The sequence below is a fragment of the Zosterops lateralis genome (assembly GCF_965231275.1).
Source record: "Zosterops lateralis genome assembly, chromosome: 1".
In the NCBI taxonomy this organism is placed as follows: domain Eukaryota; kingdom Metazoa; phylum Chordata; class Aves; order Passeriformes; family Zosteropidae; genus Zosterops; species Zosterops lateralis.
Window position 1 is genome coordinate 26,144,477 of NC_139762.1, and position 144,179 is coordinate 26,288,655.

Here is a 144,179-nt window from a genome sequence, read left to right on the forward strand (position 1 = left end):
AGATATCATAGAAGACACTCAACAGGACCTTCAAGTGACTAGGTGATCAGGCTGTTCATAACCACTAACCTCTCCCCAAAAGTAAAGATCAAAATATCAAAGCTTCGATTCTGGCTTCTGACTGAGGAAAAGTTTCTTTTTTCTCCTGAGTGACACCTCCACCAACAGATGTCTTTTTTAGGCAGGGGAATTGTAGTAATTTGTTCTCAAGCTGCAGGTGTTTTTATAGCCTACAAGTGGAAATACTAGCTTCATCTTAAGGTGACTCTACCAGTGAAGCTGAACAAGACATTTGATGTACTGTGCTATTTCCATAAGAGAATACCATGTGTGCATCTGTTTGAAAGATTTATTTCTATCTTCATAAATACAGATTTTTCTAAACACTGTGCAAGGCACCAAAAATTAAGTAAAATCTTTTATTTTAGATTATTTTAATCTCTTTTGACTCAATGAAGTAAATAAGAATCTGAAACCATCTATTTGCCAATTACAAGCCAGCAGTTAAGGCAGGTACCATTGATACAGTGCATGAATTTTCTATTGCAGTTATTTAAACAAGCAGCGTTTTACTATAGAAGTGCATATACAAACTGAATTCCAAACACCAGCAACCCAAGATAGGCACCTAGTTATGAAATTTCCTTGTATGTGTAGTAGAATGCCAAAAGTTCTGCCATAAAGTGCAAAGACTATGGACAATAACACTTTCTTTTGAGCATTTTGATACCAGTAACATAATACAACGGCTAAACATTTATAAATGTGGTTTCCATTACAAAAACATGTTCCACATAAAAGCTCCATAATACAATCCAGAAACAGAACTTGTGCGTGTACAGATTTAAAAAGTTGAAGCTGTACGGGCATACGTAGGTACCGGGTATATATTTGCTGACCTCTACAGACACGCACCAAGTTTAAAACCAATTTACATGCACAGTCCAAATCATTCTGCTTTGAGCACCGTGATATCCACTGAGTTTTCCATTTGAGTGACGATGTGTGACATCTGCCCTGGTAATCTGCAACTGAGCATTGCCTGTAAAATGATCTGGTTCACAGCTCTCACCCAGCCCTCCCCAATAAATGGAACCTAAAATTAGTGTCTTCCCAACACAAGCATATGTCAGATGTGGACAAATACATTCATGGTCCCAAACTTAAAACAACTGGTAAGAATTTCACAGTGATCTGGTTACGGAAGCACAAAGACAAATGATTCCATTTAAGATGAAAATTACCTTAAAACTCAAATGAAGCTAATCTTTTATATGATGAGAAGCTAAAGGAACAAAGTATTAACCAATTAGAAAAGTGGCTCTCTCCCAACTAATAACAAAAACCCTACAGCAATAAACTTAGGGTCCTACTGCTGCAGCAGCCTTTGAGGTAGGTGGCGATGGCTTAAACCGAGGTAGGTAAAGTCCAAACTTGTTTTCAATCCCTGCAAAAGTGGCAACTGCCAATTTATAACCACCAACATGGTCAGGGTTAGGAGCAGGGAGCGTGATCCTAGATTTAGGAACTGTCTCTGATCCAGCTGGTTTTCTGCAAAATAATAAAAATAATAAATTAACTTCCATTGAGTAAAATCTGTATTCACAAAAATCTCCTCCATAAAGTAAATTTAATGAGACATCTGAGCGTACTTCCCTCTAAGTAACTAAATTAAATGCTGCAATGTAAGGAGAAATACCCTGTTTTAAAACCTTTCAGAACAGTTAGGAGCCTTCATGTTGATTGAATACAGTCAAATCCAGAAAAAATTTGCAGTGCATTAATCAAAACTAGTGTGAGGTAGCAGGGGTTCATAAGTCTTTGCTACAACACACAACCAGTCCAGGAACATAGCAGAGTTGAAGTAATTTTCGTGGTGGCTTTCAAACTGCTGTCCCCCAAGATCCATAGAGTCCGCAGCTGCTCTGGGATCAAGTTAAACAGCTACATGCACACCCACCTGTACTGTCAACAAAGGCAGGAGGCACAGCTGAAGCTCCAGCAAACTGGTTTTGACCTTGGTGACAACTGTATACTTTTTTGGATGTCAAATGCCCTGTCTAATCACACAGCTCCTCCACCAAATAATGAGGACTAATGCAGACTATATCCTGACCTGGCAGGCATCACATTTTTCCTGCATTTACATTCACAGCCCATTATTTAGCCTCTCATCATCTCTGTTTACACTAACATAGGACCCTTGCTTGAAACTGTGATATAAAATGTTGTAATATCTTGCTATGAAACAGGTATTGGAATATCATCCCAACCTCCACCAGTGAAGTATGGTCGAAATAATATTTACAAAGCCTTTACAACATATCCTAGCAAGCCCCTGGCTCTGATGTTCTGAGGAGGACCAAGACCCAACAGAACCAAGGGCAACTTCAGGATCCCTGGTATATTCAGACATCACATACTTACACTCCTCCAAAGTCCACATAAAACCATCTCTGCAGTAGCTCATAAGTCACCAGAGTTACACCAAACTGAGGTGAAGATCGAAACACACGAGCTTGGAAGAAAAGAAGAGAGTTTCTAAGTGACAAATTTACAATTAGAAATCACTTGGCAATCAAAGCTCTTTTACACACCTCCTGCTCCTTTCCAAAGAGCCTTGGGACCTTCTTCTCGCAGGATTTTGGCAAAACAGTCCACAACACCACTGTAGGTGGTCTGTCCTGCTCGGGCTGCCACCTGTAGCCTTGTTTTGATCACATCTGCGGGGGTGACCAGAGAGGCTGCCGGCATACCTGCAACAACACAAAAGTCATCAGGTGGATACCACTGGCTTGGCACATATACAACACACCTCATTTATCCAGAGGGAAGTGGGTCTTTCCTCCTTACATTAGGAGAATCCAGACACATTTTGATTTAAGCAGAACCTGGGAAGGAGAACAAGCAACAAGAGGTTGCCGTTGGGGACGTGGCTTAACCCAGAGAGAACTTCTCCCAGAGGAACAACCATACCATGTGCTTCCTGCCAAGCTGGGAGGCACAGATTGGAGTTTCCAGTGCTAATCAGAAACTTGCATCGTTAATAAGCACAAAGCTTTTGGAGGGAAGGTTGGTATTTTCCTTTCCTTTCCATTCCTGTCAGTGATTCCTGGCACCCTGGTGTACACTGTGCTAGAACAGGCTGTACACAGACACAAACAGACACACAAACACCCCTCATGCAGCAGCGTCACCAACAACCAGATAATGCCATGCATGCTCAGCATCACTTGAGAGCTAAGGCTTACAAAAAGGGTCATTCTTCTCATTAGGAATGGCAGACTGTCAGCTGCAAAGCCACAGCTGACATCCTCAGCAGAATATGTGGAGGAAGATTTAAATTTACCCTGGCAGATAATCAACCGAAAGTAAAAAATACCAAATTACTAGTGGGTGGTATTTCTAAAATCATTCCTATCCAAACCTGGGGCATGTTTAGAATAGGGGGAAAAACAGGAAAAAAAAAAAAAAAAAAAGGCAAAGAAAAGCACCAAGACTGTACCCAGAAGACACTGTCTCTTATGGTTTTATTACTTTTCCATTCTGCATCTGTTCCAAACCAACTTGGTTAGATGTAGATGCATAAATCTCCTTTCCTTTTTTTTTTTTTCTGTAACAAATTTTGTCCAAACCAGCATGGTCTGGCCTCAAGATCCAGAGCCTTCCTGCAGACTGCTCCAAGAGATCAAATCATGTGCATATCACCAAAAGAATATTTCCTCCTCCTCATCCCCACAAAATAACTCACACACCAAGCGTGCACTCAGTGCAAGCATGGGCTGTCTGGCAGGTAAGCACTAAGACCTGGTCAAGGTTTCTGAATTCCATTAACACTGAAATTCCTTTTTGCTTAGGCCTACCCACACCATGGCATTGCTTGAGTCTTCAATTTAAAGCCAGACTTCTGTCCTTCAAAAACCAACCAGTGTTTTCAAGAAAACCAAAGAACTTACTTAAAAACAATTCTGCTTACTACATGTTGACTTCCATCTTCTTATCACTCACTCCATATTATTGAGGATATTTTGCACTTGAGACTCTTAAAATCCTTTCTTTAGGAACTATGTGTACAGGACAAAAGCGTTTACAGACAAATCAAAGTTACAGATTGCTGCCAAGAGAAGCTTACAATCAGAATGTGACAAATAGCCCAGCAGGAGCTGACAAGAATAAAAAGGAGCTAGGGTAGGAGAAGGAACTTCATGGAGGCCATAAACAAATAGAGCAAATTAAGGAGAGATCCTGTGATCATAGATATTAGAATCATCTCAGAATATGCTACAGTGCAACAGGTTGAGACATCTGAAAACCAGAAGCAGATCAAGCTAGATGACACGTGTGTTGCCTGTGACCCCAACCGCAATAGAAAGGCAGTACAAGCAACACCCACTGGCAGAGGACACAGGTGCACATCTGAGTATGGCTAGCTTGAATATCCCAGCACCATGGGCTGTGTGTGGGAACGGGGAGTTTCCCATGTGCAGCCAGAGCTCATGCACATATCTGAAGTCTGATGACCAGAGGAGATGCCTGGCCAGAGAAGAGACATCAGCCCAGAGACCAAAGCCAGCTTTTCAGAAGTGGTGGGTGTTTTGTTCTGTCTTTCCCTTGACTTTCTTTAGACAAAACAGTGGACACATGCACCCTCATCACACTTTACATGTACCCAACAAAACAAATCTCTTGTTTTTGTAAACAGTATGATGAGTGTTATATCTCTAACACTGTAATTTGCTCATGAGAGTTAACCTAGGATGGGATTCACAGGAAGCACTGGATAAAATTCACATTATAGCTAGATTAGTGAGCCATATCAGCAACAATAAAGACTGCTTCTGTGCCTGAACTTCAAAGGGGTGGTTATCTCAGTCTGCAATCACCTGACAATGGCTAGAAAGAGAAAAAATAGGAAAATCTAAGAAATTACTTGGCCTAAAAATGCCATCTTATGTTACAAGTCTGTAAATATGATCTAAAGTTCAAAAATTGTTTTGTTCCATTAAAATGGGTAAAAAATAAGCTGGCTGTAAAAGCTCCTGTTGGAGGGTTTGGAGCCTGGCTTTGGAAGGGGCGGGGGGGAGGGGAGAGGACAAGGGGGTTTTGAGCAGCAGTCACTGGAACACAGCTGGCTTTGCTAATGCCACCTCAATACCTTTACACTATGAGCTACAGAGTAGAGATCAATATGCTTCAATGTGACAAACCAACCAATCTTGATTTCCAAGACCAGATACTGGCTACAAAAAGGCCTTGCTCTCAAAGAGACACAGGCCTGTGTATGATTTTGACCAAGAAGTTTTCTGAGGGAGAAGAAAGCTTAAAATCAAATGAGAAAACCACCTTTCTGTATTGGATTCATGCCATTGCACCATTTTTCTCACCTGGCAGGTCACAGCAGTCTGCCAGGGGCCATGCTGGAGGAGGAACTCGGCTGCAGCTTGGAGAGACCAAGCAGCCCCCGATTAGCATGGTGGAAATACCAGCTGATTTGAGCCCTCCTGCTTGCTACACACTCCCCTAAAGGCCCTGTAGCACAAATTTGCAAGCCTATTTGTTTCCTAGGGGGGAAACCATGGACACTGCAGAGGCAGGACTCTTAAGCTGCCCCCTCCAGCAGACAGCTACCAAGTGGTGGTCCCCTTTGGGTGTAGAAGCTAGGTACTGTGGAGGGACCAGCCATGCAAGGACAAGTTGAGGCTTATAAAGCCTCTGTCTTTCCCTTAGGCTCTGGCACACTCAAGCTAAATTCATCTGTGAGAAGTTAAGCATGTTTGGGCTCTTCTGTCTGCTATGCAGCAGACTAAAACAACCAAGTGCTCAAAATCACACTCTGCACCTCTGTCATATCTGGGTATGTGAGGAATTAGAAACCTGTGGCACCGCAGCAATGTTTTCAAGATCTTCTGCTTTGTTTAATATTTTAAAAAATGATAAAGGTAAAATCCTCAAGAAACCAGGTAACTTCAATGGGATACTAAGGATAGCAAATACTGTCATCATTTTGTTACCTGTTATATCATTGCATTTGGAGAGCTGTACTTCTAGTGTGGCTTCTGGACTACAAATACCAAAATTCAAGATTCATTTGATCATAAAGAATTTTATGAATGACATGGTTTTGTTTATAAATAATTTCAACAAAACGTTACCTGACAGTGAGACACAGCCAAAACCAGCACAGTAACTTCACAAGGAATGACGATAAATGATAAAAGAACATTGGCAAAAAACTTTCTTTTCCCTTTCTTTTGCTTCCTGAATGTTATTATTATACCAGGAACTTAAAACTTCAACTCACTCTACAGCATAGTAACTGTTGTTTCTGCATGAGGCTGCAAAATACAGTATTGTTGCATATAGCCCTTTTGAGCTTTTTTTTGTTATTGTTGTCACTGCCATAACTTGTGATGCCAGAGCAGTATACAGCCATGAAAAAAGAAATCTGGTTACTTACCAGCTATTGATCCAGCCAAGAGCAGATTTCCAGGGCTAACCCTCCCATCTTCATTTGTAAATGAAGCTTTCAAATGAGCGTAACAGGGGAAGTAAATGGCAGAGAACGGGATGTCACGCAAGAAACATGCCTTGGCACCCTGTTTGAAAGAGAGAACAAGTTTTGAGAATGAGCACATTTACCACGATGAGCCATGAATATCAGAGAACACAGCAACACTGTATTTTTTCATTTTGCTGCAAAAGGCTTACAGGAAAAGCAATTTCTCTCTCAAAATTTTGAGAGATTCATGTATTTCATCCTGCTGAGGAGTGTCTGTGTTGTTTCTTGGTTCAGTAATTTTTGTCATTGTACGTATCTTGTCTACTTGTTCACCCTCACTCTGAGGTGCTGTAGTTATGTGCTGGTAATGGAGAAAATACCATGTGTTTGAGTAAACTTTGAAAATACCTTTGGAGAACTTTATATAGTTAACCTTGTAGCCATGAACCTGTAGTGGGAGTTTAAGAAGTACCTGAAACAGAGCCACAGGATAGGCCTGTCACCTCTCACTCTCACTTGAAATTAATGCTCCAGGGAAAACAGTGCCCAGTCCATACATCTACACAGGCAATATAACTGATAATGCAACATATATTGAGGGAATAGGGGCATAACAGCAAGTCTTTTGCATAACAGTAACAGCATGATTTACTTGTGAATTTTAAAGTTATCTGGGATACAGTTTGTTTCAATAACTTCCATCTCTTACTGTTAAATCTGCCTTGCTATCAATTTGTGGAAGTAGCACAATCAGCCAATGAAGTTACCACCAACACAGCTGGTTTGAAATCTAAGAGGGAAGCAAACAGGAAGGAAAAATTTGGGGGTAGTGGCAATCAATCGAATGTTTTTCAAGCAGGGGGAAAAAGCCACTAGGGAAGGTCAACCAAAATAAAATATCAAATAGTATGCATGCTCCAACAGCAAAAGCAATTTGCAGTCTGCCTTTCCTCAGAATGGAGATCCAGAGGTCACCAGAGCTTGCCTTTCCATCAGACCAGGAGGAAAGCACAAACAAGAGGTGGCTTGGGAAAATGGGTAAAATCTTTCAAGCTTGAGAAAGAAATGGTTCATGGATAAGCCTAAACCTCTTCCCTTTGAAGCAAGGGTGGAGACCTGGTGAAACTGCTTGAGGTTCATCCACAAACCCTCGGGGGTGCCCTTGTTACTGTACTTCTCTTGTTCACAGGTCTACCAGCACATGGTTCAGTACCTGACATTTCACAGGGGATGTGTTAATATCCACATAATTTAATTAAAACTAATGATATGTCTGGACACATCTGTAAGCTTAGCTTGTGCTATGACACCAGTTAAAATACAGCTCTTATCCAACTTGGATGCTGGTTATCAAAGACAAAAGAGCTGCAAGGTGTCAGAAAAACTGTGAAGTTGCCTTTCCATGAGGCAAGGCAGGGGAAGGCAGCAGGATGTGTGAAGAGATAACCAGGTCCTCCTGCAAGCTACTTTTCAGGAGACTCTAATAGGTGCAGTTTGCAGTCAGAGTATGCCTCTGAGAAAACATTTATCTAAAAAAGCCATTAGATCTTATAGTCAGACTTTTCTGCATGTTACAGACTCAGCTACTGAACAGAGGGAGCACAACAGGCTCTGCTCCAGGCCCCAGTGCTTCCCATCACACTTTCTCATCTTTTTTCTTCATGTTTTCAGACTGAGTACTGACCACTTCCCCTGACACTCCCTTTGGAGGTTAAATGACTTCTGCTGTTCAGACCCCGTGGCTTCTCACTCACGTCTGATTTATGCTGCCCATCACTGGTTCTTGTTATGCCTTTCTAGAGACACTAAGCAAAATGGCATAAAGGAATTCAAAAAGCCATGGTGTTGGTGCTGCTCTGCCCCTTATGCTCTACCCTGAGGACACCGAGAAAGTGATTTTTTCGTATTCAACAGAGACAAGGATTCTGGACTCTTATGAGCAACAGAAGCCAGTTTAACAATTTACCTTTAATCTTCACATAGATGAGACTAGGGTTTTACCAACTTTTGCATGAAAAAAACCCAACATTTTAAGAATCAAATGTCTACACTGCATTTACTTCACGGAAAAATTATGAAACTCACTACTGAAACATTCACAGACTGACATGGTTTCTTCAAAGGTTTATTTTTAGCGCATGCTTTTCCTCAGAGCAGATCTCCTCACTGCCTTTGCCCTCAGGGCACATTACTTTTATTTTCTTTGCAGTGTTGTCATTAAACACTGCACACATTTTTTCCTCTGCATTTTTTGCATACCCTGAAATCCTGATACAGTTAAAATAACTTACAGAAATCAATAAAGTCCAAATGCAAGTAACTCTCAGTTCAACCCGAGCTATTAATATTCGTCCCCCTTCATTAAAAGGCTCTTTTACATGGGGCAGAAGTGGCATATTGTTAATATCACTAATAATTTACATTCAAGTATGCAGTGCAGGGAGGGAGAGATGTCCATCAACTTATAGCTGGCGCAGTGTAAACAAAACCTGGATCAAAACTTGGATCCACTTAAATAATAACCAAGCTTGGCTTTGGTCCAGCATTGCAACAGTCTAAAGTTTCCCCCCATCATTCCGTTTAAAGTCTGGGAAAGCACATTTAAAAGCAGGCCCCATTTAACGTCAAGTTAATCATCCGCAACCAGCCTAGGCCAATTAGGAAGGCTTAGGGAGATTGGCCACAGTATCTTGAAAAGCAAAAGAAACATTTATTTTACTCCTCGCACCTTTTTGATGTGGACAACGTGCTGAAAGCCAAAGGGAGTTTTAATCAATCCCCAGAAAGCAGTAAGGAGCATCCGCCCGAGTTTATCCTGGCAGCCGAGGTGCAGACCTGCCAGGCATGAAATTGTTGGGAGATCCTACACACCAGGACATGCGCCTTCCTCACACAACAGCCAGTAGGCTCCCATCTTCAATCTCTTTAATAACCTTAAAGCTCTTAATCTCGGATAGTATCTCACTGAATAAACCAACTGAGCAAAAAAAAAAAAAAAAAACAAAAAAAAAAAAAAAAAAAAAAAAAAACAAACCCGATTGTCAAAGATTCAGATAAATAAACCCAAGTCAGTGCTGGGGCAGGTTCTTTAGCATGCTAATTCCTGCTTATACCAGCTCTACCTGCAAATAAGGCTCTAAACAAACTATTTCTACTACAAGGGGAGGGTAATTATACTGACAAAGGCACCTCTGTGTCGGGTTGGGCAGAAGGAGCCGGCAGGTCTGGGAGACGCAGGCTTAGCCTAGTCTCCTGCAGTGAATGCACATTGTCTAGTGCAGGGGGAAAAATGCCAGACTGGGGGAACCTAGCAGCATTCAAGACAACAGTGGTGCACCTTGTCTGCGAGAGTTATTTAATGCTTCTGGCACCTGTACTTACAGCCACCCCCTCTTTTTCTCTTTTACAGGTTTAGAATTTATTTGGCATGTATAATTGTTATTTTGATCCTATAGCTACAAACAATAGGCAGCATGTCATTTCTTGATCATTTTGCATTCTTCTTGGGTTTTACTACAGACTTAACCCTTTGGAATCAGAGCCCTAACAGCACCTAACAAGTTTTGTAACAGTCAGTCAAATATTACTGGTATTTGCTTTCAAGGGCTGCATTTTTTTCCCCACTGTAAAATGACATTGCCTTAAAAGCTACTATAGGTTTTTATTCACATATATTTTCACCAACCAAAATATGAAACTGATTTAGAACATCACGTCAGAGGAATTAAATGTCGATTTCAAATGCTCTACTAGCAATTTCAATTCAGTTTGCAGGAAAAAAATACAGCTGTTTTAGTTGGAAGGGCATTTTATTTTTATTAATTTCAAAGGAAATTTCTGAAAAGCAGGTTCTCACATATGAGAACAGTCTCAAATAGGCATGGTGGATGCAAAATGTAACTCAAAACTTTTATTACTGTCTTTCATATGTTTATAATCCTGCTATAAACCCTCAGCTTCACAACATGAAATAGCTCAGCTGTTATCAAAGGAACCAGGTGAGAGCTTGGTACACATCCTGTCACTTGAGATTACACTTTCCAGATCAACACACCAGAAGTTTGTTTATGAAGCATTTAAGGGGAAGGGAGAAAGGAGGGGGAAAAGGAGACTTTTGGAAGCTTTTCTGACTAGTTTTGGAAATGAAAATCGTGTTGGCAATATCAGCCAAAGCACAAATTTGAGCTATATGCCTTGTAGTAATTATAAAAATAAACATTACCACTACCAACATACCCTTTCCTTGAAGAATCATTTACCACTCTATTATTTACTGTCTTCATGGGATACAGAACAACTTTGTTGTGCAAAATTATGGAGTGGTATTGTCTGCTATGCTGTAAAAGACTATTCAGAACAATTATGTATAAGAGGAGTAACATTTTATTAAACATTTTATGACAGATATTATATGGATATGAGTTTCTGTGATTATGAAATAAGTAGGTATACTTACAGTGTTTATTTACATGGACACTTTAAAGATCTCTTTCAAAACCAATAAAACTTAATTCAACTGATTTTAACAGGACTTTATTCATATTAAGGTGTAAGACAGTCAGAAGACAGAAAATGTATTATCTAATCTTGGATGATTACTTCAATATTCAGTTGTGACCAGAAATTAAACAAAATCTATTAAAAATATTGAAAACCAGAAAAGTATCCCTTCCCATTTCTGCCAACACAAATACACTTTGCATTAGTTTAAGTGATATTTTCCCTGACTGCAATATGTTGTCCCTATATTTTTAAGAATAGCTCTCATCTACAGAGTATCTGTAGCTAAAGAATTTACTAGTCACAAGCTTCCATGCCCTGGTGCTTTCATAGTAACTATTACTGGGAGAAAGAACACAAATAGAGGAAATAAATTCCATTTGCAAAAGTGCTGTTATGTGTCTCCCCAAAACAGCATCTGGATTTTGAGAAGTACAATGTTTTAAAGTACTTATTTACACAAGCAGTTCAGAATTTTAGACAAAGACAGTAAAAAATGTTTGCTTTCTAGCTGTAAAGAACTACAGGGGTTCAACCCAACAGTCAGCTTAACAAGCTGTATGTGTCAAATCTTTTTATTGCTGGAATTAACATGCATTTTATTTCTAAGCTGCATATCATTACAGAATGGCTAATATCTGACCACCCAGTGAAGGCACAGGGAGCCTAGGAGGAAGCACTGACTGTAAATTGTTGCACTTATTATGGTCCCAGACCTACTGTTCTTTAGTTCTTTGGTGAGGAAGGAAGAGAAGGGGATATCAATTATCTGACCTGGACCTCTATGTGCTGTGATAGGAATTTTCCTCAAAATAAAAACTTTTACAGTTACAAAGGTCTACTAAGTAGTGTCCTCAAAGCATTAGGAAGGTTTATTCCACTGTGCAGAAGGTTGAGTAACCAAGTCAGATGACCAGCACAGATGAACTCATGATTGAGCTCAAATGCAGAAAATGAAAGGGAAGGAGAGGTGGGCCTGGGCTACCCAGAATACACAGAACCACTGCTTGGGTGTGCAACAATTGAGACAGAATAGCCAAGGATCAGCTGGAGATCAATCTAGAAAGGGATGTGAAGGGGGAGTAAAAAAGGCTTCTGTAAACACATCAGCAGCAAAAGGGCAACTAAATAAATTGTGAGGCTGTTGCACAATGGGGGCAGGAAACCTAGTGATAAAGTACATGGAAAAAGCAGAGAAAATCCCTTTGTCTTTTTTACTAGTAAAATCTGTCCCCAGGCCTGTCAGCTCCACAAGCTTACCAGAGAAGTCTGTACTACATGCAGACAGAGCAATTGGAGCCATCTGCACATACACAATCCTGAGACCAGAATAGGTACCTCCAGTGGTGCTGAGACAGCTGGCTGATGACGTTGTGAGGCTACTACCTTGAAAAGGCCCATCCAGTCAGACAAGGGGGTTCTGGTAACTAGAACAAACATCACACCCATCTTGAAGAGTAAGAAGGAAGATCTGGGAAACTACAAGATGTCTGTACACCTCTGCTCCTCGGAGGTTTATGGAGCAAATGTCCCTGGAAGCCATTTCCAAGCATATGAAGAAAGAGATATTTGGAATAATCAATTTGGATTTACTAAATCACAGCTGACCAACCAGTTCGCCAGACCTGTGGATAAGGGGATAGCAATGGATGTTGTACACCTTGACTAAAAGCCTGACTTTTGAGATGGTCTGTCATCTTATCCCAGAGCTACACCAGTAGAACATGAGCTGCACTCTCAGCAGATGATGCTGAATTGGGGAAATATTTAAGTGTGCTGTAGTGAGAGGCTGCTGTTCAGAGATACCTTCATAGGATGCAGATACAGGCTGAAAGCATTTTTGGAGAAAAAAGTCTGGAGGATTCTGTGCCCAAATTGAGCATGGGTCAGCAATGCCTCTTTGAAGTGAAGTCAGACAGCCACACCAGGACTACAGTAGCAAGAGTGCAAGGGAAGTGGTTACTGCCCTCCATTCAGGACTGCTGAGACCACATCTGAAGCCCTGTGCCCAGTTCTGGTCTCTCCCATACAAAAAAAGATGTTTTCATGCTGGAGCGAGTCCAGTGTGGGGCCATCAAGCCAGTTGTGTAGACCATGGCATATAAAAGAGAAACTCAGTGTGCTCAACTCTGAGAAGAGCAGGCTAGGGAGAGACCTTATTGCTTGCTTGAAGGAGAGTGCAGGGAAAGAAAACTACTCTTGGAGGTGCACAGTGGAAGGATCAGAAGCTTGAACATGGCCAATTCAATTAGGCATAAGAAAAGAGGTGTAGGATTTTTTCTTTTCTATGTTTGCTTTTAAACCATGAAGGTGGTCAAACACCTGGTCAGATTGCCCAAGTGACCAGCAGGACTGGCTCTCAAAAAAATTATTCTAACATGAAGTCTGCAAGTAGAGAAAGCACAGAGCAGAGACCTCAGCACACTACTACTGTGAATTGTTTCTGTCGGTAGCACCGTAAAGCAGCACATTAACATGCCAATGAATGACCCAAAAGAGTATTATTCTCATTTATACAGAGGGCCACCAAAACTACGCAATCCAGCTTCTCAGTGATCCTCAAAGGATATTCATTTGGACTAGAATGCAGGGATCATTATGATCATAATCAATACAAGATTCACTCAGCTGGATGCAGAAAGGGTTTACGTAGCATTTCCTTTGTTAATTTGTTGACATGAGACTAAGATTTATCTGTCTGTGCCTTGGTTTTCCCTGTTAATGCAAGACGACCACTGAAATTAGCTACATCAGGAGAGTATGGGCATTTTATTTTAAAATCTACAGGAAGTTCTTCATAGATAGAAAATAATATAAAATATAAGAATTCAAATAACAAGCAGTACATCTTTTTAAGACATGCAGGAATTTGCTTCATGAAGCTAAGACTAACTCTTCACATCTTCTGGCTGCACTTATAATTAATACATTCTTCCTTGCTGAGTATCATATGGGACTCTTACAGATTTTCACCTGAATTTCAGCATGGGAACTAAGCAGAACATGCCAGATGGATCTGTAGTGGTAAGAACAGCTTTCAGGGATGACTTTTCTCTGAACTAGGAAAGGAGAATTTTCACCACAATCCCTGCCATGTGGTAAATAAAACTTAAACCAAAAAAGACATTAATTTATTTCAAATTAAAATTCCTGAAATTAAAAGTCTAAAATTCTGCTTTCAACACTTGCAGAAGAAAGTCAATCAGTTAAAGTTTAAGTCATGACTAAGATAGACAAATGTTTAAACAGCTGGAATACTTACATGAAGGCCCATTAAGCCTACAAAGAAACTTCAAGTTTCCCAAATAAAACTATTTTCTAGAATAATTATCAATTCTTGTTCTTCCGCAGCAGTATCTATGGAGTCATAACTAGATCTACTAAAATAACTGCATTAAGGGCTTGAGATACAAGTCTTGTGTCTTGAGACACAAAAGACAAAGCTAAAGCAAAGACTTCAGATGCAAATGAAAGAGTTGCTAGAGTGAACAACAGCAGAAGTACTGAGACAGTCATAAAATCTTCATTCCTGTTTAATAGTTAAAGCTAATTTGACTTGTTAAGAGTATGAACATTCCAAACATACCGATATTTCAGTTTTCATTAATAGGAGATTCATTATTATTTAATGTCCACTTGGTCATTATACTCACTAAATTAATTTAGAAGCACCACCTACCAAATCAAGTCTCATCTGAAATTCATTTAAAACCATTGATATCTCTGGGTAACATTTACTGGAGCTGGTGACTGATGCAATGAGTTATTAAGATCTGCCTGGCCTCACAAACGCTGCCAGTTCCAGCACTAGCATTCAGGAGAGGGCTGCTTTTGCCTTCAACGCTGCTGTTCCACAAGCACCTCAAGGCAGTTTGAAACTATTCCGAGACAGAATGGCTCCCCACGCCACAGCCTTTCCTCCCTTCCACTGGGTACAGCCATCCTGAGAAGCTACAGAGTGAGCTGCTCTGGGTTCAAAACACACTAAGCCCTAAGGAGGCTTTAAGTACTTTCTTGTTCCAGATCATTATGTAGGGGTACCAATCCTCTGACTGGCACACAGGAAAGGGGACAGATAGGATTGCCATTTTCTTTTGGCTGCAGTGCCAAATATTTGGTAGAAAACAGTACAAACCTGCCCAGTTACAGACCTAGCTGTGACTAAGGGTGCCCTTGAATACAAGCCTTGGGACATGGTCTGTGCTCAGTGGGTGCCTATCATTGCCACACTAAATTCTCTAGTTTTGTCAAATCACTCAAGTTTTAGTAGGCAATGAATCCTAACGACATACAAAAGGACACAAACACAGGAAGTGGGGTGGAGGGGTTGAGAGGGACAGAAACAGAGACAGCTGAGCAAAAACAAACCCAAAGTCTTGTGTGGCACTTTTTTTTTTTTTTCCTTTTTTTTTCCCAGAAGTAAATGGGGAATATGGACTCAATAAATGGAGCACTGAAGCTGTGTGTCCTGTGATTAAATAATTGTCCGTTTCAACGCAACACAGTGCTGTAACTAGCTCGTGTTCACGTGTAGTCCTGACTAATATCCACCAGTATTTACTCTAGTGGAGAGAAGTAATTCATGATACAACCCAAACCTTAATGTCATTAAAAATGGAAAAATGTAGCAAATTCTGTTGAGCAGGTATTCAAGGAGAAAAAAAAAAATCAAAAAATTGCTACTTTAGTGAACTAGTTCATCACTGGTTCTCATTTTCTGTTTTCTTTTTGCTAGTCCAAGCAAAAGTCACTAGCTGACCTCCATTCCTGCACAGCCTCAGGGAAGCAGACTTTACAAAATCCCTGTTTTCAGTTGTAAACGTTAATCTGATCAACACAATAATGCCATTTACTAGGAGTTCACACAATAGCCTCAGCTTCAGTAAAACACCTAAAAAATTAGCAAGTCAATTTTAAGGGAAAAACAACTCCCCATTAAATCCTATTCAGACCTGCAACTTCTCTCCAGGCCAAAACATACAGACATGTTCTCGAGGGCAGGCTCAGTCTTTGTAATGTTAAGAGAACAATTTAGAAAGATGGATGCTTTAAAAAAGCAGATGGAATTTAAATACTGAGAAGAAGGGGGGCTCATTTGGTGTCTTTTGGAGCATCTTCAGTTTATGGCTGCACTGCTGTAATTAAGAAATGGAGGAATACTGCCTGCTTCACTGGAAATCCTGGAACAAATTAGAAGTATGCAAGCTTTCTCCCGAGTTGTAGGCTGCAGAGTCTGAAGAAACATCACACCATGCTCCGCAGTACTCACTGCAGCTTTTGTTTCAATACTTGACTATACTGACTACCTCAAAATACTTCAAGACCTTTCATATCCCCCCATGTCTAATCTGCTTCATCTAAAGGTAGAAGACATCCTAAAAGTATATTAATCTTTTAAATTCCTCGTAGCATATATCCTATTAGACTCAACATTCAGAAGATTCCTGCTGTCATCATTAAACCTAATTTTACTTCTATGTATTTATATATCTATGTTAAGTAAGATAGCAAGTAGAACTGTAGAATCTGTAGCATATGCTCACAAAAGCAGCTTTTCGTGGTACTATTTGGGGAAATATTCTTCCAAAGAAGTAAGGGGAAGCTTGCTTTAGGAGTTTATTTTTATGCTGGGCTCCCACTGTCTGTATTTCTTCCCTATTATTGTGCTGTAATTAATTCCCATTGCCAAATGAATGATGACATCTGGGAAAGTTGCTGAATCAAACACAGAAGAGCAGAAGCACAGTTCCATAACTGTAAGCTCTATATCATGTAGCAGATGAAAATAAGCTTATTTTTACAGCAGGCAGAATATCAAGAATCACAAACTAATACTCAACGAACCTTAAACCTGCTGAAGTGAGAAAAGGAATCTCAGTATGATTTACAAAAAACATATGTTCAAAAAGACGAGACAGTTTCTTCCCTTAAGCAAAAATTAAAAATGAAGATATATCATATAATAATTTTTGCTTTTAAGAAGTAAAATTGTGTCCACCTATGAAAGTTTGTGAGAACAATGAAATTATATGTTCATTTAGGGCTTTTTTTAAACTTTTTTTAAATACATACCTTGTACAGACCAAAGAAACCTAAGTCCCTTAATACACTCAGGGCACTAACTCGTGGACCAGTAGTAATTTCTCCAGCCACCTGCAATCGAATCTTGACAATTTCCAGTGGATTGGTAAAGATTACTTGAGAACCTCCAGCCTGAAATTAAAAGCAGAAATCAATATATTAACCTGATACATTATTTGCAGCGTGCATCCTGTTACATTCAAGATAAGACATTTTCCATCTTGCTGCACTCGGTTAAGCTATTAGCAGTCAAAAGTTTTCGCATTAGTGCACCTCACAAGGTAAGAAACCTACTCCCCCCATGAGCTGAGTCGTCAGGAGAAACAGAGAGGAAGCAGGTCAGCCACTGCAGGACACTGCAGTACATCAGGTAGACACTAGCTCAATTCTTTTTGCAAGAACACGTTCACCAACACCAAGTTATGCAATACTGACAAACCAAGAACACTACAACACACGGAATGAAGGAAAAGGAAAAATTAGTAACTAGTAAAGCAGCTGCGATGTGCAGTATATAGAAAGTGAAAACACACTGTTGAAGAGTAGAAATCTGGCAGAAACTTTTTCCAATTTTGACATGAGGTCATATAACAAAGAACACATGGATTCCAATAAGCAGAATTGCAAGTATATTGTGGTTTTAAAATAACCCTCTGAACTACCAGTTTCAGCGCTATTAAATGCTGTTTGATTCAAGAGTCTGAGCTCTACATCATTACTTAGGTACCAGGTATTAAAGAAAAGAAGGTCTACACACTGAAGGATTGTATTAATCAAGAACTGCTAAATGTTTTCAATGTGTCAGTCTCCACTGTTGGGTAGACACCACTCAATCGATTCTGAAAGTCTGCTTTAAAACACAGCACTGGCAAGCATTTTGGACTCCCTCTGGTTCTTGTAAAGTTCATCTCATTCATCATATGTACTTAGGGCATAACCCTTCTGCTACACTGACAGATCCTGAGCTAAAAATCTGCAGGGAGAAAAAAGGTAATGTGAAGATTACCTAAGTGTATTTAAAAAAAATTCATTCAAACTCCTCTGGCTCAAATTCAACAGAATGTCATTCTATCTTCTGATAAGTATGTAATTCTGTGATGTGAAAGCTATGCTCTTCTCTAGATTCTGAAATCACATGAACTATGCAAACAGCAACCCTTGCCCTCCCTACAACAAAACAACTATTTTGTTCTAGAAGGTAATGGCTAAAATAAAATAAGCATTTAAAAGCACTTGTATGTAGTGATGTCTAGTATGTAAACACCATGTGCATGTATTTTTAAAATCATCCCAGCATTAAAAGAATTAATTGTAGCTCAGATTAACTATCATTCAAAATTAAAAATACACACAGTAATATGGTTCAAATAACGTGCTGAAGAAATGGCAAATCACACGAACAACTACTTTTGTCTACCACTTGGAGTGAGCATACACAATGTGGTTAGAAATTAAAGTCTTTACATAACCCCCAAAATATCCCAAGTGTTTCCTATTTTGACCAGGAAAAGCATACTCTTTTGTAACTCAACTGGCTTTGACTTTCAAATTGGCATAATTTAATTTAACTGCTTTTACCAAAGCAGAATCCTGGTATATATAAAATTGCTATTCTTGTTGCCATCAAAAATTAGACTGATAAATTATTTGGCACATATACTGATTTAAATTTTGCACCTAAACCGAAACATCTTAAATAAGTAAGCATTCAAAATAAAAAAAATTCTTTCTTTTACTTGTCTACTCATCTTGCAAAGTCTCAAAATAAATAAAAAGAATCCTGGAAAGGTTCTTTGATGAATTGCATATTCCTATATTAAAAAAAAAACATGGTGTAGGTATTACAATTATTAGGCATTCCCATATGCCAACATATATATTTTCTTCTTAAAAATTATAAAATCTGAATTGTAGGTGATAATGCTAATTTGCAAGTTTGTTATACAACAGCCATTCTCTAAAACACATTACTTAAAACCTTGTACCAATTGATCTATTAGCAGAATTAAACTACACCCCCCCCAGTATGATATTCCTGCAGTTCATTGTGCCATGACTCCATGAGAAATGTTCCTTTAATTTTCACTACAGGAAAACCGTATTAAATTTTAAAAGATTACAACAAAATTAACTATTAGTACAAAATTAGTATTATTATTACTATTAGTGCACCAAAACATGGAACAATTTAAAAACCTATAAAAGTGTTTATAAGTGAATGCCATCATTAAGAAAGGAAGTGGAAAGATATCTCTGATTTTAGAGGAGAATAAAGGCAAATTATTTCAATACAATATAATTTCAATACAAACAGATGGGAAGTACTTCAGGTGCTAGCACATAAAAGTCTATGTTTGCATGTCCAGCCTGGCTATGTTGACACTTCCAGCATTAGACGTTTGCTGCTCTGGCTAAATCACATAGGACTTCCTGTGCTTCAGCTTGCTATTTAAAAACACGGATGCTATTATTTACCAACTTCATACAACCAAGCTTGCTACATTCAAAGTTTTAAAAACATTGAGACTTGCATGCACCAGACAGTACTAAAAGGACTATCCATGTTGCTGCCCACACAGCAAATTTGAAGAGAGACACTGGTCATTTCCAGTGAAGTGCTTCTAGATGGTTGAGATACCAGCCCAGAACGCCCTGAACAACCTGTGCCATGCTCAGAATTTGATCGAAGATATACTCCAAAAATCAAACGGCGAATAACTGAAAGCGATGACCAGACAATACCTGACAGAGGTCTCAGTAGGAGGGTTCCTACCACCTGCCTGCCTTGTGATGCAGAGGAAGGCTGGTTTATCAGCCTGTGCAGAGGCAGTTCCAGTGGTAACAAGCACAATCGCCTGGTGGGGAGCTTTGATCGTTCTGTTATTTGAGCATCTGTGCTGGTAACTGCAGCTCCTTGCTCTCAAAATGGGGGGAGGGGGGCGGGGGAAGCAAACCGGAGATGGCTACTGTACTCTCTAATGAAATGATTTCTTGCTTATCTAGTACTGGTAACTCCTATTGTGTTATTCATCATCACAGTAATGCAAGCGTCTCATAAATATTAATTTATTTTCTCCCAGCGCTTCTGTGAGGAAAGTACAATGAATCTGGTTTTACAAGATGGGGTTTTGAGAGAGACAGTTTAATTGTATGGCCAGTGTGTGCATTTCCCCCCTGCTCAAACATTCACAACTTTTAAGAGTCTCCAGATATCCTCATCTTCAAATCAGTAGCTTGAATCACAATACCATGGCTTCTGTCTTCTTTCTCAATTTTTGCATAGTGAATGCAATGAAAGAAATCTCATCAATCTGTTTTTTTTTCCCAGTCTTTTCAAGATACTGGTATAAGCTGGTATGGAAAAAACCAAAAACAGACAAAACACCCTCAGCACATTGTATCACCCTGTTCATTCATTTTGTTTGGCCAAAAGTTGAAAAATACTGCCTTCTGGTTTGCTAGCTTTTGCAGTCAAAAATGTATTTAATTATAAAATTTTGAAATAAGCTCCCAAAGGGAAGAATTTGAAAACTATTTTTTTTTTTGTCCTGAATAAACACCATTTAAGCTCAGGTTGCTCAAGCTTAATGATTTCTCCACTAAGTGTCAGAAAGATCAAATACATCAACTGTTTAATGCAGACGGTTCCCAGTAACACAAATTATGCTGTACTGAAGTTACAAACTTGAATACCCTCAATGCTGAATTCCTTATCATATCTTCCAATCATTTTTTAAACAAATGACCTGACTGTATAAGGAAATCTATTACTTTTCAGTTATTATCATGTGATTAAAGTAAAAACTACAATTTTGAGTTATTTATAGGTGTAGATAACCATAGGTACTGCATAAATAATTATCTCTAAGGGTCCACAAAGGGTCCATATTATTCTGAAAGAATTTAACATTTGACCTGATCACAAGCGCTTCTGGTCTTGTTTGATTAAGAGGAAGAAAATAAGCACTGTCATCCAATAACAATTCATATATGCATAACTAGAAATCTGCATGCCTTTAAATGTGCTTTAACAATGTCAGCTAGCTATGCACCCATACACATGCAAATTTTTAAAAATAAGCTGGGTTTTTTCCTATTTTTGTAGTTCTTTAACTCTGCTATTGGTATGATATCACCCAACACCTCTCGATGGCAGCATAGTCTTGCACAGTAATACAGTACTGTCTATCCTGCTACTTTCCTACTTTACTGAACAGAAGGAAGAAGTAGAAATAGTTGAGCATTGATTGATTTTTTTTGTCCATGGAGAAATAAAGTCCACTCTGTAATTAAAAAAAATCATTTTAGTAACAACCACTTAACAATACTTCAGTTAAGAAGTCAAAATGTTTTCTATTTCTTCATGTGTTCAAATCACTCTGCAATAAACTTACTGGAAAATAAACAGATTTTCACCCTCCTCATTACACTGAGAGAAGAAATTCCTGTTCTTTTTAATATAACTGCTTTTTGTGTCCTTATGAGATTAACTAAGATTTGAGCAGCACACCAGACATAACTCTCCTCGGGCTTTCACATCTTCATTTGAAAGCTTTGCTGTATGTTCTGAAGAGAATATAGCTTGCAATTAAAGAAGGAAATTTTGTGTTCTCCATTCCAGAAGAAAACACTAGATTATTTTCCTTTCAGTGCTACTGACCATCAAATGTTCTTGTTCCTCTAATTACCTGTCTGAAATTACCTTATTACCTATTTGAAATTGTAGTCCCTTTCCTGCTCTCAGTAACAGCTTTTAGGGTCAGCCTAGATCTTTCTTCTGCATCACATCCAACTTACCACATATTCCATTTTATGGTTTCATGGATGAAGAAAGGATTACTACTGCTATTAGACTGTTAATGTTTTTCAACAATATCACCCAGGGAAAGCAATTATAGTAATTAATGGCAATCATAAAAATACATAAGCAATATATTATACAATTACCAAAAATCAACCTCTGCAAAAGAAATTGTCTACAATGTCTTGGTTACTTGTTTAATCTACAAAAGACAAGCAGATGCAAATTCCAAGATTTTTAGTCAACTGCTTATCAAATTCAGTCCTACTGCATATCATACTCTGACCCAAGCCCTTACTCCTTGTCAGTTGCCAGATGCAGCTTGTTTTCCTGTGCATTTCCTTGCACCATTAATCCTAGATTGAAATCAAAGTTCCTAAAGTAGACACTAAATAAAGATTGCTCTTTATCATTAAAAAACAAAAATTAATTAAAAATATACCAATGATTTCAAGAATGGAAGAATGACCATTCTTGAAATCATAATAAAGGACAACTAAGGCACAGAACTGTTCAATGATTTACTACAAAATCACATACCAACTCTACAACAGAACAAGAAGCCAGATTTACGGAGTGCCACTGCAGTGGTTCGAGCTACCTCTAAAAGTCTTGATGTTTGTATGGCAGCAGGTCCCAAGAGCATTAGATGAATTACGCCAAACTGCTGTAGAGGGGATTTCACTATGGACTCTCCTGTTACCAGAAAAGCTCCCAAGTAACAGACAGCAGTCCAAACTGACTGTTTTTCTTACAGATCTCAAAGGTGACAACCTTAATTTCGTGGTATTGTGTGTCAAGAGCAAAGCATGCTGGGTTCTCAAAAGCTTGGTTCTATGTTACCTTTTCATTCCATAAAGCCAGGCCTCAAAAAATCTAGGCAAGCCATCTCATGCTATTTTGTGGTCTCTTATCTGTGGGCCTATCTACACAGCATTCTGATAATGATCTTTAGCAATGGGAGTTCATATAGTAAATACCTTTTCTTCAGATCACGAGATTTCCTGAGCCCTCAATCATCTGCTTTTCACTACCCTGATCAGCCTATCACAGAAAGAACCTTCATGCTGCTCGGGCAGAATTCTGTTTTTCTCTAGCTAATCTTTCTTGTCTTCTGAGGACAGCCTTCCCTTGGTCTGGTTAAGGTTTTACTTTGTGCAGCTCAAATAGCGAATACTGCTAGAATCGCAGTCTTGGTAATGTCCAAACGTACATAAAATGTAAAGCTCTGTCAAACTGTCATATAAAAGTGCTCATAAATAGAATTGCCATTAGTCTGAACAGAAGTACATTCCTGCTACTGCATCAGATTTCCAAGACTAAGATACAAGTTGTGCGGACTGTCCTACAATAGAATATTAGTGACCTGTCTAAAGAGAAACAAACAGGAGTACAGTTTGTTTGTAAGCACTGACCAAGTCTGCAATGGGAAACAAATTAAAATTTGTTTGGATATTTTCCACATTATAGGTAATTCACTTCTCAGAAGCCTAGCCAAAAAATCAAAGTGGAGCCTACTTGATTGGCATTATAAAAGCAATTAACTTACAGACCTGTCAAATCTGTTAACATTTGGTTCTGTCTGCTTTACTTGTCTATTTTGACTAGCTGTAGAATCATTTAATGATTTACAGACCTTTCAAGTCCTAAGGCATGGTAGCTGTATTAAAACTGTGACCCATTATTTCTTGGTCACATCATAAATTACCGTGACATCATAAGTATCTTCCTTTTTCTCACAGAAAGCTAGATTTTAATTCCTGATTTGAGTTTCAGCCTTTGTTTTTGGATTTGGGGTTTTTTTGAACCTTCACTGGTAAACATTAATATTTTACTGCCAGTAAAAAAAGGAGTAAAAGGAGAAAGGGATACATAATAAAATATAATTGTCAAAACAAATCTATATTTTAAATTGCAGTGTGCATTTATGTAAAACTTTAGTCATTATTTCTATATATGCTTCATATATAACAGGAGAAAAAAAGAATAAAATTCAAATTGAATTAATATTAAGCAAGTTTGTTGGAAAAATCCTGGACTTTTAAAGCACTTGGAATTTTTTGGTTCTGGAATCAGAAAATTATCAACCTAAACCTAGGCATCCCACCTTCTTTTACAGTTTGAAAAGTTTTCTCTCTCTCTTTTTTTTCAGGGGGAAAGGAAATGAAAAGAAAGAGGAGAGGGAAAGAAAATTCTCTAATTTGTTATGGGATTTTTTTTAAAAGCTAAAATTAGACTAACTAATGCAAAAGGAAAATTCAAAACAAAGTGAAATCAAGTTCTGCAAAATTCATTTCTGACTTGGGAAAGACCAGTTTAAGTATGACTGGGTGAAAATTTCAGCAAACTGTTGTTTTAAAAACATCCAAATCTGCAAAGAAATATGGGCTGAGGTCAAAGAGAAGCAGGAACTTTACACCAGTAAAGTTTTCTCACCCTTTGGTACAACCTCTCGGACAGGGCTATCATGTTACTGTATGTTGCCTTCCCAAACCTTATCATAAGGCTTAAATCTAAAATTAGACAAAAATTTATCAGAGACAATTAAAACACAGCAGCGTTGAAATACAGTAAGTTTGTAAATATGAAGCAAAATTTAAGTCCAGACCTAGTTGGGGTTTTTTTACCAAAAATTTACAATTAGTTTAAATGATTTTTTGCATGCTGAAAATAACTACAATTACAGTCATTCAGACAATACTACACTTTAAAAATACCTAATTAATTATAGTATATTCAGCTACATTATATTCATTAAATTAAAAATAATTTAAATCTAATTAATTTATTGAACAACATAAATTTTGTGAACAAAAAAAAATAGCTTTAAATTTAACCAAGGGGGGAAAAAAGCATGTATTAGGAGATTCTGAATTTTTCCTTAAAGCAGATGTGAAAGTTGGGCATACACGAGCAGGTAGAACTCCCCTTGAAAGTAATAGATCCCCAAGCACAGGGAGAACAGACCTCTAAGAATAAATCTGCTAAGCACTCAAGAAACATGGCATGCTGTCAAAGGTTATAAGAGCAATCATCAAGATGACCATCTTCATTTAACTATCTCACTAAACTAGACCAAAACTTTTCTGTGTGACAGTAGTTGTTTGCTTTTTTTTTTTCTCCCCCCTAGATATACATGCAGGTATTTTTTTTTCCCCTGGCATATATACTGTTTAATTTTACAGTTTAATTTTACCCATAGCTCAGCTTCCCTTGCCAAATATAGTAGAATGTTAACGTATTTAGGTTTCATAATAATGAAAGCAAGAACGGCACCTTCAGTCTCCTTTAGTCCACAACTTCCCAATGTCTGAATTTTTACAAGTAAGATATCTAAATGTGGGAATTGCAGTTTATACAACCTCTGTCTACATTGCAATACCATGAAGAAAATGTAGCTCAGATGTGGAGTTATCTTTATTACTCTCTGAAATATAAAATAAATGTTTTAAGTAGCTGAATAAAAGTGTTTGCACTGGATCTGTTATTTGGCACAATTCACATGGAATTTCATATCACATCCCTATATAAAAATTAATTCTGGGCAGGATTTTGCACTCCATCTTAACCATATCTAATTTTTATGTTCCATAGCAGAGTTGAGGCTGCCCAAGCAGGTCCAATACATTTTAACTTTATTATGATTCCTATAAAGTCTCTCGAAATATGCCTAAAATTGCCTTGACAATTTAAACAAAAGCAGATCTGTATGGGATCTGTAATTGTACTGTGCTACATGATTTAAGCTGGCTAATAGTGAACACACACTGAGCAGCTGGGAAGGAAAAGACTGTGCTCAGAAGGAGAAGGGAAAGCAGAAGGAAAGGTTAATAAAGCAAAACATAGTTCTCTTTTCTTGCTGAAAATTACGCCTCCTACTTACCGATATCATTGTATTAATAGATGCAGACAAGGCAACATACATCATGTAGCGATTTCTTTTTAGTTATGCTATAATCCTCCTTCTGTTTTTCTTAATATTCTTTTGTTTTATATCACTCTTTAGTTTGCATATTTGCATCTCCTTCCCAATTACAGAAACGTAAATTTTTCTTTAAATGTTGAATTGCTTTATGTAAGGTACTAAACAAAATGATTATCTCACCTAAAAAGTTAGCATTAAAGGTAATGTCTCAAAACCCCAAATAGAGTATTTATGACACTTTCACAAAGAGAGTTTTCCATGTGTTAATATAACTCAAAAAAATAAGAATACTATATAATGCTATATTAAAAAAAATCAGGTTACTTTCAACAGATGCCCATAAGTGAATTAAGATTAAAAAATGCAAGCAGCTAAACTTGGCATGACTTAAAATTATTTTTTTATTTAAAATATAAAATCAAGTAAAAGACCATGAAATAAAGCTTCCAGAAATTTCAAGATTATTGCCAATGTAAAAAAAAAACATTTCAAGTTGTACTTACAGTTTACACATCCTTTTATTAAGGAACTCCAAATGTAAGTTATAGTATTAGCAGAAATCAAACCTAGCATATCTGTGCCCATTTTAATTCAATAAGGTTAAGTTAGCTTTGTGGTTTAGATGCTCAGCAGATCTTAGCTCTCACAGCATCATTACACCGTGCCTTGAAACTGAAGCTTTTTACTAGCCTCATAATGATAAGGGCTATATAGGATTTGCATGAGTGATGAGAGTCCAAAATGCGCAGCAGAGATCAGAGTTCATGGTGGGTGTCAGGCATTGTGCAAATCTGAAAGCTACATGCATTTTTATGGGTAACAATTACTATAGTCATTAGGAAAATTTCTTACAAACAAAGGAGATGGAAATCTAATTAGTAATTTACATAACAGCCTTCCTTAAGTATAAAAATTATACATTTAATTATATTGTTGGGGGTCTCAAAAAAAAAAATCTCAACCAACCTATCGCTTTCATCTTCACATAATAAAAAGCTATGAAACAGGCTGTTAACTGAATTAAGTGTCACAAGGTCATGAAATAAAAGATCTATTTTCTTCTTTTCTTCTTTCTTTTTTTTAGGAAAGAAAACAGTTTACAAAACAGAAAAAGACTTGTTCAATGAAACAATCAGCTTTAGTTACAAGTGCAAAAGTCAGCCATGTGTACTAATTCACAGTAATTATGATGCAAAGTGAACTCCTTGGAGACCTACAAGTCAACGCCTGGCAATGGTTGGGCAAACAGGAGAGTGGAGCTACTCAGGTGATACTGACCCCTTCAAAGCCCTTTGTGTTCCTGAACAACCCAAACTATCCAAGTATCTGCCTGTTCTCCCGTTCTTAGGTATTATTACTCTACCGTATTCACAGGGCTGCTATTTAAAACATTACAAACGAGCATGCATCCCAGCACTAAGCTCTTGCATAAGCAATGAATGCACTCCAAGGAAACAGAAGCAATGAAGAAGAAAAATTTAAATCTGTGTTTGTAACACAATCCCAGCTGAGAATTAAATGTGGAAAGCGGAAAGATGATAGGGCAGGTGTCTTAGAAAATTCATCTTAGTTGGCTTCCCCTTTTTAGATTTTAGCACATCATGCCCTCCTGTCTTCTTGCCTCCCACATAAGTGATTACTACATTGTGAAATGAGGTAAAAATCCAAGACTGACAATTTTCAAGCATTCAACACTGTCCACGCTGCTTCCACAGTGAAATCACAGGTTTCACAATGGCTTAAACGGGGACAAAAAGTTAGGCCAATACAATGCTGAAAGCTAGAGGAAAAAGCATGTTTTTGGCATCTCATATTTAACACATATATTTACACCATGAGAGAAAAATTCACCCCAAAAAACCTAGGCAATGCTGGTAATGAGAATCTCTGTTGCTAGTCTGAATTGGGTTTAAAATTACAAAAGAACCCGAAGACCACCTGCAGAAGAGACAAGTTGCAGCCTATCTACCTGGCACCAAACTATGCCCTTAAGTGGAGCACTACAGTTAAAAGAAAACTCAGGGCATTCTGCCACTGCACATCTACTGCTACAACTTCATGCAGTATCTCACTGTTAATATAAATTTAGGACAAGCCAACATTTACAGCACATTTAAAACACATCTCAAAACCACCTAGCTCTTAAAGCAGATCCTTAGTTTACAATGAACTACTGGCAAAAAGCTTGCTGCAGCATTCTCATGAATGACAGGTCTCTGTAAAGAGTGCTTTTTGTACTGCATTAAAAAATTCACAGCAGTCTGTAAAATAAAAACTCTAGATCAAATGACATCTTAAATGAAAATTTTGCTGAATTCTCTATGGCTGCCATATTCATGAGAATTTTTATTAGTGTAAGGGGCAAACACTTTTTACTCTGCAAGCACTTTATTGCATTTTTCCTTCATTTACAGCATGCTTTTTATTTAGGGCTTTAGAGACCCACATTCTTTTCTCCCTCCCCTTCTTTTTTTCTTCCCTGAATGCTCCTAAAGTTACAGAACAAGGGGATCCTACCTGGCAGTCTACAACAGGTCAGTGATCAAACAGAAGGAGCAGTGAGACAGCAGCCAAATCCTGCCCCTTCTCCTGAGAATTACAGAAAGCCAGGGCTTCTCAGCCTGCAATGCAACCGAGCCACTGCACCCTGAGGCTGATTATCGTTGTTCATTTTCTGCAAGCACATGCAGCACAAATCTCTGCACCTACTGAGATTAAGACGCAAGCATTTTTTTTTAATGTTGCCGTAGTTTTCGACACAGGTAGAAGCTGCTTGAAAATGTGACCTCATCTGTCTTATGACAGCAGAAACAAAGACAGATTAAAAATACACCAACATTGCTCTGCCCCGGTGATCAAAGCTGTTTTAAATAAACACGGCTCTTTATCTGTAAAATGCACTGGTCTTTGAACAACTATTCGTTTTACCTAAAGTATTTACATTTGCTTGAACAAATCAATACACCAGATACAGTAAGCTGTAATATGAACAGACAGAACTAGACCAAGTAGTGAAGCATTATCATTTACCCAGTAATATGCCAGTTGTTCATTAAGATACTACTTTGTGCAAGGAAAACACTCTTAAAATCTTAGTGGGTTTTAAATACAGCCTACATTCAGGAATGCATTATGCACTGAGTTAACATTACACAGCCTACGTCTGCTGCGAACTCAAAGAAGCATGAGCAGTCTTTGCCATTTCAAAAAGCCAGTATCACTGCAAAAAGTGAAAATTAGTGGGTGCAATAACACATCAGGAAAGCAGTGACGTGGTAGAGTGGGTGCCACAAAGTAGTAACTAATTATTAACTTCTGGAAAGGTTAGCATGAATCCTCTTTAAGGCCATAAGCTACAGCCAACATGAATAAAGACACATTCTTTATTAAGGAAACAAACTAAACTGTGAGAATTACAGAGCGCAGTTAAAAGGCACGATGCACAGAAACATTTACCCTTTCATCAAGAACGGCTGGCCTATCTAGGAAAGAACTGAGATGCTCTAGGAGAGTCTGCTCTTGTACCGGATCTGTGGTTAAACAGAAGCCTTAGTCCACACAGTTAATCTTATAAACTGCACTTTCATGAATATCATATGAAGGAAATTAAAGATACTTACACAGCCACCAGCAAGAATTTCTGCAGCCAGTGGGACAGATCCATCTTTAGTCCTAAACTTATCTCTCACAAAATCATTAACCTTAAAAGACAAACATTTATGAAAGCTGATAAATTAAAAGGTCAGAGAAAACACTCATCAGCTGCAAGTTCTGTGCAAATGAAAATGCAAATACATCCACTAAGCTATCAAACAAATCAAAGTCTTAGATTTTATATTAAATATTCTAAAGCTATGTTCTTCCATCTAACAAGAATTTGCAGCATAATTTGAATACTTATTACTCAAAAAATAAATCATCACTAATAAGGTAATTTTAAGAATCAGAAAATTATAAAATACATTAATATTTTAGAAGCGCTTGCTATATTAAAAAATTTAAATAAAATGTAAAATTACTATCAGAATGTTCAATACTAAGCTTTAACACAATGGCAATTCAATTAGTAGCATTATGTGCCTTTTTTTTTTAGTGCATACTACTAGCTTTGATGAATACTACCTTACTAGTGAATAAACAATACATTATGATTGGATTATAATAAGAAATTCTTAAGTGCCTTACCAACACTTAAGAAATAACAAAATTACAGAAGTAAAAACATTTAGAAAAAACCATCATGCAAACAAGTTCCTTTCTTATCAACAATTCACTATATGCTCATATTATCTATCTCTGGTTGCACTACAATCATACATACAGGAACCATGCAGAGATACAAAACAAAAGCCCTCCAATAAGTAACTATTCTGATTTGCTAAGAGGTGAAACCAAAAGCCTATGCTACTTACAAACAAGCAGATGAACTGAACAAGTGGAATGAGCTTGTTATATTTTGGAGTGAGTTCAAAAATAAGTTTTCAGTAAGATTCTTAAAATGTACATCTCTCTGGACGAGACTTGTATGCCACTTACACTGTTCACGAGTCAGATATTAACAGTTGCTAATTGTAATTTGACACATTTTACAATGTGGAGAAATGTGAAAAAATCCATTTACAAACTTACAGTAAGTTTTATGGCCTTCTCTGGTGCTACTCCTAATAGCTGTGGTAACAGACCTGTAACATGGAAATAGAGAATTCAAGGCATTGAGTAACTTGGTACTAAATTAACAAATCAACAAATGTATGTAGAGACTGGCACCTAGAAACAGGATTTTTACAGCAATTTCATGTTATTATATATAATGAGAGTACTTAAACATTCAATTTTGGGAACAAACTTTGTGCTACCACTTCAAGTGCCACCACTGTCTATACATAATTGTTTCTTTTTCTTTTTAATTCATAATATTTTATGTTTGAACACTAATAAAGATTTGCGAAATACGTTTCAGTACTGTCCTAAACTGACTTTGATTTTTTGCATCTTCACACAAAAATCAAGACTTTCTAGTTAATTTTTTTGTGAGATACACAATGCATCCACTTCATAAATCAAAAGCTCAGGACCTTCTTCTAGCAAAAACAATGGCATTAGATGGCAGGACCGAAGGGGATAGGAATCAAAATAATGCAAAACACTCAAACATGTATGATTGCATTCTTAAGCTCTTTGCCCAGATAAATCATCAGTTCTTAAAACAAAGGAAGTTACATTGCTTTCTACCCAGGTATGGAATTTTCCATTTTATTTTGTTAGAAGTGATGTGCTACAGAACTGGAAATGTGAATTTCTGACTGTCAGCTTCACTTGTTTGAAGTGAATGGTCGATATTTTGTAAACATTTGAATGACACAGCCTAAAAATAGGCAAAGCTTACCAAAAAAGCCTGAAGCTAGAATGGTGTTGTAAGCATGCATCAGCATAATGAAATTAAGACACCATTCAAAAATGTGAGAAAAACACCCCAGCTAGAGCTCCTGGTGCAGAGCCCTTTGTTTTAGCAGTTCAGGCAGCACATTTGGGTGCTTTCTACAAAGCCTGACATTCTCACTTCTCCATGGTTTTATTTTGTTGAAAAAAACACAAACAATTAAGTTTCCACCTCTAAAAGTTAACCTGCTGAAAAACATTTTCTTAAAGAACTAAACGTCAGAATAACACAGGACATGCTCTGGTTTAGTAGATTCTTCCATCCTGCTACCATCCATCAACTTTATTGGTTCCTACTGATGCTCTTAATAAGGAATTGGCATTGAAGAAAAGCACCGTTTGGTTTGTGGTAGCAGGAGACCAAACAATATTTATATACTGACGTCTTTATACAGTTGATGTACATATACATGTAACATTTACCCAAGATAACTATGCTGCATTATGATCATACGACTGAATATTCAAATTAAAAAATACAGTAGCACTTAATTCATAAACAGTTGCTCAAAACCAAAAGAGATTCTGTAGAGTAAGTTAAATTTCAGAATCTGAATTTCTTAAAAAGTTTTACTTGTACCAGTGACTTGAAACCAGATCTCAATGAAAAACCATTTAGCTGTTCAGAATTATGTAATTAAATATTACATTATCTGCAGCACTGTGAGGAAAACACAGTAATGTAAAATGAACAGGATTTTTTTCATTACAAAATTACCTTTGTAATTGCTATAATAGTTACAACTTGCTATAGGACATGTGTGGCTTGATATAGACATTATGGCAAATGAATTTTTATCTTCAGAGATTAAAAAAATGTTCCATATACTTTAAAAGCACACTACTTAAGCCAAATCCAGTAAAATTAAGCAGGTCTGATATAGTGGACATAATTCCAAACACAAAGGTCATTAAATTTAAAATCACATATATATATATATTACACCCAAGCTATATATACCATGACTTTCAAGTCATATTTTATCAAATAAATCACAGAAAAAGACATTCTAAAATATCAAGATATAAAGATTATAAAAGTAGTCTAGTTGACAATCGGCATAAACCTCCAGTCTTAGAAACAATATTATCAGGACAAATTAAATCCATTTTCACTGAACTGATCTGAAGATCAGGTTTTTTAACCATTTTTCAGCTCCCAAAACTTTGCATTTGTAAAAGCACATGTTAAGTCACAAGAAAGAGAGGTTTATCTTGGCACAAGTTTTTTTTTTCCATCCAGTTCATTCCTTTTGTACTCAAATCTAAATGTTACAACTCAAAGCTTTCCATAAAACTTCGAGGTAGAGAAGAGAAAGATTAACTAGAATAGGCAGAAGTTAAAAAAAAAAACAAACCCAACACCAGGAAAACCCAAGTGAACAACTAAAACCTAGAACATTTTTCTCTTTTCCTGCCTCTTCTTCACACATGATTTTATAGTATAGAAGTGCTTTGTAAGTTTAATTACAGGTAACACTGTATGTATCTACTACAAGATAGCAAGAGGGACCCTTCATTTGATCTCATACCTATCTCTAAGTGATACCTGTGCATTCTATATACTATGACCATCAAACTTAAATTTTATTTTCTTTATTGTTTTGATGGGGGCCCTGAAACACTGTCGAAAAATTTCTAAACATGATAAAAATACTAAGTTTTGAAAGAAAGAAAGCACATCCAAGGCCCCATATGAAAATGTCAAGCTTCTATTGGGGTTATCTTGACACAGTGGGAATTTCTCAGTGTTACTATGCATTAGCAGATGAGCAATATGACATATACACAGATGGAGAACAAGCTTAGAAATGTCTGACAGTGCCTTAAAAATGCATGCATTTTATAACATCAGAGCATAGTATCTTGCACATAGGCAGCCTGCTACTATAGTATATAGTAAACACATTATTCCATGCCTTTTTTTATATACAAGGCTTTTTAGCAGCAATTACAATGTATCACTTCATATTTGACACACTGTCATAGTGGGACTCTCAGGGAAGGGGAAGGCGTGTGCAAGACAGAGCACCAAAAGCTGCATTCAGTTTGCAACAACCCACAAGTTATTTTCTGAAAGCAGTCTAAATACATTGTGAATACACACACCCAACAGCTCATCCAGCCCAACTGTGTACTGATGGCACTGAGAAATGAAAATCTTACTTGGCCAAAGTATTTTTCTAGATGTCTAACAGGGAAGATTCAGTTTCACACTGTGTAACAGATGTGATTTCCCCTTCATATTAAGAAAAAACAGTGCTAGGTCTAGATAAAATATTTGAAACCATTAGGGCATCTTATAGGAAGGCAGTAATGGAATACTGCCACATTTTTCCATTACAGGATTCGCACAATAAATTAGACAATTAATCACCATTTGCCATTCAAATATAGCTCACTTAGACTGGAAATGGGGTACTTCCCGAAAATTTTGTACTTCGACAGAGCTTGGGGTATAAGTAGGCTTGTAGTTCCAGTCTATGTAAATGGTATTCCATCACATAATTTGGAAGGAAAGCTTCTGCCACAGTCTTTTTGCATGATTAGCATGGGAGTCCATCAGTAATAATGAAGCTAGATGATGAACAAATCATTAAAATCTAAATTAGACGGCATTTGGAGTCACTGCAAGGCTAGAAGCATCATCAACAGAAATAAAACCAACAAACAAGCTCCTGAAAAGTTAATGATCACAGACGACGGTGTCTTCAACTGCATTCCCCGTCTTTTCTGTCCTCTAGGCAAGTGGCATTAACAGCATGGCTACTAAACATTTTCCTAAACTACATTTTATCTCTGGTACTTAAATTTCCCATGAAACTTCTATCAAGAATGGGTGAAGTAATCTCTTCTGGATGCACTGCTTAAGTCTGTGAAGCATTCTGTGACTCATCAGGTGGACTTCTGATTAAAATTCTATTATGACATGTAGGTGACCTCATCAGTTGGAAGAGACCTTGACAAATCACAGCTTTCAAAATTTTCTTAAATTTGCATGTATAAAAATACCTGTGAGTTTCTAAATATGCATTTCAGGTATAAACATAGATACAACAGTAAATTACAGGTATATAAGATAAGCATTCTTTTTAGCCATGCTGAGAGACAGATGAGAAATTTATCTCAGATATAAAGTCTTTTAAAAAATGCTAACAACACCACATTCACATAATGCATATTATAAACACTCTACAGATGTTTATATCATGTTTGTTTGGGTTTTTGTTTTTATTTTTAATCTAAGTGTCTTCTCAGTGAAAACACTGATTATACTTAGAACCAAACTGACATCAAAACAAATTTAGTGCTCTCTATATATCCACAAGATGGTGTAATTTATCCTTATCTGAGATGGTCGTTTGAAACATGGTCTACAATTTGGAAAAAAATAGCGATACAAAAAAGAAAAATCAGTTCATTTTGCTGGATGGAAATATGAGCCTTTTATTAAAAATATCATCTGAAATGACTGAGTTCAGAGTGGGGCTTATAATTTCTGCTTGCTTTCTTGAAGTGCATCATCACAAAGAGACCACTGCTCTAAATGTTTCTAGTACTATTTTTAAAAAGCCTTTACATCTATTCAGCTAAGGAGTATCTACCAATGATTGCTCCCTCCTTCAGTGGGGACAAAACCACCCACATTAACTTAACTCCGAACAAATCAGCTGAAGAAAGAATTGCAGTGACCAATGATTAGGAAAAAGTAATGTGCTCTGTAGTGCATCCTATCTAGTGTAGGATTCAAGACTAGAATAAGATGACTCTTTTTAAATGTTTACTGCTTTACATTGGGTAATTACACTAATCATAAAATGCTCCCTTCAAATCTTCTTGTCCTCTCAAGCTTAACTGGAAACTTCCTTCTGCAGTCAGTTCCTTAACTTTCTTCAACATCTCCTTAGAAAGTAAGCAACAGTCTGAATTCAAAGAACTGCACAGAGGGAGCTCCAGATTTTTAAGCAGTTTTCTCTATTTGCCTCTTTAAAAAGAGCTAACCCAGGGTGCCCTTTAAGGAGAGAATTTGTAGAAGTGCAGGTCTCATTTTGCCTATAAAATGATGGTATTCTACTACATAATCCAGAAATTAGATTATTGGCCTGGTCTTAGAAGTTCAGCTCCATCAAACTGTCTGAGATTTCACTATTCAGTATTCCTTGGAAAACTGGAAAGTAGTAAAGATGATGGGGAATAGAAGGACAAGCTACACTGATGAAGTTTCCTAAGGTCCCCTAAACCTGGCAATGAAAAAAATCATTCCAAATTCAGGACAAGCAAACCGAGTTAAAAACATGCATTTCTAAGTTTTTATCTGGGTTTGTTTTTTTTTTTTTCCCAGGTGAAAAAATCACTGTCCTTCAGAATTTCAATAAGACAGAAGGAGGCAACAGTAGAATTCTGCATATTTATTCTTTCAGGATGCTGGAAGAAGCAGACAAAAATTGCAAGCAATACATTTGGTTCTTTAGGTAATAACTGGGAATTCTGAAAGATTTTGATTGCTATAAATCATTACAAAATAGAGACCATGGCAGTACTCTTTATTAAATTATTATGTCTACTCCAAAAATTACCTCAAATTCAGTCAGTAAAAAGAGAGCCTTCCCATCACCAATTGTGCCGAAATAATTACAGAGTCTATATTTTGCATAGGAGCTACTTAGCCAACCCTCAGTAACTCAGGTCATGTGTTAGAGTGTGCACACTGATCACACCACCTAGTTTTAATGTTGTTTCCCACATTGTTTTATGAACTGTTAATTTTTTTTAAGATGCAAATAGTTTTGCCAGCTCATGTCAATATTTTTCTAAAATCCTCCATTCTTCATTTCTTACTCAACTGCTTTTACAATTAATTTCTTTCATTACAATATTCTTATTTTTACAAGTGAAAAGAAGTTTCTAAGCAAGCTGGCAAAAAAGGAAGTCAGTAATGCAAGTTTCAAATTCTCCCCTATGAATATGTCAGAGGGGGATAAAAGATCTCAGTAATTGTGACACCAGAAATACAATTTACTTTAACTCAGTGACAGAGAAGAACTGGAATCTCATACAAGGTTCCTGATTCTGTATGATTCCTGAGTTAACTGAACTGACACCACTGAAGCCACAACTGGGACAAGGACAGAACAAAAAAAAAAGCCACCATTTAACTTCAGGCACTTATCTAAGATATCCAAAATGAGGATGACTTACATCTTGAACAGGATGTAAATTTTAATCAAAATCAATAGATTTTGGAGCTTTTTCCATTGACTACAAAGGCACTTTAGAACGGGTAACTTCATAACTTGAGTGTATTGGTTACATATATAAAGCTAAGTGGGCAGCAACCCAAGTGAATCACTCTGGCTGACTCCTCAGTGACAACCTAAGAAAAGGTATATATTAAACTTGATAAAGATGACTATTTCCAATGATTACTGAAGCAAATGTAACTGGTTCACAGAGACTTTTCTGCCTCAAAAGAAACATAACAAAAAGTACTCCAAAGAATAAGAACCCACAGATGATCTAACTTTGTACCAAACAGGCCAAAACACTCTTGGCACTAAGCGTGGCTAAGGAAATGAAAACTTTACTAACAATACATTTTTACTGTAGGAAATTGCTAATGTTCCCCTATGGCAGATGAGGAGGCAAAGGACAGAGAGGTTCTACAGAAATATTCTCATTACAATGAAGTTTTAATTATCAAGAAGTCCGCAAATCCTTCTCTGGTAACATAGAGAAGAAGCAAAACTGAAGTCTGAATTAAAAAGACTTAAAAACCAGTCACACAAAACTTGTAACAATATCTTATCATTAGTACATAACACCATTTAAACTTACCTCGATAAAGCCCAAAGAAACCTTCATAACGTAGCACTTTCTTGAAGCAATCAAAGCTGTTTTTATACATAAGTTCTCCCACAAAAGAGCCTGTAGAACGCTGGTTTTGCATGCGAGTTTTCACTAAATCAATTGGATAGACTGCAGTGGCTCCAACAGCTGCAAATAAAATTCAAGATATAAGAAAACATGATTTTGCATTTGCAGTGTTTGACTGCAACTGTCATCTTGCAAATTTACATCTAACATACCAGTTATATCTTTTTTCTTCATGATATGTTCTGGATACATTAAACTATCTCCCACAGTTTTAACCAAACGCACTTTCCAGTCCTACCTCATTATTTTAATTTTCCTGAAATTTGTTGGAGGAAAAATCAGATAGCAACACCACCTGCTCCAACAGCTCATAAATTCCAAGTCTTGTAGACCATATGATCCTTTCCCCTTCAATCTTACAGTCATCCCATCCCTTAGACACAGCTCCAAGGGAAAGTCTGAGAAGCCTTCCACACTTAAATAAGAGGCAGAAGGAGAAGAAGGGCAAAAGAAAAGAAGAAAAAACCCAAACAGTGAAGATGAATATTCTTTTGCTCAGCCATGACTAACCTCCAGCAACTGAACCAAGGGCAAACCTGTACGCTGATTCTGCAATCTGGATGAGAACAGGTCGAGACACATCTCCTGAAGCTTTCTGCCAAGGCAGGATTTAAAACAAAAGTAAAGACAAGAAAAATAATCAAAACTTTTCATTTCCCAAGAGGAGATTTCAGATCAGACAGATGTAAGTATATGGACACCTGGAAAAAATTCTACAATACATTAGAGATTTTGTTCTCAATTATTACTTCTTTTCTACTGATTTCTAAGTGTCATATAAGGCAGCCTCTTCAGATTGGAACAGCAGAGAAAATAGACTGATACTACAACAAAATTATACAACTCTAAAATCAATGGTCTAAATGTGGCCTAAATGTGGGCTTACATATTGCCTCTTAAGTCATTAATTTTCTACAGCTAAAAGCAATTCCAGCTTGGAATTTCTTTCTACTGTTGCCAAAACCAGGTACACCTATTACTTCCCAGGCTACCAAAACAAGTATGCAAGCATTCACACAGATTAGCTAAAGGAAAATAAGGTTCCATAAAGCACACACACAATTTCATTTGCTCACAGTCTATGAGTGCCAGATTCAACCCAATGAAAAATAAATTACAGCAGTGTTCCAGATTTAAAATTACTATCTAATGAAAGGAAATAATAAAGAAAACAAAAGTTCTGCAGAGGTATTAAGTCTTTCATACTTAGTAGCACTTTTCACAATATGTTCTTTTTAGGATACCAGAAGTAAAGCAACAACAAAAAAAATATGGATACATTTTCCTGTGTTTACGTTTTAGTTGATGCCAATATAGGTGGAGTTGACCAGAAATAAATTGAAGATATCAATGTAGCTGAAAATCTTTACAGTCTCAGCATCAAGCAGCTGACATTAAAAAGTAATTGGGTGGAAAAAAAATGAAAAGGCAGGATACACAGAAGAAATGGTAAGATTTGAGTAGATTCATATGCCCTTGCCTCTTAGAACAATGTAAACCATGGCAGCATAGACAGTGGCCCCAAAGCAAAAAGTGAGGAAGCTGCTACTTTTATCACACATTTTTGTCTACCTTTTACTGCCACCTATTATGACCTAAGTTACTTGATATTCAGCCCAATGCAAATGCTTTTAACTCCTACTTTCGGAGTCTTCTAGGAATAGATAGTGAGCTTTTGGGAGCAAAATCATTTGAATTCATCCCAGCATCATCACCATTTAGTCACTGCTCAAACAAACAGAAAACCACCACCCCAGATACAGTCTTGGAGCTGTGGTGGGGGTGTTCACATGTAGGGGAGGCAGGAGAAGAAAAAAGAGAAGCAAAAGAGACGCATGTGTACACACACACACACAGAGGCCTGGCTTATGGCCTGCTAGTCCTAAAAATGTAGCCTGGACCAACTCATTGTGGTCAAACTGGCGTCTCTGCACAGACCCAGAGCAGGAAAAAAGAAAACCAACAAAAAACCCTTAGTCTCACAAGACACAAAGTTAAGACTGCCTTAAAATAGAGACAGAGAGAAACAGAAGGGTTAGTTTTAAAACTATCTGTATAGAAACTTGTGTCAGTAAGAATACAAAATATGAAAAGATAATATGAAAACTAAAAGATCAACAGGTTTGACATTTAAAGAACACTCTTATTTCCTTTTGCCTCAAAATCTCAAAATATAAAAAAAATCAATTTGTGGTTATACCATTGAAAGTAAATATCCTTTAGGTTTTGGACATGCAAAGAATATTAATATTTTTTCTGAAACTGTGATGTTAGTCTATACCTAAGCTCTCCTATTTTGATATTCAGCAGAGCATAAAGCAAAGCAGAGAACACTGTGAAGCCAGAAATATATATATGTATTCAGAACAAGGGCTGCCATTTCATAGGCTATATGCTGAATTTTACCATCCATATTTGAAGCAGGAAGTCTCTTTACCTCAATTAAAAGAACACGGAGCAACGGAATCACAAAACATAAACACCTTAATTAGGAATGCATCTAATAGTTACTGAATGGCTGGATGACACTCCTATACATTTTATCTTTCTGAAGTAAATTAACACTGACCTGCGAAAATGGAGCCCAAGAGGAAGGGGCACAAAGAAGAGATGGAGAGAACATGACACAGGTTAAAAAAAAACTAACAAGATCTTACTCCTCACAGTTATTACAGAACACAAGAGAAAAATAACTTGAATGACAACAACAGGAAGAGGTTTGCTGTCTATTTACCTGGCACTGGAAACAAATAATAGCATCGTGCTGGCTTCTGTTCTTACCTGCCTCTGAGCCTCAGCCAGGTTGTAGGGCAACGTCCCTTCCTCCAAAGGAGCGATTCTTTCAATATCAGCTAACGTCATGCGCCTGAGGAAATTAATTCACATTAGTGTTTGCTTAGAGGTTGGTTTTCAGATCACTAAAAGTTACCTGCATGTGGCCACTACACTACACTCTCCTGTTCCCCAATACCACCTCCCACTCCTTTCAAGAAGTAAAGAAGAGGAAAGAGAGGAGGATAGATAATTCTCTACTTACCCCCTTGGCTCATAAAGATCTGCTAACTGAAACAAGATGTCAACTTCCATGGGTGTAACCTGACCAAATTTCTGGGCTGCCAGAACAAACTCCTCTGCAACAGAAGAAAAATACAGAAAATTAAATGAAATCAAATGAGAAAGAATAATCCAGAGCACTCCAAAGCTGCACTATATTTTAGCATAAAGTAGAAGATGCTGGTTGGGGAAGCTGAAAGGGGAGTAAGTTACCCAACACAGAAGTGTTCCTGTCAGTACATAAATGTGTGCTTTAAACAGTCTGTCCTTCATGCAAGTAAGTACAACTCTCTGTGCTACTCTCTCTGCTTAGTGCTACCAGCAGGATTTAGGATATTTGACATACGGTATCAATCAGCTGCAGGTCAGAGGGAAAAATATAAAATAAAAAGCAAACAAAGAAAAAACCCCAAAACAGGAGTCGAGAGATGTGGAACTTTTCATGCATAGTCCCAGGAGGCCACATTAATGAAACTCTGGTGTTGCACAGGGAATTCACTATAAAAGTGGTTAGATACAGCAGATAACATCTTGTTCCAAGCTTGTAGATCAGCTTTGTGTGCCGCCAATACAAGTTTATGGAATTCTTCAACTACCCTTGAAGGTCACTTTAATAGGCTGCCAATTTGGCAGGAGTCCTAGGAAGTTTTTTAACTTTTAAATATCTTTACATACTTTCCTCACCCTGCCCCCACCACCAGTTTACTAGGACCTTTTCCTGATTGAAACAAAATGAAAAAGCTGGAGGGTGGACTCCAACAGGACTGTACAATACTGAGTGGCAAACCAAGGAATGGTAACGAGGCAGGCTTTCCCCCCAGTTGATTTAAAAGCATGCAGATGAGGTCTTTCCCTCCAAATACCCAAGGAAACTTCCAGACTGCAAATATTTCTACCAACCCTTAGTGACTTCCACATCTTTTCTATTTCCAGCCAGAGTACTGTAGATCTTTCTAATGAGCTCCATGTTGTTAAGGAGAGAATTAAATCCATTAAAATAGGAAAAGCTGACCTGATGGGAAGTGGTACCTCCAGCAGCCTACAGTACAGACAGTAAAAGAAGAAAAGAGAAAAGAGATTGTTACAAGACTAAAAATCTTTGAAATAAAAGTTTTCAAACAATGTTCTTTTAAAAGACTGACAGCAGCACAGTCTTGCTTTTTTAAAAAACCTGCAAAATAAAGAACTTTAACTATGAAGGATTCTTATGTTACTGAAACTAATCATGACCAGAATATAAAACTCTCCCCACCCTACAAACCTAAACAAATACATATGCAGGATTATAACAACATAACCAGTAGTAATTTACAAAGTTCAAGTTTCAGTACTGCTTCAGTTGGAAATGTTTCATAAGTTGGCTTATTTCTAGTAATGAGGAAATCTACTTCTACATGTAAAGCATATTACTATATAGAAAATTTCAACAAAATCAAAACATATTCTGAAAAAGGTCAACTGAAACCTTTAAATTCACAGGCATTTCAAGTCATGGAAAACCAGCAGTAAGCTCTCAGGCTTATATCAGACAGTCAAACATAATGGGAACAATAAGGTTTGAACAGTTACTCATTTTCCAATGAGAACTGAGCCTAAACCTTTGTTTTAAAGTGATGTTGGGTCTGCATACAGAAAAATTGTTGGATCAATTCACTATTTAAATTATAAGATCAATGATCTAGCAAATTTCTGAAAAAAACATGCATAAGCTTGCCAAAATATAACTGATCTTGAGGGCTAATCAAAAATCATACCTGATGTTTTATGAAAGAGCATACAGCCCAGGAAGGCTGGTAACAAGATTGTGAGGGAACTATGGAAGAAAGTACCAGATCTCACTATCAGCCCCTAAATCTTCTGGCTATGCTCTTTGCTGCCTGCATCTTCTAATATTCTGGTCAGAATTTGTACTCCTCATCACTTCACACATCCCTCTGAAACTCTCCCTTGCAAGTCAAAGCAGAACAGACCTTTAAGCAGATCTTCAAACCTGAATATGGCCTAACTTTGGGTCACTTGGAATGTGCTGCTATGAGTTCCCAAAATTATAAACTGTGGTCAAAACCAAATTTGCCTCTTTTCTTTTTTCAGTGAAATTGCAAAATTGCAGTATTTAATTCAGTTTATGCACTCCAAACTGAGACAAAATATACAGTCAAGTGTAACAACTATCAGTCAAGATACAGTGAATGTCCTTGGTTGATGTTCCAGTTCTATCTATTGTCCCGGGTACCTGGAAATCACACTCAGGAGCTTAGAATTTACATTACAAAGCAAGTTCTTCGAGGATTATGTCCTAAGTGGGATGTAATGCCATTCAAAAGTATTTGACACAGTCTAATATGATGGAATGGCTGGAAAAAGGCAAGCTCTACATTTGTAGGCCATTACTAAGGTCCATCTACATTCTTTATCTTTTGTCTCTGGAAACCAAGAACATTGAGGCTATATATTCAGCAATCAGGGTTAATTTTCATATGTGTAGATAATAATCAGTAGACTTCAAAATATGCATCCTCGAGCTGGAAAACATATCATGTAGTGGTGAAGGTACATAAGAAAAGGAATCCCACATCTGTATCTAAGGTCTGCCAGCTGGGATACCAGAACTACTCACAGCTACTAGACATTCTTCTACAAATGGTGTCAGCATGTGTGGCCGGATAGTGACCATGATGTCTCTGAAGTCCATAGCTGTGACTCTCCCAGATTGAGCATTGTCTCTCTGTACAAAGGCTTGTTTTGCATGTTCCAATTGTATCTCCTGAAAACATATGGGAGGAAAAAAAGCAGTTAGGTTTAAAATAATCACCTGAACAGTTACATTTAATATAAGTAATGCAATCCTACAAGACTCTCATACCTAACAAAACACTACTACATGTAATCTAATTTTAATTGGCTGTTGTATGGATATTTTATGTAAATTTCAGCCTTTTCTATTCAGCCTTTCCTATGGTCTCTATCACTGACCTCAGCACCTAGGACAACATCATTTCTTTGCTGTCTGGACATTATGTCATGCAATTAATTTAGGAGAACACACACCAACACACCAGTGCAAGTAATCTCCCACTCATGAACATTGGAGTTTTCCATGATGTCCATTATCCAGGATATTGCATGTGTCTCAGCAGGTCAAAATACTTTCTGTAAGAGCACTCACTACTCCCTGAACGAGGACAATGAAATCATCAGAGATTTCCATGTAAACGCTTACAAATCTGGAAAGGATTCCCCCAAAGAGCAGTCTCACTTAAAACATTAAGTTGTTTGTCTACAAAAGACACCAGCAGTTTAATGCAGAACTCCTTCTATCATGACTGAATAAAGACCAGTTCTCAGTATTTCAGTAGTAGTAACAAGCATAAACATTGTCTGATACAACCACCTCATAATCTCATTTTGTGATTCAAATGAACTATTGAGAGAAAAGAGGAGTAAAAAGGTATATAATCTCTCAAAGTTGTATCTTTTCCTACTGTGACCTTCACCCTTTCTTCTTAAATTATTGTTAGACTACTTTCTTCTTTTTTTTGTAATTTAAAAGGAACAATTCTGCATAGATAGTAACTGGACATATGAGTTTTTGTTCAGTTCTACAGGTTTAAAAAAAAAAAAAGAAATACCTATGGTCATGTAGTTAGACTTCCCAACCTGTATCTTCTAGATGAATGGAGGAACACAAATCATTTCCATGTATTCCCTTCAAGTTTCAAGGATTATAAAAACTTATTCACTGGAAAAACAGTGCTTATTCTGAACACATATTCACAGTCAGTTATTAAGAAAATGGAATCAGGGCAAAACTATGTCAGCAATACTAAGCAAGTCTTGTAGTGGAGCATGACACTATCCAACTATTTCCATTATATTTGTAAATATGTGTCTTAAAATACATACTAATCCAAGACTCAAGCTAGTCAAGAATCACCATCATGAAGTATTCACAGTAAATATGATCTGTAAATTGATATTTGTCTCACTGCAGCGTTCAAGAAGAATAAAGGGTGAAGGGCAAATTCAGATGGAGTAGGATCAGACCTGCAAGAGGCCTGCAGATGCCATCTCTCCCTCCTTCTATTCACTCAGTTCATGCTGCCACTCAAACTGTGCTTGTCTTTTTATTTCGGCCTTCTGACTTCACCAATTTTGGTCATAATTTCTAATTACAGCACTGTGCCCTGTATGACAAAAACCTCCTAATACATTTAGCAGAGGGAGGAAAGGGGTGGGGGAGGGAAGACAGATTAATCTGAAATTTCTTCTTTTGATGGGAAACGCTCATGGGGGTTATAATTTGAAGTGGTACAATTTCAGTTCAGCCACAGTTTCTTTACATTACAGATACCTAAGTTGAAGTGTTACAATTCAGCAGAAATACTCACTCTGGCTGGATGCAGCCATGCAAGTTCTTACTGCACTCCAATTGAGACCATAATTTCAACAGAAATTTAGAAGGAAGCAATTTTGGAAGGTTTATAGTGAAATGAGCACAAAAACACAAAAAGAGTTCATCAGCTTGAGGCAAGTAACTATTTGGAAGGCAGAGAGCTCTGCAGACGAGTTAAGTATAATGAAGCTTGTATCCTAAATACTCATCACCTAGCAGGTAGAAATGTATGAACAAATGAACAAAAATGGAAGCACCACCAAAGAAAACATAAATTGTATTTAGCAGAAGGACTACGTGGGAAACAGTGAATGTTGCTTTTTCCTCCTTCCCTCATTCAATACGTTTTAACTACTGAAACTGCTGGCAGTGTTTTGTTGGCAGAATCCAGCACTAAAATGCAGTAAAAAAACCTGGACACCACTTGCAGAAGTCCAATCTGTTCCTGTCTGTGTACCCTCATCAGTGAGTCTGGAGGTATTATGCCATTGGTGTGACCTTGGCTGACACTGATGTCTTAGTCACAGAACAAAGCAGGGCTCATGCTCCAAAGAGGTGCATCAAATGCATGTTTCTTGTCATCACCCAGCTAACTACAAAAAGACTGCTAGTACTATAGTTGAGAACAAGCCAAAACACCCCATCCTCTCCTTGCTAACATGATTCTTTCCAATTTTCTTGGTAAACTGGAACGCATTGGAGAGAATTATCCCATTTGGTTAAACACATTGTAAAGGTCTTGGTGCTGCCATTTACCCATCTTCTTGTCAGCCAGAAAAGAGCCATTTAGCTGTAGATAGACAGCAAGACAAAATTGTGAATGGGATGATGCCAGTCTTCTGAAACTCCCTATTCACACCTCCTCCTTAGTCCAGAAACTAAGTTCCAGTTCAAAATGGTCTATGCATACTGCACATAAAGAAGACTGACTCCAGAAAGGTAGAGACTTTTTAGGCTACAATTATTTTGAACAGTGCTACACATTTTTGAGTTACACCAAGAAAGAAGCACAAGGATCTTCAGCCACATGACATTCCCAAACCATGACCACGGATGGCAGCAGTATGGCACACGAGAACATGCAGACAATCACATGGTAACAAACAATCTCAGAACTAAATTCCAGACAGACCTATAAAGTCTGTCACAAACAAACCAGACATATGTCGCTTTTCTAATTGCTGCACAGTGCATATCAATGCAATAAACTTCTTAAAGTGTTTACCTCAAAAGAAAGGCTATGCATTCCCTAAGCCTCCATGCCTGAAAGCTGAGACAACTCACAGCATAACTATGTTTCAAAATGAGCTCAGTAGCTGACAATTTATCAGAAAATTATTTATGAGATGTTTGTAACATATGTTGTGTATATGCAACTAATATAAAAAATATCACCTAAAAAAACCCTGAAAAACAATAAAGCAAAGCTGTAGTCTTCAGATGGTATCTGACTTGCAATAATTTTATTACTTTATTTATAAATTGTATTTCAGCCCCATATTTTTTTACCTAGACAAACTAAGGTTTAAAGAAATATAATCCTCATTACTTTGCAATACAAATTACACAGCCTAAAGAATCTTCTCCAACTATACTTAGATCCACATATAAAACAAGCACCTTCCTTGATGCTGGTAGTCCAGAATTCCCCCAGGTAGCATAAGACTTCGTGAAAAATTAATTTGTACATCATGGCAGGCATGCTGGCACCAGAATTCTAATGAAATTATTTCCTATTTAGAGATTTTACCCCAGCTTTCACTTACAGCTCATTAAAAGCTTCCTTGCCTTCCATTTAGAAATTTATGTTTGCATTCCATCCCAGTGGATCTACAAGTAATCAGATACAACACAATCTTTGCCACTGGAGTAGATCCCAAGGTTCAATTATGGAGAGCACTGCTTCATCAACTAATATTCGGGGCATAAATAAATTCCCAGACAATGCAAAAATGGTTTTACCAGGCCCACATATAAGCATATGTTAAAATTCATTGTGTGGAATAGATTTTACATGCTGAGAAAGGGACTGATGCTGCTCTTCATAAGGCAGACTTGCCACTTAAGTGATGATGTAACATGACCATATCCAAACAGATAAATATGATGGATACACAGCATAGCTAGATGAGCTAATTTTAAGCTAGTAAATGAGCAGGGTAAAACAACACACCTTGTGCTCTAGGTTGATGCAAATAGATTGTTAACTGTATTAGAGCCAAGGAGTCTGGAGGCTATACTTTCAGGCATCTGTGTTATTGCAGACAGAAAAAGTGCTGGCAGGATATAAATACTCAGAATCCTATATAAACACTTAATATTTAAAGCCACAAGAGATCCATCTTGTGCATGGATAAAATATACTAATGTTATTTTCCAACTACCTTGAGCTTTGTCAGAAGTGATGATTAGTCCAAATGCTGCAACAAATAATGACCATGGAACAAGTTTATGTGATATAATAGGATTCAATGTAAAAGAATTTGAATCTAGCTAGATTATTCCATTAGAAGTTGCAAATTGCATTGTACTTACAAAGCAGTACCTGAAGCGCCTTACAGAACCATCTGGTCCACGTTAAGTGCAATGTAAAGTGCATTCACACATCAGGAATGCAGAAAGGTAATTTGGTATCCACTGTGGTCTCCTGCTGTCTAAGGTCTAAGGTCGAGACATCAGACCAAAAGGACTGACTCATGCACAGGCAGAATGTCAAAAGGAAAGGCTGTGTTCTAAAGGTTACAGAGCTTAAAGGAAGATTTCCATGTCTGTGAACAGTAACTCTCCACTTTGTGCCGAGAGCCCTTTCTGTGCCCAAACTTCAGCATCTGTAATACAATGCTGCAAGGCAAGAATCAGCAGGGAAACTTAGGTGATTCAAGGATTTACAGTTCTAGAAAGTGGGTAAACAGATGTACCCAATTACTGTGACTGACTGGGCATCCTAATAGATTGTACTGGTAACAGGCAGCTTCAGCAGTCTTAGGACAATTAATTTATTTGAAAATCCTTGCTTCCTGCATTAATGTTGACAGGATCTTCATTAGCAGAATTAGAACTTTTCCTGAGTGCATCTCACCTCTCCAGAGACACCCAGAATTGTCATCCTTATTCTCCTGGTTTATGCTCTTCCTCCCATGCTTCTGACCTATATGGATCAGGACCAAAATGGCTGGTTGGTCCATTAGGACCACTGACATCTTCCAACATAACCAATTATCCCCACAGTATCATCCCATCCAAGAAAAGTCCTTTCAGATAAGAGGAACATCCCTACCAAGATGAGTCCTAATAGTTAGGACTAATCTCCAAAGTTAGAAAACTCCTGCCTCAGTGCTTGCTTTCCCTAATTCAAATTAAACACACAAAGGAACCCAAAAAAGGACTCAAATATTCCAAATATCTAGTCTTAACATTACAAGCTCTTTTAGGTCGATGGTTCTAACCTCTCTTAACCTCTATCAACAACTCTTACACACATGCTTTTTTTTTTTTTTAATGGTGAAAAAGTGTCATATTTTTATTCTGAGTTTTTCTACAGGTTTTCCTCAGATCTCCAAGCAAACAGACAGATGAGGCAAACAGGACTGGTACTTTGTTAAAACTGTGACTTTAAACTACCAAAACCAGGATACATTTCTGAGGCTTATTCTGTAGTTGGAAGGAGATACCAGAACACATTGCCAGAGGCATTTTTTCCGAATCAAATAGCACATTTGCTTTTTCATTCAAAAGAGGTTCTGATTCCTATTTCTGTCACAAAACTGGTTTATGTCTTAGCTACTTAGGAGTTACAATAGTCAATACAAAGCCTAAGGGAATATGATTGAATCATGTGATACCTGACATCCTCTTCACAAAGTTAATTAGGCTCTGTTCTACAAAGTCAATTTGAAACATTTGTCTCAATAGCATTATCTTAATTATTCCTCATCAAAATGATACCACCTCCTACTGTGAACTAACATACTTGTGTAAACAAGAAAAAAAGAAACCTTGCAGTCTTGAAGCAGGTTCCCATTTTAAAAATCTCTAGTGTAAATACTAATACAGGCATTAAGTATTCAGGAGGAATACAAATAAGAAACTCATGTGTTTCTTCTCTTTTCCTACTGAAGATTATTTTTAACAGTACTGATGAAATACAGATAATAGTTTTATTTTTTTTTATTAGCATATTTTACTTCCTGTAACAAAGTACCCAAAAGTTTGAATAGCCAAGAATTCCTTGCAAAAAGTAGTATTTTATTCTTTACAGGCTACAAGCAAATTTTCCCTCTCTAAGATAAGCTTAATTCAAAACAGATCAAAATTAAAGTGTGTGGAAATGGCTTGTAACAAATATTACTGGATATCAGGTCTGAATTAAATATGTTTGGTAAACATCCTGTTTACAGACAGAAGTATTTCTTAATATGAGTCTGGCAAGTTGAGTCCAAATGTTCAATACTGTTATTTAACATTCTTTGATTTGTAGATTTAAAAATACAGGAGATTTTCAACATTTAAGTCTAGGTTTTTAATTTCATGTCTATGTCTACTCAACAGTGTAGAAAAAAAATCACCTTCTGCATACAGGTGCAAAAACAAAGGAAAAGGAAAAAAAAAACCCAGGTAGCCTGAATCAGCAGTTTTTCCAACAGCATATCCTATTTATCAACATACTATACAAGTCCAGCACTCTGAGTGTAAAAGCCTACACTTGGTACATATTTCAACTTTGCTACCAGCATGGTATTTGGCAAGTTTGCAAATATTTTGATTCGTGCATCCTTCTTATTGCTCTTGACAAACCATACTGTATTAGACCCACCAGTAAAAACTGAGTGAACTCTGGATATGTTAGGTGTCTTTTTCTATCCTTTCCAAAATGCAGCTGTACGAACTCCGAATTCCAGTTAAAAGGAATGTGCTGATGAATCGTGGTCTGGCCAAAAACTTGTTTAGCATCCTCTGGGAAGAAAAGAAAAATGTTCATTTAGTAATAAAATAAAATAACAATAGAAACAAACATATAAACAAATACAATATCTTATAACAGGAAAGTAATACTGTTCATATAAATTAGTAACATATTGTAAAACAAACCTAATATTTTTTGTTTATTTAAATCATCACCCTCACAAATAGTGCCTGAAAAATATTTTTATTTGTGAAGTTTAAATGCACAGCATTTAACTAAAAGAAACTCAGATATTTCAAGTTTCAATTTCAAAGAAGGGAAGATTAAAAGACAATTTACAAAAACATGACTAAAGCTAACTTATTTTCAGCATAATCTTTTCAAGTTGCTAACAATGAAAGTTTTGTGTCACTATAATTCACGCTTTTGAATTTTTCCCAGAGTTCTCCACATTCAAACAAATCAACCACAAAAATACCATCATTCCAAGATCCACTTTTCTGGAGTTACTTATGGAGCCCTAACAAGCAGGACAGGGGATGGGAGGGACATGGAAGGCAGGAATAAAAACCAGCACTATGCAGATTTTAAACCTAAATCTACAGGGAGGAGGGCAGTGTGACAAGTATGATCACACTTCAAAAAAAGCTTCATATTTAGTAGTCACAACTGGGCAACAGTTTACTACACACTTGGCAGACTGGTAATACACAGTAGTTTTCATGAAGAAGCAACTATTTTATTCACAATCAGTAGTAAGGACCATATGTTTCTGCAACTAGATAGCAAATACCGTAAGTAATGAAAGCAGCAATGAGATCTGGGCAAGTACTTGTCTCAAAGGACAGAGCCCACTTCAATGTGAGAGTTTTGTCTCAGCCAAAAAAATAGGGCAAAGATATCCTCTGAATACAAGCTCAAGGCCAGAGGTTCCCAGCTGTTATATGCCTTCCTAATTGCTGTATGACTCTTCCAGCAACTCGAGCCAGGAGCCAGTTCTTGTCTCCTGCGAGTTCCTGTGAGCATGGAGAGATGGTTCCCAGGAGTCACTCCCTACCCACAGGCTGGGCCAGGAGCTGGTCTGCTCCCTTCACGCTTTGTGGAAGAAAGACCAGGAGTCCAAACCACGAGCTCCTGTCTGTCTCTGTGAGCAGCAGAGCTGTAAACCAGTTCTCAAGCATGGCTGGTGCCTGGGGTTGAGGAAATCAGCACAGCTTAGTGCTTGCCTGTATTCAGAACAAGCTGGGAGTCACCCCACTGGAGCCAGCCTCTGCCTGCCAGGCAGGACCAGGAGCCACTTTCCAGCTCATTCCAGTGCCACAAGCAAAGGTGAGAGCTGACTCCTTGGGGTGATATGGTTGTGTCTCCTGTGGATGTTGAGTTCTGGCTTCTGGTTCAGTCCATGCCAGGCTGGTAGAGCAGCTCTGCTGACTTGGGGAAATCCAACCAGAGTGGAATACCCTCTTTTAGGCAAGGAAGCAGGAAAAAGTGAGAGTGAAGTAGCACAGCTGAGAGCAAGGAAGATGTCAGGAAGAGACCAAGTAAATGAAGAATAAAGACACAGAAAAAAACAGTCACAAAGAGATGAAAGGGGCAGGTGTCCTGCTGCACTGATCCAGAAGCCCTGCAGATGGTATTATCTACAAGAACAGCTTGTTCTAAAGCAAGAAGGCTTCACAGAAAGAGCAGAAATGAAACTTCAGCCTCTTCCCATCTCATAACCCAGTCTGTTGTTTCATCTTTAAAAACAGCACCCCCTGATCCCAGGAAATCTGTAGTGAAAGAGCAAGTTGGATTTAACTTACAAACAGAAAGACTAACCCCAGTTAACCTCAAATTCATAAAATGAGTAACTCCAAGTCCTAATGTCTTTTGAGAATTTTCTCCAAGCAAAGTCAATGCCCCCAGGACAGCCCCATTGTTCATTCATGTCTTAAGCTCCATCACAGCCAGCTTGGATCTTGTCTGCCAGCATTCTCCAGGGGCAAAATTCTGCTCTCAAGGCAGTGGGAAAGTATATTGGTTCAGGGTGAGGTCCTATCCCTCTACTTGAAGTCTTTCATTTAGAGTGCTTCCTACTGACACAGCTCAAGGCACCTTGCCACATGTCACTGGAGATCACATTTGTAAAGTTCCTGCTTTCTGCCAGACTTTCTTCAAAGAAGGCAACTGGCATGAAAAAGACAGCCTGTCTTGCCTGCATACAAGACAAAATAAAGGTTGTCTCTTTCTTGCAGTGACCACTGCTTTTCCAGAGAAATAAAGACATTCACAGAGAAATCAGATGTTCATCTGCTTCCTCTCTCCCTCTCATCCCACATCCAGAATTTCCCCAGAACAAGCCACTGATACTATGTGGATGAGATTAGGAAAAATTCATAATTTACCAAAAGCTATGTTTGACTGGACTCCAGACTTGCATTTGTCAGAGAAAAAAGATGCATTCTTACCTGATGCAAGGTAAGAGATAGCAGAAACTTAGCTAGTACAACATGAGTCTGAAATTTGTTTTGATGAGGCAAGGCTCCACACAATTCTTACTTCAAATTGTTAACATATGAAAGCTGCAGTCTCCTTTGACTATGCCCCTGTAATTTTATTTTAATTTATTATCATACATTAGCTGTCTTGAAGGAACAATGTATCCTGTTACCCCAGCTCTGTGTCCTATAAACTCTCCTTGGCTAGAGCCCAAATTAAAATTCCATCTCAAGAAAATGAAATATACAATCATAGAATGGCTTGGGTTGAAAGAGACCTTAAAGATCATCTACCTTCAACTGCCCTGCCATGGGCAGGGACACCCTTCACTAGATCATGTGTCTCACAGCCTCATCCAACTTTGAAATAATTCAGAGATGAGGCATCTACAACTTCTCTGGGCAAGATGCCTCTGGTGAGACGGTGTCTCACCACCATCACAGTAAAGAATTTCTGCCATACATCTAACTTAAACCTACTCTCTTTCAGTTTAAAACCGTTCCCCTTTGTCCTATCTTGTGAGTTCCCTTTAGGTACTGGAAGGCTGCAATAAGGTCACCCCAAAGCCTTCTCTTCTTCAGGCTGGACAATACAAATTCTCTCCACTTTTCATCAGAGGAGAGGTGCTCCATCCCTTTAATCATGGGTTTTCTCTTCTGGACTTGCTCTGACAGGTCAATGTCCTTTCTGTGCTGGGGACCCCAGAGCTGGATGCAGCACTCCAGGTGGGGTCTTACCAGAGCAGGGCAGAATCCCCTCCCTCACCCTGGTGGCCATGCTGCTTTTGGTGCAGCCCAGGACACGTTTGGCTTTCTGGGCTGCAAGGGCACACTACTAACACATGTTCAAACAGTCAAGTGAAAAGAATGGTAACTTCAGACTAGATATAATGTTTAATTATTGGCATTACAAAAGGTAAAGGAACATATAGCAATGAAAGTGAAAACCTCATGAAGCCAATTAGGAATATAATAAGGTCTCTATCCAGACCATTCGCATTCTCTTGTCTGTTTTAGAGATTAAAGACTACAAGTGTGTCTCAGAAGTTCATGTAAGTACAAGTACCACTCTAAACAGTCCAAGTTAAAGATGTGCACTTAATTTTTCCTATGACCTGGAAAACACAGACTACCATATTAGTGTAGATATGGTCAGAGAACCCACACAACTTGATATTTTCACAATCATACTGTATATTGATGTCACTATAACTTGGCAACTACTACCAGATGCTTTTCGGACAAAATGCATGTTGGATGATATAGTGTAGGCAGCTACTGATTGGAAGATTGCCTACTGTGCTTCTACTGATTCTTTGATGGCATGAGACATGGTATCACCTTTGCCACTGCCTTTTTACACATATCCCATCTTCCTTTTTGCAACCATTTATGGTACACACACTCCTAGGCGCCTAGTGAACAATCTTCTTCCTCTTCCTTCACTAGGTCTCGTTATCCATTCATCTACCACATCACTGACTCAAGTCTCATCTGTAGGCAGACTGCCCAATTCAGACGTTAACAGCCATTCACACTACACAAAAAATTTGAAGTGTCTTAGCTTGTGATTTAACCATCAAAAGATATCCAATTATGTACCAGAACTCACTCCAAGTTATTGTTCAGTTCTCACAGTGCCATCTTCTAATCATCTAAGCCTAGTATTAAAATAAAAAAATAGACAATGAAAAAAATGCAGTTTTGCATTAAACCTGCAATTGGAAGTTCTACAGCTACCCACAAGTCACTTAGCTAAACACAGGGAAGCTGAGGTGTGCTTCAGTAGCCAAGAGTTATTATGTCTGTTTAGACTTTTTAAAAAAGGAATCTATTTCAGAGCTACAGAATAATTTGTAATGGAAAGGACATCTGGATTTCATGGAGCCCAGCTACCAGTCAAAGAAAGTCCAACCAGAAGAGGTTGCTCAGGGCCATGGCCAGATGAGGTTTGAATGGCCCCTCATGAATTTCTGATTCAGGATGTCAGGGTAAGGGAACTTTGAAATCCCAGAGGGTCATAATCAGTGGCACAGCATGTATTTGGAGGCCTGTCACTAGTGGTGTTCCCTAAGGTTCAATATTGGGCCCAGTTTTAATCAGGAAGTTCCACCTGAACATGAGGAAGAACTCCTTTACTGTGTGGGTGTCTGAGCACTGAAGCAGATTGCCCAGAGAGGCTGTGTCGTCTCCTTCACAAGAGATACTCAAAAACCATCTGGACACAATCCTGTGCCATGTGGTCTAGGATGACTCTGCTTGAGCAGGAAGGCTGAACCAGATGACCCTCTGTGGTCCCTTCCAACAGGACCCAATCAGTGATTCTGCGAATATCTCCAACAGAAATGGACAAATGTGATTTGATCCTAAACAAGTATTTTATCAAATTATCTGATAACTGGAAGCTTAAAAATCCAGTTCAGAACACTGTTTAATTGCTTTAGTTTTAAAAAAGCAAAATGTTAATGTTTCAATGTCAAGAGCCATAACAGCACAAAATCAATCTAAAGCTAGCAAAAGATACAACCATTTGTGTGTTTGCATTGTTGAAACCAGAGCTGTCAGAAAGCAAAACAAACAACAGGTTGAAGATTTTAAACACTCATTTTCAGAAATTCATGCTGTCACTTTATCAATCTTTCAAAAAATTCAACTTTGCAACTCAATTTTAAATTGCAAGGTTCTGAAACAAATAATTGTTTGTCCCTCCACAATCTCTAACTAAAAAAATAGCTACCTTGCCATTCGTTTCTGATCACTGCATGAAAGAGTTGTTTTATTTTCCCTCCAGGTGATCTGCCTGCTGATTTACAGTGGGGGATTTTGGTCCTTTAAGTCCTGGGGGCCTTCTTCTCTGCAGTGTACTGATGCGTATGTTTAAATGCTTATTGCACAAACAAGCATGCTGCATTCACATTTTCACTCCTGTGACTCCATTCCATTTTCATTCTTATGACATTCCATTTCCTGTGATTAAGAAGTAAAATAGAAATAAAGCACGCTTTGGAATAACTACAGACACTCTTGATACAACAAGGACCACCAATATTCTCCAGTGAAATTTGGATTTATAGATTTTAGATTTTAAAAGGAAAACTCTGAAAGTCATTATTGCTACTGTATTTTGTATGTAAGGAAAGTCACTTAACAGAACACGCTACTAAAATCTTTACTGGGTATAGTCCATAAATATCTGACATATTAATCTGAAATTCTTTCAAACTATTTATTTTGCAAGTATATTTTTCAAATGTATTTTGCAAATATATTTTTCATGTGCTGTCATCATTAAACCCAGTTAACACAGTCTCAACAGAATCTCAAAAATTTCATGATCATCTACAAAAATTCATTGATCTTACAAAATAGTCACAACATTTTTGCAGAAAACCTGTCATCCTCAGCTCTATTTTCTATAAAATCTATACATTTTATATATCTTATTCCTTTACACAAATAAATTATTTGAACATAGTAGAGAAAATGTGTACCAAAGCCTTGGGCCTTGAGAAAAAATGATATTATCCTGATGATATTTATAATAGCAACTTTGGTAAAGAACACGAACTACCTACCTCCTGCAAAGAAGAAAACGATTTTGCTTTGATGAGAGTAGCTGTTTCAATATCATGACTAGGAAACCCCAGCACCTTACCAACCACCCGACCTCAAGTTCAGAGGAGATGCGGACAGAATCATTTCCACAGGCTTTGGTTCTCACTGACCACTTGAAACAATTCCACATTTTCCATAAGCTTCATGATCCTGAGTACACCACCATGTTCTGCAACTTCTTCCTCATGCACAAGCATGAGGTATATGGGTCCAGGCATAACACTGCAGGAGGAAGAGCTGGAAGAAGCCTCATTTCAGGTCTTAAACTCTCTTGATGAGGTTTGCTGTAGGGATGCCTACATCTCAGAGACCAGAACCCTCTGATTTAACTTCCCAACCTTATCTTAGACCTGCTTCATCCCTATGGACACGTCTGGCTGACCCCTGGTCACTGTCACCAGACCTGCTTTTCTGTCCATGCTCAAGTAGCATGGGACTGCACCCCTTGTCAGCGAGAGCTGTGCCCAGGAACCAGTCTCTTGGCACCCTCATTCACATTGGGGTTGTCAGTCTGATGGAACAGCCAGCTCCTGCTGCTCCTGGAAACAGAAAAATTACAGAATAGTAGAATATCCTGAGTTGGATGGGACTCACAATGATCACTGAAGTCCATCTCCTGGCCCTGCACAGAGCAACCCCCAAGAATCACACCACAAGCCTGAGAACATTGTTCAAACGCTTCTGGAACTCTGTCAGGCTTGATGCCATGACCACTTCCCTGCGGAGCCAAATCCAGTGTCCAACCACCCTCTGGGTGACGAACCTTTGTCCATTATCTAACCTAAATGTCTCCTGATACAGTTTCATGCCATTCCCTCTGGTCCTATGGCTCTTCAGCTCAGGGCACTGCAACCCCCTTAGCCAATCATCCACGTTGAAGACAACAGCAAAGCAACTGTTAAACATCTCTGCCTTATCCATGTCCCTGTTTGTGAGGTGACCATTCTCAACATGTAATGAGACAATGTTATTTCTGGACTGTGTTTTGCTACTAGCATATTTTAAAAATATTTTTTCTTGTCCCTCACATTTTTAGCCAGCTTCAATTCCAGTTGAGCTTGTGTGACATGAATTTTCTCTGTATAATGCACTGGATATACATCTGGTTTTGCCTTAGGTCAAAGCAGATCCTTGTTCTGCCAAGCCGGCCTTCTGCCAGGCTTGCTTTACTTATGACATTTTGGAAGAGCAAAAAACTTGCGTAAAAGCATATGTGTACAGAGACAGGTACATACATGTATATTTATATATATGTATGCCAGAAATAATCAAGTAATAACTCTATGTATTATCTTGTTTTACTGGAAATGTTGGGATTTATCCAGGATTTGGGTTGGCTTATTTTTGTTTGGTGATTTGTTTTCAGTTTTTTGGTGGTTTTATTTTGGGTTTGTTTGTTTGTTTGTTTTGTGTGGGTTTTGTTTGTTTTTGTTTTGTTTTCATTGTTTTTTATTTACTGTTGTGAACTTCAAATTCACAGCTACTTAGAATTCATTTCCATCCTTGATAATGATGACTTTTATTCTGGAAAAAGTATGTCAACATCACGTCTGTTCAGATAAGATGTGGAATGACAGGTACTCCAGGTACTTGGCTGGGTTTTCCATTTATCCCTATTTATGTAGAAGAGGAACAACACTCTGGAAGTTACAAGCATTACAATCACCTTCTTCATCTCCCTGCTGAGGAAATAGCTCAAATAGTTTTATGATGGCCATGCAGTAAATTGAATAACACATTGGCGTAGTTTCATTACTAAGGACAGTGAAGGAAAGGTACTCACCCCTCCAACTTCCCTCAATAAAGCATTAAGAGCAGGAAGGGCTGTCACACCCACCTTTTTCCATAGGTTAGGAGCCCTGAAATAATAAACTAATGCTGTATTTTCATTTCCTCTTAGTTCCTCACAAAACACAGAACATAACCTTTTTTGCAATTGTGAATTAAAAAAAAATTAATTAGGTCACTTCTTCTTTAAAATATTACAAAGAAAGTAGTAGAATACTCAAAGTGAAGCTAGCAGAGTAGAAATGGAGCACATAATTTGAAGATAATGTGAGTGTATAACACTACTCAGAAAGGAGGAGGATAGTTTGAAAAAAGCAGCTCAGGTCAGTGCAATTTATCTGTTCTCTATCATGTGGTATCACTACCATTGTAGAAATTATTCATTCAAAAGAGTGCAAAACCCTGCCTTAGTGCACCTGATCCATTTAAACTAAGATCAGTTTCACCTGCACCTGAAAAATATGGTCACACATATATACTTGTATGCAAACACCTGAAAACCCCTAGAATTCACTTCTTTTGATAACTTTGTGTGTTCATTTTTTCACAAGACTAGTTCTTCCTAACCCAGAGAAAATTCCCAAAAACAAAATTTAACTCAAAGAATGGAAAATGTCATTTCAAACAATTTAATTACTTTGAACTACTCAACTGTGGACTAGTGCTGAATTTTGCTATTTGACATAAGGGAGTGTTGCTTGTGTTTAACCAAACCTGAATATCAAATTCAATGCCCCATGTGGGCAAATGAAATCATCATTTGGACTAATTTCTGTTATCCCTATCATGGCGATGTAAAAACACAGGACTTTCAGAATCCAGACTGAATCAACACCTTTGGTTTTTTTTAACACTGGCAGGGGCTAATTTCACTGAAGTTGTCCAGCAATAAAAATTTTACTTCAGAATTCACATCTTTGTTTCCTACAGCAATTTAATATACCAACCAAAGTTATAAAAACAAACTCCTGGCTCAAAGAAATAATCCTGAGCTTTACTGTTCGCTTTCCAGCATAGATTTGAGAGCTCTATGTCTTTAAAAGCTATTTTGCTCAGATAGATGATATTTTTTTAAAAAGTACTTTCTTGAAAAGCATTAACATACATTTCCCCTCACTTAAATACTTCAATTTCAAACACACTACAAAATATACTCCCACAACAGTACTGTATTAGTATAAAACTATTTTAGTTCAATTAAAATGTCTAATTATCTACCCTCAAACCTATCTAAACCATAATTTTCACTTTGAGCACTTCCAATGTATTCTCAGTTTTGTTTTCTTTTATCAGCTTCTCAAATCAGGTCCTGAATTCCAAATGTTAGGAAAAAATAGTCATTAACTGCTAGGTAACAGCAGATTTTCCAATTTAGAAAACTAAATTACACACACCACAAAAATATGTGTATTTTGCTACCTGAAATTTCATATTAAAATCTGTAATAGCAAAACACTTTTCTTGCTCTTAGAACCCAATGAAGTTTCTACTTCCTAATCTGCAACTCCAGGCCAGATTGAAAATGGGATGAGGAAAAATCTTAATAAAAAACAAGCTTAAAGTGATATACTGCTCCTGACATGGTTTAAAGTATGTTCTGGTGTGGAAGCTTTTGCTGCCTCCCCAAGTGCTGCCTTGTAATCATGTTGGGCTTTTTTTTCCAACAGGATATACAGATGGTTGACCCTCAGGTTACCAAAGAGTTACTCTGTTAACCAAAGAGCGACCTCATACAGTTGAAATTGACTCTCAAATTGGTGTGTTCCCACCTTTCCTGCACCTATTTTTCTTCTTTTTAAGTAGCGCGAAGTAGCAGCAGAAAGCATATTTTAGCCATCTGAGCATGTAGTATTCTTGAACTATCCCACCAACTGGAAGTGCTCTCTGTTACCTCTATCTTTTAAAATTGGAGCCATTATAGTCAATTGTGCAAATCTATAGTTGGTCTTCTGTAAAAAAGAGGATTTTTAACCCACTGAACTGGAACATCTTCCAAGCAGTTCTTCAGATCTTTGACAAGATACCATACAATATACACATGCCAATCTGATATTCCCATGTATCTACATCCAGTTGTTCAAAAAAGACTCATATGTAATTTAAAAAGTTCCAAAACTCAGGGTATTCTTTTTGCAATAAAAGCTGATCATTAAAGAAGTGCAATAAAGGTCCACGTATAAAAAAAAAAAATGGATGCCCTCACGTTTTTTTACCTTCAGATAACATATCAACATCTGGAGCCCATCAACGAGAAGCAAAAGCTTATGATACTTGTTGAGCTGCTCTTAGAAAATGCATTGGTTAACTCAGCACACCCTCATGCATTAACAAAGACTCCAACAGCCCCAGTGGAGTGCCAGCATCCTTAGATGCAGCCACAGCAGGGAGGAGAAGCAGGAGGCTGGAGTCTTTCACTAAAATTGGTCATTTTGTGGCTGGAAGAAGCAACAAAGGCTGCACAGCACCTGTTGTACACAGAGGTGAGATGTAGACCAGTATTGGTAAAAAAATGTCTATCAAATGTTGTAAGTAGACTTTAAAGAAGACAACAACCAAACAGATCCCCCAAAATGCCTCCAACAAACCATAAAGTCCAGTACCAATCAGTTCAGCATGCATTCTCTTTCAGGAGAGAGACACTACCTACTGACCATAATTCACTGCCCTAGCCAAACTTTTCAATAAGGACAGAGCAGTATTACAGATTATTTTAAAATAATGAAAATATTATCACACAGAACATGCTTGTGCCTTCATGATTCTTCCCAATCAAGAAGATCCATGATAAGCTTCAACTTCACAAATCTACTGAAATAGTTGTCTTTTTTATCTCTTACCTTCCCCCTGCTCTGTTTTTTTGTGCTCTTGTCACTTCTGAAAACTACTAGTTCACTTTCTCATGGCATATCCATACAGCATTCTGTTGAACTTCGCCCTAATTTTTCACTGAGATACTCACGCACTCTGTTACCTGTGCTAAATACCATAAATACCACAAAACAAAAGAAAAAAAAAAAAAAACAAAACAAAACACCAAGGTTCTTTCCAAGGAAAGTATCATCACTCTCAGCAAATAAAACTCTTGATTCAAATTTGCCCGCTTCTTCTGTTGCAGCTGTATATAAGGGGAAATAACATGAATTTACACATGGAATATTACATAATTTGCTTACTTAAAACCTTTTAAGAAATCCCTTAAAAACATTTCTACTTGAACTGTGGCTATCTAGAATTCCAGTTCACTGGCAACAGCCTTACATTTTTTTATTACCTTTCCTGGCCTCAGGAGAAGTTAGCAACAAACTGCCAGCCCTCTAAGACCTCAAGTTTGAAGAGCATTAGGCCCCCTGTGGGCATAAAAAATAAATTTACCCCTCTTGCCCTGAGTAATAATAATAAACAAAAACAAAAAAACCCAGCAGATCACTTTCACCAAGGTCAACAGCACAACCTGCTAACAAAAATAGAATATCACTTCTATTTTCTCCATACAAGGCAGCTGGGGGATGATGCATGTCGTATGTATAGAGAGGCTGATGGAATGGGGTTTTCTTAGCCTGGAGATGAGAGATCTAAAGGAGGTGCTCATTGCTGTCTACAGCTACCCAAGAGGTGAAGGGGAAACAGAAGAGATGCACAGTAGAAGGACAAGAGGCAATGTATGCAAGCTGGAACACTGGCAAACCCAACCAGCCCTCAGGAATTTAGTTTCATAGTGATCAAACACTGGAAGATGCTTGTTCATAGAAGCTGTAGAGTCTCCAGCCTCAGAGATTATCTAAAACATTGATTAGGTATTTCCCTTCAAGCAAATGCCCTTGATGGTGGCACTGCAATGGTTTGAACCATATGGCTGCCACAGTTCCTTCCAATCTGAATTATTTGATGATTCTCTTACCATTCCCAACAAAACAACAGAACAAAACCAACAACAAAGAACAAACTGAAACTGAATTTCAGTTCTGAATGCTTTAGAAAACTCAGCTGCATTTTCTAGACCAAATGAAACCAAACAGTGTAACAGGACAAAGTTTCTCCTAATATTGAGAATCGCAGATTCACTTTGTATCCAAACAGGCTCTCTTTTACTTAAGATGCTTGCATCCAAGTCTGCCTGGTTACATAACATTTTACTTAAAAAAACAAACAAACAAAACAAAACAAAAAACCACAAACAAACAAAAAAAACTTGTCAAGTTGACATATGTCTAGAAATGAAATTCTCAAAAAACAGTCTGAGAAGATTTAAAAATTGTTTTGAAGGAAATAAATATACTAACAAATCTACTTCACATCCTCTTGTAATTAAAACTGGCAATTATTTGTGCAAAATCCAATACTGTACAAATAACAAAAAACATCAGAGACTACAGAGATTTTGCATCTGTAAGGTTACCACAGGATCCATCATATCTAGGCAGCTGTCATTTATAAATCAGCAAATGTTTCACTGTATAGGTGAAGCTGTGATGTGTAAGCTAACGCATCACTAGCTACAACTGGTTTCAAGGCAATTTGTACCAGAAATAGAAGTATCACTGATAAATACTAAATACTGCAAATTATCAGGAGATCAAAGCTTACAGCCACAGCAACTTATTTTGTTGGTTCAGATCTAGCTTTTCATTGCTTTACATGGTACTCAGTGCACCAGGCTGTGCATCACTAGGCTAAGTGTTGTGCAAGAAATAAAAAGAATTACAGATTCCCTAAGAAGTCACACCAGTGATTACAGTGTAAAGCATAAAACAAATATAATCCTCTGTAACAAAAGCAAAAGCTACGTCACACAATCAGAAGCTAATTCTTTAGTCATTAAAGTGACTATGAAACTCTTGTAATTATTTTTTGCATACTAAAAAAAATATCAAAGCATTATCATAGAGGAAAAAACTCTGAAGCTCATCACAATAGCTGTGGAGCTATTTAAACATCTCTTAAGAGCTATGTCCTTTTTGAAAGTTTACAAACAAGTATTCAGGCAATGCAAGTATCAGGTATCACCAAACAGGAGCACTTAGTAATATGTAACCTTAATTAATGTGTTTATCTAAGAAATGTACTGATATAATTAATAACAGAAGAAGAGACCCACAATAGTTGTTGACTGCATGCCAATAAAGTCTTGTTTAGAGATAAAAGCAAAATACAACGTTTGAATCTGCAGCTGCTACACTTAACGAACAAAAATTTGGGGGCTGGGTTCCCAATTTCATCATTGTTTGGTTGGTTTTTTTTAATTAAAACTGACATTTTACAGCATACTTGTATTTCTCTAAGCAGCACAACGCAGCATCCATTTTGAAACAACTTCAGATTGAATTAGAGGACCTCTAAAAAAGAAAACCAAAACCATAAAACCACACAATATACCACAGCTCCATTTCATTAAGTACAAGAGCAAGAATTTCTGTCTGGTGGGTAATTCTACTTTAATACAAATCAGAATTAAAATCTTTAAAGCAAGTTCAATAATGGTTGGCAGCACAGACTCAGGCAACCACAGCTCTTACTGTGTCTTTCCTTAGTCTCTTAGCAAAATCAACATGGACAACACTTATTTTGCCCTTCACTAGGGCTTGTGAGAACTAGTATCAGAAAAGGAAAGTTCCAGTTCTTGGGTTTCACTGCTGTGTTATTCACAGCTCAGAACTGATAGGTACCATCACTTATTTTACCCATCCAAAATTAAAGACAAAGGTTACAATGATTTAGTTTTTAAACACTTTTTTACCCAACCATCTCACCATTTTTAAATGCCATCCAGTAAAGAATTTCAAAGGGCTCTGCTTCTTTAATGAGGCATTAAAATACAGTCATACGACAAAAAAGCAACTCTACTAAGTCTCTTAAACCCCTGGACTTACATTATCAGCTTTTATGTGCCTGTCAACACTCAACAGTAAGAAGCAATGGTTTGCTCTTTGCCTCGAATTTAAAAGCCAGCTAAACTTCCTCTCACTTTCCTGCTGAGAGCTTTAACTCCTTACAAACTGTCGAAGCTTTGACACTTCAGCAGAAAGTAAATCTACAACATGATGCAACAGCCAGGTGTAGTCTCAATCAGCTACTAGCCACTAATTTACTAGTGGCCGTTTAATTCACCTCAAAAAGCAATAAACTAGAAATGCTTCCCACCCCACCCCCTCCCCCCATGTACCCACACAGCCTGCACATCAGCCCTTCTAAATAGGTAATAGCTCTGTCAAAGAACTACGCACAGTTAACTTCCAACTCAAAAGAAATGAAACATTTAAAATTGTAGAGACGTCAACATATGGCTAAAATGCAAATCCATTTCCAACCCAGAAGCTAACATAAGAGTGCAGCATTTTTCAAGAAAAGTAAGTGCAAAGTGTTAAACTGGAACTTCTTTACCCAGAACATTTCTCTGAATATCCACAGCCTGGATCTCACATTCAGTGTAAAAGTTCATTGGCATAAAGCTCATTAATTTTTTAACAAAGATGCCAAGGCAATTGCACCTGTGAAAGAGTAAGAGTTGGACGGATTTGCATGGTACAAAATGTGAAATTCACTGCTGGTAACTATTCTGCTTGGCATAAACTAAAATATTTATACCATCATTTTAGTGTACAGAAAAACAATGACTGCACAGATAAGCCATGCTGTTTCTTTACAACAATAAAATGAGATACAGACTTAAAATCAGAGCCTTGAGATACTACATCTAACAGCAGTATACTGAAAAATTATCCTTTCCCTATTCTTCTGTTCCTTTCACATTGTAATTCCACAGTATACAAAACCCTTATTTAAGTCTCCTAACCTTGATAAGGACTTGATACCACTCTCATTCAAGTGAATGGAAAAAGATCTCATAATTAGCCTCAAAGATGCATGACTGAGACATTGAATGGCAAAGTTAGAGAACAGTATTTTAATAATGTATTTATGAAAATATTAGGGGTTTTTTCATAATAGCGGAAAAATAAAACTCTTTTTTTCTTTTCATGATAGAAAATAAGGAACTAGCCCTGTCTAAAGGTCAACCATTTCCACTGATAATGCGCAACATTGAGACACCCAGGCGTTTGCTGGGGTGGTAGCCACAAGGTACTACACAGAAGTTACAAATACATCTACAGTTTCAAAAGGGGAGATGAAGGAATTAAACAAAAGCTATCTGAGGTTCTGCCAATGTTGGCATGTCTCCTCTTTCAAATACCTTAAATACAGTCTGCCATGGGATTTTCTCTCATCACTAGAAGGACTTCAATGGAATTCAAATGCCAAACAAATCCTTTGACTCACTGTGTCAAACCCCAAGGGAAGCATTTGACAGCAGGAAAAATAGGAACAAGAATGCCAAGAGTTAAAAAGTTAAGTCAGACTGATTCAGCATTCAGATCAAACGAATACAGTTCTTCCTAGATTATTAATGAGTGCTCCAAGCAACTGGGGGCTCTTACGCAGACAAGAAACTGCACATCACAGGCATTCCAGGAACTCTGCCTTCACTGGAAGAAAAACCTAGTAAAATATGCATTCCCTCCTGTTTTAAGAGCATGGCATCTCTCACTGCTTCTCTGTCCATACACATACACAAAAACATTAGGTAGGCACAAAATACTTCCTTCACCAAGGTTATGATCTGCAGAATTTTTTTTCTGAAAATCTTTTAGCATCTGTAGTAACTTCAGAAATACTGCACACAAAAAACACATCTGTCACACCCTCAACACACTACCAAAATAATAAAAAAACAAAATAGACACGAGAAGAGACAGCAAGTCTTCTCATCAGCCTCAACTTCTAATATAGACTTTTGGAGATGGTAAAAGGGATACAATGATGCCTCGAGCAATGGTTTTTAATTCATATAGAAATAAAAGGGTTTTTTTAACTGAGCATAAGACGTGTGGGAAATACCAGTAAACAGCAATGGATGTATAAAACATACATTTTGAAAGACAAAGATTCAATGTCATCAAATTTTCTATTTACTTAGAACTGTTTAACAACCAAACAAAATTGATATATAGGAATAACCATGTCCAAATGTAGTAGATTAGAAACAGCAACTTTATCCAGCATAGGTACCCAGCAAAAAAATTCCCCATACTTTTTCAAGTGCAAGCTCAATATCAGAAATTAGTGCAAACTGCTAAATTCTGAATCCTTCTTTCAGATTGAATGGACCTTATTATTAGGCAGGTGGGACATAGACCTACAGATATCAAAAGCAATCTCCAGATATCTAGAAATAAACACCCTCTTAATCAAGCTTTAAACTGGCCTGAGTGTATCTCATTATCAGTCAAACATCACATTTCCAATGTACAGCTGAATTTTAAAGGGGGAGGGAAAGGCAGAAGGCATGCAATAATGAATTCATTACTGTAAAATCTCACAGAATACAGTTTTAAGCCTTAATAGTCAGCCAGCTTTGAATATAGCCAATTTAAACAAAAAATAATTCAGGTTAATGATTTCAAACCAAACATTCACCCAGGTCTTCTGGCAACCTCCTTGCAGTTTTACAATCATTTCTTATAGCCATCTATCACTGCTGGTCTGGATGTGCATAAGCATGTTGGGAAAGAGAAAAAGAGAAGTGACCAGTCCTCCAGGAAAAACCATGATGATGACAATTACCTTGGCTTCATACTGTGCACATACAAATTATTAGAAAAGTACAGACATAAAGTTGCTTGGCATTAGTGTAGTTCTGCTACCAATCACTGCCTCCTACAGTAACAGCAGGTGAAACAGAGTATAGCATAGATAGGGATTTTTACATTACGAATGCACATTTAAGAATGTCTTACCAAAAGTAACTTCTCCTTTGCCAGTCTTGTCAAACAGCTGAAAGGCTACTATGAACAATGCATCTGGAGCACACAGGACTGATTCAAATGCCACAAACTCTTGAAAGGATATCAACCTAAGGGATGAAGGTAAAAACAGTAAAAACTATGAAACCAACTTGCTTGCAGAAAACTGAAATACAATGTAATATTGATTGTACAAAAGAAATAAGACCATAACCAAAATGTGTTCAAAATGTATTCAGCCAGGATTAAAATTTATCCTAAAATGCCCTATCCCCAGTGCTGTCAGGAAGTCTTTATATCACTAAACGGAAATGTCTGTTGAACAAGGCATTATTCCTCTCGGCAAGTCACAACAGAACATAAAATAAGCAAAACACTCAGCATGGCTACTCACCTCAGCTTTAATGTCTAACTGAACTGCCCTCTGGGGGAGCCTACCTCCCTCCACTGGCAAGACAGAGCCAATAAAGACATGAGTAACTTCCCTCAAGACTCAGTACTTAGCACTTTTGGAAAGCAAATCCATTCAAGACCTACATGCTGCCACTCACTTCAGAAGGAACTGATCAGAATGTGTTATCCATTTGCTAGCAACTTATTAGTCATCCATCACAGCCCTCCAGTCCTGCATGTTGAGTCACAAATTTCAGTCAGTAGTCTGCATGTTCTTCCTCAGCCCAAAAGCAGTTTATTCAAATTCATCATTACAGCCAGCTTCCTAATATGCTAGCACAGTAGTAGGGCATAGATAAAAGCAGAGTTGTCCTTCCAGACGTTAGTCCGTAAGCAGAAATACATAATTAGACAACTTGGCATTGTTTCCAGCAGTAGGTTTGATACAGCAAAGACCTTGAACACTCTAATTTCTCTGCGTCACAACCAAGAGTTCAAATGGAAATCAAACTCCTATTCTTAAAGAAGCAAAGGCCAACTATTCTTCTGTTTTGCTGCTTCTTTAATGTCTAGGCTGTAGAGTTTAAAATCATCTTCAAATATGTGGTGGCAGGGCCTGTTTGCAGTCTGGGATAGTTAAGATTGCTGTCTCTCAGGCTGCTTTATGTCAGTGTAGCAGGCACATAGCTTTAATGGGTTCATGTGGCAGCAGTTAAGGAACAAGGATTTTTTCTTAAAAGCACAAAATTCAGTGTGTCCAATGTCAACACACATAAACCCAGGGGATTTTTAACAGAAACTAACTATATCCTTGGGACATGATCCCAAGTGACACTGCAGCCAATTTAATGAAAGCTTCTACTCAGTATGCAATAACAGAGGAGAACTAAGAGTTTGCCTAAGTTGGAAAGGATATTTTTTCCATCAAGTTATGATGACCCATGACTATACAGCAATTTCCAGTCACCTGTTTTATGGGTATTCAAAGAATATGTCGAGTTGGAAGGGGCCCATCAGGATCATGGAGTCCAACTCCTGGCCCTGCACAGGACCATCCCCAAGAGTCACACCACATACATAAGCGGACTGTCCTTCCTGAACTCAGACAGGCTTGGTGCTGTGACCACTTCCCTGGGAAGCCTGTCCCAGTACCCAACCACACTCTGAGTGAAAAATCTTTTCCTAATATCTAACTTAAACCTCCCTGAACTCAGTTTCATGCTGTTTGCTTGAATTCTGACAGACACTGGTCACAAGAGTGAAGGGGTTTAGTACTTGCCACTCTTCTCCTTGTGAGGAAGTTGAAACCACAATGAAGTCTCCCTTTAGCCTCCTCTCCTCCAGACTGAACAGACCAAGTGACCTCAGACACTCCTCATACAGCTTCCCCTCAAGGCCCTTCACCATCTTTGTCGCCTTCCTTTGGACACCCTCTAACAGTTTAACGTCTTTTTTATATTGTGGCACCCAAAGCTGCACACAATATTCAAGGTGAGGCTGCCCTAGTGCAGAGCAGAGCAGGACAATCCCCTCCCTTGCCCGGCTGGTGATGCTGTGCTTGATGCCCCCAGGACATGGGTGGTCCTCCTGGCTGCCAGGGCACTGCTGACTTGTATTTAATTTTCTGTCAACCAGGACCCCCAGATCACTTTCCACAGTGCTGCTTTCCAGCCTCTCATTCCCCAGCCTGTTTGTACATCCAAGGTTGCCCCATCCCAGGTGCAGAATCTGGCAATTTCCCTTGTTAAACTTCATACAGCTGGTAACTGCCCATCTCCCTAGCTTGTTGGGGTGTCTTTGTAAGGCCTCCCTGCCCTTGAGGATGTCAGCAGTCGGAAACTTACTTAGTATCCTATGAGTCCTGCATCAAGGTCAATTATGAAGATGTTGAAGAGCTGAGGATGGAGCCCTGCACAACCCCCCTGGTGACAGGTTGCCAGCCTGATGTCACCCCATTCACTGTAACCCCTTCTGCCTGACCTGTAAGCCAGTCACTCACCCATCATGTAGCAGGGCTATTCAGCTGTGTGCTGGACATTTTGCCCAGAAGGACACTATGAGAAACTGTATCATAAGCTTTGCTGAAGTCTAAAAAAAAATTATATCTACTGGCTTTCCTAGGTCAACACTTGAAGTGTGCTTGCTGCAGATCAGCAGCCGAACATCCACAAGATAACAAACCAACTTCCACGAGGAACATAAAAACATGAGAAGGTGAATAAAAGAGGACTTTAAAAAAAAAAAAAACCACAGCACACAGAAGGCCTACAAGCTGTTCTATGCTACCTCCTTCAACATACATGAAATAAATAAAAGTAAAAGAAATGTGGAGTATGAAATGGTCTAACAAATAATTAACTCTGGGAGCTTGCCACCATAAATTATAACATAGTGTAAGAAATAAATAAAAAGAAACCTCCCCAGGTATTCTTAAGATTAAACCCACAATTAATGATGTCAGCAAACATATAAGAATGCCTTAAGCTTTACTGGCAAAGAAGTCTGTGCCTTGTTACACATGCACATGTTAGCACACGAGCAATCCATCAGTCCTTTAAACTCCTTGGGAGCTCTCCATACTCCCCACTGTTACACACAGACTACGCAGTCTTTCAAAGGAAGAAAACTTCCATCCCTTCTAAGCCAAAACAAAGTTTTCAAAAGTAACATTTCCTTCAAATTTAAACAAATATATCACAATGTACTCAGTTTTGTATCCATGTATATTTACTGTTACAATATGACTTACTGGCTATAAAAGGCTATTATTACTTTTTATTATGGGCTACTTACCTAATAGAACAATAAACAGATCCAAAGCACTGAGTTTTGTCCCAAAGATTATAATACATGCACACAGAAAAAAAAAACCAAAAAAGACAGTAGGTGACAAGACTCTAGAATAGGATTGTTTGGAATTATAAATGTAAAATCTCTGCCAACATCATTTTCGTAAAGCCACTTTTTGTGCACAACAACCTGCACATGTCCTTATCAACTGATCACAATACAGTGATAACAGCACAGAAAAGAAATACAACACCTATCCCAGCAGAATCACAGCACCATGTTAAGAACATATTGTATGTTATTAGGCCTGGGTTTGATTAAAACTCTATGTATTAATAACACTGTTACAAGATTTTATACTGGTAGAAGCATTTTGTTCAGTACTTGGAAGCAATAACCACCCCCAGTAAGTCACAGATAAATGCTTAAAATAACCCTATATCCATTTTTTAAAACAATTATTCATAGAACTAGAAAGATTAAAAGTGTACGAATTGTGTGGTTCTAGCCAGACTGTTAAAGAAGAGACATTAATATCTGCTGTGCCAGCTGAATTCAAATTAACCCAATTTTTACATGTTAATTAAACCAGCTATTTTCTTCTTATTGTATTTTTGCTCCCTAAGTAGACTAGCCTGCTAGTGATTCCCAACAGATCTATTCTAACAACGACGTATTCATTTACTTCTATTATGACCATACAATACAGTAACTGAGCAGTAATTTTTCAGTCAATTACACGTGTGATTCTTAATGCTTAAAGAAGCTGAAAAAATATGTACTACATAGCCACATGCTCACTTCTCTATACTGCACAAGGGTAGTTGCCTGGGTAACACGTTTTCTCTCCAGTTTAGCATCACCCTTTTGGGTTTAGCATAACCCTTCAGTGAATATCATTAGGTGTCATTAAACAGCACATGTTAACATGGACTTCAATATACTACTTAAGAGTTATTTCATATACCTAAACAAGTAGCCATTTATGTTACAAAAGCAGAGAAAAACCTAGTGATTTTAACAGCACAAGGAGAGGAAGCTGAAATATTTACAAAATTTTATTTCAGTTTTGAAGATATTCCACCCAAATAAGTCAAAGTTTTCCTTCACCTTCACATCCTCATTACCAGTGCCAATACCACACAATTTATTCAGGACGGCTCAAATCTTGATATTTTAAAAGCATCCACATACAAGAGCACCAGTCTAAACAGAACAATTTGGTATGGTGCAGTAAAACCACTATTTACTACTCTCTCCTTTCTTCCATGCTCACACCCATGGTATCTGGACACCCCACACATATGACATATCCCCACCAGAGAATGTCTGCATGTAGCCACACAAAGAAAAAAAGCTATCAGCTGCTGCAATAATACCTACAAATGCAATGATAGAGGTTTTCTTCAGAAATCAATGCAGATATTTCTACTGTATCAGCAATTTAAACACGGTAACATAATGGGACACAAATTGAAGCTACATCTATAATTTTTCACTGCAAGTCAGGTAAACTAAGTATAGTGTAAATCGGTGCATTAGAGGATACATTTATATCCAATAATAATGGAAAATACTGGCATTTCCAAGTGTTATTTTTGAATACTTTGTCCTTTCTAAAAATAAAGCATATAGTATTTCTCAGTAGTGTTAGTTATTACGTCCAAACAGAGACGTGCAGTAAATACTTATTTTGTTAGGCAGATATTTAAAAGTACAACAAAAATCTGAAAAATGATATTACAGTAGGCAGGATGGAAAATGTCTGGCCTGTTGCTGACAAGCCTTTAGAAAGCTACTGTATTTTGGGGAAATTTCTGATCCAACTTAGGCCAAATGAAGCCTTTTTTTTTTTTTTTTTTTTTTTTTTTCTTTTTTTAACTAAGATTAAAAATGAGAAGCTTAAGGCCAGGAACCATGCTCTTCAATTTGTTTCACACAAACAACAACCACACAATAAAAACAACCACTTATTAAAATCTATGTTATTACCAGTTGACTACTTTGAAAGGTTTGTCTGGCCATCAGCAAGGAACATATTTCCTTTTTTTAGAGGAAACCTTAAAAACATGCCTCCATAAGAGAACAGCAGGAAAGCCCACCATCAAACAAACCTCTGTCCTGGCTTAAGATGGAGGCAAAACTTGCTCCCATGGCAACAGATATTCACTGAACAACAGAGTATGCCTTAAGAGGTCTCCTACCTTTGTCACAACAGCAGTAGCTCATGTAGACCCTCAAATCCTTAATCTCTAGCAATGCGGGAATTGGACTAGGCTTACATGAGATTTTGTCTGCAGTAACCACTGTGAGATTGTATCTAAGAGCTACCGCTCTTTTCATTTCACACTCAGAACTTCTTCAGTTCTTGGGTAAGAAACTCTCTGCCCATCTGTATGCCCTGCCCATGAGTCAGATGTTCTGGTGCTGTCTGCCTTTCACCTGTGTACTCACCCAGTTAAGTATTTCACACTGATTACACTTGGTACATATACCTAACTTGCTACCAAAATCAGAAAGGGTCAAAAAGCATTGTAAAAAGTGCTAGGAACATCCCTGGTGGAGGCTCAGACCCTTTAAGTGACAAGTGGTCATGCTCACCAGTCATGAACAACAGCTGCTTCCTCAGAGCAAAAGAGGGATCCAAAAGAGAGGATAAATGCTTCTGGAAATATCCTAGCAGTATTTTCAGAAGTGCTCTACTTTAAGTCACTAACACTGTAACAAAATTAACTTGTCATTGCACTTGCAAGATACCTTCTATTTTATAACAGAAATAATGCTAAATCACTGAACAGACTCAAGACCTTAAACACATGTAAGTCTCTAAATACTGACAAGCCTATTAAAAATGAACACCAACAAAAGCTGGTTTGTGCTTCATTGTAAAACTTGGAGCTCTGGACAGCCAAGTTGGCAGTATTCAACAGGAGAAGACCAATAGCCCTGTTGCTATCTTTAGGAGATTTCATGAAAGGAACCAAAAAGCAGCTGACCCTTGCCTCAGATGATTTCTCTGCAAATTACTTTAAACACCAGGAGAACAAGGTAAAACCTGAGCCACATGGCAAAAAATGCTACAATGCCATGTTAGAGAGATGGATGCTAATCACTTTGCAAACTTTCTCCATTCTTTTACATATTAGCTAAACAGGAAAACAGCCTGAATACCAGAAGAGACTCTCCAAAGACATATTACAAACTGTCACTGCTCAATGTGCATTACAGAAACAATCCCTACCCACGGCAGAAAGCAGCAATTAGAAGCCTCAACTCTACACCGCAAAACTCTTACAAGATCACGCCAAGTTACAAAATCCCAACTTGTCAACAAGTTCACATAGGCTACAGTTTTACATTTTGTTCTTCCTGACATCAGCTTCTGTTTGTGAGGGAGATCCAAATCACAAGGTATGGATTATGTTCTCAATCTTCTTATTACAAAACGGATTTGAAGCCATGTAATTTGGAAAATGCTGTTTTTGCAGGCATCAAACCAAGGGAAGAAATCTGAGAAATGTTTAACATTTTCAGTCAAACACTATCTGAAGCCACGGGGTTTTTTATGCCATCAATGTTACAAACATAACCTTTTACAGGATTCTTTTACGAGGGCAGCAATCATCCCATTAACTCATCTGCAAGGTTTAAGGTGCCCAGCTGCTGAATACATGAGGCTTGCTGAGTAGAAAAGAGAGCACGGCAAGGACTGCAAAACTTCTCAGTTATCTGTTCCCTAGGAAGACTGCATTCTCTAGTCATGCTCTGTTTATCTCACGTTCTACTCTCTGCAACCACGATATGAGTCATGCCTGAAGTTTTCTGGTTTCTAAAAATGCCACAACTACACACTTCAAGTCCATAGTTAATTATTCTCAAGTTTCTCTAAAGATACTTTAAAGGGAGGGTTCAACAATTCATATGGGTGAAGAGACAGCTTGCCTGGGCAAGTACCAAAAGCTAGGATTTCATTAAAGTAGGGGGAAGGAAGATGGAAGGGTAGCTAATCTTGCCTATTGGCAAAGTCGGCCTTTCAAATGCAAACCATGTGCAACCAACTTCACTGCTGCCTTCCCAAGATTGCAGAGTGGCTCCCTAAATACCTTAGGTGCTCCTCCTCCCTCTTGAAGAAAAAATACAGCGGCAAAAAAAAACGTTTAACAGTGCCATGGCTAAACAAAGCAGGGGCACTTTTTTCTAGGATCTCTTCCTACACCTTCTAAACTTATTTTGGATTTCTATTTGAATGTGTTTGTGACGGATACATAAAGTAAACAGAGACAGAAAGACTCAGGGAAGGAAAAAAAAGCAGGAGATAGGGGAGCCAGCCAACAAACATGAAAGGTTCCATGAATTAAAAATACATAGTAGACAGAAAATGGTTTGCACCGCTAAATGGCACTTCAGTTGAAAACAATGTTTCTACTCTTTTCACTTAAAAGATACTGTATTCCTTTATGGATCTGCAGGGGAAAACAAAACAAAACAATCCTCCCACTGTTCAAGGATCAGAAAAAATGGCTTTGTTTTTTTAAATGAACAACAGAAAAAGAAAAAAAAATAAACCAATCAACTACAAATCTTCCCCCCTCCCCCAACCCAAAACCACAAAAAACCACTTACCCATCTTTTGTCTGATCCACCACACCTGCAAGGAGCTGTACAGTGCTTGCATTAGGCAAACCATCTCCAATTATCTTCAGGTACCGTGTGACAAAGTCATTAGGAGACATGAAAAATTCTCCATTCTTCTCCACACTTGCATACTGTTAAATGAATACAATATTTAGTGCCTCAAAACATCCTTCTCCAGGCATTTATTACCATCACCCATAGTTTCCAATCATGAGCAGGCCTCTGTTACAACAAATGACAGTTCTGCCCCAGTGAACCTACAGCCTAGACCCAAACAGGAAAGAGTAAGAGGGGAGTAATCCAAGTGGATGAAGACTCAGCTTCCCAGATAACAAATGGCAGACATACACTTTTTGGATTTTCGTGTCAACAATTCCTCCATAGTAGCCTAGAAATGCTCCATACCGAGTATGTTTTTTGAAGTAGAAAAAGAAGCACAAGCACATTTGCAAGCATGTATGTCAAACTCTGACAGCAGCAGGCCACTGCATATCTTATTTATCTGAAATGACTCCTTCATTTAGCCATTCTACCATGGGATGACAAGGCAGGGTTGGTTACACCCCCAAAATGCCAGTGTAGCAAATGATCCCGCAGGAATGTCCACCTGGGGGTGCTGTTTTGAAGTACTCCACTGCATCACCTCCAGCCACGGCTGGTCCTTAAGGAAAGGAGAACCTACAGACACTCCTTGGCTGAAGTGCTGAAAGGAGGCCAAAGAACAGCATTCACAGAAAAATGTAACAGCAAAACACGAACTTTGACAGTTCAGCACACTGCAGAAAGAGTTCTGACACCTGCCATGCAGTATCCCTGCTTTACACACAGTTACTAGCATACTGCTCCAGAAAACAGCTATTGACAGACCCCACATGAAACCTCCCTGCTGCAAATATAAGTAATATTAACATTTTTGAAGATAATATCTAAATAAATAAATAAAATTCCCTTTGTTACCTCCTCTACCCTCATTGCTAGGTCATCCCCCAAATTTTAAAATCTTCATTTTCTGAAGAAGATCAAATTTGAAACCAACCATAAAGAATGTATTTTAAGAAAAGAAAATGGATAAGGACAATTATTAAGAGGAAAAGAGATCCCAGGCAAGATTTGTGGAACCATGCGTTAGCTTACAAGGAAACAGGTCTATCTTGAGATAACAAATGTGCACTGAGAACAGGAAAGAAACTGCTAATTTCTCTTATTTTTTTTATAGACAAGGTAGGATGATAAACTATCATTGCAGCTCCCCACAGAGCATTATCCACACTAAAGTAATAAATAAATTAGATGCCTATCACTATTTTGTAGTGTATTTCAAACACACACTTTCTTTAACATTACTATAGCTCTGCTAAGGGACAAAAACTGCCAGCTTTCATTTTATACCGATGCCTGCAGCGTACCGTTATACCTGCTGTAGGCATATAACTCTCAGAGGGATGCCAAAGTGTTACAGTAAGTAGATTATTTTCTTCTAGTGCTATATAAATACCATTTTCAGGTACAGCAATATCTTCAAGAAACAAGGCTTCAGAGAAGCAAGCCCAAACAAAACATAACTCGCTTTGGCATCTATATATTGGTTAGTGCTAAAGGATTCCTGTTTCAATAGACACTGTAACACACGCTTTCTAGCTGCTACACTGCAAAGAATTTGGAATTGTATACTTTTATAAGAACTAACAGATCAATTGATTTCAATGTAATCATTTGCAGAAAGACAGAATCCTTCAGAATACCAGCCTCAGAAACTTTTAACACAGCTGCTATTGAGAAACAAATCAAATAAGTCAGACAGCCTATGCTTCTATATTTCTTTTTTTTTTCATCCAGGCTTACCCCCTGCTAGGGCACTCAATAACAGAAAACAGCACAAGGTTTCAGTGTCCCCCTGTTTCTTGTCATTGTGATTTACTCGAGTATATTTGAAATCCAATCACGTACTCTACACTACATATAGAAAATGACCTTGAAAAATGTCAGCTTGATCACTTTGACTAAAATCTAATCTCTTAGGGGTTATGTTAGAAGACTTAGAAGAAGTACTCTTGGAAATTATCATAACAAAAAGAAAAAAACATCAATTCTATTCCTTTTGGAGGAGCAACATTTAAAAATTGGTTCTTTACAATTTTACTTCCCCCCACTTTGACAATTATACCCACAGAGAATTTGATATTATACAATAGTACTTAATGGCTTTTTGGTAATTTACATACATTTTAGATAGTCACGTAATAACAAGTTTAACCCCATTTTAAGTAAGATTTGCAAACATTCTATTGGGGATTTGACATACTAAATATGCTAAAAGTTGACTGCAATCCACTGCATTTAAACTGATAGCTTCACATTTATTTCTACACTGTGGGTACCATTCCTAAATGGAAATAATATTTTTTAATTCTTAATTGAAGTAGGAAAGAACGGTTGTCAAATTATTTTGTAAGTGAACATTCCACAATCTGCAGAAGCAACTGTATTGGCTTCACCATTTAAAATAATCTGGAGAAGCTTAATTAACACTCTGGCTATTACTCATCTGTAGACCATGAAACAATGTAACACATTTATTCATCATTTTTCCTTCTTGGGAGTAAGCAGCATGACAATTCTGCACTAGACTGAATGAAACATTAGCTCATATTTCATTACTTCACTTTACTGGAATCCCTTCTTTTGAGTGGAAGTGAAAGCAAAAGAGGAAGAAAAAAAGGTCAGAGGTGCCATTTAGTGTGATCAACTAGGATCCATTCAATCCACCAAATCAGAAGGTTGAGGGAGGTACAACCTGCAGAAATGCAAGAGAGATGAATACCCAGAGGCAGATGGGAAACACTTTTGACACTATTCTCAGCAAACCAACTAACCAACCTCTCCACTCTCCCACTGAGGACTACCTCATAGATCAGAAGGGACCAGGCTTCTCTCTAGTGTGCTTATTTCCTTCCTCAATGTTACTATCTTCCCGGGTCAGTGGTCTGCTCCCTGTCTGCCTTTTCTGTTGCTGTGCTCCTGCTCTTCAAGTATGTTTCTCTGTAAACCACAGAACCCCTTCTTATGCAAGACACTTTTTGCTCTCCTGACAGATACAAGTTCCAGGACTTAAGATGTTAAATCCTGGCTTTCTCAACTGAAAATCTGATTTCAGAGCTATAAATACTGACAGTATATAATAAAACTATAAATACAGGCAATATACATTGTGACACCTACACATATTGTTAATAATAGCTCACAAGGGACAATGGAAAAAATACCAAGAACTACATGGAGAGTGGGGCATGATGCTGGAGAGCAAAGATGGAGGGAAGAAACCAGAAAAGTATAAGCTCTCATAGGCCCTCAACACCTCCACAGAAGTAATTCAGATACAACAGCTCTCTAATAGCACATTGGCATCTAACCTCATACTTACCCTTCAGAACCACAGTCATTCTTCAGATTTTTTTACTCTTTTTATTTTTTTTTAATACCAGAATATCGAACTTACACAGACACTGGACTAATAAATCTTAGGAAGATTAGAAATAGTTATTTAAATTTAGGAAATGGGTCAAAGAAAGACAGTTCCACAAAATCACAGAATAGTTTGGGTTGGAAAGGACTTTTAAGATCATCTAGTTCCAACCTCCCTGCCACAGGCACATACATGTTCCATGAGACCAGGTTACTCAAAGTCCCATCCAATCTGGCCTTGAACACTTCCAGGGATGGGGCATTCACAACTTCTCTGGCAAGCTATTCTGAGGATTTATCACCCTCACAGTAAGAGTTGCTTCCTTACTTCCTTAACCTAAACCTACTCCCTTTCAGTTTAAAGACATTCCCCCTTGTCCTATCACTACATTTCCTGTAAAATGCTCCTACACCTGTAAAATGTCCCTCTCCAGATTACTTGTAGGCTCCCTTGAGGTACTGAAAGGCTGCAGTAAGACTATCTCCCTGGAGGCACCTCTTCTCCAGGCTGAACAGTCCCAATTCTCAGCCTGTTTTCATAGCAAAGGTGCTCCAGCACTCTAATCATCTTTGTGACCCTCCTCTGGACTAGCTCCAACAGGTTCACATCCTTCTTATGTTGGGAGCCCCAGAGCTGGATGTAGCACTCCAGGTGGGGTCTCACAAGAAGAGAATCACCTCACAAGGTTGGAGAATCACCTCCCAGTTTTCACTAAAGCACACTCCTCTCAAATATATAAGCAAGTACAAGAGTAATTTCTTTATTTGCATGTTTTCCACAGCAGGCCAACAGAGAAGGCATTTCAGATACTTAATAAATATGGCCAGCACTTCACAAGGTGATCTTCCCAACACTTCTACAAATAACAAAAGCAGAGATAACCCCAAGGAAGGAAGGATGGCAAGGATGGAAGAAAAAAGTTTACCAAATCATCTAACAGTAAGGTGTCTACACAAACGTTTTACCACATATAGGAACAATAGTGAAACTCCTACCACATTCTCTGAACAATGTGGGTTTTTTCTAAGATAGCAATACTTCTTCTGAGTCAATACAATAATCACTCAGGAATATATCTGACTTCTTGGTGAGCATTGTTCAATTCTGATAATGGTATTTAAGTCTAACATGGTAATAATACGGTGAATGATTAATGGTTGGAAAAAAACTATCGGGAGTTGTATGCTGCAATAGTGGAGCAAAAGACATGAAAAACTTAAGCAGAGAGAGTAAAATATTTACTTTACACGTACCTTTAAAAATATTGTTTTCAACTCAGCTGGATCAGCTCTTTTGGTTAGAGCCACCTACAAGTAAATACAATTACATTAATATGCATAACTTACACAAAAGGTGTCAAAGTGTCATTCAAAAACAAGAACACAAACAACAGAATGAGTGATCACAATAAATGTTCACCTTTTATAAATTAGGCACTGCTTTAGTTGGCCATGCTCATTTTATCCATTTCACACTTATATAAGGTTATTCAACATTTTTGTTCTGCTTTCCTTATGCAACCCTGCAACTCCTAAACAAGCACACATTAACAAGTCATAAAGACATTCAAGAATCAAATCTCTATAGCATACCTCTCTGCTGGGATTCGGCTTCATACCATCTTTATCACAGAATTTTACGCTTCGAGCACCTTTCACCTTAAAGATTTCAGTAGTACCATATGCAGTCCATAAGTGATAAATGGCAAGAATTAAATACTCAGACTCCAAACTTCTTCAAGAAAGCAGCTCAATAAAAAACTGAATTTCAATATAAGTATTTGGTTTATTACTTACACCATTTTAAACTTACAGTGTAGATCTTTTTAATGAGATTAATTCAGAAAGCAGAATATCTAGATTTTTCTGCAGCTCAAATTAACAAGTTCAAACTAAAATCTAAGTTACATTTATCACCACAAGCCCAAAGGAACTACCCCTTTTTTCAAAACACCAAATCAAAATATATTCAACCCACTATGGAGTAAGTCCACCAGTATTACCCTGTTTGATATACCATACAGTCCTTTTGCTGCTTTTGGCAGTAAGTGGAGGTGTCCCCTCAGTCTGTGCCTACTGTACTTTCCCTTCTTCAGGACGCTTTGACAAAATCTTGCTTGCTAACATAATAACTCTCATCTGATAAGTGAATTCAGAACATCAATCTATTCCAAATTAAAAAAACAAATACTTTGCAAGCAAACTTAGATTTTCAAAAAACTCGTGAAAATATCTCTGTAATGGGGAATAAACAGCCAAAGGACAAGACATACAATCTTACCCTCATTTAAGAATTAGACATCAGAAATGTTATCAATAAAACACTATTTTACTTTCTTAACTCTTTATAGCAACGGTAGACTGTAAAGGTAAAAGTGACCCCAAGTGCATTTCTAGAAGCATACTGGCCTACTGCAGAAAATGGAAGGATTCTGTGTAAGTCTGTACAACAGCATTATATCCTCACATGCACACTTAATGATGAATCTTCAGTAAGTTTGTCTTCCCTCTAAATGGGGCATTTAAAAACTCCAGAAGACAACAGAAAAACCCAGAAAAATATGGAGGAAAAAAAAAAGAAACAAAAAAACCCACTACAACAACAAAAATCAAAAAACAGAGTATTTTAAGAAAAGTGAATGATTAAGGTTTCTCATAAAATTCTACAAGCTTTTTTTAAAAGGGAAAAACCACACCTCTGCTAGGACTCATCTGACAAACTCCACAGCTGGCGTGCCAATTCTGTGTCTGCACAGAAATCTGTGTGAAAACTGTCACAAAAAATCAAAGTGTAATTGTGAAGCTTAGAATATAAAAATGTGTGTTTTCTAAAATGCAAGCTGTCCTGAACATATCACTGTGAACAAAGATTTAACTTAACGCTGTTTGTAAAAATCTGATAGTCTAGAGCAATTGGGAACTTTGTGGAAAGAAAAAACCCAATATTTCTATGCTGCTTCGATCCAGAACCTTCCTATTATGCAGGCAAAGTAAAGACACTTAAAACACCTTTAGCCAGCAAATATAAATCAGCATTATATTTTATCTGTCTAAAGTTTAAATTTTATACTGTTACAGAAAGCTAAGCCTAAAGAAACCGGGGAGGAAAAAAAGGAAAAGATACATGAACTTACACTCATTTTCCTTTCGTTTCACTGATATTAACAATTTTGAGAAACTTGGGAGATGTACTTACAGGCCAGCTGCCATTTTTCAGCTCCCTTTTGATTACAGGGGAATTTGAGAGGTGTTTTTTACTGTCCATTTCTTCAAACCATATACTGAACGACAGGTTGAAGTTGGTTAGGTCAATGAATGCATAGAAGGACTGCAGACTGGCAGCACAAGCAGTGGCTGCATATCACAGCTTTTTTCCATTTCCCACGGTCTACTTCCACATTCTTCCATTTCCCATCAAACAGGAGAGGAAAGGCACGGTTAACACCATGTCAATTGGTGCATCCATGTGACATCTACCAATGTCCATTCTGAAATGTGTATCTGATGCCAATTAAAGAAAAGAGCCTCTATTACATTACATGAGAACTTCAGGAAGACTGATGCTAATGCAGCCATACCAATGCTAAAAGAAGTATTTAATTCAGCTTTTCATCCATACCCAGCTATGGGCAAAGCTGAAGCTGCATACACAGCCACAAAAACTGATCCTGATGACAGGTGTCACTAGAAGATTCCCATTCTAGAAAAGGTCAAAATATCACTTTCCATACCATTCTGTAAATTGTTATGTCAACAGCTGAAGGGTTAAGTAACCTGATGCCAACAAGACTGCAAGCTGACAGGTAGCATGCTTGATGAAAAGTGACCCACAGACGAAAGCTGCTTCTCCTCTGTCATCTCAGGTGATATTTACTGACTCTCACATAACTGGATTTAGGTGATGTGTTTTGTTACTGGAAAGAGTTCTCCATTTTACCTGCACCTTTTCTCCATGAAGATAAAATCAGCTATGAGCTGGCAGGCCTTACACTTCTCTAGTGGCATGAGAAGGCATTTGATAAAGGAGATTAGAGGGAAATAAAATTGCTATAGCTCTTTACAAAGAAATACTATGTAATAGACACCAACACTTAAAATAAAACAGCAACTTCTATTGATTAAGTTTCAATGAAGAAAGCCTTCCAACAAAAAACATTTATTATTAAAAACAAACAACCAGGAGACAACAGCGAGTACAGCGACTGAAGTGCAGGACTATAATCAAGTTGGAACACTCTACAGGAAAGACCAGGTAATGTATAGAAAATACAGCAGGGATTTTCATTCCTAAGGTAGACACCTGAAAGTCTTTAGCAACATACTACATGTATATGTGTGTCATAATATATATGAAGAATGAGACAGAACAGGCAATATAAGAACTGCACTTTAAAATGCTAAGTCACTCCCATTAGCAATAACATTCAACAAATGGTCCACAGAGAAATGGAAAGCTCTGTGAGAGACAGTAACACAGATTGATTTGCATGCTGGAGCTCATCATATCATCACACTCCCTTGAATTTCAGCCCATTTTCTCCAGCTGACCTCTTTTCTCCTCGTTGACTTATGCTCAGCTTACAGAGACATGCATTTCCATTCTCACTTCCATACCCAAAATTAAATGCAGAGTCTTTCCAGAAAAATGCAACTGTATGATACAAGAAAACAGAATCCACTGAGAATCAAAGAAAATCGTATTACATTTCCAACCAACTCTATTAATATATTAATCATACATGAGATAAAAGACACAGGTTGTCAAAGAGTCTATGGTATCAGAAGACACAAAAAGACTAATAGCACAGTGAGTGTGCTCCATCCAGTAAAGAACAACAACATGGGTGGGCAAGAAAGAAAAAGGGCAGTAGGAAAATTCATGTGAATATAGCATTAATCTAATGGCAAAAATATCTGATCTTCTCACCTTCAAAATCACTTTAGTAGCCACAGTCTGAATAAAGTAGAAAGGTGACTGTGATCCAGGAATACTTGGAAATCGCTACAATTTTCAGAAATTTTATTGCAACAACAGCAAGTTCAAACCAAAGATAGAGAGATAAACATCTCATATTCTTTCTTTCTCTTGGTTTAATCTGAATACAACTCAGATGTGAAGGAAAAAGTTGACAGAGGTAAGGTTGCCCCCCTACATCTCAATATCTTTAAAACCTCCTGACACCAAGCAGGTAAGATGCTGAACAGCAGTCCTTCTCCAAGCAGAGAGCCAGAGCCGTGGCTGACAGTGGTAAACTCAGTCTGTTTAGTTCTAGACAACACCATCTACAGACACATACAGAGAAAAGATGTTCGGTGAAAGGCTCAACAAGTGATCACAAGCTCTTGTAACTTGTGTTGAAATTAAGATTATTTTTCAGTTCATCCATTCTTTAACACAACTAAAGAATGCAATGTATTTTGTACTACTAAAAGACCTCAAATTAAAATTGAAACCTTATGTCTTTTAGGAGTATTCTTTAGTTTCATCACAAGTTATTGAGTCCACCTGTAAGACTCAAACACATGTGGCCCAGTTTATGTAAGAGGTCAGATTAGATCATCGTAATGTTTCCTTCTGGCTAAAAGTATACATATACACTTCAAATGTACAACTCCAAAGGAGATCAAACTGGGGTTTGACCTTACATTCTTGTTTAAATGAATGACTGGAATATCGGAAACCAGTTAAAGCACAGTTACTGACCAAGTTTGAATTCAGACCAGAAACCCATTAATACTGTTCAAGTATTATGCTAAAACAACACACCAGTTTTTATTTTAATACAACTAACCTGTTTATGTAGATGAGAATCATCTTTCTTCCATATTTAGACTAATACTAACATAAATATATATAATTATTCTAACCTACAACTCTCCTCGGTCACTTTCTACCATCATACCCACGTCCTAAGTTACAAGTTTTCTGCATCAGCATCTGTTTCAGCTGCCTCAGTAAGGATTTTCTGTTAGCCCAACATGTATATTCTCACCTCAGTAAAAGAACTCCCACGCCTTCTGCAGTAAAAGAACTTGACTGTGATCTACAATGGAAAGTGAACTGTGCAGAACTTGACATTACAAGAAAGATTTCAAGCAAGATGTGGACCACCTCACCAAGCAGAGAATAAGACAACTGCAAGGAGAGCTGGCACTGAAAGATCAAAAACCCTCTCAACTAGAAAATATGGTTCAGATGGCATTTGCCATATCTGCCCAAAGGCTTAGGGTAAGAAGAACTACAAGAGAAGTTGATAACTACCAATCAGGTAGGTACATACAGTCTGATCAGTCTGAGCACAGTCAACCTTGAGACAAAAACCTTTCTTTTCCAAAACCAGTTCTGAACCTCACAGTCAAACATTACAACTACACAAAAGTCTAACCCTACAGTAAGCAGCAGTTACTGCATTCGTCTAATAACACCTAGTGAAGCTAAGATAGATGAATACTATTAACAATAATCAACAATCTTCTGTAGGATCTTTTAATATCCTACAGACTGATTCAGCATGAAGAGATACAGAATAATCACTATTCAAACTAGACAGTTGTGCTGAGTCTACCCCACACACTAGTGAAGGAAAAGGAATCTGTTCGCTAACAAAGACAGAATATCTCAGGCAAAACTATTCACATTCATCTTCACTCCATCATAATTATAAATCTCTGGGCAATACCCAGTCTTCTGCACTGTGGGAAGTGGAAGCCTCATTTCCCCCAAGTGCAGTAAAGCTAACAAACCTACTTTATTGTGCAATTACCTTCCAGCTTTGATTCTACTTTCAAAGTCAAAGAAAAAATGTAGGTGGCTTGTTCATAAGATGGTTCTCACATAAGGAGATTCCCAATGAACCACAGTATTTTTGCACACAAACTGACTGGGGACCAACATACAGTTACTAATTGTATACATATAGGAAAATCCTTGTCCAGTATGTCCAATACTTCCAAGTAGGTACAGAAACCAACATGGGACCAGTCATATCTTAAGAAAAACTGCTACAAGAATTTCCAAGATTAGCTAATTGATGCTATGTAAAAATACATTTAGACTGTGTACTTCTACAATTTTTTGTATTTAAACACCTGGAAAATAGAAAGACAATAAAACTACCTTTTTACCTTTACAAAGGTAAAAATAGCTAGGCATTGCCATTGCTCAGCAAAATCATTTAACTAAAAGAAAAACCACCATACTATGGCCAACACAAACCACCCCAAACTTTAGGCACTTATCAGAAAATGGAGTTAGGAGCAAACTGGACTATTTGTAGCCAGCCTCCAGACTAGGACAAGGATACAATTGCTGTCATTCCTGCAACAGAAATCAACACACTACACCACTGTAAGAAACTGAATCTGAAAACCAAAACTTCGTTAAAAACAGAAATTGTTTTCACTTTTCATGTTACTATCAGAAAAAGCCCAGGTCTCTAACTGCTCTACCTATCCATCATAGAGTGCTACCACACTGTGACTGTAACTTCTCCTCAAAATAATATTCTCTATTGTCTCATAGCTCTTCTACAACACATTTTTACCCAGATGATCTTCGGGACAGTGATCCAAAGATGCATAAGCGAGCTACGTTGTGACGACCATTGTGCAATGTTAGCGCATTCCTGTGTATCTCAGCAAACCAGAGCTCACCACTCACTTGAAGAATGTAATAATTCTCCATAAGATATATAAGTGCTCGTTCAATAAAAAAGTTTATTTTCAAAGGAGCTGCTGAGAATGGCCAAGTGACGTTTTCATCCAGTCATGGGTATTTTTCAAAAATACCCACTCTGGCTCATCCTAGATGGATCAGACTATAGATGTTAATGCTGCTACTTTGCTCTCTGCTTTGCTTCCTTACACCTCTCAGAAACAGAGGCATATCTAAGAACTATGAACCTGATAAAATGTACTTGGTGGCTACCTCAGCCCAGATTACAGACTTTCCCTTTTGATTCTCCCAGGGCATGCTTTGTTACAACAACACTACTGTACAAACAGTGCATTGACCATAAGCTCAAGACATCAACTGCCTCATGTTCATCTTTCAAAAACAGCCACCCCAGTTCCAGCAAGTTATCTACTAGGGGCTTACATCTATCAGAAAAACATTATCTCACCCAAAGAAGCAAAGGATAGGAAAATTCTCTGGTGTAACAACTGCAGGACTGAAAGCAGTTTCTGAAGAAAACAGTGAAGATACTGAATGATACTGTTATATCATTCAAAGATTATAAGGGAGAATTGGCAGACTATTAGGGCAGCATGAACTTTACCTGGCACTTAATGTTATTAGCATAAAATATGTATTTAAACCAGGATAAAGCAATGGGTAGGTGACAAGATAAAAGGCCATTTAACACCACGGTTCTCAGGAGGTGACACCTTCAGGAAGCATCATCTCACAGCTGTGCAGAGCAACAGTGAGCTCTGAGAGATCCACCTCTGAATGCAACATAGAAGTTAGTAACAAGCCTCTTCAAGGTACCCATGCTCACGGGGCTCAAGGTTCCCAACAGTTCACAGCCTAATGGAGACACTCCTGGTTTCACCTGGCTTCAAGCGTCAGATCCCAACTACCACCCAAACACTCATTTTCCCCTGCCATAGCACAAAGCAGCTTTAACAGCCTAAAGAGGTGCTTCCACCAAGTCACAATCCAAAGATTCAAAACAACGGTATGATGCTGCACTCCCAGGGAAATTCTTCAGAGTCCTCAACTCCACCTGACATCATACAGTACACACAGAGACCTAAAAAGAGACATTCCATGCTTTATCTGTCACCTTCAGGAATTACAGAACCAACAATGGCAAAAACAGGCACCCTGAACAATGTTAAAAAAGGTTTCTGCATAATTTTCTCTCACAAATGTCAACATAAGGTCCCAGTGAGTGAGCAGAATGGTTTGCAGCAATAAACAAAAACCTGCTGCCTTTTGAAGAAAGCAGACCTGGAGCAGCACCATACAGGGGTATCATAACCAGGATGCCTGCTCTTAAATAACTACTAATTCTATAATAACAAACAAACAAAAAAGTATAATTTAGTTATGTGCAATCAGTCTATAAACTTGTGTGAAGTTTATAGCATCTTAAGTTGTTGCTAGAGTAATCTGTAATTTGTGACTTCACACTTGTGAATGAGCAAGTAAGGGAAATGTGCTGGAGAAAAGTTCCTATACAATACATTTCTTGACTAATAATTGCATGACAGGAATTATGTAGGAATAACTGACAGGTAAGTGTGTTTTGTTTCAGTGTTGTGTTTTCTTCTTTGAAGACAGAAGTTCACTTTTCAAGATCCTATTTATAATCAATTCCATCTATTCAGCTCTATTCAAAATTCTACACCTCAGCAGCTCAGAGAACTGGGAAGGGTGTGGGAGTGGGAATGAATCCTTACGCATGTATGGATCCAATCTACAACCTTAAAAAGAACAAATGACACCTGCACAAGGGAAACAACATCACACACACCAAGCAAAATTATTAAAAGGCTATAAATGGTAAGACTCAATGAAAAGCTAAAGTCTGTGGTCAGGAACCCATCCCCATAGCTAACAAAAGTAACAGGAGCATTCCAGCACATACTTGGGCAAATGGCGACACTTTCCTACTTGAAACAAAAAGCATATGTTATTTGTTTTCTTTTTTTCTATCCCTACAGCACTCAACACAGCGGCATATTGGGTCATGGGAAGCATGGCCATGGTCTGAGAAAGCTGAGTCACAGTAACTATCCATCTTTCCCACATTAACATGCTAATCAGTCTCTGACTATGGAAAACCCGGACTTTCACATTAACAAAGTATCTCTTTCCCTTACCTGTCATCTCAAAATATATATGCCAAAATATGTGTTTGCAAACACGCTCTCTTTTGCCTGTAAACAAGGGTATCACTGTTTGTTCAACCATACGGGTTTTCGTTTAAACTTATTACATAACCTCCCTGAAGACAGGGAGTACAAAGTAAAGGCAGTTGAACATTTTATTTCACAATTCCTACCTTCAATATTAACAACAAACAACTGCTTGATGTTTAAACATTAGCAGATTACACAGTTACCACAGGACACTGTGGTTGTGTGACCTTCATTCTTGCTAAAGATCTGAACTGAAAAGTGAAGCTATCAAAGAGGGTACTGGGAAGAAATTTACATTTTCATGTGGGAATATAAAATAATCCCTTGAAGACCTATATTGTTTATGCAATGCTGTCACAGTAATCCTAGGGGTTTATCTGCCATTGACTTGCCACACTTCAGTCAAAATTGTTAGAGTTCACAATAACGCTCCATAATTCGCCTAAGTTGTAAGATATCTGACAACAATAATTAAAATCTTCTCATTTCCTTAAGAAACCGTGGAAACATTTTCAGCATTTTAATTACAAACTATTCTGATTTTAGCTTGAATGATTTTGGCTTCCCATCTGTGAGTCTATTTTATCATAGATATTTGCATAAAGCAATAACTGTTTCATTAAAACATTAAATTTACTTCTGCTGCATTGCCCTCTGAATGTTTTTGTGAGATCACTTGGTTGCAAGGGAAATAATGATGATGATTTCAAACTGAATATTTTGATTTAAACACAGGAATTTAAAGATAAAATCCTTAAAATTACCTTCAGGAAAGCATTTTTAGCACAGGGAAAAACAGCATTGAACTATTTTTTCTCTAAGAAAGGCATTTCCATTTGATTTGAGGACTTTTCAGTCAAACAAAACTCTAAAAATACCAGATTAACAAACATAGAGCAGTTTAAGACACTAGAGAAAACCTACACTTTTCTTTTAACATCTCAGTAACCAGTTGCTCTTCCATTTCATTCCTTGGACACTTGGGTTGATGTCAGCACCCTGACATCACCAAATGAATTCAGAACAGCATGTCTGCCATTGCATAGTATCCTACTTTTTAGCCCCAACTGTCAGAACTGTAGCAGAATTCCAAAAAACCTCTTTCTGACCAGTTGATCTAGCACTTTGAAACACAAAATATTAATGCTTTACGTCTAAAAAAATGCTGGGTGATCCATCAGTGATTACACCTCACAGCTTTCACAACCTGCACTACCCCAGAAAGTCTGCAGTGAACAGAAAAGCCAGGAGATCTCACACTACTTTTCCCTATCTACATCTTGGTTTGATCAAATTGTGGGTCATACACAACACAAAGCCCTAGGTTTTCAAAGCTAGAAAATAATTTTAGGCACACATTCTGTATATAACTTCCTAAAAAGTGGAGGAAAACTAGTCTATTTGGCAGTCTCTCTCTGCATATTTTGCTAAGGTATTTCTCTCATTTTCAAGAGTTCAGTGCTCTCTTCAGTTCCTTCTCTCCCCACATATGCACAGGAAAAGGGAAAAAGCTGGTTTATTATCTTTAACTTGTCAAAGGCACACAGAATAAGGAACTATTAGGTGCTATTTCAATTATACAAGATTTGAATGCTTGCACACTTGAGACTTAAGTATTCTTGTTTGGGTTATTCTCATACCTGACATACTGAATCTATAGGTTACATGTAATTGAAAATTAAAAGCAAGTTGCAAGAGCTTTACAGTCAGTAAGTTTTACACCACTGTTTTCTTTATGGAGATAAAAGAGGCTCGAAACTTCTGTAGTATAATCTTCACAATGCAGAAAAAACGGAACCTGCTGCTTCACATCAGTTAATCTTGACAGAAAAGATTCAGACCAAGTGACTGATCTAGGTCTGTGAACAGAGTAAAAGCAATTGTATAAAGTTTGTTGTTTCCATGTTTTTCTTCCTTCTGAACAGCATCAACATGGGACTAATTAATGATCTTTAGAAAGTAGTTTCCAGTTAGACTGACACACAATGGCAAGCAGTCTTAGACAGGTGAAGTGACAGGAAGGAGGAAGGCTGACTTGATGTCAGTGACAAAAACTATTTTAATGGAAATGTGAAATTATTCAAAAATTTCTTCTTCTAAACACGTGAAGATTTCTCTAGTCAGATTCAGACTGCACAATGGGCTGAGAGAAGGAATCAGGCAGACACAGTATTTTTACATACCATGTTTTTCTAATGGCTTTTCATACTCAGTGCCTCACTTAAAGGTTTCTTCTGTCAAAGATCTGTTAAATCAGTGATGTTTCATCAAATAGTAGTTGTCAAACATGATAAATAATAATAACAAAATACGTGACCAAGAGGTTTTAGTAGCCAAGGATCCAGGGAAGACTGGAAATAGGTTGTATTTCCAAGGCACAGAAAAATGACAACAGTAATGAAGTCTGCTATTTGTATTCAGTAATACTAATTTTCAGACCTCTAGTATCCTAAAGTAAGACCTACATATCAGGTCATGCAATGGACAGATATGACAGGAAGTCACATAACAAAGGACAGATGATAATGCATGATTGCTATTGCAGAATATATCCTTCAATTAAGTGTTTTAAGTAGGGAGACTCCTGCCCTGCTACTGATATGAGGCAACATCCCAATCTCTCTCCCACACTAAGAGGGCACATCAGACCCTAGACTTGAAGACTTGACTAAACAGATGAAGAGGGCTTCAAAGAAGCGCGAGGAAAAAAAAAAAAAAAAAAAAAAAAAAAAAAAAAAAAAAAAAAAAAAAAGAAGCCACACCATAAACACACACTACTAAGAGGCATTTAGACAGGAGATTTTATTTCTCAGTATAGGAAACCATGTGTCTACACATTTGAACACAGACCTTTAAACCAGAGTTGCATGCACAGACATAGAATCTTTGTGCCATGATCCTGCTGACGGCCTTTCATGTTTTGGAGATCTTACCTACATTTTGATTAACACTCATCAACCTTTGAAGAAAGATGTAGTCAGATGCCGCTCAAGCTACTCCAACATTGAATAATTTGCTCTAATTTATTCCTTCAAAACTACTCTAATTTACTGCTTTATTTGATGAAGTGGCCACTTTTGATAACTTCCCAGAATTAAATATCCATTGGCTAAGGCAAAAACTCAAAGTCCCCCAAAATTGATGATTCCACTGGCTGAGAAAGTTCAGGAAAGCTGGGATAAGAAACAGCAACCAGAATATAAAGACAATTAGAATTTCTTCCTCCTGCTAGCTGGATGATTGGCATTTGGTTTAGGATCATCCTTGTGAAAGCATCCTCCCCTGTTGTCTAAGTGCATTTTCAAGCAGTGGACCACTATCATCAAGAAGGAAGGTAGAAAAATGTGTGCCTTTCCATATTCTGAAATCTACAGGCATTTTTCTCTGTACACAATGTCAGAATGAAAAACAAAACACAGCAAGAGCTAGTTAGTTTTTTTCTCCTCATCGCCTTGCAAAGCCAGCTCTAAAAAGGGACTCCAACCTGCCACGGAACCCTCTTTGAACTTTTCATTTCCTATTAAGTTTAAATTTATCTTCTCAGATAGAAATTAAGCTTGGCTCCAAGAAAGAACATTTTTAAAATCCTCAGTGAATAAAGATCAGGTAGTATTCACCTACAGAAACTAAAGAATGTGAAAAGGTAAATACAAAACAGCACATGGAGCTGGAAAAATCTCTGGTCAATGGCATTTTACATAACAATCTGAATTCCAGTAAATCAATTTCAATTACAACAGGAAATACCAACAAGATCACAGTTTCACAAACAGAGAAACAATAAATTCTATTGGGGAAATAACAAGTGAAATACAAATATAGAATACTTGTTCTCATCCTTTTCTTAAAGTTTTCAGTCTAAGAAATTTGTTCAACTATATAGGAAATACTCAGACTTCGATTTCTCACACTTTCCTCCCTGTGCAGTTCCACAACTGTCCAGGAATGCTATCTTTTCGATTTGCTCAACAGCTGTTCAGCTCAACAGCCACTGTTTTGATACCTCAGAATGCTAATTACACAAAAACATCTGAACCACAGAATCACAGAATATGCTGAGGTGGAAGGGATCCACAAGGATCATCAAATCTAATTCCTGTTCCTGCTCAGGACCATCCCCAAGAGTCACACCAAGTGCCTGATGGCATTGTCCAAACCTTTCTTGAACTCTGTCAGGCTTGGTGCTGTGATACTTCCCTGGGGAGCCTGTTCCAGTGCCCAACCACCCTCTGGATGAAAAAACCTTTTCCTAATATCCAACCTAAACCACCTCTGACACAACCTCTGGTCCTTGCATTGGGTCCTGTCACTGGTCACCAGAGTAAAGAGATCAACATCTGCCCCTCCTCTTCCCTTCAGGAGGAAATTGTAGACTGTGATGAGGTCTCCCCTAAGTCTCCTCTTCTGAAGAAGGAGGGAAAACAGTCTGCTTCTACATATTTATAAGACTGGCTAATAACTATGGTCATCCAGCTACACATTGTCTGTATTCTGGCTTTCAAATTAAGTTTACTCTTTGCAACCCTTCAATTACCCTAATCATCAAGGCCATAACAATCATAGTTGTAAAAAGCACATGTATTACTCTTCTGATAGGTCCCCATGATTGCAAAAATAACCTTTAAAAGCCTTGAAATTTTTAAACTGATGGATTTTTTTTTACAAAAACTAGACATTAAGAGTTACACGGTACATTATCTTCACATGGGATTGATTCACAGTGGGACCTGAAGACTGGAAAATAATTTAAAGACACTTTTAGTGTAATGCTAATACCCTTCAAATAAAACTATTCTTTGATATTTCTGTTTTGAAAACAAGACACAATCAAGTTCCAGCTATATAATTTGTGGCTAATCTCAATATAATCTAACAATAGTTCTATAGATAACTACAACTCTAGGACTATTATTGCCAGCTCACCAAAACTTGGGACTTTAGCAGGTGAATTTAATTCTGTATTCTGGCAGCTTCTATCAGATAATATATGCTGGTCAAAAAGCATTTAATAAGCTTTAAAATGCTCAGTTTCTAAAGGATTCTTCTTCAAATTACAACATATCAATAACTATTTGCCTCCCTGATCAGTCTGTTTTGCTGCCAGACAATCCTGTTCCAGATAACCAAAAGAGGCGCTGGAGTACATTCTTTATTAGCTTTCTGCAAGGCACTGCACTTAACAAAAAGGTAATCTTACAGGTCTGAGCTAATAAACAACTGTGTTTCTCTCTACATTACATCAAATTTAATTGATCAAGTCGTATGCGGTAAAAGGCAGTGTTAACATCTTTTTCCATTATTTGCACCTGTTTTTCATCAAAGAGAACTAGTAATAATGCAAACAGCACTAATAGGGCTGGGAAGTGTTCATTTGTCATATGGACAGTTTGTGGAGCAAGAATTAGTAGTCTCAAGAGAGGTTACCTTTTCTATTCATTGCAATCACAGCCACCTAAAATATTAACAGTACGAATACCAAAAATGTGAAAAGACTACTGAGCTCTGCAGAGTAAAAAAAATTTGTCACTTAAGAATGGAAACATATTTTAGAGTAACTAAAATAATCACAAGTTGCAATAGTACTATTTATTACAAAACTTAGATTGCCTAAGTGTCCTGGGTCGCAGTGTAGGATGTACACAAAGTATTTATTCTATCACCATCTTCATGAACTGTTAAAACCAGGTGGGGCAGTGTTCTTCCCAGGCCCCCTTCCTTTGGGCTGTCTTCTGCTAATGGCCATTCAATGCTTTGCCCATGACTCACAGGTAACTCCCTCCAGGGGTTATCTCTGTTTAATGGGCCATCAAGGACCCACTTCACAACTCATCATCCCATTGTGAGATGCTCTGCCCAGGGGGAGGAGCCAAGCATTCTCACCTGGATATGATCTGGGGTTTGGGACAGTACAGGCAGCCCTTACCCACTGGATTCCCAGAGGACAAGAGCTACCAGACCTTTCTATAGGATCACTTCAATGAGCGCACTTCATCTGGACTGCTACCACCACCCTAACAAACAGGGTGTCAGGTTGTATTCTAATTCTGTCAGGGGTCTTCCGTACTATTGCTTTTTATTTTACCTTCTTTCTATTAAATTGTATTTCTGACTTGGAGTCTCTCACTGGTTTTGCTTTCAAACCACCACACTAAGTTTTTCAAACATGATATCTGGCTTTAAAAAAACAAACAAACAAAAAAATACCATCAAAAAAACCCCAACACAAAGGCAAATCACAAAAAGGCCTCAGGTGTCTTTCCCAGAGTACCCTCCCTCTAGCTCTGGTTCAGAACTTTTGAAATCAGGTCTTCTGCTAAAGGGATAAACCAAAATTATTGGTTTATTGATGCTAGTGTGGACTGGCTGGCAGGGAGCAAGACCAAGGGCATGTGGATTTCGTAAGTCATAAAGGCAACAGTAACCTAAACCACAAATACATGAAACCTCTCTGTAGCTTCATTTTTCATTTTGACCTTTATTCATTTTAATATGGGTAATTGATAAAATGACAGAGTGCTTAACAATTCACATGGGTATCAATCACTCAAAAACTACCAATCAAAGGAAAAGAAAACACAGATTATTGCATGGCAGTCAAGGTTCCTTCATCTTCAGCATCAGTCATCAAAGTCATCCTCATTTAATTTCCAAAATTTCTGGAGAGTTAGGATTTCATTTCTCAGAGTTTCACCAGCTGACTCCTACAGACTAAGGCTGCAGTAATCTTGTGTGTGTGGTGTTGAGCTAAGCCTGATCAGCACTGTTAAGAAAAACATGTAGAGACCAGCTAGGCTAATCAAGGCAAAAACAACCACAAACTTGCCTAAAGCAAGCGGTAGTTACTCCTTCTACAGCTAAGTCAGGTCACTTTTGAATACATAAATAAGCCAATCAGAGACATACCTTTGAAAAAAAAAAACAAGAGCAACACAACAGTAGAAACCATGGGAAGTCTGCAAGGGAAGTCTGATTTTTTTACTTCAGCTTACTCAGAAAACTCCTTTTAAAAACATTCCTATCAATCCAGGCATTAGGCTATACAGAGAAAATGGGATAAAATACTTTAGGGGGGTTCAGCATAAATATTTAAAAGAAAAATTATGACAAAGCTTTCCTGGTGTTTCAGTTCCATTCTTTACTTTCCTTTGTTCAATTTAATTTTTTGTCCACTGGCATGTAAATAACTAGTGGGTAATTAGCTTACCAATTAAGTTCTATAACAATCTCACAATTCTGCCTATGCAATATTACAGTTGCATCCACATGGCTACATTCTTGCACTACCCATTCTACCTTTAGGGAAAAATCCCTACAACCTCTATGGCTATCCCAGCATGAACCATGGCTGACAACAGACAGACCACTTACCAAAAGTAAAAAACCCTGCCTTCTACTTTCTCTGCTGAGCAGCGGAAGATGCAAAAGTATCTATAAATGCATGGCAGTAAATAGTCCTATAGTGTCATGCCAAGCAACCTTTCACAGGTTTCCAGCCTAAGGTACTTCTGTGCTCAGGGCCATCCACATAACTCTTTAAACTGCTTTGCTGTGAATCGTATTAGGGAACTGATCTGATGCAAACAAAACCAATTTATATATTCTAAAAAAGAAAAAATAAAAGTGTCACTTTTTGCCCAGTCAGTTATCCATTCCAATTCACCCACACACATTACACTACCCCAGTATTGCCACTGAATCATTATTTAGTGAAATTACAACATCATGGCTACCATCAGCTTTTAAAAACTGCAGTGACCTGGCAGTTCAGGAAACAAACAGGTATCTCTCCACACCAACTCAACGAATAGAACAGCTACATCAAGTTTAGTCTGGCATCAGAGCAGAGAAACAATCAGCCCAGTATCAGGAAGGCAAAGAACCAGCCCCAGAGATCAGGTCTAGCCGAGCCTTGGCTTTCAAAAAAGAATCAGTAAGATCCTGAAACTATGGAAGTAGTGATGATACTAAGATTTTAGAGTATTTTTAAAAGGTCTGGTTCTGGGCACAAGTCTGCCCATCTCAGTGCACTCTCTACAAATAAAACGTGTGTTTGTGTATTTGCAAACTCCACCTTGCTCAGCCTCTGAAGGTCTGATCCATTAGCACGCTCCACTACCTCTAGTCACAGCATGATGCAAAAACCATTCCATTTTCACAAGCAGAAAGTCACATGCAATTTAAGGTTTTAGGATTCCAGAAGTTTCACCAAGGTGCACATCCAGAACTGTCACAGCCCTGATTTGAGCATGTACAGACATTTCAGACACGCTGACCACACATGCAATGCATCTAATGCACACTGGCAGTGAGCACCAGGCAGCAACCCTCCGAAACTGCGGCAGCTGGAGGCACCATTCACGCAAAATGCATCAACACTGCTGGCAACAGAGAATCCAAACCTTCTCCCCTTCCAGCTGGGTACCCTAATTATTAGAAACTGAATCAGGTTCCGGCCCACACCTCTTGCCCCTAGTTCTTGTGTAGCATTATAACAACACAAGTGCAATGGCCCTGCCTGAAACAGAGGTGCAAACCTTGCTGTTTAAAGATCCTGAAGGGACTTTCCTTTTCTTCATCCCTATTCTTTCATTTCCTACTGGCCGCCTTAGATACTCCCTAGTCACCACACTGGATGTTTTGGTACCGATTCCTGACACCTCTGGTAGGTTTCTTAATTCTAAAGTCAAGTGGGTAAAAAAGTTAGGCACGGAGACACCTATCTAAAGAACACCAAAAATCATCTTTTTCTAAATTGGTTTTCACATGGCCAGAATGTAAGACACACCTCCAAAGAGACTCTAAGAGTGACCATACTGGTCAACATAAAAAACACTTCTTGCAGGCTGCCTAAGCATGCAAGACATCATAAATATATGAATCCAGCAGCTGATGTTTAGGGATCTTCCATGTATCCAACAAGAAGAATGTGATTAGTCCTGCGAGAAGCTGTATTTCTTCTGGTTTTTCTCTAAATGCACATAGTTTGGTGCACATGCAGTCACTGCCACTCTCTCTCAAATGTTTATTTTTTTCCCTCTTCAGAGGAAAAGAAAAATCCCAACAACCCAATTGTGAGCAATTTCATCCTTTAACACACTGGATTTTGTTCAGGTCAAGTAACATTTTTGGTAAAGAATATAATTGCAATTGCCTGTTTCTAAGATCTTGTAAATAGCATGACATTATTTTAAAAACTTATGAAAAATGCATTTACAGCGTTCCTTTAAGTGTTTTAACACAGCTTCAGCTGAAATTGCTTTATTCCAAAGCAATTGAATACACAGTATTTTTATAAGGACCTCTTTGTCTCTCTGCAAATGACTGAGATACAGATACTTTCCAGAAAGAGAATGCACTGGAAAATATGCAACCTTACATTTTACTAGCCATAGTTATCTAGCACCATAAAACATCAGTTGCTCTGTTCCTGAAGATTATGTTGTAGCAAAAGCAAAACAACATGATACAAGTCAAGTCAGCAGAGTCAAGTAGTGCCCAGGAGCCTTATGCAAGTTTAGGTTTGGCACCATACAAACACAGGCTCTATTCAGTATGGCAAAGCCATTCTACAGCCAAAGCAGAGGCAATTCCATAGATCAAAAGCAAAAATAAGCTAAAATTCAGCAGTACATTCATGCCATCTTCCAGGTAATAGAGTATCACATACCTCCTTGTCATATTCCTTGGACAACATAGACAAATAAAATACATATTGGCCTAAACAAGCTGGTCAGAAGACACAATGTTATCACTCAGGGCTGTAAGCGTGTCTACATTACAGCTCCAGGAGGAGTGCCTTTAACGTGTTGTTTGAGGCACTCTTGGAAGAGCTTCTCTAACCTCCTGGGACACAAAGCTGTATAGAAAGAGCAAATTATTTCCCAACGTGATAAAATCCAGATAACGTTAAATACTTTTCAGCAGGCATATAAAAGACAAGGTATATACATAACTGCTGGGTCCAGTAGCCTTCTCCTAGGCTATACATGATGCAAAGTCACCCTGCAATTCCTCTTACAGGGACACCATAATAGAAAGGAGCAAGTTTCAAAACCTTGCCAAAACTACTAGCAGTTGCAACATGTGATGCCATCAGTACCTAACATATTGAACACAGAAAGCAATCTCTTCCACCACCTCCTCTTGCCCCCACCTTGCTCTGATAAGAAAACGCAGGGTCAGAGAGGAAATAGTAGTACAAAAACACAGGTAAACTCAACTGAGACAAAAACCCCGCTGAAATAAAGCTCCTTTTCAGAGTAACTCAGTGTTCACTGTGGAAGCAAGCTGTATGGACTTTTTCCACAGCAGAGTTGCTCCATGAGTGTCTTTCCTGGGATTATTCTTGCCAGTGGGCCCTGTAGCATGCTGTGAGTCTTGCGAGACTAGGACTCAACCAGTTCTCCTGAGGGTACGCATCATAAGCAGAGATTTATGCAGTAAAAGAAACCAAATGAAACCAAACACATAAACTATGACAGGCAGGACAGTGGAGTAAATGACTTGGTTTCTCCTCTGTTTCAGCTGCAATCATCAGTCATGCTACTTTGTATTTAGAAAAGGTCTGAAGTTACCAGCACACAAATTCAATGTCCCTCTATCAGGCAAATTCTGGCCTCTTAAGAAATCAAGATGCAATAATAAGTCATAAGCAGCATCAATACACTTTTTTTTTTTTTTTTTTTTCTGAGGGGAAAGTGGAAAGAAGAGTCTTATGATACATACAGTATTAAAAAATTTACATATTTCTGCACAGATCCAAAATATGCATGAGCAAGCACTGCTGGACCTGTACAGTCTAGCAACAGGACTTTCCACATGGATATGACATAGTGCTATTACATCCAAAAAATTACCATGGTACCACTAAGTGCCATAACACTATTAAATCTATAGTGCATAAACTCAGTGGTGCTTCAGGAAAACAGATTGCTCTCTCCTTACTCACCAACCACTTTCCTCTCCAAAACTGATCTCACTGACTGGCTGGAGCCTGTCCACAATGGACTACACTCCTTTCATGGACACAGGAGCCCATCATGATGACAGAATCCCTCACCTCTTCTTTTCTGAGGGCCCAACAAATCCATGCCCAATGCAATGCAATTCTTCTCTTCCATTTTGCTGGAGGAAGGGAAGAATGGCACAACTGAGGGCAAGAAGAGTGAATTTAATCTGTTCCCAAGCACACTCCACGCTACTGCAAGCACAGGAGAGATGAGCACAGAAGAAGGAGCTGAGCAAAGAGGCAAAATGGAGCTGTATGACACACAAAGGGAGACACTGGGTGCGCATGGCAGCAAAATAATCAAAGTGGCATGGTTGTGTCAGCATCTAATAGTTTTGGTGTTGTTTGCAATCACATTTATTTAGAATTGCATTGCCATTGTGCCTGCATTTCAACCACTGCTTACCCAACCTTACTAACTCACATCATCCAGGGCAGGCACTGGATTGCTCCTGCGGACAAAAAGATTTGTAGAGGCAGGGCCAGTGATATCAATCTCTCACAGAACTCCAGTTAATACAGCTGAGGTGATGCATCTTACAGGACTGGGGTGCTCAGTGTGAGATGTCTGACTATAGTAACACCAAGACATACAAGGAGCCTGTGCCTGGGGACTAATTAATTTTGATATGACAAGATTTAGGATTTTAAAGGCAGATGTGGCAGTAACCAGAAACAACATTTAACTCCACTGATACAGCTTCCATAATAAACAGTTTCAGAAAAACACAAAAGAAAGAGAATTTTAAAAAAAGTTAAATATGTGAAAATTGCAAAACAAATTTTCTTTACCTTGCATTAGAACTATCCCAAATATTGTCACATAAGTCAGCAACAAATCTCTTTTTATTACATTATGGATGTGTTTCTGACAGTCAGGCATTTGTTCTTCGAAAGACTTACACATGCACTTAAAATTAAGCATGCAAGCAGTCCCATTGGGTACTGATGTAAGGTTCATGCCTTCACTTGAACAGTCATTTTACAACTAGGTTTTTTGGCATGTGATGTTTGTGTTCACTTTGTTCTAAGACAATAATTTTGAAATAACATATACATTCTGGGTAGTATGGGCAACCAGTACATGCCCAATGGATAAAAGTTCACACACGACACAAAAAAAAACAATTACATTAGAAACAGAGACACTCCACAGTATTTAAAAATCACCTCCTGTATCATTATTACGCAGTTTATACAATTACTGAAGTTTATTCACATCCCATCCACAGCAGAGATAAAGTTTAATGGTGTTCAAGTGCTTCCATGCTAAGCCACTGTTTTTAGATTTCTAGGATTTGATTTATCTACCAAAATTATTTGAGTTTGGAATTTTCATTAATGCAACTTTTAACTGTTTTGATTGTAGTTTAAAGGTTCTGAAATATAAAATTTAAAAATATTATATATACTCCCATCATAAATATCAATTTCTGGCCTTAAGTTGAACAAAGTAGCATAGTAGCAAAGGCAAAATCAACTTCAGAAAGAAGTCTCATTGAGACATAACTTAGAACCTCCCACTGAAAATGTTTATATTTTATCAAGCAATAGAACTTTAAAAAGACAGCAAGTCACACTTTGCACATGCATGAGACAACAGCTATGCCCAGAACTTGTAGCAGAATAAGGATCAAGGGTAACTGACATTCACTCAACACAAACATTTAATTTTGCTGTAAAATACACACCAGGTGAACGGCAAGGGGCATTAGCTAGACTACGTAAATTCTCTTTAGAACTATCTGGCTAAAGGGCAGAAAAACAACACTGTGATTGCATCGTTAAACACTCAAAATGAAGAAATAAGCAGGACACACCATGTAAAACATTAGTGCTTTGTACCTGCATTACCATAAAGATGTTCCACTTAGCCTCTTTTTTTGCACAATGCAGAAAAAGAAGCCAGTACCTAGGATGGTAATTTAGTTACCAATGGGGTAAAAATCTACTGGAAAATCTTACCTCTGTTTTTAACTGGAAATTTGTGTGAATATAATGTACAGTAGAGTTTTCCCAATAAAGTTTCAGAAAATGTTTTCAAAGTTTAAGGAAAGACACTGATGTGTAACATACATTGTTTAAAATGTTGTATAAGCTGCAAACATTGAGCTATATACAATGAAGAAAATTAAATAGGGCTGTAGTGCCCATTTCTTGATACCTGAGTGCTTAACTATGCAGCCTTAACAGCACCCCATCTGAGTTCTCCTTTTGAGAGACTGAATTCCCAGAGTCTGCTTAAAATGTCAACATTTGAAATCTTGCAAGCAAAGACCAATTACATTCAATCCCAAAGACTCATATGCCTAAAAGGTATAATTAAAAAATTAAAGGAAGCAGTCATGCAGGATACTGGCAAGAAAAAGTACTAAAGAAATTTTAGAAAAAAGCATTTAACTCACCAGTCCATTGTTTGGCTGAGGTGAAAAAGGCAAACATTACTGAGAGGCATCAGTGAGGAAGTTAGAACACAAATCAAGGCCCGTGCCTGCAAGCACATGTGAATAACTTCAGGCCCAGAAGCTCTTTCCGTGGCAAAGTTATTCATATGTGTGCTTGCAGAACCTAAGCTCAGATGTTACCCTCAAAGTACAAAATGCTACTTACATTTTGCTCCTGACCTCAATATAAACAGAAATTCACCTGTGTTTAACTGTTTCAATCGAAGAAGACAAAACCCCCCTTGAAGTCTCACAAGGTAATGTAATTAATCCATTCTAACTGCTCACAGTTCTAGTTTGTTTGTTTTGAACATAAGTCTCCCAAAACGTGTTTAGGCTTACAAACCAGAAGCCTTCCCTGGAAGCTATGTGAGGACTGTACACCCTGGGGAACGAAGAGCTGTATCTCTGCCTTGCAATACACCGAGAATGCTTATGACATGACAATTAAGCCATTATTCTTTTTATTGGGTATCTCTCTGCCAAGCCTGATGTAACCTGACATATACAATATTCAATTAAGTGTCTCTTAAAGTGCTGAGTCTTTCCAACATATGCTTGTGTAGATTTTGGAGATCTGAACTGAGTAAGAAATCTAGCTTAAAGAAAAAGGACACCATGCAAATGTGTAGCATGGAGCACACGTGTCTACCCAATTACATAAACACTAACTGTACACACGATATTTTTAAGTGTATGTGACTAGCATAGGTTCAAATGGATTTCAGATTACAAACTACTGCTTGGAGAAAATAAGTAAAAGGTTAAAAAAAACCAGAGAATAGAAGAATTTTAAGTCTTTAAACACCAATAGATTGGTAAGACGTAACTGACGTGTGTATGGACCAGTGGGCAATTAAAATTTTTTTAAAGGCTAGATAGGTCAGCTGGGATTCACAAATAGTGAACACAAGATTTGGGGAGGACTGTTTTATATCCGCTAGCAATGAGGAATCAAATATTGCTCAATCCACTAAAACAGATAACCTATGTTCTTATTGAGAAAGGTGCTGACCAAAGCAGCTCTGTCATACACTATCTGAAATAAAGGAGCACACAACTCTGGCCACACTGAGCCATGTGCTGTTTGAGTTGTTTGGGGAAGCTTTGTTTCCTGATGTTTCCTCAATATAAGTATCATCGTTGACTTCAACAGAAAAAAGGACATGGAGTAATTTCTTTTTGAAGTGTCAATATTCAAATATGAAACCTAATGAAAGCACTAAGTTCTGACACACCAACACTACATCTAATTTTACCTCCCATTAGATATGGCCTTGATCCAGCTGATAGTATTTTTTTTTTTCTGGGATGAGAGTATATTATTAGGTGATTGAATAAAGTATTTCAATTTGTTTATTCTTCTGATCAGTAAAAAAGCCTAAATATCAGGTATCAGACGGATATCTGACAGGAGAGCACTGAGAAGTAAAAACAGTTGGAATGGATTATCAGATGTGAAAACAGAAGGTTAAAAAAGGTACATGGAGAAAATGGGAGAAAAGGCAAAAAGGGACTATCGTGCTAAGGCCTGCAAGCAGCACAGGGCCAACATCTGTGCCCACCCCGGGACCTGCCAGGCGCCGTCCCGAGAGCTCGCTGCATCCCCTAGTGTGTGTATGTCCGCATGTGTAACGTGTGTGTATGTCCGCATGTGTAACCTGTGTGTGTGTCCGCATGTGTAACGTGTGTGTCCGCATGTGTAACGTGTGTATGTCCGCATGTGTAACGTGTGTGTACGGGTATCTTTATGCATCTGTACATTGTGTAAGGATGTGCACGGCAGGGCTCTCACTGAGGCACTGCTGGGCCCAAATGCGCCTGGCGGAGCAGGGCCGGGGCACGGGCGCCCGGAGGGGCAGTGCCCTCGCCGGGGAGAACGAGGCCGGCACCAACAGCGGCACCGACAGCGGCACCGGCAGCGTCAGCGGCCGCGGGAGGCGCCGCGCAGTGTCATTGACACCGCAGGGGGAGGCAGGCCCGCCGCTCCCGGCCGGGCAGCTGCGGATCCTCGCCGCGCCGGCACCCGGCCCCACCGGCCGGGGGCCGCCCGCCGCCCACCTCCCGCTCCCCCGGGGCCGGCGGCGAGCGGCCGCCGAGCCGCGAGGAGGAGGAGGAGGCGCCACCGTCGGGTTTCGTCAAGGACGGGCCCGAGGTCAAACCCGGCAACCGCCCCGCCGCGGCCCCTTCCCCGCGGCCGCCCATCCGCCCGCCCGCCGCCGGCGGTGCCTTACCTTGGCAGCCATGCTGTGCCCGGCGCGGCCACCCCTTCCCGTCCCTTCCCTTCCTCCGCTCCCCTCCCTTCCGACCGCGGCGCGCAGCTTCCCCGCCTGCGCACCAGCCCGCCAGCGCCGGCCGTCACCGCTCGCTCTCACAGGCGAGGACGGGGCGCCGCCCCCGCCCGGCCCCGCCGCGGCCCCGTGATCGCCCGGCACGGTCCGGACCGGCCCCGCGGCCGCGCTGGGCGCCGGGCGAGGCGCCGGGAGACGCGGCCTCGGGCGCCGGCGTTGCCTCATCCCTGAGAAGGGCCCGGTTGCCCTCCTGGCTCCTGCGCGGTTACGGCTCTGGCCCAGCGGGCGCACGGGGACTCCGAGCCTTGGGAGCCCTGCAGCCCCCTGGACACTGTGACCCTGTCACTAGCGCTGCTGACCCCCGGAATGCCCCCGCCGTGTTTGGAGACACCGGGGCGAGCAGCAGGAGGATGCCAACACCTTCACATCAAACCCTGCTGTCTTGCCCAGCTCTGTATTCTACCCCTCAAGACAGGCTGCTCTTCCAGGGATGTTTTCATCCAGTTGCAGCATCCCCAACCATCATTCTGGGATGTCCCAAGAACGAGCTGTGCCTTCAACCAAATTTTGTCAATGCTGTGCTAATTTCTAAGTCAGATGAAGGTGACACACAGGCAGCCCCGCTGCAGGCCAGGGCTGTACCCAGGGGTGAGGCCCGCTCGGCCTCGGGCGTTCCGCGGCCTGCCCGGGCCTGCCCGGCCCTGCCCGGCCCTGCGCCATTTGGCCTGCGGCTGCCTCCGGGGCAATCCCCGGGCTGCCCCTGCCCGCTCCGCCTCGTCCCGGCGCTTCTGGGGGGATTTGGGGATAGACTGGGATTGGTAGTGGGGGCAGGGAGCTTGCCACGCACGTGTAACTGAAAGGTTGCTCACAGGAACAGCTCCGGGGCAAGTTCTCAAGTTAATAATGATGTATCGAGTTAGTCATAGCTTTGAGGTAGATATTTCAGCACTTTCCCTTAAGCTGAGTTAAGCTAAGTAAAGATGTCAAGAAGGCAAAGGATCTCAAAGACACCTACTACCTTATAAACCAAAAACAATTAACTCTATAATTACTATTAGTTGTCCTAGAGAGAGATGGTAGAGAAATGATAAGGATTCCTAAATGTATCTTCACAGTAGAGAAATTGTAAGGATTCATAAACATATCTGTACTTGCCCACTATAAATATGTGAAGAATATCTCTTTTTATGTTTTCAGTCCAATGAGTTAACTGCTTCCAGTGTTTGAGCAAATCATAGTCTCTCTTGTGCCCCTTGGAAGTTTCTTCCATCACCTGTGAGACCCAGCAGCACATATACCCCTTTCTCAGCAGTCTCCCAGTCTCAGCTTGTTGTAAAAACTTCCCTTTTGCTAGATTCTCTTCCTTTTCTACTTGCCCCACATATGCGTGCCTACTGCATGTGCTCAGCTGTTTTGTGAGACAGCACAACCTTTCTCTTCTTGCTCCATCTCCCTGACCTAGAAAATAGCAGTTAGATCATAGCAGACTTGGAGCACTTTTTCAAATAAACACAAAACCCAGACTATGTAGTGCTTATCTGCAAACTAGATAAGTAAATACTGTCACCTTGTCATAAATGAATAGATAATAGCGGTCCATTTATAAACAACAGAAAACAATCTTCGATTATTTTAATGATACCACTAAGAAGAGAAAAATTACGTAGAGAAAATAGCATAACAATTGTCTTAGAATACAAATGCTACATTCTGTATATATTCATAAGTCAGGATATTTAGATGTGAGCCTGAAAGCCAGTCCTATTGAGCTTTATTGTTGTGAGAACAGGCTTCAATGGGATTTTTTTTTCAATTTAAGACTGCTAAGAAAATTACTAGAATTCTCATGTTATACTGACACATGGTCTTGAGCTAACTGCCAAGGAAAAACACAAGTCAAAAAACTGTCTATGTTTCAAGTAGACTGGTGGTGAAATTTAGAGAGGTGAGTGAAAAAGGATGATTCTGGAAAGCTTTATTCAACTGTTCCCTAAATGCAACTGCACCTGACCTCTTTTAACACTTAGAATCATAGAGTCATGGAATGATTTGCTTTGGAAGGGATCTCTGGAGGTCATCTAGTCCCAGCATTGAATATAGATATCTTCAACCAGACCAGTTTATTCAGTTTATTCAAGATGGGTAGATTTCCCATCCAACCTTGTCTTGATTATTTCTAGGGATGGGGCCACTACCATCTCTCTAGGCAACCTGTTCCAGTGCTTCAAAAAATGTCCTTTCCTTTATCTAGTCTAAATCTGCTTCTTTTCCTGTCTTTCAAGAGCTCCAGGCACCTCAAGATCTGAGCATGCCTTCAGCACTGCCTTGGTGCTGACAAGACTGGAAGGTCACTGCCTTGCTCGCAGGAGAACCTGAGTTTGACCTCAGAGGTTTCTGATCATGACCAAAATGCACATGCAGGCCCAAGTTCCTTATCTTCATAAAAAAGGCAGTGAAGGCTAATTATGTTCACATTTTAGGTGACAAGCAATATCACTTTAGTGGACTACAGCACTCTGCTTGGCCACATAATCAACTTGTTTTCAAAGTCCACTGTTGACTGAGGTTAGGTTCAAGCCCATGTTTCATACTCATTTCAGTATGTTTTAACCACAAAGGCTCTGGGGAAGAGAGGAAGAACATTTTTCATTCTTTCTCGTGAAGACATGTCATTGTGAAGAGGAGACTCAAAGATCAACTGGACTGGAGAGAAACATGACTCTTTTATATGGTAGAGTGCAATAGGACGAGAGTGAAGTTGTGAGTCAGTTTTCATTACAAAGCATACAAGTGTTATTTAAAGAAGTAAGGACATTGTGTGTCTCCAGCCAATGGTTTTTTTTTTTTCTGAATTTTACATGTAACACAAAGCAGAGCACACTGATTTCAAGGCTCCCTTCTACAGTGAGAAACAGCCTAGAGTTAGTTCCTTGTGCTCTCTTCTGATAGGGCATCTTGAATTTGTTTGTATGCATGGGGATGGGTTTTGCAGGAAGGGCTGTAGATTGTTTCCGAAAGATGCCACAACCAAATATCTGGACATTGTCCTTGAGGCAAAGAATTAGGCTTTGATAGTTTTCATGTGGAAGACAGAAAGAGAAATGTTTTAACTATGAAGGTTTTGTATAGCAGGGCAATATGTATCTCAATAGACACATACGATCTTTGCTGAGCTTATGGAGAGACCAACAGCCTGGGGCTCATGATTTTTTAGACTTGCTGAACAACTGATAAAGGTTTAACATTTACCTTTTGACAGTGTAAGGCAGAGCTCAGTATGCTGGCTATTTTGGATCTTATTCATTGTTCTTTCTATTACTACTCTGGTTACTGTTTCTATGATTTCTCTTACAATGTTCTGGATTTTATATGGGCAGACAGATGCCTAAAATGTAGGCATTACAGTATGTAGATTAAAGGCAAATATCTTTCTGGGTCTAGAAGAGTCTGGGGAGATCTGGAGAGGACTGGATCTGGGAAAATCAGACTGGAAAGATCTGGATTAATAACTATCTTGGTGAAAGGCTGAGATAAAGCAAAGACTGACCCAAGGCCCTCGAGATATGTACTGCTATCCCAATTACTGAGCTGTTTTCCTCACTATACCTACTCTCTGCCTCACAACATAGAAACTATCTTCCAGATGGCTCCTTCTGTGTTATACTGTATATTCAGCAACATGGATATTTTCCTGTGTGCTAACTTACCACAAAACTGGCACCAAGTACATATTCCTACAAGTACAGCTGATAGTCAAAAAAACACCAATGGGCCTCAATCCCAGTGGAAAAGAGCTGGATGTTAAAAAGAAATGAGCACAAGGTTTTCCTGAGTAGATCTTGTTTCTTAACACTCTTTATTGACCTCTCTCCTTCAGTGAAGTCTTAAGGAAAGGCATGAAGCAGTATCCCCTTCCTTAGTTCAAGGGTTTAGTGTGGATCTTTTGTTCTTTCTGTGTTTTTTGGTTTTTTTTTTTTTGTTCTGTTTTGTTTTGTTCTTAATAAAGGATGTTTGGCTGATGTGTGTTAGCACATAGTTTAGTGACTCTTTGCCAAGAATTTGTGCTTGCACAGTAGGCCTAACCCTGAGAATTTCTCTAATAAAATATGACTCACTTTGAATGAATCATTCACAATTCTTCTGTTTGAAGGATATTCACTGCAGATCACGATTTCTTCTAATATATTTGCTGTTTTTCTGGTTATTTTATAACATTGTGTAATGATTGTCAATATTTTTTTTGCTGTTATACTTCTAAGTCACAGATATTCTTAATTTAAACTCTGTTGTTTATTTCTGATTCTGATTTTTAAGAAGGTCAGTCAAACATGCCCTTATTCCTTTTCTTAAAACAAGATTTTCAAGTACTTTTGCATGCCTGTCTAGAATTCATTGTCTGTCAGTGTTTCTGCTGATGAAAAAGCAAACTGGTCATTTAAATAGTTCAAGGAAAAGTGAATATAAAAGCAGCATGTTGAAGTATGAATAATTTATTTTTAAAATCCATACAAATGGTAGTATATTTTCACAGTTTTCCCATCTCAAAATGCAACGCTGTCTCCCAGTGTGCATATTACGTCTACCAGGAAAGTGGAATTCACAAAGTTGGAAGGAGAGAGCTATGATTCTGTCTTACAGCTGATAATGGCATTTACACAGGCATTGCTGTAAAAATGAAACAGCTGAAAATGCTTTACCAAAGCTATGGTTTAGAAATGCATCTGAAAAAACTAAAGAAACATTGCTGCTGATGATGAGTAGGGGGTTAATTCTTCTGTTGGTGTAAATCAGCATAGGTGGTAGATTTGTGCTGAGTTACATTGGTAAAGCCCAAAAGATAGAGGGGATACAGGACAAACGAAAGATGCTATATTTATTTCATAAGTGAAAAATACTTCATAACTCAGGCACATCATTGGCATGAATAAGTTATGAAAAATCTTCACAGCCAAAAGAACATAATCATCCTTCATGTATAACAGATTTGTTTATTCTGTAAAGATTCATTTCAGTTGATTAATTATCAGTATCTGCTGATGGTGGAGGTAACAAGCCATCCCTGATGAGAGAATCATTTTAGGACATGCTCAGAATATTTTATCACCCAGTGTAAGTTGTGTATGCATAGAATATTTATCATACTGTGTACTAATAGTATCACATTTTATAAGCTAAGAACTGAATGTAAATTATATTACAGATTTGGAGTTACCTATGTTTTTCTTGGATTTTTTTAAAAGAGGGATATAAAAAAATAAAGCCCAGTAACAGTTGTGTTTGCATGTCAAGTGCTGAACTGTTCTGCTGCATTAAATCATTGTTATTCTGGACCAGTAAAAATTTGCATAAGTGCAGATGACAGCTCCTAACAATACCATCAGAATTATTTCACCATACACCCAATCCAACCAGTACCAGGCACATTGCACACTCACTAGCCATTATTCACAGGTGGAAACTAATAAGATGGAGGCTTATCAAGAAATAAATTACCTTCTTTTTTTCTGCAATTTTATTTATTACCTAAAATAAATTGCAAATCCAAGTTAAAATACTAAAAGAGGAATTAGATCATCTCAATACTGAAGCATTTATGAAGAGGGAAAAATTATAATAAATCTGTCAATCACTGCAAAATAAAAAGCAAAAGTAGATCAGATTTTTAATACATTATATTAATTTTTATTTATGAAGTTAACCTTAGTCAAAAGGTTAGATACCAAAATACCTAGAATATAAAATATTATCCCAAACAAGATAGATTGAATCTGTTACTAAATCCATTGAACAGACACACTACTTCAATCAGACTTTACTCACAGAATAGACTAGGCATCATTTAACAACATTTGTAGGTCTTTAAAGTGTAGATACAAATGTTTGCATATGCTGAACTTGTGTTGTGTGCAAGAGGACAGCTGGATTTTGATTAGCCAAGACTTCACAGAAACTAATAGAACTTCTGCAGAGTTTTGTACAAAGCACTGAGTTTCTCTTAGCTTCAACAAACTTATATTTTTGAAAATATAAACACTTGGTCATCTTGGAATTCAATGCTTGCTTTCATTCTCCAGCTAAAACCCATACTTTTTTTATTTTCCATGGAAATAAAACATTTATTAAGTATTAATACACATTTCCAAAGGACCCGCTGTCAGCTAGTCTTTTTCCACAAGCTGAAGAAAGATGATCTGGCTCAAAGATCCTTTAAAGCCAAGTGGAGCTTTTCTATTAGTTTCAGTGCTTTGCCTCAAGTCGAAGACTATCACCTACCTCGGTATTTACAGCTCTCTGTTATCAGTGTATGCCAGCTTTTGGTATTTGTTTTGTTAAAATGAGATGGATTGAGGCAAAAGTTCAAAAGGTTTTTAATTACTTACAAGATTGGAGCCACTGATAGCAAGTGTGTTTACCTAGGGAAGATGGTAACTTCTAATTATTTGGAGTACTTGTTTTTAATTTCATTACCAAGAAATGCAGGTCACACTGCTTTTGTATGCATCTGGTCAAAAGTCAGCTGGCATCCAGTTTCAATCAGGCCTGAGAAAAAAGTAGCACTCTCAGAGGAATTATATTTCTCCACATTTTGTAAAAAACCCAGCAGCCTGATAAAGAATAAAGGCTTCTTATTGCTTCCGCTGAGGAACTGACTGGACTGTAGGTTCATCTCTTGATTTCAGAGAATCCCTATCTAAAGAGGCACTAAGAAAGCCAAACTACAAGGGGAAGACATCAGCCCTGCTACTTATCTCTTTAAGCTCCAGAAGAACTCACAGGAGATTTAGGTTGCTCTGCTCACATAGCTGCTTGCATGGTAGACTGTTTCTCTCCTCCTCTTTTCTCTTTTCATTTTGTTTGCTGTTGTTTTCAGTTTGGTTGGAACTAGCCTTGGTGAAGTGGGAAGAAACCATCGGGATCTGTGGTTTCGTGAAGTAGGGAAGGTATTTCTCAGGATGAGTTGTATGATCAGTGGTGACTCAGTAAAAATGAGCTGTGCAGCTTATGTGTTTTTGTGCCTTGTTGGGAAAGATGGGACAGGAAGGGCTTGCGGATATGATTGCCTGGTAAGAAATACTGGAGATGTAAAACCTGTGAGTGAAATAGAAATGAAAGCCAGCTTTGAGATGTAGGCATGGCAGGCAGGAAGACGGTGATTAGCTGAAGATAAGTTGAAGAACAGAAAACAAAAGGACCCAAGAATGCAGTCCTTCTCCACCCTGCCAAGGCATCAGGGAAAAAGTAGATAAGAAAAGTAGTCTTTAGAGTTTAGAATATAGGATGATATGGTAATATAGTAGTTCTCATAGGCTGCATGCAAAGTTTGTAGGTTTTGTGTCTTGCGCCGGTTGGTGACTGTAAATTAGAATATTCAACATAAAAGGAGATACAATGTATTGTAATAAGGTCCTTTCGCTCTCTCGTCGCTCTGACCCCTGCACTCTTCTTACCTCTCTTACCCCTCTCAGCTCTCTTAGCTCTTTTACCTCCCTTACCTCATACCCTCTCCCACTCTTTGGGACTTCCCTTCAGCCGAGGCTGGTGGCTGAAGGCAAAGCCCTTTTTACCCACGACCCTTGCAATAAAACCACGTTTCTAGAATATCTCAGGTCTGCAGAGTTCCTTCTCCCTGCCGTCCACGGATGCTTCTACAGTGTCTCAGAGCTTTTCTAGCCAGATATCCACACTTTACTTATCAGAAGGAGATTTTTCAGGGCTTTCAAATAAGTTCCTAAAGTTTAACTGAGACAGATGTTCTAGTTGTTTAGTCCACTGTTTCTGTAGTTAGCGAGATTTAAACAACAGATACAGAAAATCCCCTCCAATGCTTGCTGAAATCAGTAGGAAAATTCCTATCTGGGATTATGATTTATCCTCTCTTAGATTTTGTGGGTGGATAGAGGTGTATGAGGCAGAAAAGGATTAGTCTTTTTCCTCCTTTTCCACTGCTTCTACTACAGCAACAGAGCTAATCACATGTGAGTCAGCAAAGTGTCCTTTTGCAGGGAGAGAAAGGAAAACTTGCAAAGGGGAAAAAATGTTAATATCTGCTGTGGTGAGGAGAACAACTTTGTCATGTACTGCTTTCTTGTTTATATTAATACAGCGTGACTTGAAGTGCATATCATTGAAATGTTCATCACCTGGTGAGGGAATCCATTACCTTAGCCTTCTCCAGGAGCATCAAAGAAATAGTCATAAAATGCACTCAAGGCCTGTGTGCTTTCCTCTTTTTCTAGAATATCCCTGTCAGTGCAGAGCAATCACTGTGAGACTCATTACTAGATTCAGCCAGATAACTCAAATAAGTTGGGTGTATTTATTGAGAGAATACATGCACCTTTTGCTCCCAAGATTTGATTACCCTTCTTGAATTCTCAGCCACAAATCAGATGCTAAGGTGATAACTAATACTGAAGATATACAGGTTGGTTATTCTGCCATTAGAGACTGGCACTTTTTTTAGTGAGAATCCACTCATTTTTCTTTTGTCTGTTTGAAACTGGACTTTATGATATCCACACAGAAGTTGACTCTAGAAAGCATTTTAAACTTCAGAAGAGGTGACTACATAATATTATAGCTTATTGGAGGAATTGTGTCTTTAGGAGAGGCCTAAAGAAGCCCATTAGTATTGCTATATTTTTTGGAAATTGATATAGAATAGCATTTTGCAGCAGGAATTCTTATAGCAGATGAGACATCTGTCAGACTTCTTGACTCTGGGCGATTGCAAAATGCAATACTTACCTTCCACTCTGTCAGTCTTGTATTGGTTCCCAAATATGTCCCTAGGTACATAGTGGAGATTTTGGTCTTGGTTTATTTGCTCTTAAAAGCTAAGCAAACTAAGCCTTCTCTGTATTTCCTTGTACTTGATATCAAGTAGGAGATCCACAGCCTGCAAAACTTGGGCATGAGTAGAAATGACTTTCAGCTCCAGAGCATGTTTCCTCTTCATTCTGGAAGGCCTGAGTTTGCTGACCTGCAGTGCCTGTTGCAGAGCCTGTTGTTAAGTGCATTTTTGGACAAGACCTGAGGAGATGAGTTCTGATTAGTTTTTGTGGAAGTGTCTACCTAACTTTGCATTGACACATTTTAAATGAAACTTAGCAAATCATACCTTTTGAGAGTCTTGTTAGTCCCAGTCAGAGCTTTTTCTCTAGAGGAAAGAAAATATTCCATGAGTGATTATGTAGAAACAAGCTCAGCCTAGGCATCTAAGATTCCACTTTCTGTTTCAGGGAGGAATTTTAGATGCTTAGATCAAGTGTCACAATAGCTGAGCTTTCAGATTCCTTTCAGGCAGATCTTCTATATTCTTGTTACTAAAATCAAAGATACTCAGTTTGGTGCCAGGGAGTTTGAAATGCTTGTGTAAATCATTAACATGAACCATTTATTCTGACCACAGCTACATGGTCTAAAGTTGATATATGGAATCTGTTAATCATTACTCGTCAACTACTTGCTGCATATCAGAAGGCAATTCCAAAAGCTCCTGCCAGCTTTTCAGAGGTCAGTACCTTGGGTTCTCTTTGCTTAACTAACCTGCATCCAGCTTTTGTAAATGACCCTGAAATGCCTAGTCAGGTGTTTTTTGTAACCTGTGACACCTGAAGAGAAATCCCAACTTCTCTGTATCAGATACATGAAAAGATGGTGAAAGAGTTGGGAATGTTATTCCAAAGCTGGTTTTTTTGGGTTTTTCTCTCAACAGAGTCAGGAGGTAACAACCCTAGAGAAGCCACCATGTGTGGTTCTGCAAGTCTTAGGGGTAGGAATTGGCATTCCTTAGAGGACTTGATCCAGCAGGGACTTTGGAAACAACAAATTTTCACACAGTGTGGCTTGCAGTTGGGTATGTGACAGACAGTGAAAGCATCAGAAATACCTGTAGAAATGCTGGTGCCTCTCAGTTGCTTGATGGCTGCTGATTTTATTTATTCCTAACTCATTATGCTGTGGTGCAGAAAATATCCTGGTCTTTCCCCAACAGCTACTCCTCATGAACCTCCTTATCTGGCCAGTTGCCTTTCTCTTCATTGTTCCCCTTTCATTCTTTCTGCCACTGAGCAGCCTTGCCCAGTCTGACATTTTTCTAATCTGGGTATTTGCAGCCTCATCTTTCTTCTGTTCACTTGTTTTCCTTTCCTAGCCCAGTGCTTGAAGTCTTTTGCCATTCTGTCTAAGACTTTTCAATGGCACCTCTTCCTTTGCCTCAGTTTTCTTACCTCAAACTCTGTTTCTGTAACTCAGCACATCAGTTCTGACTTGTTTCTCTTCTGCCTTAATTGAGCCATTTTATGCTCTCTTGTGCAGTGAAGCAGAAAAGAAATTCCCTAATTGTAATTTGGATCTAAAATGTTGCATTATTCAACAACATCAAAGAGTAGCCTTTCTATGGAAATGTGGGGAGCCAACATCCTTCAGTTGCTGACTCAATGTAGAACAAATATTTAAAGAATTTCGGTACCAGCCCTGAGCAAACCATTACTGCAAATCTGCAGACTTTTCAAATTTTCCAGAGTTTTCATGTTGTCCAAATTAGATCATTTTACTGACATGTGCTGATAAAAAAGCACATCCCTAATAGAAGTATTATCTCTCTATTAGTCTTCATCCATCTGTTCCAAAATAGGGTGAATGCCACAGCTAACTACCTGAAAAGATATTTAGCATTGAAAAGACATTCTTTTTTCTTCAGAATACCTGCATCAGTTTTGCTCAGACTTTCAAAAAAGTTGCTGTGACCCAGCCACCTCCATGGAATATTATGGCCCAGTGTGATGGGTTAATCTGTAGGCAATTGAAAAATCTTTTAATAGAAAATGCTGAAAAAAACTTTATATTTTTTTTCCAATTGTATGATGAATGAGTTATTTGTGTTATGTCATTTCTTTCTTTATTGCATTATTTTCTTTTTTGAGACATAGAATGTAAGTAGGTACAATTAGAAATAGTAGAACAGCAGAAAAATAACTGTGATTGCTTTTTCTATTGAAATACTAGATGAGAGATTCCACTTGCTTTGAAGAAAAGGGCAGATTATAAAAAATAGTTCACGTTAAATGCACTGTTTTTTGTTAGAATTTAAATGCTTTGTATGTTCAGTTTTCTAGAAAGATAAATGGCTGCACAGAATGTATATAGAAAGTCTTGACACTCCTTGAAACAATCACTGATCAGACACTGTAAAGCCTCAAACAGAGAGGTATGTTGGTCCTTAGAGAATGACAGAAAATTACAACAGATTAAGAATATTTACTTTGGCAAGAGAGAACTAAAGTTTCTGGAGGAAAATGCTTTTTGACACTGTTGTAGAAATAATCGTGTAACAGTAGAAAGCATTCCAACTAGAAATGGGATTTATGCAAATCACTGATTTCTTTGTTGTCTTTTGCTTCAGTTAGTACCCAATTTTATTTCTGTAACTATTCTTTAATTTGGAACTAATTGCAGATATAGGGTGAAAATGGGTTATAAATTTGTACTTGCAAATGCAAAAGAAATATCAATTCTACACTACTGGAGAAAAGAAAGTAATTTACTCAAATACAACTTTTGATGTAAAATTAGGATTCCCAGCATTAAAAAGAAAATCTTACAAATTACAGATATCATTTCAACACTCACGGTTTGGCAGTGTTCTGTAGAAATACATAATTTCTTAATAATTTTCTCAGGGATTTCATGCCTCATGATGATCAGTATCCTTAAACATAATGTTTTATGGAAGAGTGTGGTGCACTCCTGAATTTGGAATTAGTGTTAATAAGGATCACAGATCCCACCTTTAGGTTCGCACAGTTCTTTTGCTGAATAAGTAAAAAATAATAGATTGCACTGACTATATGCACCATTCATTTCTAGTGGGAAGTTGAGTTTTAATGTGCTGCAGTGCATTCTTACAGTCCTTCAGAGTGGAAGTTACATATATATATGATTGCTTTCATCTGATGCCTGGAAGAAATTCTGACTACAGGCTGCAGTAGTCATGCTGGGTTAGCTGGAAGTTGAGAGAAAACGTTTTTAATAGAAGCACAATAAAAAATTGCTTAAAGGCTACTGCTGTTGAAGAACAAAGTTAGGCTAAAAATAAACCAAAGGCTGAACTGAAAGGTTTGCTTTTTAAATTACAGATTAATTAATTCTAAATTCTTAATGTTCACTACTCAAGAAACAAACCAAATCAACGCTCAAGTTTTATTCCAAAGTTATCATTAACTGCAAATCCTCTTTCTCATTGAAGCAAAGCAAACACAAAAAATAATCTTCCATTACAGACATGCATTGGTAGTTCTGAGAAATTCAGTTTATCTTCAATATATCCCATTTTGTAAAGGAACACTTTTCAAGCTGACGAATATTTCTGAAAACGTGTCATTTTCTTCTTAATGTTTTTGCAATCCTTTCTGCACTGCTATGACATTTTTAAGCTGCAGATCTTAAGTGTTGTTTTCCAAGGGAAGTTATTTCCATTGCCTGAACAAGTGAACTGTGCAAAACAGGCCACGAAGCAGGAAAAGGAGAACGAGTGTCTGAAGGAAAACAACCACAACTATGAGCAACAGTTGCAATGAATGAACCAGGGGAGTCTGAGGTTTTGCAGCTCTCTCAAACTAGCCTTTAGAAAGCAAAAGTAGATTCAGGTCACAAACATGTTTACTCATTGGGACAGTTTTGTGATGTGTATTTTCCTTAAGGCTCCAGGCAGGCAATTTCTGCCAAGGGGTGTATGACAGCATAAGCCATGGCTTAACATTCAGATTTCAACTAAGGAAACCCAGAGCAAGATTTAGTTAAAGAAACTATTCACATTCTCCAGAGTAGATCTAATGGCCTTGAATCACATGAGTGAAAATCCTTCTGAGGTCAACAGAATTATTTGCTAGAGTGGAGAAGACTCTTAAAGAAAAATGATCCATTGATCCAAACTCTGTATATAGTCTATAGCTTTAGGTAAAGCTGATATTTGCCCACACTGGATGTTCTGGCAGTTATAGTAGTTGACCACTGTCTATGGAATGCAGTCACAGGGGTGTCCTCTTCTTCCTTTACATCTGTAGTCATAGCTGATTCAGGGAGCAATTTATAAAAGTTGTCTCCTCAATTGAATAACCATGAACTCAAGCATCTCTCTCATTATTTGCTGTGAGTTTTGCTTAGACAAGTCCACATTCATACATAGGATCATGTCTGCTTGTCTAAAAACTGTCTTCTGTAAATCCTAGAATGTGAACCTAGCAAAGGATATTTAAGCCATTTTCACCCTGCTCAGTTTCTCACTGTTTTCTCTAGTCCTGCTAGAATGGATTCAGGTGATACAAATGTCAACATTTTGCCTTGGAAACTGATAATAATTTGTGCATACAGTGAATGATGGGGAAATCTCTTCAGAAGTTTATGTACTTAATGATTAGTGTCTGCAGGACAAAGTAGTGAGCATAAGCAGGAGGAATTTCGAAGTGCTGGTACTTCCACTCTCTCCATACAGGCTCACGCACTTCGTCAGTTTAAAAGAAAAGCACAAAACTGTTGTGAAATGGGGTGCCTGCTCCTTTTAGCCCGTATCACTCACGCAGTCTTTAGACTGCTTTTGATATCCTACTATACATATCAGTCACCAGGGAGAAAACAGAAAGCAGGAGCAAACAACATGGTATGTTATTAGGAATAAAAGTAGCTAATAGTCCTTATGTAATGGAATTATAGCAGTAAACAACGATGGTGTTTCTGACACTTGCCTTTAGTGGGTATCTGACAGTGGATATCATATTTGATTTCCATCAAGTTAATCTCAGAACACTGATCAAGCAAAAGCAAGTAAAAGTTAAAGGACTGAAGGGCAGACAGCAGATGAATCTAAGAGGACGCTGAAAACAACTGAAGCTATTTACTTCATGAAGAAGATTGTATTTATGTTGCAAGAAAAAGATTGCTCCAGAAAAAAAATGAGCTTAGTAGTCTTGGCTCTCTCAAAAATTCAAGAGCAGGCTGACTTTTAAAGAAATTGAAAGGCAATAAGTCTAAAACTACAAAAAGAGATGCCCTTTTCCACTGCACATAATTACATTTTTTGAAGACACCACTACAAAATGCTGCTGCATTAAGGTACTCAAGACCAAAGAGATTATTATTTTTGTTATGAATACTAAGAATCCCATTCTATTACATTTACTAGAATAAAACTATATTGAGTCCACAAATTGTGTTTGAATTTTAGAGAATGCTGCTGGAGCCAAGAAGAGATAACTTTGCTGATTTTTTCTTTCAAAGTTTTAGCAGTTTTGTAACTTAGAATTGTGTTCTGTGGGTAATTTTTATTATGCTTTGAAAGAATGACTACTTTTGAGTAATAAGAATGCTATATTGCCTGAGATGGAAAGCCTATTGCTGTGCACACATCCTGAAATAAGAAGCTTCCTTTTTATACTGCTTCGTCATTATCTCCTTCTTTTGAATGCTTTGTTCAGCAGATACTTACCTCTTTAGTTTTGAGTTTGCTTACAAACATGTGTATTACTTCAAAGGAGCTTTTAACTTTCTGTTCTCTTTGGTTCCACTTTTTCTTAAATCCCATGGGTTTCTAGCATTTGGTTCCACTTTTTCTTAAAGCCCATGGGTTTCTAGCATTTGGGTACTCCAGTCTAGGTCTTCAGCCATTCTTTGTTATTTGTGTTACCATTTATTCATTTTACATTAGAATCAGTGACTCCAGCAGAGATTGGCTGTGTTAAATGTGTTATAATCCATCAGTAGGATTTAAAACATGTATTTATTTGTTTCTGTAGAAGGCAAAATTTTAAATTAAATTTATAAATTAAAATTTTGACCTTGCAAAAAAAATACTAGAGATCTGCTTGTTGTTTTCTTTGTCTTTGAAAATCACTCAAAAATAATTCCTGTGGAGTGTCTGGCCCTTTGGCCACTGTCTTTATTCAATCCATGTTGGGTTTGTCCATATTGATGAGACAGGGATGTTGGTCTGCTACAGCCTCAGCATTGGAAAATACGGTCGTATTTCTTCTGATGTTGGAGCTGGCTTGTTCAAAACAAGCAGGGAACTCTCCTGTCTAAGAATAACCTTTACAGTGATATAAGGGACTTAATTCCATGAAATTATAAATAGGTAGCTAATAGCTGTGTTCAGTAATGAGGAACTGTTGTGATATGCCCTTTTCAAGCACACTTTGGCCCTTCTATCATCACACCAGATGATCACCTGTACGTCTGTGCAGCCCCAGTTTGGCTCATTGCCTCCCTGGCCTCAAGAAGCCTCAGCTTCTGCTTTTTTCTATTTATAAGGAGCCCTCAGTTTTCAAATGTGCTCAGCTCTGTGAAATGTCAGACTGATTTTACAGCCTAGTCCAGCTGGCCAGACCCAAAAAATTCTTTTCTTACAACATCAAATCTTGAAGGCAGTGGCAAAATGGTCTCCACTGTGGCCAGAAGAACCCATGTATGCAGTGCACTGAGGTCACAGAGGTCATTCAGGATTGGATCTCTATGTAGAAATGACAGAGCTTTTTATAAACTTCAAAAGAAAGAATGAAGGTTTCCACAAAAGCACAGAAGCCACTTTCACTGGAAACTAACAAAAGGTATATTATATAGCTGTCATCTTAATGGGTTTACTATTTTGGACATGAGGATGAAAATTATGCAGTTCTTCCATTTTCCTTTTTTCTAGGCTTGCATTGGTTAGACTGTGGTAACCAGCAGACCAGAGCCTTTTCTGTGTAAAGTGGTGAACATTCAAAGACCTACCACATAAAGTCCCAGTCCTGCAATCAGACACAGAGAGAGCTTCCCATGCATCCAGAGGCCCACTACCAGCCAACAGAAACATCAAAGGTCACTTTTGAAGGTGTAAGCTCAGAAACTGAGACAGATTTACTTTGATATTTTCCTCCCATTGAAATGCAGATATATTTTATATTTCCTTTTTTTATTAATCTCTTTATTTGTTAATATTGTTAATTATCTAAAATGTGCAAAAGCTCCTAAAGGGTAACATAAGAGAAGTGATATGAAAATGCATTTTAATTCCTAATATAGAGAATTATAATTATGCGATTCTGTGATATTTTTTTTCCTTCCCTGATGTTTTCCAGAATGTGCTATAAAAATAAAAACTTACCACTGTCTCCTGGCATGTGGTAACATGGTACTGGCTTTCTTTATTTTTCTTTTCCGGCCAATTCAAAGTCACTATTTTGAAAAATCAAAGTCTTTTTATTTATCTTCCTCTGGATCACTTTGTCCAGAATAAGTGTCCAATATCAACAAAGAAGAAACATAGTAACTTAGCGTGTCCCTTTGTTCCCTCTGTGAAAAACGCAGTGCTATACATCTTTGCTCCCACTGCCTGCATGGCTGTCAGACATCAGCATTTTGGGAGTAACTTTCTCAAACGCGGTTTGTATTTATACAGACTAATTTATGTGTAACACAGGGTTCTTCTGGTAAAGCAAGTAGAGCTTCTGAAGAAACCAGCATCTCCTTTCCTAAAGAAAGCTGGAAACAGGAGCTAGTGGAGATCTTTTTTTATCAGTGTTAGCTTATAGAAAACAACATAAAACTTAATCCAACTGCCTGTTTTTATTGATATCTTCCTGCTGGCAAGGTGTGGAAAATGCTGTCATTTCAGAACTAGGTCATTTCAGACCTAGAAAATACTCATATATTATGATAAATAACTTCAAAAATTTAAAGTTATGCTATGACCAATAAAGGAAAGATGATGTGGTGTAAATGTTATACCTTGCCATATATGTTACAGAAAGATGTTACACACTGTGGGGTCCTTTATGAAATGAGACATTTTTCTTCATCTCAGGTACCTGAGAGGTCTAATTCTGGTTCTAATGTCTGTTTACATTACTGAGTTATCCTCAGACCAGAATTTTGGGAGGGCTAGTGTGATGTAGTATGCGTGCCCTTTCTCAGATATAGGTGCCTGCCCCAAAGAACTTCCAGTTTCCAAAGGTCTTAATTTGCTGTCATGGAGAGGACTTGAAATTCAAACACTTGATTAAGTCATTAGCAGTTATACAGTAAGAGGTTTAGTAGTAATTGTAACAAACAAATAAGCCTTTAGGCTTTAAGTATATGTTGTTTTTATTATACTGTAACTAGTTTACCATTATGTTTCCTTGTGACAGATTGTTTTCTTCCCTGTGAAACACAGCCATTGCTAATATTTCCATTATGCTAATATTCTATGGGCCAATTATCAATATTGACAACCTCTTTGAAAATATGAATATCACAACCTTTTTGAAAAAAAAAAAATCATTCATGAGTTCGTGCCATTCATTTTCCTAGAATGAGTCAACTTTTTTACCCTTAGCATGCCAATTACTTGAATCTCCATAGATTACCCAGTTCCTGTGGATACTGCTGTCTGTCATTGCTGCTGAACACTGATTGCTATTCAAGAGCCTGTCATACCAGAGAATATTTTTGTAAAACCAGACTGGTTCTCTCCAGACACACAAGACCTAGGAATTCAGATGACCAACCCCAGTCTCCAAGAACTAAACAAACCACACAGCTGAGCTCAGATATGAAAAACTCTGCAAATCAAACACCCAACTCAGTATACACAGCAAGCCAAAAAGTCTCCCAGATACAGAGCCAGGACTGCCAGTAGAGAGTGGCTATTGCTAAACAGGAGAATATGCAGGCAGGAGTTGCTTAAGTGAGGAAAAATTAGGCAAGAATATTTAAGCTGAAGTAGGCTTTAGCACAGCAGTGATGTAATCTGAATGACTGGCTGTGCAAAGGATTGCATATTGTCAAAACAATGCTTCTTTTTCCTCAGTGATCATGGAGCAGGAGCTCTGCAGAAGGTGTGCAAAGAAGTTGGGGTGAGGGCAGCAAGAAGTCTCAGGTGGAGACCTCCCCAGGCATATGGCAGCATGCTCACAAAGAGCTTCTCTTGGCTGCAGCACTAACGACTCACAGGGACAAGTTAAGGTGACCAGTGTCCTCACCTGCCTGGCCTGAAGCTGAGCTCCACAATCCTCTCACAGTGTTTTTTGGTATTGATGGTCACCTGGGGCTCGAAATCCTGGGGAGCAAATGAAGAATGAGATGTGTGAGTGGCTGCAGAGGGAGGAGGGGAGAGAGCTGCTTTAATCGCTGCTTGTTACCTTGAAAAGCCTTTGAAGGGAATGGTTGCAAGGATTAAAAGATAATGTGATTATTTTAACAAATTACATTTTTGAAAAGAATAACAGGAGTAAGTTTCAAGCAGAAATATCTATGAGACTGTGAAACAATTTCCAAAGAAAAATGGTTCCCAAAACTTCCTTGTTAAGAGTTATTTTAAACTAAATTGGACAAGTAAACAGGGAGGAAATTATGCATAAAATAATGAAAGTAGTTTCTTACTTAGTGAAAAAAACCTACGTAGAAAACAAAACAAACCCAACTTTAAGTACATAGGAGTAGAAAGAAATATTCCTGTTTTAAGAACTTGTTTGTGTCAGAGGTCAGTATCTCTTTACATAAGGCAGATATATGCAACATTTAGATTCCTATTCTCTCTGCAGGTTCTGTAGACCAGCAATGAGACATTTTGCATTATATAGTAATTTCTTAAAAATTATGGTATGCATCTTTCCCTGTGACCACCATATAACTTTTCACAAATAACTGTCACAGAACACAAAAAATGCACATCTTGTCAGATGTTGGAAGACTCTTGAGGAGCCTTTTTTTTTCATATATGATGTTTGTTCTACTTTCCTGACGAATTTGTTTTAATAGCTAAAGAGAAAAGGCAATAACAATGTCCAAATTCCTTTAGAATTTCAGAGAAGGACCAGAATATTAAAGTATGTGTTTTATGGCAATTCCAGCACCTCCTATTGTGTAATTTTAATTCCTAACACACCCTGGGGCTGTTCTGCATTTAAAATTATTTCTAATGTAACACAAAATTAACTGAATACAATTCAACCAAAACTAATCTAGTATAAATTTCCATTAGTACCTAGGAGCTACACATTTTTAAATACACTCACCTAGCATATCAGCTCGGTTAGCAGGGAAGCACCTCTGAGCCCCTTTGACCAATGAAAAACTGAGATCCAGAGATACTACAAGTAGCATTGCCAAAAATATGTAAGTCACATCTTCAAAAGCAGGTTATGCATCCAAGGAACAAACCTCGGAATTTTATGGGCTGTCAGCTCCTACTAAAATAATTGGAAATTAGGTCTGGGAATATCTGAACGCCATAGCCTTGTTAATTGAATGTCACTAATATTATCACCTAAAAACCCAGAGGGAGAAGGAAACAGGTCCCCCATTCCTGTAGTCAAACCACTCGGCCTTTCATTAGCATTTATTTTCCATGTATGTTGCTAAAGGACAATTGTGTGCTTCAGAATGGCTTCATGTGTTTTGCAGTACCTTATGCCTCTAAAGCATTTTAACAAAAAATAAAAATTCAGGCCCATATGTTCCTTCAGTGCCTCTGAGGTTAAGCTGTAGTTGAGCAGGAATTGGCAGGATTTCAGTCTTGGTCACAGGTACTTAAAACCTCCCTAAGTTCCATTTTAATCACATAAGCTCTTTTCTAGATCAAGACTTAATGTACAAATCCGTCTCAGAAATTTTATCCTAAGAGAATGTCCTGGGGTCATGTAGAAAGCCTATAAGAGAAAGAATTGAAATTAGGCAATATCCTCAGATAATGTTCTCTGAATACCCTCCTCAAAAATTCATTTTACATTGTAATAAGCTATGGTGATTTTTACTGCTCTAAAATATATCAGCAAATCATCAGGAAGCTACCTATTTTCAGAGCAAATGAAAGATGCCTATCAAACAGGGGTAGATATTTCTATCCAAAGGCTTTTTTGTTTCTGTAGATGGGGCAGGAAAATGCATAATTCCTGATGATATAGGCTGTATTTGCTTTGCATGAAAATCATGGTTAGAAGGTCAGAGGGCATCAGGAGGGGAATTAGGATGTCTCAGCATGAGATACTCACAACTGTGGCAACTGCAAATGAAAGGGGAGGTGAGAGGACTATCTGGAGCTGACAGCAATATTAAAATAGGTGATGACTTCCATGGCACACATAGCAAAGAGAGTATAGATCATCCTTGCTCCTGACTAGGAGGCATGGCTGAACACAGAGAATGAGCAAAGTCACTTGCCATAGTTACAAAATATATAAAATGGGGTTTATGTCTCCTTTCAACCAAACTAATACAGCATTATTAATGTGTATGTTATGAACACATTGATTATGTAGTCTTTCCTTCACTGTGGAGAGTACAGAGATGGCACTTTATAATTTTGTGGGTAAAAAAGTTGAAAAGAAAACCCTGTGACCTGGAGATGTAAATTGTTCTTGCCTTAGTTAGACCAATGAAAGGTGACACTTACAGTGCTTGAAGATTTCCCTTTTCTTTCTAAATAATCTGTGTTTATGAAGATAGTCACACCATCAGTGTGGTTAGTCATCCATTTAACACCAGAAAATTAGCGTCAGTTGATTGCAATGTTCTCTGCATAAAGCTGGTTAATCTTCTAGTTGAAATTGTTTCTAAAATTTATCATTTAATGTGGTATGTTCCGTTAATACAAGATATGTTGTTGCTGTATTTAGGCTCTGCCAAACCTTCATTAGGTTCAGATAAAAGCTGATACCAAGTAATAAAATTACCTAAGTGCAAAAATAGAATAAAAAAAGGATGTTGCAATATTTGGTTTAAACAGATGGGAAATAATTTATTTTCATACACAACATTAAATAAAGCTTTTCAAAGTTATCTTTAAATGTAGCCAGTGGATTTTATACCTTTAATCTTTGCTAGTCACATCCTTTTCTTTCCAGTCCTGTGTATGAGGTCATAAACACTCTTTTATTAGAGAGGAGAAAAAAAGTAAAAAAATTTGCAGTTAAAGAGTTTGTTGCATGCTTGTTTACTCTCAGACCTCTGGAAAGCAGCTTTTAAAATAAAGCAGAAAAGATGGCTGTCTGACATGCAAGGAAGATTTATCTTTCTTCAAATACATTTTAATGAGTGTGAAGGGTTTTAAACTCTGACTATACAGCTTGCTATTCCCTTTGAAAGCAGTTTAATTTCTGTTAGCATGCAGACGCTGCTGAGACTCTGAGACTGCTAAAACAAAGAAAAGCCTAATTTTTTAAGAAAATATGTTCCAGTATCTTAATTTTGCTTTTATTAGTTGCTTATTGCTTGAGATCACAGGTCAATAGTCTCAGAGACCAAAGCAGAGCTCCACGCTTCGCCTGCTATACTATTTGAAACTTCAAAAAGTTGCAGGCTGAACACATCAAAGATTGGTTGGGGTTTTTTAATACAGTAAAGGTATATAATAGAGCTTTTGTGTTTTCTCCCAAAAGTTAATAAGCATCCTGAACTTTTAACATAAAATCCTGACATTAATTCAATGAGGCAAATTGAGTAAATCCCATGTTTTGACATGAAACAGTCTCTTGTTCTCATCAGATGGAAGAGAATATCCTGGTGTTTTAGGTCCAGGAGTCTGAAAATGTCAGAGCAATTTATGCATGTGGAAAGATATCCAGTGAGGAAATACCATCAATAAAGAAAAACAGTGGATGAATTTTGCAATATACTTGGTTTTATCATCCCATTTTGCTTTCAGATGTTCAGTAGTTCATGCAGTGTGCATCGCAAAAAGTTTCTACCTGCAACATCAGACAGGGCGGGTAGGAATGACACAGAGCATCCTGTTGCCCTGTCTCAGGTTTGGTTGTGGCACTTTATTATCCAGCTGACATGACATATTGCCACGGTACTGCATGTACGTGGTGTCGCTGAGCAAACGTGAAGAGTCTGCCCCGAGGGACTGGGGAAACAAACGCCAGAGCTCTGCGTCCTCCATTCCTCCTCCCGGCCGCTGCAGGCTTGGGTAGTTGAAAGCTTCAAAGATGGGCAAGGCTGGGGTTCACGTGGACAGGTTGCAGTGGAAAGGGGACAGAAGAAATAATCAGAACTAGCAATGTAAGAACTAGCAATGTAGCAGAGGTGCCTCTGCTTCAGCCTTTGAAAGCTTTTTAGTTTGAGGCGGGAAAATTAGCAAATTCTTCATGGCAAAGTTCACAGATACTCTGCCCCCGGTCTTCCCATTCTTCCTTGGCAGTGCTAGAGGGCAGTGCTAGAGTTGCAGGAAACTCAGAATTGCTGACCCTTTATGTGCCATCTCGTGAGCCATCCTTAAGCCAAAATGAGAGGGAAACTACCTTATATACCAACCATATTGTAAAAGCTCGTTGCAAGGATTTGTGCATCTTCCTTTGAAGCAGCTGGTACTGGTCACTGCTGCAGAGCAAACCAGCTGATCCCACGTGGCCATTCTGCAATTACCAGCTACTCTACATGTTGGGATTGCAAATATTATATAACATGTGCCCATGTGCTAGAAATTTTCCAAGTGTACATCCAAATATTCACATCCCCGCTATTGCCAGGATTAAGTATGTCTAAAAGCAAACATTAGGAGAAACTGAACTGCAAATTTGGCAAAAAAAGCAGCTGCCAAAAGTGAAATTTTGTCTTTTTTCTCCCTGTAAACAGAAATGTCCTCCAAAAATGCCTTGTCAACTCACCTCCCAGTTACATCCCAAAAGCTCATTTGTGCTTCTCACCTTCATTAGTTTTGAGCTTTAGCAGATTTCTCTTGCAGCAGGTAGAAATGTATTTTTATGATCCCAAGATGAATGCTGTGGGACACACACAGACATTCTGAGAGAATTTGACTGGCATTGTTGGCAGATTTTACAGAAATTTTTGTTTCATGACACTGCTACCACAAATATTCACTGCTTCCTTGTGTCTTCCACATGTAGATTTTCCTCTGAGGTATTGCATTAAAATAATTCCCAACTATGAAAAGATGGGGGGGGGGAGGGGGGGGGGGGGGGGAGGGGGGCAAAAGGAGGCAAAACGAAGCGCAAAAAAAAGAATATGTGGTATAGTGATAAAAGATAAATGAAGCATGGGCTTGGGCAGTGAAATGGTTAATTAGGAAACAGCTACAGAAACAAAAGCCCTCTGAGGTTATTGTGAGCTCAAGAATGACTTCTTTCTGAAGGATGAAATTAAGTTGTGTTAGACCATCACTTTGATTTTACCGATCTAACTCAGGAAGATGTATTATTATTTTCATAGTAGGGGTTGATCTACTGAATTACACATTGCTGATCTGTCACTCAAAGTGACAACACAAACAAGGGATCTTCTTTGATCTCGAGACAGTTGTGGTTTTAGAGAGGAGTCCACTAGGAAGATAAAGTTAATTTTTCAGACCTTGAACCTCAGAACATCCATGACTAAGGGAGGAAAATACTACAGAGTGTATTTTTAAGTCATCAGTGAAGACCATTGATTTGCTTTCTAACAGCTATCATGGTAAGAATCTGGTAAAGCTTAGAAGCCAACTGCCAACTGCATTATTACCATTATATCTCAGTTTAACTTAATTTACCAACTGTTTAAAAATAAAACAGTTAATTCTTCATATAGGTCAGACTGGCCAGATCTTCAGCTCATATACACCAAGCTCTCTCCTTAAAGTTCACTATAGTTATTCTGCTTTGCAACATTTGAGGACACAGTCCTCTAAGTACACAATATTGCAGAAGATATTTGAAAATATAGGGGCTTATTCAAAATTAGAAGTAAACAATTTTTCCCCAAATATTTGGACGATAAAGAGTAAATGAGATCATCTGGAAATGAGGCAGCAGGTTTACCAAAGCAGGCTATATAAAACTGTTGGCCATTTTAGGCTTAGATCCTCATTCAAAGCATCAAGACTCACTATGTAGTTTTCTGTTCTGGTGGCATTTGCAAGCAAATATTTATATGAGAGCCTCTTGAAGTGTGAATGTACTACTGACAGCACGTTAAAAATAAAAATAGAAACTACCTGAACTCTTGACAGTTGGGTTTTTTCAGCTAAGTTTGCAGAACATTTTTAACCTCTGGCATATTAACTGTCAATTAGACTTTCATAACGTAAATAGCAAACAATGGAGGAAGGGTGCAGCCCCAGATTTCCACACAGGATGTGTAAACCTGTTTGTTCCCTGACCACGGACATCTCTGTTTACCTACTAGGACAAATTCGTAATTGCAAGTGTGTACAATCACTCACATTTTCATGTAAGCCTTTACAATTGCAATATGCAAACAGGTTTTCTTTAGCGCGGTACTTACTCACTGAGACCTCCAGCCACAATCTGACTCCCAAACCTGAGCAGCTGGGGCTAAGTCAACAAAAACTCAGTGTTTCTATTCACCTCATGTAAATGATAGAACATCAGTGCTTGGAGAAAAGGAACATTTCCAAAACAAAGAGGAGCATCTGTAGCTGGTGCAATGGAGGTGTGGAAGAGGAAAGGGCAGGAAATGTGTCCATTGTGTGTGGGGCTGTCACACCGGCTGGGGCTCTTAGCAGCATCCCTGCCCAGTCCGCTTTATCTCACAGCACTGATGGTTGCTGTGCAGCAAGGGGGATTGTACCCAAAGGTCACTTTTCAGAAACAGGGAAGAGAGGAAATGTGTGCAGAAAATCCATGCAAAAACCCCCGAAAAATATAAAAATGAGATATAAAAGCAAATTAGTAGAAAAATGATGCTTATTTCTGTGCCCTTATAGTTTCCTGTCATTCTTCTACCCCAAGAATAGAAGGATATCATATTTTGAACCAGAGTTACCCTGCTTGTGTTTGAGCAAATTAACAAATATATTCTTTTATTTCCAACATATACATATCTAAGGCATTACTGCTGAAATTTAGCATGAGGAAACAAAAGCTCTGCAAGAGCCCAGAAGTAGCTTTTTCATGCCACTATGCCTTGGCTATCCCAAAGTGTGGAGACCTTTCAAACAGACAAATGCCGAGTTCCTTAAGTTCCCACTCATTTTATGTTATATTTTTATGTATTTTTAGTAACTCTTGTCTTGAACATCAGTCTGAGCCCTACACTTTGCAGTCCTGATTTCATACCTGCTCAGCCTAAACTTCTCCTGCCCAGCCCCCTTGTCCTTCAATGGATATAATTCTCCTCTCTATCTTCTCTCGTGTCTTGTACTTCCGAGAAGTACTCTTGTCTCTCCCAAATCCTTTACCTGAATTATCACTCATTCCATTAAAAGTGATTTAAATATAGTGCAGAGGCATAAATTTCTACCTTTGGGGGGGTAGAAACATCACTCCTACTGCTCTGAGCCAGACAGTGGGTATGAGCACTCCACATCAGTAGGGCTATGGACCACAGACCTTTTCCTTTCCCTATTTCTGCAAAATAAAGAGCCCTTCATACATGTTGGAGAAAACTCTTAATAAATGAAGGCAAAACACATTTTGTTTTTCTCTCAAAGGAGTTCAGTCTTGAATGTACTAAGACAACATTCCCATTTCTTCTGAGTTTTAAGAGGGATAAAAGGCAGTATTTACAGCTTTTGCCATGGGACCAGTACAAGACATGAAATAAATAAACAGTTTCTGGTGTGTGATGATGCCTGGATGAATCCAGTCCATGGATGGGGTCAAGCAACCAAAGGGCTCCTTTACCACTGCCCTGTTTGGTGGAAGCCAAAAGCCACCATCCAGGTGGGAGGTCGTGTCCCACAAGGAGCAAGGGCAGAGGGGCAGAGTATGAGGACAAGGTGTAGTATCCCTGGGAAGGTCTCCTGGCTGCACGCCTCCAACAGCATCCCCTGCCAGCTCATTCACAGAGCAGCCTTGGCAGCAAACTCACAGGGGTTATTTAGGTGCATTTCTGTCAGGGGTAAAGATGTTAAGGCGACAAAATAAACAAACTTTGCTTTGGTAATGATGTAAAGAGGAAATAGGAAAAAGCGGAACAAAATAGTAAAGGTTGCTTTTGCAGAGGGACAAAATAGACCACAGAGCGCTCCACCTTGCATGGCAAATGTCCTTCATCACCCCAAAAAGTAAATAATCTCCCCTTTTCAGTTTCTGGTCCCACACTCTGAGCAAAGAAAGATATTTGTGGCTATTACATTACATGATAGTGCACAACTCACCAATAAAATTGAATCTAATTGGAAAATTCTACTACTGGGATTTTCAAAACCACTCCCTTTTTGCCAATGGTGTTCCCTTTTGATCCCAATGAGAATTGTAATTGTAGTGAGAAGGACTCCCCTTCTGCAGAAGAAACAAGAGACAGAACAATAATACTGCACAGGTGGAACTGGTGGAGAGGCTGAGAGGAACAGATGAAAGAAAGAGCAGAAGAGATTCTGCATTGTAGTGGGCAACACAGTTCTCCAGCAAGGACCCTGCTCAGGCTTACAGTGAGCTGTGGTCATCCTCCAGCAAGAAGCCTCTAACACTGGCAGGGCTCCTGAAGGGAAGAGATATGAGAACAGACCTGAGTAATCTCTATGTGTACCAGGTTACCATGGCTGGTTCAGGGAATTGGCAGAACAGAAGGAGCTGCACTTTTCAGGGACTTCAAGGCAGGTCAGACATCATCACAGTAAGTTTGTAAAAGTATTCAGCTCATGGGAAGTGGTGCAATGATGGGGCATTTCCCTACAGGAATGTTCCTTCTAAATTACACTGGCATGTGGCCCCAGCTGTGACAGGGTGTGTGTTCCCAAGCCAAGCACCATTTCCTCCATGCAAGTCCCCTGGTGTGTAACCTCTGCAGTCGCACACAGTGAGATGTCATCCTCTGAGGGCCTCTTGGGAGGCTGCTTAGTGATCCCAGAAATTTGAAGTGGGGCTTGAGCTAGTGCTATTCACTTATTCTAGGAGGAGCCCCGAGACTTTTGAATAACACATTTGTTGCTTCCTACAATGGCTGGCAGCGGGATACAACTGAATACATGAATAGAATTATATTTGATGAAATATGATATGACTTCTCATCTCTGAATTGATATACTGTCCTTCTGAGTAGGTCTCTGCATTTTTATATTCCCAGAACAGTGTTTAGATATTACATTGACACACACTTTTGAAATATTTCTTGCTAAATCACAGTTGGGAGTCATGGCACTGTGGCTCTGATTAATGAAGTGGGTGTTTTTATTCATGAGAACCTATTGTTGAGATTAGTAAATTTTTAAAACTTTTCTGCCACAAGATCTACTGACCAAAATTTTTGTTCTGATAAATCTCATCACCTTAAAAGGATCCTACTTACTCTGGAAGATTTTCTATCTTCTATTTGTATGCTCAGTTGATGGCATATTAAGTGGCAATAGGACTTCAAAAAGTTCTTTCTCAAAGATACCTCCTATGATCCTACAAGGCAGTGGCATGGCCCCACTCTGAGAGGTGGCAGTTGGAGAATCAAGGCTGCTCTAGAAATTATCAGATTTAGGGGGCTACAGCCAAGCTTTTTATTCCAGTAGCAGGCTGAAGGAGACAAGTAACACCAAGATCCTTTGGATGTCATGCCAGAAACTTGCTTGAGGAGCATTGTCTGCATCCACTTTGAAATAAAGTTTTTTGGTTGCATTTCTGGCTAATAATAACAAGAATAAACAGCGCATGCCTTCATCTGGAGCAATCCTGAAAAGACTTGTTCAAACATTGGTGAAATATAACCACGCATACCACTTAAATATCGCTGGCAGTTTTTCTCCAGCAGCACTATATGAGACTCCGTAGGAAAGGAAAAGAGATGACTTCCCATTTTGGAAGCAAAGAGTGAATAATTTGAGGTAGGAAGGGTGTCATTAACGAATTTGGAAAATGTTGAGGGCAATATACAGCAAGTCACCACACAGAGGCAAACGGTGGCAAGCTAGGAAGAGGGGGAGGAAGAAAGAGGAAGAAAAAAGGAACTGCTGGCTAAAATACGGACTCAAATAATTGTTTTCAAAACAAACAACCAATGATCAATTCAGTACACAGGAGACAGAAGAATTTGGCACAGAGAAGAGAACAAATACTGACTTGTGGAGATAAAGCCAACTCCCAGCTTGCATTCTGAGAAAAATCTTATGTAAGCTGAGCTCAGCACCTACAGAACTTCAAGCTATTCCAGGGAAAACCAATCTCTCTAAGCACATACAAACCCTTTCTTTACTCAAACACACAAAAATGCAGTCATCATGCTCTTGTCAGGAAAATGTGGTGCTGCTACTGTGGTATCTACCAAAACCCTTATCCCCTGTGACACATCAGCTGCATATTCACTGTCTTTATGTTCTTATACATCTGAGTCGAATTCGTTAAATCATACAGTCATTGGGACTGTGTGTGAGCTATTCCTGTGTAACAAATCCCACAGTCGGGCAGTTGTGCGCATGGGCAATGGCAGAACGCCACTGCATTCCCACAAAGGGAAAAGCAGCTATATTTAAAATTGTGAGATTAAAAACTCTGAATTGTAATTTTTGGTAGCATTTTTATTTATAAGCTTTTCAAGTACAATGAGTGTAAGTGTAAAATAATAATCCATTAAAAAAAAAAACAACCCTGATTAAATAATTTTAAACCCTTCTAGAATAAATATCTTCATATATGTATACAGAGCTATGCTCACACATATATAATATAAATGTATAAATAAAAGCATAGCTACATCTCACATTAAAGGCATCTGTGGCAAAGATTCTGGTTTCCTTTGAAATCCTTAGTCACTTGGCAAAATATTTTTCAGGTACCTAGAGTGTAATGAAGGTGTTTTCTAAACAAAAGGAATATCTTTACAAAGCCCATAAGGGCTTTGTAAAGCAAATATGCAATTCATCCAAGTATATTGAATACCCAAAGAGTAATATCTCTGACACTAAGAATTTTAGTTCACAATCTGGAAATCTCGTCACTGAGTTAGAGAGGTGGAATGTTTTTTAAGGCCACCATTCTCTTTCAGAGTCAATACAGCTGCGGTGAAGCGTGTAACTCAAATGTGTTCCTGAAATATCCTGGAATGCGAAAACAGGAGGCTGGATGAGTGGCTGCAGTGTTTACTCAGGGCAGTGCTGAACCAGCACTAGCCCAAGTCCTGAGTGTACTAGTGTGTGCTGTTTGCAGCCTGGTGTACAGGCACCTTCAGCCCTGAATGGGGCGGTGTCAGGCAGTGAGGTCTCTCTGTTAATGAGAAACTTGTATTCTAGGGAAGATAACTAGCAAGAGAAATCTTAATATGCCTTGAAAAATAGGCTCTGTCTGACTATGAGTAGAAATACTGAGTTTTTCCATTTTGGTGTGCCTACACACAGCTACAGCTGGCCGTGCAACATCAATGAGTTTTCGTTTTCACGTGCTCAGCTGCATAACAGGCTTAGGCAACGCTGCGGGGCCACGTCCAAGGTAGGACATCCACTGGACACAAGTGCTCTGCATCTCTCTTTGTCCTACTACTGCCATCTAGGGCAGGATTCAGGTGCCTAAATCTGGTGCCGGAGAAATGCCTTGAGGTAACCAAGAGATTTGCCTAAGACATGTAGGAAATCTGCAGCAGGTTTCTGGTAGTAATGGTTGTCTCTTCTGGGCCAAAGCAACTCTTTGCAGCTGAGGGAAGGGGGAACTTGGGGCAGGAGCCTAATTTTGGAGAGAGCTTACAGCTAGTTTGCTCTCATCCCTTGCAATGCCACTGTCTGATTGCTTTCTGCTCTGCAGGACTGCAGCTGGTGTGTTCCTTGACAGCCCCAAGTTCAAGGCCTCAAGCACTTCCTTCTGGTGGAGCCAAGGGATCCAGCCAGAGACAAGCAGAGTCCAGATTTGCCCAAGAACATGCCATCAGCTATTTGAGAAAAGAAGGGAGGTAGTTTCTGGGGTTTATTGAGGGGAGGTGAGCCCTTCTGTAGATGAGACACATATAATCTTGCAGCAGATTGGTGAGAGCCAAAAATAAATAGCTTTTTTCAGACATAAAAACTCTTGGTGCACTGGGATTCCAGTGTGGGATTGGTGCCCTGTGGTGGCAGAAAGCCCTTTTCTTGGTGGTGACAGGTGACCCATCAATGTGGCCCAGCAAATGGGAGGCCTGAGTTCCCTGACCAAACCACAGAAACTGAAGAAAAAAAGCAGTGTCTGGGAGTGAAGACTCAGTGTAAGGCCATGGAGGTGTAGGCTGGGATGTGCTGTCCCAGGAGATGTGTGCTGGTGGGTGGAGGTGGCTCTAGCCACATCAGGGAGCATGTGGAGGCACTGCAGACTCAGTGTGTGTGCAAGGATGCACAGTAGCATTAGTTGCTGAGGAGATCTCTGCTTCCTGTGTAAGGCTGCTTTTATGATCTCTGCTGTGGATATATGGCTGGGGAATATGTCCTTAACTGTGATCTGGACATCCAGATCAGACACAAGCCTGCTTCCCTTGTAATCAGCACTGCAACCAGTTTTTGACTGCAAACTTAAAAGTCCTGTTTAAGTTTAATCTAACAAAGTGCTGTTAGCTCATGCTATCTGGGAAAGCCTGCAAGTTTGGATGGAAGTAGTGAATTTCCTGATAATAGTTTTCTTTTCTAAGAAAGGGAAAACCAAAGTTAAGTGCAGTAGTTGTTCCCAGAGCAATGAGAACTGAGATGCTAGAAGGTATCTGCCAAGAACAAATTCAGAATAATAATTAGTGAGTAGAGAGAATGCTCATCAGAAGAATATCTTGGAGACACAGATGAAATATTGTCTTCATGTAACATTTCTGCATAAAGAAAATCTTTTGGAAAATCAAAATACTACAACACTCTTCAAATTATGGGAATAAAACTATTCTCTTGGCATACTAGTGGATATATATATTTCTATAAGGGTGTATCTTAATTTGAAATAGCAACCCCCCAGTCCACTGGCTACAGCAATGCTGTGATCTATGTGTGGTGCACTTGATGACACAAAACACCTCTTCTCTGTGTGGGGAGGCCTAGTTAAAACACAGTTATATATTTCCCCAGAGCTGTGACTAAGATATCCATGTTGACATGCAGGAACTGCTTTCCCAGGCAAGTGTGCTCCCATGTGCTTTCTATCAGCAACCAAAAACTGGAGCACCAAAGCAGCATCAGATGATGAGCATGAAGTTCAGTAAGCAATCCCAAGAGCATGGGGTGAGTCAGCATGCCTGGGAAATGTGTTTATCTCTGATACTGCTTCTATTGCCTCTACTCCACCACCTCTGATACTGACTCTAACCCAGAACTGTCTCATTCCCAAAACTGCAACTCGGGAAGCTCACAGTTAACAGGAGGATTGCTATGGATTAAAAATAGAAAAGTAGGACTGATGTTCCATGCTGCCTTTCAGCTTTAACAGGTGCTCCAGCCAATGCTGAAGGGAAGGATGGTACTGTGATGCAGGAGAATGTACTTTTGGTAGGATGTCCTTTTAAAAGAGGTCAGCATGAGTTAGCTTATTTGGATAAAAGCCTTGTTTCTGAATGAAGCGTTTGACAGCCTTCTTGGCCTGGAGTAATTGTAAAGAAATTCCAGAAAAGCTTTTTCAGTAGAAGCAAAATCTCATTCAAAGATGGGGATCCACAAGAACAAAGATTTTCTTCAGAAGCTGGTGTAAGCCATTTCAGATCATAGCACTTGTTCTGAATTATTTAACACTAAAGGGGCCACCAGGTTTAAGCCTTGTATGAAAGTGCAGTAAATGATGTAACCAGTCTCAAAGACATTATTGTTGTTTGTGTGGTGCCTTAACATGTGCACAATAGTTACCAGACAAATAAAACTGATTCTATTTCATCCTGGAGGAGTTGTTTCTACTAGACAGAGCACACAACATCGAAACAGGAGTCAGTAGGGGGCTGGGAGAGACAGAGATTTCGATAGAATCAGGGAGTAGTGGTAGCATTATCCCCCCTATATAACACTCCAAAATAATAATCCAGGAAACTTATCAGGCTATAGGACATCTAAGGTTGTCTGCATTAGCTTCCATTTCAGAGAAAATAAAATAGCCTAATGTCCTTATGGCTGCAAAGCTGCTAGGTCAAACTGATGGAGTATACCAAACAGAGGATTTTAAAACAAAGAGAAGCTAACACCCTGGGGAGGGATCAAATATGTAAGCTATTTATTTTCTTTTATAACTATTAAGAAAATCACATAGAAATACAATTTTCCAATATGTAAAATAGTCTCCAATATATTTTCCCAAAAAACACACCCCTCAACGTTTTTTATGGCCTAAAATCTCATAGAACCCTTTACAAGTCTTAAGGGCACATTATTGTCCAAAGGAAGGCTGAAGAAAAAAGTTATTTTATTTTAAAAGGAAAGCAAAAACACATAAATTGATTTAAAATTCTGGGCATGACAGAGCATCTGAATAGATGGGGCTTTTGTTTGGAGGAAGAAAAAAAATCTGCATATAAGACCAAAAAGAAAGAGAGAGGTTTTCTAAGAAAGTCATTTGTGAAAAATGTGTGTCAAGCCAAAATTCTTAAAACGTACCTAGATGCTCTATTTTTCTTCTCAGAATCTGGTTTTAGTACTGTGGGTTTTTTCCTGCACAGTGCTTTCACACAGAGTTTTCATCTATGCATATTGCTAGCTATATCAAAATACAAATATGTTGAAATGGCTGCAAGGGTAAAAGTAAAATATACCAGGAATCAAGGGGTAAATAAAGAAATTGCAGCCATATCAATATTATTTGAAGCTCAAGCCTTGTGCACACAGAAATTTCTAAACAAAATCACTCTTAAAAAAAATTTGAGCAACTCAAGGTTAAAAAAAGCAGCCTAAGTAAATGTCTGAAGAACCTAAATTGTCCTTACAGGCATTCTGTGCAATCAGCATATTATTAAAACATTTTAGTACCAATCACTCCTGCTTCAGTGACTTTGGTTTTTAAGGATATTGTCCTTTAATAAAATGATTCACCTTCCTGGTACACTTACTGTGACATAAGTGCTATTTTCCCTTCATGTTTAGCAATACAGAATTGTAAGCAAGTAGCAAATCCATCTTTCTTTATTCCTCAAATATAACCTGCCCAGGAATTTGGTTTACGAAGCCCTTCACAACAAAAATGACAATTAAATTTTACTACAAAATAACCTCTTTTAAATCTAATGGTATCTTAATAGTTTGGGAAAGAAAGTAACAGAAGCTCAATTGTTTTAGGAGAAAAACCCACCCACAACGTCTTATTTTTAGTGAACCTATTTTTAGCATTCTAAAATTAGCATTAGAATAACAAAGTAGTAAACCAAGGTCCTAGACTACTTCATTATCTTAGTTATTAGCCTGACAGCCTAAGTGACTCGATTAAACATCAATGACAGAAGAGATGATGAGTTTAAAGGTCAATAAATACGGTGATAGGAATCCTTCAAAGTAACCTTTTGCTACAGACTTCTGGGGTTTAAATGTTGACAAGCTAATTATTCCTCTTCCCTTATTTAGCAAGCAGCTCTTGATCAGCTGGTCAGTGAACAGCTGATCGCAATTGCTCATTTTTAAGTTCACAGAGGTCTAACCCAACCTAAATTAAACTTGTAAACAGCAGAAATGAAAGCCAGATCCCAAGTAGTTGTTGTTCTTGATTGTACTGTTGTTGAAGAAAAATCTATTCCCAAGTTTTAAAACTAATTATGCCATTGAGCCAAATTCTCATTCACAGTCACATGGGAATGAGCCACCTCACTCATGTTCATTCAGATGGATGAGCCTTGAGAGTGCGAAGCTTTAATAGGGGAAGTGTCAAAAGAAACAGAGTAACATTTTCGGTTGCCTTCTCAGCCTCTTAATCTTTCATAACCTCTCAGTTTTCCCTATTGAGTGAGGATTTCAACAATTACCCTGAAAGATATAATCTAAATCCTCTATGAATTCAGAGGACTGCAGGTAGAAGAGGGCAGATTAAGGTAGCTCCACTGGCCACCATGGTCAATGCATAACATATTCCTCGGCCAGGTAGGAAACACTTATCCTCACGGCATCCTGCTTTGGCTGTGGTGTACCAAAGAAACAGCCAGGGTGGAAGAAATCTCCCAGTCCTCTCGTTCCTTTCCTGTCAGGGAAGGATTTGGAGAAAATCCTAAAAGCTTTCAGAGGAAGCATGAAGTCCTTCAGTTCCTCACTAGCCTGTTATTAACACTGTTTGTCTCCTATTCCTGCCATTAATGACCTTGCAACTACCAGTATCAAAAAGCAGTGTATTCTTTCATATAGATGTATGTCCTGCGGTGGCTTTTCAATAGCTCTGCTGGCCATTTGTGCTGGCTGCCCCTCTTTTATGTAAAGGGAATTTGAGATTATGTTTACATACAAATACAGATAAGAAGTAGAAAATGTGGCCATCATAAAGAGAAAATGAGCCGCATGCAACCAAAAAGAATTTTACATCAATTTCTCTAAAGCTTTAAGGCTACATGTGGGTTGGTAAGCACAGGGGAAATAGAAAAGCAGAGAATATACTGTGCAGAGCAGGACAGGACTTTGAGGTATTGATGGAGGTAAAGGGATCCCAGGGATGCAAGGATAAAGCAGTGTAGGGGATAACATAAAAAATAGAGCAAACACTGAACAAAAAGGCTCCAGAAGGAAAGAGATAGCAAAACTTTCACCTCAGTTTCAGCCAGTAATATTCATTTCCTCTTTGCAGTTTCTTTTCAAATGCTTCAGTGTTTTGTCTGATCCTGGCTGCTTTGTGGACCACTTCCACCATGCCTGTAGGTAGTGGCTTAGGGAGAAGGGAGAATCATGCCAGAAAATGTGCATGATAAGAAGACTCCAAGGAACAGACCAGCCCAAAAAAAAAGAAAAAATTTGGGTGTTAGTTTTACTGAAAAGGCTGGAGGGCATCACTGGGACTGCTGAAAAATCACATTTGAGTGGAGAAAGCACTATATTAGGCTTTGATAGCTTTGTGATTAAAAAAAAAATGTTGATAAACTGCACTGCTTCATCATTAATTCTTCCTTCTATTAAAACATATAGCAATCAGATCTGCATGCAATAAAATTAATATATGGCTGGAGATTAGTGGGATTTCCACATTTTTCAACCTACTTTGTTACTGAAACTAAAACTCTGAATCTCTGGTATCACATGGGTTTGTTCTAAAATCTATACAGCAATAATCTAGTGCTTGGAGGTGTGTATGTGTCTAAGCATTTTCTTAGATATTATGGACTCAATCTCTACCCCATGGAAGGAACACAGAGACATCTGAGTGCTCACAGGTGGCAATATTTCTCCACTAACAACTAGTGAGTCTCAAAGAACAAGAAAGCAAAACTTGCTTGGTATAGGGGACAGCAAACACAGAAAACCAGAAATGTGGTAGTAAATTGGAGCAATATTTCTGATCTCCTCACCCTTGCCTCCTGGCTATGGACAGCTGATGATGCTACTTCTACACAGCTGGACTGCAACTCCTTGTCTGGACTTGGTTGTTAGTTCACATTGACTCTGTCCATACTAATAAATTAAATAGCCCTGAAGAATGTTTCCAGGCACTAGAAATCAATCATTCAGCCTTTTGAATTGTCTGGAGGTTACTGACAGTTTAATAGCATGGACACAAGCCATCCCATGCCAGCCAGCCTCAGAACCAGAAGAGCCCTGGGCACATTGACATTGCCCCTTGCCCCCTGTTGTCAGGCTGAAGCCAAACTTGTCATAATCCTAGTGTGGAGTCTGAGGACAGAGGTTGTCCCAGCCCTTCATGTTGAACTGTGCCTCTGCAGATCAAGCCCATGCTGTCTGGAGTTATTTGAGCCATTACAGTGGTGTCCTATTTACCCAAATTGGAACATTAAGAGTCAAAACTGGTGCCAGAAGATCACAGAAGACCCCAGCTTCTCAGTAACAGGTACCAGCTCCTCATCCTCTTAATCTCTCACAGCACTTGCAGCCCCATTTGCACACGTATTTATTACCACATTAGCCTGAAGAGACTGCTCTGCACATGGAATGTCTCAGTGGGATGTTCTTGGCATTCAACCAGCAAGGAACAGGGAGCCACTGCTGGAATGGCTGCACTCCACCACCTGCAGCTGCTCCCTGTGTCTTCCTTCATCTCTAAGCCTCAGACCCAGCTTTTTAAGAAACTGAAATGATTCTGTAGTAGAGTAAGTGAATTATAATGTCTCATGCAAAATGTAAGAAATAGTGCATACACTGGTGGAATTACCAGTTTACGAAGGAATATTTGATAGAGGTCCTCTTTAGTTCTCATATGTGGAAAATTCTGTTTTGTTGACTGTCCTAAGCCCAATGAAACTCTAGTCAACAAACCTACCTAAGCAGATTAAAATGTATTAATAAGAAGCCCTTCCTGAACATAAAGGTCATTCTACTCAACTTTTGTAGTGTTCAGACATGCAGATATGCAAATGTACTTTATCAGAAGGAATTTTTGTCCACATTTATCTGCCCCATGGAGAGGGAAGTAAGACAGTGATCTTTGCCATCAGAGCTGCCTCTTCTTTCCATGTAACCTGGTGCACTTGTGTTCAGATCAGAGCCCAGCTCACTCTCACATAGGCTTCACTCCTATATCGCAGCTTCTTACAGGATATGAGTCAGAAATCTGTAGCAGCATCATTTTAGTGCCGTTTATTTGTTTGGCTCAAAGATCAACAGCTGTTTTATTTCTTTCCTCTCCTTGGCCATTCAACCACTGCTGTGATTCCTCTAAGTGCATTGTCATAACTTTTACAGCACAGTGGGAGCAACTCCAACTGATGTCTCCATCCACCTGGATGTATGTTAAATACATGGCCAGAGGGGACTGCCCCCAGAAAAAAGATATTTCTGATCTCCATTTCTAATCTCAGATGCCTAAATCCCGTCCCCAGACACTTTATAAAGTGATTTGGTTTAACTGAAAATTGAGATGGGAGCAGCAGTATTGGCAGAAGCTTAGCTCCTGTTGATAGTGTAATTACTTTCACTGATCATTTCATTCACACATGGTCTGCCCTCAAGGACATAAGTGCTGTTCACTTGGCAAAGATGGGGAAAATGGAGCAGATATCACCATCATTTTCAGACAGAAGCTGTATGAGAAAAATCGCAACTGATTCAACTAAACCTAGCAAGCCAGATAAACGTGGTGGGTAAAACTACTGACTGATAGTAACTTCCGTCAGTTTTGCAAGAGAAAAGAATACTTTTTTTGCTGACATAACCACAAAAAGAATCCTACCCATTGCAAAAGAGTAGTGCACCATTTTTTTCTTCTATAGTGTTTTTGGAAGTTAGTATTTTGTAGGCAACAAACTCCATTATTGTTTTGACAACATATGGACATTTAAAGTGTAGGCATTGTTGGATTATTTAAAGCAGTAAATTGACTCTTAGTTTTTTGTTTGAAGGGAAATTGCCAGCAAAACTCTTATTGAGGTCTCACTGAGAATCAGTTAATCAAACTGTTTTGCCTGCTGGAAGGGCATGGAAACTTTCAAGCAAAATACTGCCTCATTCTCAAGCCTGGGTGAAAAAAAATATTCAATTTAGCTGTCTTTAATAAAACAGAAACTGACCATTTTCTTCAAGAGGAGTATATGCAGCTGTACTAAGAGTGACTAAAATTTTATTTGACAACCAATAGGGTAATTAGTAAATTAAAGCTTGTTTGTTTTGATGTCTGATTTATTTGAGTGACATCAGAATTTTCACTCTAAACTAACTCTTTTTTTTTAAAATTCATCATCCACTGGATTTTATTCTTTTAAGTTTATTCCCCTGGAACACAGCTCTGCTTCCTCCTGCTGCAGAAGACCAGCAGATGTTAATCAGATCTCAGTGGGTTTTTTTAATTTCTTAAAGAAATCTTGTATTGTCAGTTTGCTTAACACTAAAGACTTCAATGCAAACCCTGACTACAATATGTCAAGGGAAAGTCTACTTATGGAGGAAGTAAAGTTACATAATCTCATTTTCAATTACATTTCATTTAGGGCATATTCTCATCATCACCCGCTATTAAATACAAAGATTCTTGACAAGGAACTCCTTGAGGAAAACATGTCATGTTTAAGGATATATAGCACACATGCTTTGTAAAGGGCCAGAAACCTTGTTTAAAAAATCTTAACAGCTCAATGCTTTAATTATTCTGGGAGGAGCCTCTGCAAATCTGACCCATACAGCTCCCATTGGGGAAAGTCTGGTGATTACAGCTGGGGTACAATCCCCTTGTCAGTGTGCCATGCTTTCACATCATGTGTTAGTGGCCTCTTTAGGGTGGACATTCACAAGACGAATTTCCTGCTAGGATATGGACATGTTATATTCAAGATTAAAGGAAGGTAAAGGATGCTTCAGAAAATCCACATTTTTGATGTTTAAATGCTATAGGCTAATTTAGTCCCTGTGCAGGGCAGGGAGCTGTTGCCAAGATGAGCTTTATGCAGTTTATTTTTGCTTTACAGAAATGCACCCTTGCACGGGGGCAATGCAAAACTGTGCTAAATGGACATATGTAAGAGCTGTCACCTTGTTATCAAAAGAGAGTTTAGCTTCCTTGAAGGAAGTGTGATCTCAGAAAATGCCTGCCCAAAACTGGGGACACATGTGACTGCTGGATGGGTCACATTGTTATCATAGGCAGGTTGGTGTCACACTTTCTGCAGAACAGGAGCCTTGAGGAAGAATGTTTGGGAAAGGAAATAGCTTTCAGCCTCTGTGCTCTGCTGAGGAAGCCAGCACAGAGGCACCTGGTCCTGGGGGAAGGTGGTGGGAACTGATGGCTTTAAAGCCAAACTAAAACTTGTACCAATTAAGCAAGAATTTAAAGCACTTTGGACTAAATTATTCTCTAGTAGAAGTTTCTTGGTGTTTGTGGAGTTACACCCTGGATGAATCGGGTTCTCTGGCATGAGAAATGAATACTGCCTGACTTAAAATAGAGCATGATCTGTTTGCAGTTGAGCCAGGCTTGTTTCCTCATGGAAAAAAGTTTCCTTGCAACTTTTGTACCCCTTGATTTTGTGTCCTTATAAATGGGCTGACTGAATAAAACAAAAAGTAGCAGGGTACCATGCTGTGTGTACATGTCAGGCAGACTTATTTAAAAGTCCTAACTTATGAGCTGGTTTTTTCCAAGGCCATAGATTTTCATTAGCTATTTGCTGTGTTAATAAGAGACAACCACAGCAACAAGTGGTACAAATGTAAGCTTTGAAACACAGAGCACCTCTTAAACCAACAGAACTGGCAATAAATGGTGTGTGTATATTGGCTCATTTGGCAAAGGTAGAAGTTCAAATTATATCTTATGGTCTTAGTTGACATATGCCTGACCAAATTCATCCCTAGGGCAACTCCACCAGCTTCAGAGGGGCTACTCAGGGAGTGAATTTGCAATTTTTCTCTTAACACTACTTCATTCCAAACTTATTTATTTTTTCATGGGCTATTCCATATGATCCAGGTGATACACCAGAGAAAGAGGACTGCAAAGACCTGTGTATTTTTTCTGGTTCTTCCTTTGTGTCTCTGTCACAATTACTATTTCTAAGGTGTGGCTATTAGCTCCACACATTTTTGTGGAGCAGGAACTGTTTCTTATCTTTATACTGCACCAAAAAAAAAAAAAAAAAATCAGGCTTTTGCTTCCTTAAAGACTTCCAAAAAGGTTGAATAAAAATGCAAGACATTAACACTGAAAGAATAATAAGTTAGCCAGAGGAATAGTCAGCAGAATTAATCCAATCTGATGGATTTTGCTCAGATTGAGGTAGCTGGCCCTTCTCCTCATCTTCATGACGTCAGAGGATACAGATAAGTCCAGTAGGTAATTCCCCAATGCTTTTCTGGTTTTACCTTCTTGCTTCAAAAAGTTGGACACATTTCAGCAAGCATGGCAAAGTCCCATCTGGCTGAATCCTCCATCATACATTTTTTCATGTTACTCAGACAGAAAATGCACACATATGCACCTGAATACACAAATATAACCTTAACTGTGGAGTCCCAGGAGGACATTTAGTTATGTGCTACCATTTTATTTGACCATGTTTTGCTGGGAGTCAGTACATATACAGCTGCTTATGAGCAGTGAGCAATTTGGTGAGCTGAGGCTGTTAAGAGATGGTTACTGAGAGCCCAGACATGGGAGGAGAGGCCTCTTTGCACCTCTGCAGATGTGGTGAGATTGGTGGATCTCCCCATCAACCAGAGTGGTAAAGGGTAGCAGGAGTTGGATGTTTTCTCTTGTTCACCTAACCTGCAGAACATATCAAGGAGGTGTGCTGGTGACCTAGCCAGAAGTATAGACCTGCCTGTGAAACCATTGCCACTAGCTGCAGATCTCACCTGAAACTGGAAAATCAGCACAAACACAGAGACAATAAAAATTTGACCAAGAAACACCCTCCTTTTCTGGGAAGAGCTGCAGCAATCTTCTTTATCTCTAGGTGCTTTATCTATTGGGATATTAAAAGGCTTTTTCTGTTGGAATATATAAAGTTGGGCTGCTCTTGCATGGAGATGGGTCATTTCTTTGTGCCACACACTCTGTAGCTATAGCTACTGTCACAGCTCTATGTCTTGCCAGCATGGTATTTCTTAGATTTGGCCCTTAGAGTGTGATTGGTGAAGACAAAAACACTAAATTCAATGAAATCAGTCTGAAAATTCTAGAAGTAAGTAATTTGTGGATTTTAAAATTAAACATTTAAAATTTAAAAATTTGCTATCAAAATTGTATAATTTATTCAATTTGTATTACAATGTAATGTACAAAAACACAAAGAAAAATTAAATTATCTTTCTGTTATATGTTCAATTTTGTATGTTCAGTATGTGTGACCTGCATGGTCCTTCTTTCATCCTGGTGTTACTCAGTCCAGCATGCTGTGAATCCACTTGAATATTTTTCCTGGGATTTTCTGGTTTTGTATCTTCAGAACTGACTTGGTCTTGCTGAATTTCTGCCCATTTCCCATCCTTGTGGGGCTGCAGAGTTCAAGTCCTCCCATCCCTCCCTGCTGTGCAGTTCCTGGGGAGACCCCCAGCCATGTCAAAGCTTATTTGCCCCTGCTGAACTGCCGGAGAGGTGAGGGGCTGGGGCAGCATGCCTGCTCAGGCTGATACACTGTGCTTTAAAATCCAGGGTAATAAGGAGAGGAAATACATGGCTTGAGGCTATCTGCTGGCCA

The 144,179-nt window shown here is 38.5% G+C and overlaps 1 protein-coding gene across 2 annotated transcripts; it reads right to left on the reverse strand.

The window, feature by feature from the left end:
* Window positions 1–405: 405 nt before the first annotated feature.
* SLC25A13 (solute carrier family 25 member 13) lies at window positions 406–103,350 on the reverse strand. 2 transcript variants are annotated; one of them, XM_083881015.1, is made up of 18 exons: window positions 103,047–103,350; window positions 78,745–78,798; window positions 74,017–74,159; window positions 66,205–66,320; window positions 49,440–49,579; window positions 42,851–42,997; window positions 41,134–41,272; window positions 40,217–40,310; window positions 39,961–40,045; window positions 37,690–37,774; window positions 37,081–37,239; window positions 30,436–30,488; window positions 29,427–29,507; window positions 17,072–17,212; window positions 6,458–6,596; window positions 2,598–2,756; window positions 2,428–2,518; window positions 406–1,551 (listed from the first exon to the last, which is right to left on the reverse strand). In XM_083881015.1, the coding sequence occupies exons 1-18, from the start codon at window positions 103,326–103,328 to the stop codon at window positions 1,362–1,364; spliced, it is 2,298 nt and encodes a 765-aa protein (XP_083737141.1). In that variant the 5' UTR covers window positions 103,329–103,350; the 3' UTR covers window positions 406–1,361. The 2 variants fall into 2 exon arrangements, with proteins under 2 accessions (XP_083737141.1, XP_083737142.1); XM_083881016.1 differs by lacking the exon at window positions 103,047–103,350 and adding an exon at window positions 100,774–100,859.
* Window positions 103,351–144,179: the final 40,829 nt, after the last annotated feature.

Coding starts and splice junctions, on each gene's coding strand:
- SLC25A13 (XM_083881015.1), bottom strand. CDS start 103,328: ATGAGGCAACGCCGGCGCCCGAGGCCGCGTCTCCCGGCGCCTCGCCCG. Junction 40,311..41,133: donor AGATGTGGAAGTCACTAAGG/GTTGGTAGAAAT, acceptor CTTCTGTTGCAG/AGGAGTTTGTTCTGGCAGCC. Junction 2,757..6,457: donor CTTGGCTGGATCAATAGCTG/GTAAGTAACCAG, acceptor GTGTTGTTGCAG/GTATGCCGGCAGCCTCTCTG.